The 144,179-nt window shown below is 41.1% G+C and overlaps 1 protein-coding gene across 3 annotated transcripts; it reads right to left on the bottom strand.

Moving 5' to 3' along the window:
• Positions 1-39,834: 39,834 nt before the first annotated feature.
• On the bottom strand, positions 39,835-140,761 carry PTN (pleiotrophin). 3 transcript variants are annotated; one of them, XM_072762959.1, is made up of 5 exons: positions 140,257-140,761; positions 63,542-63,657; positions 62,519-62,692; positions 60,064-60,225; positions 39,835-40,574 (listed from the first exon to the last, which is right to left on the bottom strand). In XM_072762959.1, exons 2-5 carry the CDS (start codon positions 63,654-63,656, stop codon positions 40,519-40,521), a joined length of 507 nt encoding a protein of 168 aa, XP_072619060.1. In that variant the 5' UTR covers position 63,657; positions 140,257-140,761; the 3' UTR covers positions 39,835-40,518. The 3 variants fall into 3 exon arrangements, with proteins under 3 accessions (XP_072619060.1, XP_072619062.1, XP_072619061.1); XM_072762961.1 differs by having other exon boundaries at positions 39,835-40,571; XM_072762960.1 differs by lacking the exon at positions 140,257-140,761 and adding an exon at positions 84,102-84,154.
• Positions 140,762-144,179: the final 3,418 nt, after the last annotated feature.

Genomic DNA, 144,179 nt, shown 5'->3' with positions numbered 1-144,179 from the left:
CTATTCTGAAACTCTCTTATTATATTACATAATATCATAATATTATGTACAATGTGACCGTGTTTTGAAACCAGAAGACAGGCTGTGTATTGACTCATCTTAGAAACTGGGTAATATTGCCAAAGCGATTTACCATTTGGAAGACATGTTGTCACTTCAAATCTTCTGATGACTGATTATACCGGCTTGAATATTCTTCAGAAAGAAAAACTCATCATCTCCTCGCACTTACTGCAATCAAAAATCTATATGTCCAGGATCCCTGGGGGGCTCAGCAGTTTAGCGCCTGCCTTCGGCCTAGGGCGTGATCCTGGAGACCCGGGATGGAATCCCACGTCGGGTTTCTGGTGCATGGAGCCTGCTTCTCCCTCTGCCTGTGTCTTTTAAGAACAAAACCTTAAAAAACAAAAACAAAAAAAATCTACATGTCCTCTTACAGTAAAGACCTCCGAAAAGTTTCCTGGCCAAAAGTTTGGATTTTATACAAAATTTTACTTTACCATGTGAACCTTAGTTGCAGTATTCCCAGATCTGTATAAGCCCGCATTTTATCTTTTATGATTTCATTGATTTGGATCACATATTTTCTAGTTATTTTGATCTTTGTTTTACTTCCCATGAAATAGAAATTGGTCTTCTCTAAAGCCTCCCTGGATCCTCTCGAGGTTGATTACACATTTCTTAGGTGTGCTGAGCAGGGATTCTTGAAGTTTTTGCCCAGTGGGGATGCACTGATGACTTGGTCATTTGGGTCTCCCCGCCCCCCCACCCCCTGCAGTGGGGACAGAAATCTCACTGCAGTTCCATCAGTTTCCACATGATGGTGGCCTTGTCTCCGCAAACCGGACTTGAAGTCCCTCTGTGTGCTGGAAGTGTATTGGCCTCAATTTCCAGCTCCTGTAATAAAGCAGCTGTCAGCTTGCCAGAGCCCCTGTCAAGGGGCTGAGGTTTTCACCTTGGGTGCCACAAGCTGTGGCTGAGACACTGGGCGGGGGGGTTGGGGGCGTGGGGGTGGGGGTGGTGGGGGTTGTATGATGCATTACAGGAGAGCCCTGGAAATACCGGCACACTTTCCAGTGCTGCTTCTTTACACAACTATATTTTGGATTTGATTTTGATTTTTCTGTAGAATGTTTTTCTACCTTAATTCAAATTTTGAGGTTGGAGAATGAAAACGCAGAGTGAAAACAAATAATGCTGCAGTCTAAATTAGACATGAAATACAAGCGTGAAATACAAGATTTCAAAGATGTAATATGAAAAAAAAAGGTAAAAGTATTTATACTCATTTAATATGAAAATCATCATAATTTGGCTTACATCGGGTTAAATAAGGCATATTACTAGAAACTCACCAGTTGTGGCTCTTTAAAACATGGTTACTGGAACATACTAAGAGCTAATAATAATAACTAGGCTAACTAACACTTTTTAAGCACCTAGTAGATGTCACAAATGGTGCTATCTCTCATAGATAATTTCCCAGGAACTCTTTGAGAGATAATATTATTGTCACTGTTTTGCTTATAGGGAAACAGATTTGTCGAGGTTAAGTTCAAAGTCACAGAAGAATTGATTAAAGAAGCTGTGATATTCATCCAAGTTGTCTAGTGGCACTAGTCTCCAGTCCACTGAGGACAGTACAAAGAAAATTAACTTTTACTTTTTATAAAAAGTGAAACATCTTAATCATCCAAAATGAAGCCTCACCAAGGCTCAGAACAAATGCCTCCTTACTTTATGAAATAATTGAGTTGACCTCACACAAAAAATGAAAAAGAGGACTCATTATCATTGTTGGCATATATTTGTCAGGAACAAGTTACTGCCAAAGCACATGAGTCCCGGGAACAAATACCACTTGACTCTATATATGTATGAACCTTGTAACTTTAATCAAAAGATGAAGGTGTTGTATCAACAAAATTTCCCCATTTGTTCACCTTTTCCTTTTTGTGCTTCTGTTTATTAATTTTCTGCTTCAAGTAGGGGAAGTGACACGGCACGTGCTTGTCCAGGAACCCTGGCGAGAAGAGTAAACACATTTAGCTCTGGATCCCTGTAGGTGACCGCCAGATAAGAGTGGAACACTTTTCAAAAGACTGGGATAGAAACAATACAAAGATTGAAATCCCTGAGCAAAAATGCCTCTCTCAGATTTGAGGCTTACGTGGGCACATCAGCGAAAGGGCACTGGGCATTCCAGGGACAAGCCATTATATCCCGCCTACTCACCTAATCCTGACTTGTGAACTGGGACAAGACAAAGCAAATGCACGGGAGGCAAACATTCCCTGAGAAAATGATACTTGTTGTTCTGAACATTCAGCAGATGTGAACAGAGTGAGGTTCTGTGACTATCATGTTGGGTACTAGTTATGTGTTTTCACAGTGCTCTGTCTACATCCATGAATAGTACAAAATCCCACTTATCCTAAATTAATGGTTTTCAAGGAATAAAATTACATTTATGACTACTAATTCCTGGTTCCACACCATCCTATTCTGATTCAATTGTTCTGAGATAGGTCCTGATATTACTATTTTTGTATGACTATTGGCTTGCTTTTGCTTTCTAGGTAATCACAATGTGCAGCTAGGCCTAAAGACCACAGGTTAAGAAAAAAAAATATGCTTACTAAGATTCCAAATAATTCTTTAGGTGAAGACTAATTTTCTATTACTCAGAGACTTCTAGTTTATATGGCAAACCAAGCATCTATATAGCGATCCTCATTATTCATGAATTCTGTATTTGGGAATTTGCCTTCATGCTAAAATTTAGCTATAATCTCCAAGTAAACAATTAAACAATTGTAGCACTTTTGTGGTCAATCACAGCCATGCGTGTGCTCAGCATGGTGAAAAACTTTGCCCAACAAGCATATTCCCAGCTGAGGGTGAATGACTTTGCACTTTGCGTCGTTTTAGTTCTCATAACGTAAACAACTCTCAAACCTTTAATAGTCTACCTAGTGACATGTTTTTCACTTTGTGTATTTTAAAAGTTTTTACTCATTTTTTTAAGATTTTAATTCCACTTAGTTAACATACAGTGTTATATTAGTTTCAGGTGTGCAGTAGTGATTTAGTATTTCCATACATGGCCTTGTGCTCACCACAGGTGCCCTTCTTAATCCCCCTCACCTGTTTCACCCATCCACCCAGTCTCCTCCCCTCTGTAATCACCAGTTCTCTATAATTAAGAGTCTGTTTCTGCGTTTCTCTCATTTTTTTCTTGTTTTGTTTCTTAAGTTCCACATATGAACATATGAATGAAATCATATTTGCCTTTTTCTGATGGAGTTATTTCACTCATCATTATACCCTCCAGATCCATCCATGCTGTAGGAAAGGGCAAGATTTCATTCTTTTTTTTATGCCAAATAATATTCCATTATATGTGTGTATACCACTTCTTCTTTATCCACCCATCAATTGATGGGCACGGGTTGCTTCTATATCATGGCTATGGTAAACAGTGGCGCTATAAATATAGAGGTGCATGTATCCCTTTGAATTAGTGTCTTTGTATTTTTTTGGGTAAATACCCAGTAGTGCGATTACTGGATCATAGAGTAGTTGTATTTTTAACTTCTTGAGGAAGCTTCATACTGTTTTTCATAGTGGCTGCACCAGTTTGCATTCCCACCAACAGTGCATAAGGGTTCCTTTTTCTCCACATTCTCACCAACACCTGTTCCTTGTGTTGTTGATTTTAACCATTCTGAGTGGTGTGAGGTGATAGCTCCTTGCAGCATTGCTTTGCATTTCCCTGACGTTGAATGATGAGCATCTTTTCGTGCATCTGTTAGCCATCGGGATGTCTTCTTTGGAGAACTGTTTGTTTATGTCTTCTGCTCATTTTTTAATCGGCTCATTTGGTTTGGGAATGTTGAGTTGTAGAAGTTCTTCATTTTCGATACTAACCCTTTATCAGCTATGTCAATTGTTAAATATCTTCTCCCATTCATAGGTTGCCTTTTAGTTGTATCGATTGTTACCTTTTCTGTGCAAAAGCTTTCTTATTTTAATGTAGTCTCTATAGCTTATTTCTGCTTTTATTTCCTTTGCTTCAGGAGATGTGTCTAGAAATATGTTGCTAAAGCCAATGTCAAAGGAATAACTGCCTGTGCTCTGTTCCAGATTTTTATGGTTTCAGGTCTCACATTTAGGTCTTTAATCCATTTTGAGTTTACTTTTGTGTATGGTGTAAGAAAGTGGTCCAATATTATTATTTTGCATGTAGCTGTCCACTTTTCCTAGAATCATTTGTTGAAAAGATTAACTTTTTCCCATTGTATTTTCTTGCCTCCTTTGTCAAAGATTAATTGGACATATAATCATGTATTTATTTCTGGCTCTCTATTCTGTTCCATTGATCCATGTGCCATATATATAAATATGGAAACTTCCAAAGATATTCTATGAGGCCAGAATTATCCAGATACAAAGACCAGATAAAGAAACAACAACAACAACAAAAAAGAGACACAGAAAGAGAATATAGGCCAATATCTTGAATGAACACAGACACAAAAATCCTCAACAAAATATTAGCAAACTATTGACTCCATAGCAAATGGAACAGTACATTAAAAAAATAATTCACCATGATCAAGTGGGATTTGTCCTGGGATGCAAGTGTGACTCGATATGTTCAAATCAATCAATGTGATACACTGCATCAACAAAAGGAAGAATAACAAGCATATGGTAATTTCAATAGATTTGACAAAGTACAACATCCATGCATGATAAAAACCCTCAACAAAGTAGGGTTACAGGGAACCTACCTCAACATAATAAAATCATATATGAAAGCCAGAATATCCTACTCAATGGTGAAAAACTGAGAGCTTTTCTCCTAAGGTCAGGAGCAAAACAAGGATGTCCACTCTCACCATTTTCATTCAACATAGTACTGAAAATCCTAACCACTGCAATTAGACAACAAAAAGAAACAAAAGGCATCCAAATGGGTAAGAAGTAAAACTTTCACTATTTGCAGATGATATGATACTATATATAGAAAACCCAAAAGACACGACCAAAACAGTGATAAATGACCAAAACTGATCAATGAATTCAGGAAAGTCACAGGATACAATATCAATATACAGAAGTCCATCGCATTTCTATACACTAATAATGAAGCAGAAAGAAAAGGAATTAATAATCCCATTTACAATTACACCAAAAAATAATGTGCCTATGAATAATCTTAGCCAAGAAAGTGAGAGACCTGTGCTCTGAAAACTACATTCATTGATGAAAAACTGACTAAAAAAATGAAGATGTGTATTCTGCTATTTTAGGATGGAATGTTCTGAATATCTGTTAAATCCATCTGGTCCAATGCGTCATTCAATGTCATTTTTTTTCCTTGTTGATTTTGCTTGATGATCTAACCATTGTGAGTGGGGTGTTAATGAACCCTATTATTATTGTATTACGATTGATTAGCTCCTCCATGTTTATTATTAGCTTCTTTATATATTTGGGTGCTCCCACGTGGTTGCCCATACATTTACAGTTGTTATATCTTCTAGCTGGATTGTTTCCTTTATGATTATGTAGTGTCTTTCTTCGCGTCTTGCTACAGTCTTCATTTTAAAGTCTATTTTTCCAATATAAGTATTAGTATATTGGCTTTTTATTTTTTTGGCTTCTATTTGCATGATAGATGCTTTTACATTTCCTTACTTTCAATCTACATGTGTCTTTAGATCTCAAATGAGTCTTATAGGCAGCATAAAGATGGATCTTGCTTTTTTAATCCACTCTGTCACCTTATTGTCTTTTGATTGGGACACTTAGTCCATTTACATTCAAAGTGATTATTGACAGGTCTTTACTAAATGCCATCTTGTTGTTTTATGGTGGTTTTTGTAGTTCTTCTCAGTTCTTTCTTGTTCTCTCATGATTTGATGGCCTCCTTTAGTGATAAACTTGAATTTCTTTCTCTTTTATTGCATATCTATTACTGGTTTTTGATTTGTGATTACCATTTGGTTTATATATAGCATCTTGTGAATATAGCAGTCTATAGTAATTTGATGGTTGCTTAAATTTGAACCCATTCTAAAAGCAATTAATTTTTATTCTTCTCCTCTGACATTTTAGGTATATGCTGCCAGCATTTATGTTCTTTTATTTTGTGAATCCCTTGCCTGTTATAAATATACTTAATTTTACTGCTTTTTGCTGCCTACTTTCTTACTCATGCTATGGTTTCTTTTCCAGTTAAGGAGTCCCCTTTAACGTTTCTTGTAAGGGTAGTTTAGTGGTGATGAATTGGTCTAACTTTTATTTGTTTGGGAAACTCTATCTCTCCTATTCTGAATGATAGCCTTGCTGGAGAGGGAATTTTTGGCTGTAGCACTTTGACGATACCGTGCCACTTTCTTTTGGCCTACAAAGTTTCTGCTGAAAAATCAGCTGATAGCCTTATGAGGTTTCCCTTTATGTAACTGTTGTCTTTTCTCTTGCTGTTTTAAAAATCCTCTCTTTAAAGAGCACCTGAGTGTCTCAGTTGATTAAGTGTCCAACTCTTGATTTGAGGTCAGGTCATGACCTCAGGTCATGAGATCAAACCCCACCTTGGGCTCCTACTAGCAGAGAGTCTGCTCGAGATTCTTTTCTTCCTTTCCCTCTGCTCCTGCCCTTGCTCATGCTCTCTCTCTCTCTCTAAAATAAATAAATAAATATTTTTAAAAATTCTTTCTCACTACTTTTAGTAAGCTTAATTACTATATGTCTTGGTATGGACCTCCTTGGGTTGAACTTGTTAGGATCTGTCTGTGCCTTTTGGATCTGGATATCTGTTTCCTTCCCCAGATTTGGGAAGCTTTCAGTTGCTATTTCTTTAAATAAATTTTCTCTTCCCTTTTTCCTTCTGAGATCCCTATAATGCAAATGTTATTACATTTGATGATGTCACTGAGTTCCCTCAATCTATTTTCATTTTTTCCTATTCTTTTTTTCTCTCTTGTGTTCAGCTTGATTACTTTGCATTAGTCTGTCCCCCAGGTCGCTGATCCATCCTTTTGCTTCCTCTAGTCTGCTATATATTCCCTCCAGTGTATTTTTAATTTCAGTTATTGAGTTCTTCATCTCTGATACTTTTTCATGTTTCTATCTCCTTGTTGAAGGTCTCACTGAGGTCCTCCACTCTTTTCCCACGTCCAGTATCTTTATGATCATTACTTTAAATTCTCTATCAGGCATATTACTTATCTCCATTTCCTTAGGTGTCTTGCTGTAATTTTTGTCCTGTTATTTCCTTTGGGACATAGTCTTCTGTCTCCTCATATCATCTAACTCTCTTGGTCTGTTTCTATATGTTTGGAACATCATCTTTGTCTTCTTCTCTTAAAAGTAATGGCTTTGTGAAGAAGAGGTCCTGTAGTGCCCTCCAGAGCAATGTCCATTGTTCACCAGAATCTGGCACTTCAGGGGTGTCCCCAGTGTGTGTTGCATGTACCCTACTATTGTGGCTAAGCTCCTTTTGCTTTTAGTCCAGTCATCTTCTATAGCTCTCTTTGTCTGTCATGGGCAGGGTTTCGTCCCTGTGTTGTTAGTGGGCCAGTCTGAGGCTGCCTTGGATTGACTAGGTGTCAGTTCAGGCATTTTCCAGGACTATAGTACTACCAAATTGTGGGGTACTCTTCTTATGTTGTCCCCAGGAGGCTTTTGTTGGTGGGTAGTGCTTACATTCAGAGGACATGTCTGCCCCCAACCCACTGTTGGGGCCACATTGGACTGGTGTGTATGGTTATTTTCCCCTATCCCTTGAGCAGGAATCACCTTGGATTGGTGCTGGCTTCTGCTGAGGTTGCTTGCACACTGTCATGCTTGTGGAACTGCTTTAGATGGACTACTGACAAGGCTGCGTTGGAGGGGGCAGGTCCACAGAATAGCACAGGGGCAGGGCATGTGGTATTAGCAGTGCTTTAGTTGGTCTGCTGTGGGGGAGATCATGGTCCAAGGCCTAGTGGAGGGAGTGGAAGTGAGGAAGTGAGTGTGGCAGGCATGTTGTTAGCATGCTAGGTGGAGAGTGTTGGTGTTGTGCTGGTTCCCACAGGTGTCCGTGTATCTAGGCTGAGTGATGGGACATGGTAATGACACTTAACAGCTCTTTTGTTCTTGGAGAAGTCTCCCAATTATCCCTGCCCTTCCAGAACATGCTCTGAGAGTATTTAACAAATCTCCTTATTGTATACCCTAGGTGGCTTTCAAACTACTTTTATTCTGTACCTCAGTGGGGTTGTTTGTTATGCTGCTTCTTTAAGGACAGGGATTCAGTTTCCTCTTGCCCTCCATCTCTCCCAGAATTGAACCCACCAAGTTTAAAGTTCCAGATGTTAAGCCCTGCTGATTGTGAGAACTTGCAAAGTTAAACTTCTTTGGTTTTCAGCTAAATGTTATGGGCATTTGTTTTTCAAGTATTACTGGGTTCCCTGTGCCTGGAATATCTGGTATGAGGTCAGCTCCTCACCCCCCACCACCACCACTCTCCATGCCCAAGGCATGCCTCACTCCTGCAGACAGTCCTGTGGGTCAATGTGGCTCCCAACTTCATCTCTTCCAGATTGTATTTGGCCTCAAGAGAAATGGATGCAAGATTTAGAAGGAGGAAATGAAGCAGCCATTTTTATGCTCAGATGGTAAGTGAGGAACATAGGGTAATGTGGCACACATGTGCAGTCCCTCATCTGCTCATTCATCTGTTGGTATGGGCAGCATCTATCCTAGCTCTTCCAGCTCCCATCAGATCTTCTGGTTTGGTTGCTCAAATCCTGGTGAAGATGCATGTGCAGCTTAATCTTCAATGGTACTATCCTTTTCTCCAGGTCTCCAGCATCACTGAGGTAGGTCAGAGACAGACTCTGGTTCCAGTTTGTCTTTATTGAATTCTGATACATTTCCACAAGTTGCAGATTTCTCTGCTCTCCCTGTTGCATAAAGATTTCAAGCCTAGCCCAGCCTCAGAGATAACAGTTTGCATAGATTTGTCCACAGATCCCACAATTGGGCATGGTCTATTACTTATAATGAATCTTGTCCTAGACCACTCATAAGGATAACTTTTCTGATAAAACACTGATTTCAAAAATTCGTACTGGAAGTAATTCCAGAGGAATAAGAATTTTGTTTTTTGTTTTGTTTTGTTTTGATTGAAGTTCTATTTGCTAACATATAGTATAACACCCAGTGATCATCCCATCAAGTGCCCCCCTCAGAGCCCATCACCCAGTCACCCCATTCCCCCACCCACCTCCCCTTCTACTACCCCTTGTTCATTTCCCAGGGTTAGGTGTCTCTCATGTTTTGTCACCCTCTCTAATTTTTCCCACTCATTTTCCCTCCTTTCCCTATAACCTCTTTCACTATTTCTTATATTCCCTATATGAGTGAAACCATATAATGTTTGTCCTTCTCTGACTGACTTACTTCACTCAGCATAATACCCTCCAGTTCCATCCACGTCGAAGCAAATAGTGGGTATTCGTTGTTTCTAATGGCTGAGTAATATTCCATTGTATACATAGACCACAGCTTCTTTATCTATTCATCTGTCGATGGACACCGGGGCTCCTTCCACAGTTTGGCTATTGTGGACATTGCTGCTAGAAACATTGGGGTGCAGATGTCTCAGTCTTTCACTGCATCTGTATTTGGGGGGTAAATACCCAGTAGTGCAATTGCTGGGTCATAGGGCAGATCTATTTTTAACTCTTTGAGGAACCTCCACACAGTTTTCCAGAGTGGCTGCACCAGTTCACATTCCCACCAACAGTGCAAGAGGGTTCCCTTTTCTCCGCATCCTCTCCAACATTTGTTGTTTCCAGTCTTGTTAATGTTCACCATTCTCACTGGTGTGAGGTGATATCTCATTGTGGTTTTGATCTGTATTTCCCTGATGGCAAGTGATGCGGAGCATTGTCTCATGTGCATGTTCGCCATGTCTATGTCTTCCTCTGTGAAATTTCTGTTCATGGGGATCCCTGGGTGGCGCAGCGGTTTGGCGCCTGCCTTTGGCCCAGGGCGCGATCCTGGAGACCCCGGATCGAATCCCACATCGGGCTCCCGGTGCATGGAGCCTGCTTCTTCCTCCGCCTGTGTCTCTGCCTCTCTCTCTCTCTCTCTCTGTGACTATCATAAAAAAAAAAAAAATTCTGTTCATGTCTTTTGCCCATTTCATGATTGGATTGTTTGTTTCTTTGCTGTTGAGTTGAATGAGTTCTTTATAGATCTTCGATACTAGTCCTTTATCTGATACGTCATTTGCAAATATTTTTTCCCATTCTGTAGGTTGGCTTTTAGTTTTGTTGAGTGTTTCTTTTGCTGTGCAGAAGCTTCTCATCTTGATGAAGTCCCAGTAATTCATTTTTGCTTTTGTTTCTCTGGCCTTCATGCATATATCTTGCAAGAAGTTGCTGTGGCCACATTCAAAAACGTGTTGCCTATGCTATCCTCTAGGATTTTGATGGATTCTAGTCTCACATTTAGATCTGTCATCCATTTTGAGTTTATCTTTGTGTATGGTGTGAGAGAATGGTCCAGTTTCATTCTTCTGCATGTGGCTGTCCAATTTTCCCAGCACCATTTATTGCAGACACTGTCCTTTTCCCAGTGGATAGTCTTTCCTGCCTTGTCAAATGTTACTTGACCATAGAGTTGAGGGCCCATTACTGGGTTCTCTGTTCTGTTCCATTGATCTATGTGTCTGTTTGTGTGCCAGTACCACACTGTCTTGATGATCACAGCTTTGTAGTACAATTTGAAGTCCAGCATTGTGATGCCCCCAGCTTTGGTTTTCTTTTTCAATATTCCCCTGGCTATTCGGGGTCTTTTCTGATTCCACACAAATCTTATGATGATTCGTTCCAACTCTGTGAAGAAAATCCATGGTATTTTGATAGGGATTGCATTGAGTGTGTAAATTGCCCTGGGTAGCATAGACATTTTCACAATATTAATTCTTCCAATCCATGAGCATGGAATATTTTTCTGTCTCTTGTGTCTTCCTCAATTTCTTTCAGAAGTGTTCTGTAGTTTTTAGGGTATAGATCCTTTACCTCTTTGGTTAGGTTTATTCCTAGGTATCTCATGGTTTGGGGGACAATTGTAAATGGGATCGACTCCTTAATTTCTCTTTCTTCAGTATCATTACCACTGATTTCTGGGCACTGATTTTGTATCCTGCCACACTGCCACATTACTGTATGAGTTCTAGCAATCTTGGGGTGGAGTCTTTTGGGTTTTCTATGTACAGTATCATGTCATCTGCGAAGAGGAAGAGTGTGACTTCTTCTTTGCCAATTTGAATACCTTTTATTTCTATTTGTTGCCTGATTGCTGAAGCTACGATTTCTAGGACTATGTTGAATAGCAGTGGTGAGAGTGGACATCCCTGTCGTGTTCCTGATCTTCGGGGAAAGGCTCTCAATGTTTCCCCATTGAAAATGATATTTGCGGGGATCCCTGGGTGGCGCAGTGGTTTGGCGCCTGCCTTTGGCCCAGGGCGCGATCCTGGAGACCCGGGATCAAATCCCACGTCGGGCTCCCAGTGCATGGAGCCTGCTTCTCCCTCTGCCTATGTCTCTGCCTCTCTCTCTCTCTCTGTGACTATCATAAATAAATAAAAATTAAAAAAAAAAGAAAATGATATTTGCTGTGGGCTTTTCATAGATGGCTTTTAAGATACTGAGGAATGTTCCCTCTATCCCTACACTCTGAAGAGTTTTGATCAGGAATGGATGCTGTATTTTGTCAAATGCTTTCTCTGCATCTATTGAGAGGATCATATTGTTCTTGTTTCTTCTATTGTTGATGTGATCTATCACATTGATTGTTTTATGGGTGTTGAACCAGCCTTGCATCCTGGGGATAAATCCCACTTGGTCATGATGAATAATCTTCTTAATGTACTATTGGATCCTATTGGCTAGTGTCTTGTTGAAAATGTTTGCATCCGTGTTCATTGGGGATATCAGTCTATAATTCTCCTTTCTGGTGGGGTCTTCGTCTGGTTTTGGAATCAAGGTGATACTGGCCTCATAAAACGAGTTTGGAAGTATTTCATCCCTTTCTATCCTTCGGAACAGCTTTAGTAGAATAGGTATTATTTCTTCTTTAAACATTCGATAGGATTCCCCTGAGAAGCCATCTGGCCCTGGACTGTTGTGTCGAGAGGTTTTTGATGACTGCTTCAATCTCCTCTCTGGTTATTGGCCTGTTCAGGTTTTCTATTTCTTCCTGTTCTGTTTTGGTAATTTGTGGTTTTCCAGAAATGCATCCATTTCTTCTAGATTGCCTAATTTGTTGGTATATAGCTGCTCATAATACGATTTTAAAATCATTTGTATTTCCTTGGTATTGGTTGTGATCTCTCCTCTTTCATTCATGATTATATTAGTGAGTTTAATGAGTCTTTTATCTTTTCTTTTTAATAAAGCTGGCTAATGGTTTCTTTAAATAATTCTTTCAAAGAACCAACTCCTGTTTTTGTTTTTAAAGATTTTATTTATTCATGAGAAACACAGACAGAGAGGCAGAGACATAGGCAGAGGGAGAAGCAGGCTCCCTGTGGGGAGGCGGGGAGCCTGATGTGGGACTTGATCCCAGGACCGGGAGATCACTACCTGAGCCAAAGGCAGATGCTCAACCACAGAGCCACCCAGGTGTCCCCCAAATTCTGGTTTTGTTGGTCTGTTCTGTAGTTCTTCTGGTCTCTATTTCATTGAATTCCATTCTGATCTTTATTATCTCTCTTCTTCTGCTTGGTGTAGGCTTTATATGATATTCTTTCTTCAGTACCTTTAGGTGCGAGATTAGCTTGTGCATTTGAGTTTTTACCAAATTTTTGAGGAAGGCTTGTATTGTGATATATTTCCCTCTTAGTACCGCTTTTGCTGTATCCCAAAGATTTTGAATGGTTGTATCTTCATTTTCATTAGTTTCCATGAATCTTTTTAATTCCTCTCTAATTTCCTGGTTGGCCCATTCATCTTTTAGGAGGATGCTCTTTAACTTTTATGTGTTTGAGTTTCTTCCAAATTTCTTCTTGCAATTGAGTTCTAGTTCAAAGCATTGTGGTCTGAAAATATGCAGGGAACAATCCTAATCTTTTGGCATCGGTTAAGACCTGATTTGTGACCCAGTATGTGGCCTATTCTGGAGTTCAATTTGCACTTGAGAAGAATGTGTATTCAGTTGCATTTGGATGGAAAGATATATATATAATCTGTGAAATCCATCTGATCCAGTGTATCATTTAAGGCCCTTGTTTCTTTGGTGATGTTGTGCTTAGAAGATCTGTCATTTGCCGTGTTGAAGTCCTCTACTATTAGTGTATTATTATCTAAGTATCTCTTTACTTTGTTTATTAATGGGTTGATATATTTGGCAGCACCCACATTAGGAGCATAAGTATTAATGATTGTTAGGTCTTCTTGTTGGATAGACCCTTTAAGTATGATATAGTGTCCCTCTTCATCTCTTACTACAGTCTTTGGGATACATATTAATTTATCTGATATGAGGATGGCTACCCCTACTTTCTTTTGAGGACCATTTGAATGGTAAATTGTTCTCCAACCTTTCATTTTCAGCCTGGAGGTGTCCTTAGTTCTAAAATGAGTCTCTTGTAGACAGCAAATAGATGGGTCTTGCCTTTTTATCCAGTCTGAAACCCTGCATCTTTTGATGGGATCATTTAGCCCATTCACATTCAGAGTTACTATTGAAAGATATGAATTTAGTGTCATCATAATACCTATTCAGTCCCTGTTTTTGTGGATTGATTCTTTGGGTTCCCTCTTTCTTTTACAGGGTCCCCCTTAATATTTTTTGAGAGCTGGTTTTGTAGTCACATATTCTTTCATTTTCTGCCTATCTTGGAAGCTCTTTATCTCTCCTTCTATTCTGAATGAGAGCCTTGCTGCATAAAGTATTCTTGGCTGCAGGTTCTTCTCATTTAGGACCCTGAATATATCCTGCCAGCCTTTTCTGGCTTGGCAGGTCTCTGTGGAGAGGTCTGCTGTTAACTAATCTTCTCCCCATAAAGGTTAGGGATCTCTTGTCTCTCTCGCTTTAAGGATTTTCTCTTTATCTTTGGAATTTGCAAGTTTCACTATTAAATGCTGAGGTGTTGAATGGTTTTTATTGATTTTAGGGAGGATCTCTCTATCTCCTGGATCTGAATGCCTATTTCCCTCCCCAAATTAGGGAAATTCTCAGCTATGATTTGTTCAAATATACTTTCTGGTCCTGTGTCTCTCTCTCTCTCTGCCTCTTCTGGAACCCCAGTTATAGGTAGGTTCTTCCTTCTCTGGCTACAATTTATTTCTCTTAGCCTTTCCTCATGGTCTAATTGTTTTTCTCTTTTTTCCTCAGCTTCCTTCCTTGCCATCAACTTGTTTTCTATGTCACTCACTCTTTCTTCTACCTCATTAACCCTCATCATTAGGACCTCCACTTTGGATTTCATCTCATTTAATTGATTTTTAATTTCAACCTGATTAGATCTAAATTCTGCAGTAATGGTCTCTAGAGTTCTTTATGCTTTTTTTCAGAGCCACCAGTAGCTTTATAATTGTGCTTCTGAATTGGCTTTGACATCAAATTGTAATCCAAATTCTGTAACTCTGTGGGAGAGACTACTGTTTCTGATTCTTTCATGGTGAGTCCTTCCTTCTAGTCATTTTGCTCAGTGCAGAGTGGCTGTATGAGTGGACTGAGTCAAGAATATCAACCACGACCTAAGCAAATTTCACTCTAGATGATTCTGATGAGGTCAGAGACCAGAAAATGAAAACGAAGATCAGAACAAAATAAAACAAAAGGACCACTAAAGTGAAAAACAAATTTTAAAACAAAGTAGTAAAAAAATAAAAGGCCAAAAATCCCAAAAAAGAAGAAATAAAACAAAAGTAAAGAAGAAAAAGAAAAAAGGGGGGACTGGGAGATTGCAGTGGTGAGGAATTTGTAGTGGAAGGAGAATGAAGTCTACCTGAGGGTGATCCTCTTGGTATGTTAGAAGATGCTCAATCCAAAATTTATATAAACCAGCAATACTTGTAGAAAGCCATTGACCACCAAAACATAAACAATATAAAAGAGGAGGGCAGAATGGGAATGAAGAGAGAATATAATTTCACAGAATGAACGAGCATGGTATATCACTTGGTTCTGGGTACATGCTGGTCATGTTTTAGAAGGTATTAATTTCTGCCATTCTAGAACAAAATGAGGCAGAGAAAGCGAAAAACACAAAACAAAAATCCATATCTCCCCAAATTAAATTGAGTATGTTGAAGGGAATCCAGAAGTGGAAAATATATGTAAGACCTGTAATTGTAGAAATATGAATGTCAAAAAGGAAGAAACTTAAAGATGAAGAGGTGGTAAAATATTGTAGTTAAGGTGGGAAAAGAGAAAAAAATATGGGAAATTTTTAGTCTGATATAAAAATGAGTTGTACTGGAAAAAGAAAAAACAAATTTAAAAAAGGGGGGGGGCGCCTCTACTTCTGTATACTATATTCCCTGTATTTTCCCTTGGTCCTGGAGCTTTCCAGTGCTGCTCGGTCAAGAACTTGCTCTTCTCCTGTCCTTTCAGCTGGTCTTCTCAGAGAGGGGCTGCTGTGCTGACTCTCAGGTGTGTGCACCTGGGGGAGCTGCCCTGCCACGTGCTGGGTGCCAGGCTCTGTGGGAGCTGTTCACCCCATGAGGCCCCTGTTCCTGGGGGCCCTGCCTCTCCCAGGCACATGGTGACACCAGGAGGAACAACTACACTGGCGGCAGCCAGGTCTTCAGCCCTGGAGTCAGCTCCCGCAGTAACCACCTGCACTCTCTCAGTCCACACTGTCCTGGATGCTCCCAGGGTGAGGGGCGCTGATCGGCACAGCTGGGGGCACCTGGCAGGAGTGTCCTCACTGTCCTGTGCCCCCTCCACCTCCGCCTCTCCCGGGGTGAGCGCAGGATCCTGGGTTGTGTCCCCCGCTACCCTGGGCTGCTGGAATCCTGCTCCAGGACCTGGGCTCCTAAAGGCAGCAGGGCACAGCCCCCTCCACCCGGAGCCCCCGCCTGACCCCCCCCAGCTTCTTCCCGAGGCACCACCTGGTGTGCTCCAGCCCTTTACCAGGATCGGCCCACAGTGTGCGGTGCGCTCTCCCCTGGGGGCCCCTCCTCTAACAGTGACCCTGGGAGACTGGAGGCTCCACTGCCCCCCCCCACCCCGCCATCCTGCCCAAGTTCCCTGCTGAGCACCTTTCCCTCCAGGAAGAATCCAGTGCGGATTTTTTAAAGTCCCTGCATCTCCGAGGCTGGGCTTTCCTGTCCTGGAGGCTCCCGCCTTGGCCTTAGCCCACCTCCTGGGGCGGGGGGCGGGGGGGCTGGGGGGTTGGCTCCCCTACTTGATTCTTTTTTATTTTATTTTTTCCTCCTTCCTACCTTGTTAGAAGCAAAACCTTTCTCTCTGTAGTGTCCAGCTGTACTCTCTTTAAATCTCAGGTCAGATTTGCAGGTGTTCAGGAGGTTTGGAAGTTATCTGGGTAAGTTGGTGGGGCCGGATGAGGTGAGGCCCCTACTCCTCTGCCCTGGCCCGCCAAGAGGAATAAGAACTTTGAAGAGGGGTTCTTTGAATTCATTCTGTTATGTGTATGTTTGTTAAATTGCTGCTCTTGAGGTTCTGATCCAGTTAAAAACCATTAGTGACCCTCTTTCCAGTGGTAAAGGAAACATTCAGGTTCAGGATATACATCAGCAAAATATCTACTGATTCCCTATAGACATCTGTACTGATATGCCTGTAGAAGAAGCACAGCTTTGGTAGTTCAAGCAGCTGCTTCCATAGAGTATGTTAGAGAAAATAAGCATAATAAGGACAGTTGGTTGGTCATTTCCATTATTAGTTGAATAACATGAGGAATGAAAATCCATAGTCTCAGGTTCTAGTTAGGGGCCAGAATGATTTTATTGCTTAGCTAACAAAAATCCCTTACTTTCTGAAGCTTTAAGGTGTCGAATTCTGAAAGCCAAACTTGATGTTTAATCCTAAAAGTAATTGTAACCCAAACCGAATTCCCAATATCCTCTGGATTCCTATGTTAAAGTTAGGCTATTATATGGGAAGGAGGGTTCTCCTACAGGTAGATTCTGATAAAGCTGGGAGTCTCTCCCTGTGTTTTGCCAAGTATCCTTTACTCATTAAAGCAGCCACTCATGTCCAGTCAAGGGAGCTGGTCTCATTCCTGAAGAAACTGCAATGACCTACTTTGATGTAATCAGAAGAATTTCATAATTTCACAAGTTCAGGGACTTACGACCCTCCTTAGGAACTGCCCCGACCATGTCTCATTGTTTCTAGTCCTTTAAATGGACTCAAATAGTGGCCAGAGTATAAAGTACAAAGTGTAACCTTTAAGAAGGTCTAATACAACAAAAAAAATCATAGATATTTTCAATTAGGATTTTACTGTTGGATTGAGTCTAATATATTGCTTTCGGTGAATTAAGACACAATTTTTTATTTAAAACATTGGCATGGGTGATTGGAAGGTGTCCTAATAGTTTGCTTGCTTTGTTGACTAAAATCTGGACCCAAGGGGTGCCTGGGCAACTCAGTTGGTTAATTAAGCCTTCGGCTCAGGTCATAATCCCAGAGTCCCAGGATTGAGCCCCATGTCAGGCTCCCAGCTGAGCAAGGAGTCTGCTTCTCCGTCTCTCTGTCCCTTTCCCTGCTCTTTCACTCTCTCTTAAATAAATAAAATCTTAAAAACAAAAAAAAAAAAAAACCCTGGATCCAAAATAATGAAGATGAAATGCCAGACTGCTTGGTAGGCTGTTAAAAAAATGAGGGGATGTGGTTTTCAAAGGTTTAGGAAGATGAGAGTGCTACTATAAAGTAAGGCTTGCCCATCTACTCCCTAAGTGTATCCTCCAAGAGGGTTCAGAGGACACTCCCCTCACTGGAGGTAACATCTCATGGTGGCTCTTCTCTAGAGGCCAGCAGTAGTGAAAATTACTGCTGTCAACTGGCCTGTCTGATTTCAGTGATGACGATGATAGGATTCCATGGTGGCACTACTCACCAAAGGTAAGAAATGTATGAATACTGAAATGAGAGGCAGGGCCAAAATCAGTACTGGGAATGGTCTCACTGGCAGAAGTCTTTGGTATTATCTAATAGATCCTGCTATTTCTAGAACTGAATTTGTGTAGGTAGAAAGCTCTCGGATTGGTGAACAGAGGACTGGATAAAATCATGGCAGTTACCAAATGGAACAGAAACTGTAACAGAACCAAGACTGTAAAGGTACCATTCCCAGCTACCGCAGGTTAGGAAGGACCTCTCCTAGTAGTGATATTCTGGGGACCCAAACAACGTGTAATTGAAATTAAAAAGCAGTTGCAGAAGGGAGATATTAGTGATAAAGCAAAACCCCATATTGGTGGAAGAGCAATTTGTCCTCTCTGGAGGACAAATCGTATCTCAAGGTTATGATTTGGGGCTGCAAATATTACTTATCATGCTAAGCCTGTGAGATCAGGAATTTTCCTGAGCATTGAGCACATGTTGGAGGTCCCGCTGATGAGATTATGGACAATGCAAACAGAATATTGAGTAAACTAGAGGATATTAGGAATGGTGGAAGAGAAAGAACATATCTAACTTTACAAACATTGTGGAGCACTAGACTCTGAGAGCAGCTGATTTTGAGGTTTTCAAAACTTCCAGTAAATAAACATTTTCCAGTTGTAATCTTGGTGAGAACTAGCTCTAATGAGATTTTCCTAAATCCTGATAAACCTTGGGTTTTTTCATGTCTAATAAATCTTCTATAACTCCTTTAATATAACTAGATGAGTAGTGATTTAAAATTCATCAGAGAGGCCTTTAGGATTTTTCAGTATTGAGTATGTATTAAGATCTGATTTCCATTCACAATTATGGGATACTTTGATATAGCACAAAATGTATCAAGTGTGTAGTTATTTTTTTCAAGTGTGTAGTTATTATGCAGAAATTAATCTCGTGTAGCTGTTATGGACTGTGTGCTTGTACCCCCCACTCCTGAAATGCATATGTTGAAACCCTGATCTCCAGTGGAATGGCATTAAGAGGTGAGGCCTTTGGGAGATAGTTAGGTTCCAATGAGCTCATAGGGTGGATGGAATTAGTAGCCCCCTAGAACTAGAAGAGAAGGAGAGTCCTGCCCCCCCACCACACACACACACTCTCTCTCATGTGAGGAGCAAAAACATAACTGACTGAAATCTAGGAAGAGGACTCTCACCAGGCACTAAATTCACCAGCACCTTGAACTTAGACTTCTCAGGCTACAGTACTGTACAAAATAAGTGTTTGTTGTTTAAGCCACTTAGTCAGTGGTAATTTGTAGTAATTTGTCATAGCTGCCGCTGCTGACTAAGACACCAGCATAGGTCTTTATTCTGTTCAAATATTTATTTTTAAAAATAATAACTTAAATGAAAAATGGAAGATAGGATAGTTCAATTTGAGTTCCCGGATAGGAAAAACATGTGAGGGATTTTGCTGGAAAACTCAGAGAGCCAATTCACATTGTTGTGGACTCTCTCCAGTTAATCAAGACACTGATAGAAAGACCACATCTCTTACATATTTTCTACATTGCCAAGATATTTTATTCATTACCAATACCTACCATGCTTAGTGTATATTGGAATATCACTAAAAATGAGCCCCTTATGCAACAAGATGACAGAAAGGAAATAAATATCTCTCTGTTGCATGTTATCCATCTCTCCCTACTAAAGTTTCTTTCTCAAATTGACATTTTAGGTAGCCAGAACATGGTCAGACACTTTGATAATGACACAGTCTGTACCCACTTTTTCTATGAGCCTTTATGCAGCTCATATAAATACTCTAAGACGTGTCATTCCAGTCTCAAAGATTTTTCTTGATATATAAGAACTCTCCCTACTTGTCATCTTGAAGTCTCTCTTTTCTCCACTCTCATAAAATGTGAGGAGAGGCTTCTTCCCGAAGGTTATTAAAGTTTATTTTGCAGTCCACTGGTTGGGAATGAGATTTCCTGGTGATTTAATTTTGATGTGTTTCCTAACTTGGGTTTAATTCTTTTCATCCCAATAGATGTCAAAGTAAAGAGGTATATGCTAACTATGAATATGTGTTACACCACTATGAAGTTGATGATATTTTAAGTAATTTAATACGGGCATTTTCTACTCTCGTAATTTTAATGACCCATATCAACCACAGAAATTTCAAAACAGTTGTCTGAAACAGAACTATCACTTGGAAAAGGCAAGCTGTGCACCAGAAATAATCCCATGGGGCAGCATCACAGTGACTACTATTTCATGGTTCAAGGGCTGACCCCAACTGACTCAGAGATTGAGTTATTAGCATACTAATAACGGATACATATGGCAGGCTGAACTCAAATTAACCATGTTATAGAGCTGAAATATAAAATCTTGACCTCCATCACTAATTATAGTGATAAAAATAACTATATCTCAGGCTGCAATACTCACATTGACATGGCATTGGTTTTCTTCCTATATGTAGACCTACACTGGGTATGGATATTTTCTCAGTGAGATCAGTCCTGTCCAGTCAGTGGGGTTGGATGTGGTTGGTAGGTGTTTTTGCTTAATGTTTCTCCCTTCCCTGCGCATGCTCATACTGCAGTGTGGCTACTACAACTCTCCAGATCATCTTCTCTCACCTCCCCCACTACCCCAGACTCCTCCTTCTGATCAGCGTACCCTGGTGGGTGACATCAGTCTCATACCCCTCAATTCCTTGAACTTGTAGCCAGTCTTTTTAAACTGCCTTTGTGTGCGACCAATTAAAATGCTAACTTTGTAGCTTCACTTGCAGATGGTGAGCCATTTTTTTTAAAAATACATTCTGAAATTCTCGGAGACTGCCTCTCTGTAGGCTCCAAATGCTAATGATAGGTAAAAATAATTTTACATAATTGATTAGAAATTGAAATATGGTAACTTAAAGTCTGAAAAGATAAACTTAATTAGGAATTATGAAGCAAAGTTCATGAAAATTAGCCATTAAGGAAGCTAAGTTCAAGGTAGCTGTCAGAAAAAAAAAAATCTCCATGATTCTTGGGGAAAATGTGGCTTCTTTTTAGGAACCACACATTTAGTAGCAAAACTAGACAAAAGATAGTAGAGTATAAAACATGAGAAACCCATATTAAAGCAACTTTCCCACCCTAGTCTAAATTTCTAATGAGAAAAATAATGGCATCTCAAGCCAGAGTAATCAGTTTGGCATGGAATTAATTTTTCTCTAGAGATTAATATCTATTTCTTCAGACTAAACTAACTTTATCCATCACATAGACAGTAGCTGTGGGCTCCTTAAAGTCTGATGGATTATGGACCAGCAGAGCCCAGGGGATGGTCCAGAATCCTATTTCAGAGAAGAAATATTCCTGCTAAGTGCAAGAATCCTAGCCTGGAAAGTGGACATTAAAAAAAGCAAAAGTAGGCATTGGTAGGAAGAGCAAAGAATATGACCATTCACATATTCCATTTAATGTTTAATGGAATTCTCATTTTTTTCTCAGATGCTCTAATGTCCTCTAGACTTACATACCAACATAGCCAAGTACAGTAGCATGGGGTAAGTAATCTTCAACAGTCCTGAAATTCACACTATCTAGATTTTTACTTATTTGTTTACTTTTTAATTGCTTAGTTAGATACCTTTCTCTTCATTTCTTTTTTTCCCAATTTTACCACCGGAAGGCCTAATCTCAAGAGTTGGAATACTATCACGTATCTTGAGAAATCTGAGAGAGAAGTACTCAAGAGTATAAAAGAACCAAAAAATTATAAGGTATCAGTTGGTGTAAAGGTTATGAAAACTTCTGAATCTTCTTTCCCTCCATGTTATAATGATTAACTGTCTTTGATTTTTAAAAATTATTGTTTTGAGTCAAAGGAACTTTAGATCTCAGATAGTTTGTCTCTCTTAGGCAACTGCCATCTACAACAGATAAAGATGCATGGAAGATAAGTTTATTTTCTATTTTTTCCATATGTATAGTATGAAATAGTCTAAAATAGACAAAATAATCAAGTCTAAGAATAATCAAGTTTGTATTAATTTCTTAAGAAAGTTCAGAAGTTTGACAACACCAAGCATTGACAAAAACAAAGAGTAATGGAAACTTGATACTCTACCAGTGCGGATGTAAATTTTGGAAAACGAATCTGCAAGAATTTAGTTGCTTCAACATCCCAAGGGCCTGCCTTGTAATTCTTCCCCTGGGGTTTGCAAGAGCAGCCCACTGTGTTGTGTTTTTTCTCACTGCTGACATACATATGCAGTGCCATAGTTGCTGCTAGATCTTAATGCTTAAGCTTCAGGGCTGCTTGCACCACAGCCTGGACCTGTTGCTAAGGCCTTTTCTAAATAAGGTCCTACTCAATGTTGACAATTCTGTGTCACCTGGTAGATGAGCCAGAGCCATGACCCTAAGAGGCCTACCAGGCCGTGTGCTTTCTTTGTTGTAGTAGATGGAAACTAGAGCAATTTAAGTCTCTTACTTTAGAGTGGTACATACCCCAGAAGTCCCTCTCCCCAGTGGACCCCTAAAAGCTTCAAAGTGTCAGGTCCCTGAATTTTCATAGGACTTCTCTTTTCACTCTTTGGAGCACAAGAGCCTTACCAAGGTCTCCCACGTATGAGCCACCTCTTGTTCATCCTGCCTAATTTGCATGGTATCATTAACATAATAGATTGCTATGATTTTTGTGGGTTATCCAGGTGGCCCTGATCAGACTACATCATGACAAAGAATGGGAATGTTAATACAGTCCTAGAGCAAAATTATGACTGAATAGTGGCTAAACCACAAACACGAACTATTTCTCTTTTCTAATTGGAATCAAAAAGAACACATTTGCGAAAGCAGTGGTGGCCTACGATGTGCCAGAGGCATCATTCATCTGCTCTGGCAGGGATACTAGGCCTGGCACAGCAGCTTCAGCTGGGACTTCTCCTTGGTTAAGCTCTCAGGAGCCTGCAGTGACTTTTCAGGAACGATTATGTCAAGGTAAAGAAAGACTGGCTAAGAACCACTACCCACTGTATACTTTAGGTTTTTAATGGTGGCACTTATCTCCACTGTCCACCCCAAGGATGCAATACTGTTTTTGACTAACTAAATTGGTTGCAGGAGGACAGGGTCAGAGGTTTCTTGGTCAGAGGTTTCTTGTGAGACCTTTTATTGGAGGTCAGTGACCCAATGAGGGGGTTACTGCCATTGCTAAGTATGTCCGTTCCAATCACTCATTCTGGAATTGGAAAAATGACCAGTGGATGAGTCTTGAGATGGAATGGGCCCACTGTGATATGATTTTATCCAGGGGACTATGTTTTACTTGCTCCCTTAAGCCAGGGTAGAGGGCTCGATGATGATGATTTGGATCTCTAGGTATGAATATCAAGTCACATACTTTTGTCAGTATTTCTCAGAATGTCTTGGTATTCTCTTGTCTTCAGGGTAAAGTCAACCTTTTAAGTGTCCTTAGATCCATTTGAGGATTCTAAAGGAATCATTATCGTATTTTCTAGGCATGAAGTTGCATAGTCTTTCCATCTAGGACCTGGATCTGTCCAGTCTTTGGGTTCTGAATATTAAAATGAGCTCAGATTTAATAACTGAACAAGGAATCATAAGTCTTTTGAGGGCAAACACCCCCAGCCTCCTGCTTTTCTCTTCTTACCTTTTCCTGGTTGTAGATGTTTAGCATCAGCCTTCTTGACTTCCTTGTCTTACCACTTAGTCTCTAGGAACAGCAGATTCCATTATTATCTTTCAGACTCCCTAAAGGTAAAGTCCAGTTGGCTGTCCCTCCAGCCTTGCTGGTCATTAAGGTAATTGCAGCCTTGGGTTACTGGCTTTAAGCATTGATGTCTGGCCTCCATTACTTGGAGGCTTCCCCATCTTCTTGATATTAACCAAACCAGTCTGCGACCACTGCGAAACCTGGTACCTTATACATCACAGAATTCATTGCAAAATTCCACAGGCATTGTCCCTAAGCTTGCATATTAACTAAGATTTTAAAAAGTCATTCCAAGTTCTATGGGCCAGTGTATTCTGGTATTCTGTGGTGACTCACCTATTGCAATGCCTTTTTTTTTTTCTGTAGAATGGGCCTTTGTATGAGGCAATATTCTGAGGGTTGTGGTAATTCTGGCACTCTGTGAGGCCTTGCATAATTAGGGTGGCTGAGAGGTGAACTCCTATCTAAAATGTGAATCCTGGGGATCCCTGGGTGGCTCAGCAGTTTAGCGCCTGCCTTCGGCCCAGGGGGTGATCCTGGAGTCCTGGAATCGAGTCCCACACTGGGCTCCCTGCATGGAGCCTGCTTCTCCCTCTGCCTGTGTCTCTGCCTCTCTCTCTCTCTTTCTCTCTCTTTCTCTCTGTCTCTCATGAATAAATAAAATCTTAAAAAAAATGTGAATCCGTCCCAATAAAAAAATGACTTGGTTATATCCTCTAGAATGCACCATTCCAATTTTATCTGCCTACTTCAGAGCTGCTGCATGTATATGTACACAGAGAATATTTTGGAAGAATACATATAAAAATGTTAACACTGATTATGGCAATAAAATATTGGAAGGTTATTAATTTTTCCCTAATATATTTCATTTTGTTCTATTTATGTTAAAAAATGAGAACTCCTACAAAGAATCTAGCAAACGTTTATAATATGTTTATATGTTTTGAGGTAGGTTTATCTTATTTCCCTAGTCTACAATTCCTGAATTAAGCTGATAAAACAATCACTGCTCTTATTTTAATAAGAATTTCAGGATTTTGTCTAACCATTGGAGGGAAGACGATTCCTTTATATTTAGAAAAAGAGAACAAAATTTTGATAACAAAGTACAAACTCTTAACACAGTGAGAGAAAATACAATAGGAAATACCACCTGCCAAAACTTAGAGCTGTGTGAAAATGTGTAAGTTACTCCTCAGGTACAGTTGAATGCTAATATTTGTGCATTTCACTTATAGGAGGGTATTGGGGGATTCATCTTCTTACCTTGTGTTTTATGGCTGTTACTCAATAACTTCTAGAAGTAATTTATGTACAAATGGCAGAATGGATTTCAGTGGCCCTTATTTAAATATGGCTAAATATTATAATATATATATATATATTATAACTTTGAGCATATATAATTTTCATTTCATATAATGGGTAAAGAGTGGCTAAAATGTAAGTATTGATACAATGCCTTTGCTCTTTCATACTGTCACTGGACAAATGATTAGCCCATTTGAATCTTCGTTTGACTATGAAATGAAGGTATTAATAGCCTTTCTCTCTCAGAATCATTATGATAATTAAAGATAATCCACAGGAAGCACTTATAACAGTGTTTTGCATGTTGTGGACACTCAGTAAATCAAAGTTATTAATATTGCTTTCGGAGAATTCTACATTTTCAAATCCATTATAGGATTTGCTCTATAGAAAAGGAAAATTATTACTAATAATATCCACCCAGCAGAGACTGCCATATCTGCAAATGTGCATAATATATAACTGTAACTAGTAACTTTCTGCCTCTTAAAAAAATTGTCATCAGAAGTGAGTATTAAGCAAAGAGATGGTAAAGTACAAGAGTCTTAGGTGGGAATAGATTTTGAATCCAATCTGGACAGAGATATAACATGCCTTTTTTGTACACTTAAAACTTGGTTGAATTAATGAACAGATCGATGTATGAGTGAGAGAATAACAGCTAAGGAATTGGGAGAGAAGACCATAGTTCTACCGTTGCAAGGAGGTCTAACCTCACATTACAGAGGAAGCAGCAGGGACCCGGGCACCAGGGAGAGGATCCAGTGGAGTGTTCTAGTCTTGATAGGAAGGGAAGTCTAGTATTTGAGAAGGCAGGCAGATCCTAGTGTGATAAAAGAGTAAAAGAGCCCCCTTGGGAAAGAATTGACAACAGATCCCTAGCAACACTCTGGGCTTGCCCAGGATTGTGACTTCCATTGGAATAGGGTCTTAACTAATGGGTACCTGAAATAAATTTGGGGACTATGACATAACAGGAAAAAAAACATATTTATTTTCACACATCTCTGGATAGAAATTTGACATTTTCTTCCATGGCAAATATGGGCAATAAACCACAACAGTATTAACAATATTTGTGACTTCGCCATGAACAGAAAGCACAGAGAATCTCATTTTTCGAGCTTTGTAGATATCTACAAACATCCTTTATATCTATCACTTTAGTGATTAGACTGAGCCCTAGACCCATTATTTAATGGGTAAATTTATTTTTTTATCTTATTTTTTTATAAATCTGTTCATTATGATTTTTATTTTTTTATTTTTAAAATTTTTTTTATTGGAGTTCAATTTGCCAACATTTAGCATAACACCCAGTGCTCATCCTGCCAAGTGCCCCCCTCAGCACCCATCACCCAGTCACCCCAACCCCTGCCCACTTCCCCTTCCACTACCCCTTGTTCATTTCCCAGAGTTAGGTGTCTCTCATGTTTTGTCAACCTCACTGATATTTTCACTCTTTTTCTCTCCTTTCCATTTATTCCCTTTCACTAATTTTTATATTCCCCAAATGAATGAGACCATATAATGTTTGTCCTTTTCCATTAATGGGTAAATTTAATGGGTAAATAGTGAAGCAAAATATTCTTCTATCAAACTTTTTTTAGTATATTTACACCGAATTACAATATAATTGGAATCATTTATAATTCACTGTTACTTTGTTTTAAGCATAAAAACACTGTTCCGTGAAGGCATCCACAGGCTGTCCAGCCTGCCAAAGGAGTTCACGGATCAAAAAAATGTTAAGAGCCCTACCTGAGAATGAGCATCTTGCGTTTAGCATTCCCCACTGCTCTATCACATGAGTTCTCCACCAATCTCCAGGTAAAGGGAGCTCTATCTATCTATCTCTGAGCTCTCTCTAGGATTCTCAGGTGATTGATAGCACAGTACCTGTTGTTGCCTGTGTAGATAAGATAAGGTGTTACATCACCTTTTCTATTGTTTTCTGTACTCTCCCCTGTGCCCATTCTCTTCCATTTAAATGACTTCCCCTATCTCAGCACACATCCGGAGATGAAGCGGATAGCTTCAGGCAGGTAGGACTGATTCAGAAGGGCTTAGATCTGGAAGCAGAGAGCTTCACATATGGATGGGAGCTGCTGAAAGGAAGGGAAGGAAACGAAGGTGATGGGAGAGAAGATGGTAGGAGAGAGAGTCCGTCTAGCAGAGAGAACCCAGCACTCAGGGGCAAGAAGGTATAGGTGTCGGCCACAGGTTGGTCAGAGTCTAGCATCAGGAAGGTCTAGGGGGAAAAAAACCTGAAAATGTTTGCTGAAACAAAGAGAACATGGTAGCAAGTACTCTAATACCAGACAAAATGCAGACTCATTCCCTGACTCACATCAGACAAGTCTCTCCAGATGTGATAAGAGGTTCAGAGCAGGACTATATCTGAATGGAGACTGCATGGTTGGGGAGGGGAGGATAGAGTTAGAAAAACAGAGTCTAGTCTTATAAAGGCCAGAATACTGGGCTGACTTAAAGGAAGTTAAGGGCATGGTGGAAGGGGGTAACAGAGGCTTTATCTCAGGTGTAAAACATGATTCTGTGTCTTACACATGGGATGCAACCTGAGGGCAAGAAAGCAACAGTGGCTTGCTGGTGAATATCTTACTGGTGAATCAGAGGACAGTTCACAAGACTCTTTATTGGGACTAAGTCTGCTGATCAAGGTGACCTCATTCATGCTAATAGGAACAAGGGGTTCTGAAGTCAGAGAATCAGGAAGTTTGGGACAACTGGTCAGCTCTCTAAATCTGTCTTATTTAGTAAGGAAGAGCTATGTGACATTAGGCTCCCAAAGCATGAAGCAAAATGTGTTATTAAATCAGATCTCCTTGGATCACAAAGAAAATAACAAGGCAACAGTGATAGAAGAGGGAAAAAAAAATAATCAGGAGAAAATGACTTGGTGGCCAGAGGCAAAATGTATGACAGATCCAAATGACCTTCATTATTTCTCTGTCAGAAAATTCCAATAACTTCCTAAATTGTCTCTACATCTTAAGTGCTTTGCTACTTAAATTTATCTTATAAGCCAGGCGACAGACTAAAATCCTTCAAGTATAAGCACTGTTACTCATGCCAGTCTCCCATTAAAAATACTGGGAACTCTTCATTGTCTAACAGGCTCCTTTCTTTGCTTTCAAATTTCTGTACAAAATGGGTCCAGCCCATGTCAGTGTTTATTTCCTAGCACTCCTTATTTTTAATAGTTTAGTATTAAATATAATGAAAATAATTAATTAAAACAATTATTTTAATGCTTCATTTTTAGTATTTCCTTTTTCTTTTTTGGCATATATGCGCATCCTGGAAGAATGGGCTCTACTTCATTTTTGTGGGATTCCAGTAGGCTGCCAACCTCAGAATCATGGACTTCTGAGAATGGGAGTTCCATGTGGCCCAGGTTAGGCCAATCAGAGGCCTTTCCCAGGAGGAATGTCCCATGAATGCAAGAACATAGAGAGACCAAAAATGATTGGAACTGAGTCATGTGAGGAACTCTTGGGTTGCTCAGATGCTCAGAATACTTGTGTCTTTTGTATATTTTAACATTCCTCTGATCCTCTACCCTCCCTAGCCCTTTCTACTCCATTCTTTGAGCCACTGAATGTCCTTTCAAAATTTCCTTGCACACACACTACATTCAGTTAGGAATAGCAGTTCCAATTGCTTGCAACCTAAGAATGCAGAATGATGCAGATATCAGGAACAAGAGACTGTTAGGTACAGCATAGGGCACAGACCCTCAGAGATGATGGAAGTGTGTAGAATTAATTATCAAGCTGAAATGTCAAAAAAAGCAATGGGATTGACATTAACATTCTAAGCTGAGAAATGAAGGGTCCATGATATAGAGTGAAGAGCTCATAAATGAACTTATTGGTGGGGCACTGGGGCACTGGGGCTGACACTTTTAGGAATAGGTGGCTTTTTAGTAGACCCATCTAAACTAAGCCAAGGAAATGATGAGCTCAAATGTTAACATTTTCATTTTGAAGCATGGAATAAAATCCAGAGTCTTCCTGGCACCAGGCATCTCTTTTTACTAGTTGTCATGGGGTTGGGATTGAAGAAAACTAAACTGAGACATGGATCATTCAGCTCATTAAATTAGATCAGGTCAAGGAGAACTTTGCCACATACCTTATGGGAACCTTGAGGTGAGTTGCTCAGCAGGTATATTAGTAGGGAATTGAGGAATCTGAAGAAACCCCAACCTCCAAAGCTCCTGCCAGCCTTCCTACTTTGTCTTCTTGGTTGAGGAAGCTGTGACTCTCACAGGAGAAATAAAACAATTCCTCTGGTTCCCATACCTCACTGGTGCTGCCCTCTTTCCTGTTACTCTGGTGAACTCTTCCTCCTTTTCCCTTGGCTTCCTGTGTCCACAGGCTCCCTGCTGTTCATGAAATGTGTTGGAAACTTCCATCTGGAAGCTTTGCACTCACTGCCTTTACAGAGCTCTTTCTGCCTGGAATGCTCTCCCTGTGGGTAATCTACTCCCTCACCTGCTTCAGGGTTTTGCTGGCTTGAATGTCCCCTCCTCTGATCACTGTATTTCAAATGGCAGTGCTTCCCCGACACTATGTATTGCCCTTCATGGTTTCATTTTCCTCCATGGTGCTTAACACGATCTAATGTGTGTCTTACTTTTTTGTGTATTTTGTGCCCAATAAGGCCCCCAGGGAATTGTGTTTTCCTGGGATTCACCCCTGTGTAGACCACACCTCTAGAATCTGAACTGGCCCTGATGCATTTTCACCATTAGAATGTGGCAGACATGATCCTGGGCCAGGTCCAGGCCTAAGCCTTAACAAGTCTTGGTAGTTTCCAGCTTTGTGCTTTGAAGAACTCTGTGCTGCCAGGTGCAAAGGCTGGTTGCTCTGCTGGGTAAACCCCATAGAGACAGACAGCACCATGTAGATAGAGTGAGGTCTTGAGACTACATAGACAAAAGGAGAGGTCTACCAATCCAGTGTCCGAGTTGAATCCAATTTGTCATTTCCACTAAGAAGCCAGACCTGACGTTGAGCCATGTTGGACATCCAATCCCTCAACCTAACATCATGTGGAGCAAAAGAACCACACAGATGTATCCAGTCAGCCTACTGGAAGGGTCATGAGATGATAAAATAATTGTTTCTTTAAGCCACAAGGTGATTTGTTAGGCAGCAATATATAACAAAAACATTATTCATTGTATTCATGATCAGAGTCCTCAGCAGGAGTGTAAATTTCATGAAAATAGTGGTGGGGGGGGGGGCGTTTTGTTCTTGGCTACGTCTCTATCACCAGTAACAGCTGAGCACTTAATAAGTATGTTTAATGAAGGAATGCATGAGTTAATGAATTTAAACTAGTCATAGCCTATGAGGTAAAATGTATACTTAGAATTTGGAAGGGGGAAATATACCCAAAGAGGTTTTCAGGAATTAATCTACAGTAATCTATATAAATAACATTGAAAAGTATTTGTTCAAATGGATTTTAGAGATGGACTTAGTAGGAGAATGAGATCTTATTTTGGTTATGGTTAAGTTGTCTTGATAAGGATGCATTCGCCAGAAAGTCTGAATTCAATTTTCCCAGCACTGGTTACACGTCCTAGTTTAATGAATACACACCTAAACAAAATGCTCCCCAAAGAATATTACCTTTGACACCCAGGTATTCTTTAGCTTAATACAGAGGTAAGGAATTCAGAGGTGTCAGAAATGCTTGATTAGAGCAATTACACACCTCTTGCCCACTCTCCTCTGGACTACTTCCCAGAACAGGCCCCTCCTATCTCTCTCTTCATCCTTGGTATCAGACAGTAATTTGGCAAATCTCTAAATAAATTGCTAAGCATTTTGATTATTAGCTGTGACTACCTTAAAAGCATACAACCTTTGAATTTAGAAGCCTAAAATGCCTAACACTTATTGCAGGCATCTCAACTTGTTGGTCATTTATAATAACTATAGTAACATTTGTGTGATTCTCAAAGAATCTCATGAACTAAGACGCTTGAAGATGACTTTGTCCTGTGTTTGATGGATCTGACAATCAAAAGACGGAAAAAAACAATTCTCATGATTATTATTTTATGTAACCCTTGTATCTTCTCTAAGGGAAAGTCAAGTATATGGATACAGTCACTATACCTGCATGGTCTCTAAGGCGATCCCTCCATTCGCAGGAGTTTAGGGATATGATGGCAGGACCATCCATTTTCATTCTTTAATGTAAAATGTATGGCTTCTATGCCGTTTTCAAAAAAACAAAAGAAAATATGTGGTGATAAACTAGATGTGTAATCTCCTTCACCGACCTCACAGATAACTTAATACAGCAGTTATAATGGTTACGTATGTAGGAAGTACATTGAACAGTCTACAACTGTTAAGCCTGTTAAGGTTAACAGTTGTACAACTTAACAGCCTGTTAAGGTTTTGTGTCCTAAAAAAAAAAAAAAAAAAAAATCACTTTACAGAAATCAGATATTGAGAGCTAATTGAATTTTATGTTTCTTTTCAAATGAACAAGCACATGTAGGTCTGTAATTGCTTGTGTCAAAACATCCTTGAATTACATGATTTTACTTGTGACCCCACCAGGATTGTACAGTTTACCTTATTTTTGGTGCTTTGCTTAAAGACTGAACAGTTGAGAAGAACAGAAACAGGGAAGCAGGGGGTGGACTTGTAAGATCGTGATATATTTTTCTCTGAATAAGATGTTCCACATCTTTTATTTCTGGGGGAATTAGAGTCTCTGTAAGCTGGAGGTAGGCATTAATTGCTGGATGCTTAGAATAATACTGTGCCCTTTTGATGTAAACGTGTGCCAAGACTCTATATCTTCTTTGAAAAGTAGATTGAAAATGCACTTATTTGATAGACTGGGAGCAGTTACTGTCTGTTGCTAATGTTTCCAAATGTAGGGAAAGAAGTGTCCTCTTGCATTCTACTGCCTCATTGTGGCAGCCAAGACTTAATGGGGGAACACGGGAGAAAAACATAATGTAGAGAAAGACATGGAGGGAATTTTCCACCTCCAAACATATTGACTTGCTTTTTTTTTTTTTTTTTTTGAAGATTAATGGGGAGAAAGCCCTTTGCTTTACTCCCTTAGAAAATCTCATGCCTAGGGTGCCTGAGTGACTCAGTTGGTGAAGTGTCTACCTTCGGTTCAGGTCATGATTCCAGGGTCCTGGGACCGAGCCCCACATCAGGCTCCCTGCTCAGTTCAGCAGGGAGTCTGCTTCTCCCTCTGCCCCTCCATGCTGCTTATGATCTTTATTTCTTGTGTTTTCTCTCTTGTGCCAATAAATAAATAAAATCTCTTTTAAAAAAAGAAAGAAAAAACATCTCATGACTGAAGGTTAACAAAGTTCTAACTTTTATGTTTGGGAACTATTTTTGAATAATTCATAGTATTTTCTATTGCCGCATTCAATGCTTCCTAAAGCGTATTCACCTCTGGTTTTCATGGAAAGAAGTTATAAAACAATTGATTTAAGACTTTAAGTAATATGGAGACAAAGTGCACATTATGAAAAAAGTATGTGGGTCTCATTCCTCAAGAAATCTCTGTCTTCTTGATGACAGTGTAGCCTTTCTTTCCTCAAATAAGAAAACACAAATGCAATTAATTCTTTTATACCCACATATCCCCACCAATACAACTTAGTAGAACCTAACAGCTATTTCGAACATTAGATTGTATTTGGAGTTCCACTCTTGCACAGTTAACAGGAAGTTAGAACGTCATTCCAGGAATATATGAAATCGAAATGTCGCTATCCCAGATCCTCTTTGTCTATATGCAATGAATGTGACAGCATTCAGGTATTCAGGATAAATTAGAAAGTCTATCAGAACACAAGTACAGAGGATGCAATCACTGAGTTGAACGAGGACATTTTCTGGTCGCTGAAGACATATTTTTGCTAGGGTTTGGATAGGCTGCTTTGTGCCCTCCTAATCACTAGCCAGAAAGCTTGTCTTCACTCTAAGGCCATGTAAGGAATCACAGCTGTTTTCTTTTTTGTTTGTTTTTAATTTCATCTTATTTTAATTCTAATATAGTTAAAATACAGGGTTATCTTAGTTTCACGTGTACAGCGTAGTGATGCAGCACTTCCATACATCACCCTGTGCTCATCATACCAAGTACCCTCCTTCATCCCCATCGCCCCCCCCAACACCCCCCAACACTCCCCCAACCTCCCTCCCCTCTGGTAATCAGCAGTTTCTTTATAGTTTCTTGGTTTGTCTCATTTTTCCCCCTTTGTTCATTTGTCTTGTTTCTTAAATTCCACATAAGAGTGAAATCATATGGTATTTGACTGATGTTAGGGACATTACTGGCTGTGTTCTCTTCTAGGATTTTTATGGTTTCAGGTCTCAGATTTAGGTCTTTAATCCATTTTGAGTTTCTTTTTATGCATAGTGTAAGAAAGTGGTTCAGGTTCCTCCTTTTGCATATAGATGACCAGTTTTCTCAACACCATTTGTTGGATACTTTCCTTTTTCCATTGGATATTCTTTCCTGCTTTGTCAAAGATTAGTTGACCATATAATTGTGGGTTTATTTTTTGTGTTTTCTATTCTGTTCCATTGATCTATGTGACTGCTTTTGTGCCAGTCCAATACTGTTTTGATTACTACAGCTTTGTAATATAACTTGAAGTCTGGAATTGCAATACTAACAACTTTGCTTTTCTTTTTTCAGGATTGCATTGGTTACTCAGAGTCTTTTGTTGTTCTATACAAATTACAAAGTTGTTTTTGTTTTGTTTTGTTTTGTTTAGCTCTAGTTCCATAAAAATTTTTTACTTGTCCTTTGATAGGAATTGCATTGAATGTGTAGATTGCTTTGATTAGTATAGACATTTCAACAATATTTGTTCTTCCACTTCATGAGCATGGGATGTCTTTCCATTTCTTTGTGTGGCCTTCAATTGCTTTCATCAGTTTTTTATAGTTTCCAGAGTACAGGTCTTTCACCCCTTTCGTTAGGTTTATTCTTAGGTATAATATTATGGATGTTGTAATATTATGAATGTTGTACATACATACATATGGATGTATGGATGTATGGATGTTGTGCTTTCTCTGCATCCATTGAAATGGTCATATGGTTCTTATCCTTTCTCTTGTTGATGTGATATATCAGTTAATAGATTTGCAAATAGTGACCCACCTTGCATCCTGGGAATAAATCTCACTTGATCATGGCAAATAATTTTTTTAATGTAATTTTGGATTTGGTTTGCTAGTATTTGGGGTTTTTTTGTTAAGGATTTTTGCATTTGTGTTCATCAGAGATATGGCCCAGTAATTTTCTTTTTTTCTGGTGTCTTTATCTCATTTTGTATTAGGGTGATATCTCATAGAATGAATTTGGAAGTTTTCCTTCTTTTCTTGTTTGGAATAGTTTGAATAGAATAGGCATTATCTCTTCTTTAAATTTTAGGCAGAATTTGTGTATGAAGCTATCAGGTCCTGGAGTTTTGTTTTTTGGGAATTTTTTGATTACTGATTCAATCACTGCTAGTAATCAGTCTGTTTAAATTTTCTATTACTCCCTGATTTGATTTTGGTAGGCTATAAGTTTCTAGGAATGTATTTATTTTTTTAGGTTGTCTACTTTGTGGGCATACAATTTTTCATGATATTCTCCTACAATTGTTTGCATTTCTGTGGTGTTGGTTGTTATTCCTCCTCTTTTATTTGTGACTTTGAGTCATTTCTCCCCCCTGCCTCCCTTCCTTTTTGATGAATCTGTCTAGAGGCTTATCAATTTTTTTTGTTGATCATTTCAGAAAACACCTCCTGGTTTCATTGATCTGTACTGTTGCTTTTTTAGTTTCTATATTACTTATTTCTGCTCTAATATTGTTTCCTTTCTTCTGCTGGCTTTAGGCTTCATTTATTGTTCTTTTTCTAGCTCACTTAGGTGTAAGGTTAGATTGAGAAATTTTCTTGGTGCTTGAGGTAGACCTGTATTGCTATAAACTTCTCCTTAGAACCACTTTTGCTGCATCCCAAAGGTTTTGGGTCATTGTGTTTTCATTTTTGCTTGCTTCCATGTACTTTTTGATTTCTTCTTTAATTTTCCGGGTGACCCAGTCATTATTTAGTAGCAAGTTGTTTAACCTCCGTGTATCTGTACTCTTTCCAGATGTTTTTCTTATGGTTGACTTGTCGTTTCATAGTGTTGTGGTCAGAAAAGATGCATAGTATGACTTCAGTCTTTTAAAATTTATTGAGACTTGTTGTGGCCTAATATGTGATCCATTCTGAAGAATGTTCCATGTACACTTCTATGTTTTCTGCTGTTTTAGGGTGAAATGTTCTGAATATATTTGTTTGTTTTTTAATTGAATATATTTGTTAAATCTATCTGGTCCAGTGTGCCACTGTCTCCTTGTTGAAGTTCGTTTGGATGGTATTATATAGTGTCCTTCTTCGTCTCTTTTTACAAATTTTGTTTGAAAGTTTATTTTGTCTGATACAAGTATTGCTACTCTGGCTTTTGACATCCATTTGCATAATAAATGTTTCTCCATCCCCTTTCAATCTGCAAATGTTTTTAGCTCTGAAACAAGTCTCTTATAGGCAGCATATAGAGGAGTCTGGCTTTTCTATATTCTGTCACCCTACATCTTCTGATTGGAGCATTTAGTTAATTTACATTTAAAATAATTATTGATAGATAAGTATTTATTGCCATTTTGTTACTTGTTTTTATAGTTTTTCTCTGATCCTTTCTTTTCTTTCTGTCTTTCATGATTTGCTGGTTTTGTTGAAATACTTGGATTCCTTATTTATTTTTTGCATATCATTGTTTTTTTGATTTGTGATTACCATTTGCTTTATACATCATATCTTCTGCATGTAGCAGTCCATATTAAGCTCTATTAAGCAGTCTATATTAAGCAGTCACCTAATTTTGAACTCCTTTATTCCTCTCCCCTCCACACTTCAGATATTTGGTTTCATATTTTATATCCTTTTAATTTGTGCTTCTCTTGACTGATTTTTACAGATACTTTTTTTTTTCTTTGCTTTTGTGCTTCCTATTTTTCTTACTCTCATTTATGGATTTTGTTTTCTAGACTCCCTCTTAACATTGCTTGTATGGCTGGATTAATGGTCATGAATTCTTTTGGCTTTTCTTTGCCTGCAAACTCTCTCTCTCCTTCTATTCTGAATGACAGCCTTGCTGGATAAAGTATTCTTGGCTGCAGATCTTTCCCTTTCAGCACTGAATACATCATGCCACTTTCTTCTGGCCTGCAAAGTTTCTGCTGAAAAATCAACCAATAGCCTTATGGGACTTCCTTTATAATTGCCCTCTTCTCTCTTGGAACCTTTAAAATTCATTGGTCATTACTATTTTTTGGCATTGTAATTACTATGTGTCTAGGTGTGGACTGCCTTCAATTGAATATGTTGGGGGAATCTCTGTTTCCATCTTCGATTTGGGAAGTTTTCAGCTATTTTTTCTCCAAATACATTTTCTGTCCCCCTTTCTTTCTCTTCTTCTGGCATCCCTATAGTGTGAATGTTATCATATTGAGTTCTCAAAGTCTATTCTCATTATGCAGTACTTGTTTGTCACCTGTTTAGCTTGATTGCTTTCCATTAGTCTATCCTTCAGGTGACTGATACATTCCTTTGCTTCCTATAGTCTACTACTTATTCCATCTATTGTATTTTTAATTTCATGTATTAAGTCCTTCATCTCTGATATGTTATTTTTTATCTCTCTGTCAGGGGTCTCATTGATGTCCTCCACCCTTTTCTAAGTCCAGTGAGTATCCTTATAATCATTTCAGATTCTGTATCAGGCATATAACTTATCTTTTACTTAGGTCCACTGCTGTGATTTTGTCATGTTTTTTTCATTTGGGACATACTTCTCTGTCTCTTAATTTTGTCTACCTCTCTGTGTCTGCTTTTTCTCTGTTAGGAAAGCCAGCTATGTCTTCTGTTATTGCAAGTGGTGGCTTTATGAAGAAGAGGTCCTGTAGTGCCATGCAGTGCACTGTCTGCTGTTCACCAGAACCTGGCACTTGAGAGAAGTTTCCTATGTGTGTTGCTTGTGTCCTGTTACAAGTCTGAGTCCCTTTTCCTTTATGCCCAGTTGTTTGCATGGACTCTCTGCCTATTGTAGCCTGTACTTGCTCTCTGTGATGTTGGTGAAAGCCAAGCATGCAGGGTCTGAGGAGGCGTGATCACAGAAGGACTCAGGGACAGGGCAGCAGTATTAGGAAAATTTGCACTGAGCTGCTAATCCTAGGCCATATCCCCTGTAACCTGGTGGCTGCTGGGAGCATGGTGCATGGCCATGGTGTTGGTGGCCAGGGGCATGCAGTGTCTGTGTGCATAGCAGTTGGGTGGGGCCTGCACAGCATTAACACAATTTGCACTGAGCCCAGGGCTCAGGCCAGCTGGTCTGGAGTGGGCGAGGCCTCAGGAGAACTCATGGGCAGAGCACACCGCTAGCAAGTAAGGTAGCAAGTGTCTGTGCAGTGCCATCTCCCTCAGGTGGCTCTGTTTATGCTGGGGGTCAGAGGACGAAAATGGTGCCTGCCAGCTTCTTTGCTCCCAGAGAAGTATCCCCATCACTCTCCAAAATTACTATAAATAGATCTCTGTCCTGTTGTGCAAACTGTGGCCTCTATGTTGAGTCTCCTTGGGCTGTTGTCTCTAGGGGCAGGAACCTGGCTATCACTCGCTATCTTGGCTTGCTCAGTGCTAAGTCAGCTTTTACTTTGATTGATTGATTGATTTTGAAAGCTCCAGGCTCCAGTTGCACTGGTTATACTCACAGAATTCAGCCCCTCTGGTTTTCAAAGCCAGATGTTATGGGGATTCATTTTCCCTATGTGGGCTACCCTGTGTTTTCCCGTGTCCACAGCTCCCTTCCACCTTCGGTCAGCTACTAACCACCACTCCTGCCCTTCCTCACCTCTCCAACTCCTAACCTCTCCGATGCAGCTTCTTCTCTACACTTAGTTGCAGAGTTTGTTCTGCCAGTGTTTGGATTGCTCTCTGGTTTATTTTCTTGGCTATGAGTGGTATCTAGTTGTAAACGTGGGATGAAGTGAACTTTGTGTCCTCCTACTCTGCTGTCTTCCCAAGCCACTTTTTCTATCACAGCTGATTCTTTTATATCTCCCTTTCCTACCTCAAGGCTAAATAAACTTCAAGGCAAAGTCTGTAAGCCTCAGAACATTTGGGAAGGAAGAATTTGCTGGAGCACTCTCGGAAATGACTGATGATGGTCTGTTTTCTCCTCTTTGTTGGAATCAGTGATTTTTGGAGCTTGTCCTTTTGCATTTATGTTTTAAGTAGTTCGGGGAGGCTTTTTATGCTGGGGTAGAATAATTCTCAAGACTTAGAGGAAGTTTCATTTCCTTGCCTATGCAACAGCAATTAGCATTCCTTGCTGAGACAGAGACTCAGAGGTTTATTTTAGGGTTTGTTAGGAATCATCCTCCATGCCCCGTGAGTGAAGGGGACGCCACAATCGTTTACAGGGCTGCTTTCCCTTGGGGAGATTTTGTTCTAGTTTACCTTAGCTCATTACTGATTCATGAACTGCTAGCTTGGCTAAAGGATGATGGAGGAACAATAGTAGGTGAGAAGCTAACAAAACTTGCTACAGACTCTTCCACCATCTCTATCCTTATGAGACTTTCTATAAAAAACCTACTCAAAACAATGTCTTTCTTCTCCTCCATCTCCATCTTCTCCTCCACAAGTGCTTTTTCCCTATTAAGGCCCCCTTGTAAAAAGACCACATCCACTGTTCACAGTTTCTGTCGTCTGCTTTTTACAAGGTACTCTGCTTTTATTAAGCACCAGTCCATAAAATGTTTGAGCTTTGTCTACTCCCCCTGGCAGTTGGTTTTGACTTAGTGGGGAGAGACAAACCCCCTGAACATTTCTAGCTCAAGTGGAGTCCTTGACTAGACAGCAGAACAGCTTAGTTTTGTAGGCTCTGGCTGCATCATTAGACCAGTTATGTAATTATTTTTATGGCTAGCCCAAGGTGTGTTGAAACCATGATTTCTGAAAGTGGACTTGGAGTTATCTTGGTAGGTAGGTGTGTGTTTATCGAGTCTTACACTTGAAAATTAGAGCTGGATTTTTCAAGAGGAATACTAGCTAATCCCAGCTGATTCCTGAGGTGTTATTTCTCTAATAGAAGCAGGGACTTGTTTATTTAAAGACTGTACTTGGAATCCAGCAGATAAGGGAGCTGTACAGATAACCCTTGGTAGTTATCTTGGTACACATGGTAGATAATAGAGTAGAAATCTTGACTTGTAGAAACCAAGTACAAAGTACTATTTTGCATGTTACCCTGTTCCTGATTTGGATTGTGCAAGCCCAAATATATTCAAAATAAGTAGAGTGTTTTTCTGTTCCATAAAACTCTAGGTTACTTTGGGACTTTTGTTCAATTCCATAGCACTAAATGCTGATAGTTAAAAATACATAGATCTACATCTACATCTATATTACATAAGCCCTCTATAACATTTGTGCCCATGAGTAATTTAATTTGTATGATAAATTCTCACTGCTAACAGGTTGACTAGGGGAGTGTAGGGGACAAAGGAGGAGGGTTACAGTATCAAATCACTGCACACAAAAGCACCTTTTTCAGCATCACCTTGATTTATTTTCCTAGTCTTTTTTTTCCTCATAAGGAAAAATAATTTCATCAAGAAAACAAATGTCCCTGCCAAAATGAAAGAACTTCTTTTAATGCTTTTCCTTTTTTTAAAAAAAAAAATTCAACATTGAATTAGGGCATGCTCCACCCCTCCCCCATTTTGCTGACCAAAGGTTTTTTTTTTTTTTTAAATCCATTGGCAGAAAAAAAAGATATTTCCTCAGATAGGGTGATTATATTTTATTGCTGCTTTGTTTAGTATATATTTTTCTCAATGGGGAAAAAAGTCTAGGTGAAAAAATTATCTAACAAGAATAGTAGTTTACATAACACGTAAATTGCTGCCAAAAGAAAAACATGTAAAAAAACGATTTTTAATGTAAAATATCACATAACTTCAAAAAACTTACCTCAATGTTCTAGCATGTACTATAAGTCAACTTTCTAAATAGGATTACAGTCCTTTATTATAAGTCCCTAGTGGTCCTATGGTATACATTAAAAAAAAATGCTACTACAAAATTTTTCTGTTCTTTTTGTTTCTGCCTATTGTGTACTTAAGCTATAGATAATTTTTGAATAAAAAGCCTACATAGGTATAAATGCAATAGTTAACTGATCCTGCTTGCTGATGTCCTTCTCACATTCCATCAGAAGGTGGTGTCTATTAGTCCAGCATCTTCTCTTGTTTCTTGCCTTCCTTTTTCTTCTTCTTGGATTCTGCTGTGATTAAAAATACAGACAGAAGAAAATCATCACGTTAGTAAACAAAGGGGGCGATTTTCTTATACAGTTGCCCCCTGACCAATGCTCGAGTTAGGGGTGCCAACCCCCCATGCAGTCAAAAATCTGCATGCTTTGTAATCCCCCCAAACTTAACTATTAATAGCGGTTCCAACCCTCATTTTTCATGGGCCAACTGTAATTGTCCAGGAGTGAAATGATTACATGGATAGACAAGGTGTGTGGTGTGTACACCTGCTTTTGCCAGGATAGTGCCTAGGAGAATAGGCAGGAGTCATACAGCCTTCCTTCATGTGAACACCTATAAATGCCTGCCATCTTATTGGCTGTCCCCATTTGATAAACAAAATACTACCTGAGGATCCTACTTAGAAAAGAGAAACACAGCAGACCTCCCTGAGAGAATATTCCAAGACACTGATCCATGGAGAGCTATAAAAGCTCTGCTTAGCAACTCATGCCCTATATGCCCTTTCCATGGGGCTATTGATAAGCATTTTCCTGATGCTTTCGAAGTGCTTCCTCTCTTGATTCGCCCTTTGCTTATATATTTGCCAGCTATTCATGTTTGAAGGACCAGCTATGAACCATGTGGAGCTTTGACTCTATAGAGCCTCCTAGTCTTGGATAAAGCAAGTAGAACATACCAACCTGGCCTGAACCAGGTAAGTAAAACCATGAGAACGTGAATGAAAACATCCCATCCTTTTCCATTCAATCCTCTTGCTCTCTCCCTTTTTCTAGGCAGAGGAGAATGCCATGTAGAATAGGACATGTCAACTTTGGCTCCAGAGATGAGAATGGTCAGAATCACTAGCAATTGAGAGGATATTGCTAAATGTTTTTATGATCCTTCCCTTTTATAAGATCCTTCTACCACAGTAGTGGTAGAAACATAGGGGTTCAGTATAGGCTCTGGAGTTAGACTGCTAGAGTGTTAGTCCTAGCTCCATCATCAAGTTACTTTGAGACTTCCTGAAAGCCAGTTCATGTATCTGTGTGTCTCAGATTCCTCACTTGTGAATGGGCATATGAATCATACCACTTTGTAGGGCCAATATCCACATTAAATAAGTTGTATAAAATTCACTGAGAACAGAACATGGCATAATCGCCTATGCTCAATAAAGGTTAGTCTTTCATCACACTGATGAAAACTGCTAAGAACAAGAGGTCATTTCTCCACATAATTAATATTCTTCATTATCCCTCAGATACATTGACTGAGCAGGTCCCTGAAGAGGCGGAAAGACAGAGGAATCATGAGATAACAATGATGGCCATCAGGGATTGTCCACTGGATCACAGGGCCTGTGTCCAAGAGGGGCTTAGAATGAGAGGGGACATAATGCTAATTGTGTATGTTGTAAAAATCCAAACTTATACTTAGGTAGAGCTTGAACCTTTTTTTTTTCCCTTATCCTTGTCCCTTCTTCTAAGTTCTAAAGTCCACTATATACTAGGTGAAATAATATTTATGCACCAAGTAATTGTCCTGAGCTCCCTTTGTTCAAGCTCCAAAAGTGTGCTAATCACAATTATTATGTCAGGAGTTGCTAACATCCTGCTAACTTGCTGTTCACAAGTCTTCACTCTGTTCATGCCTATCCTCACTTTCCACCTAAACCGAAGAGATTTAACCTTTCACTCTGTTTTTGTCATTATAAATGTTTCCTCCTTTTGATACACAAAAGATGAGATGACTAGAACTTTCAAGTTCAAAGATACCTATAAAGTCAAAGAACGTTTCTGTTTAATTTCTGAATAATAATTGTCTTAACATTTAATAATTCCTCAGTCTTTGGTGGAAATTTTAAACAACAGCTGTTTATTAGAAAGATATCCTCAGAGAAGAATCTAGGGTGTCAGCTGGGATATAAACCTAGTCTCTCTTGTCTCAATTTCTCCAAATTCTGTACTCGAGAATGCCCATATTTTATATTCATAATCAACAAGAAACCAAACAATTGCCAGTTTAATCTGCACAATGCCAATCAAACTTTTTTTTTTTTTTACACTACTGAGAAGTCATCAGGGCATTCCTTTGACACAATGCAGACCTTGAGTCCAGTCTGGGTTCAAATCTAAGTAGAAAAATGAGGAGACTGCAATAGTGGTGGAAAGAAGGATACATTTCTATTTGCATAAGGTCAACTTGGTTTGTCACATAAAAAATTATTCAAGTTTTTGAGAATAAGGATGAAACTTGTGTTGGTAATATTGGTGCCAAACAAAAGCAGGTTTTTTTGATGACTTATGTACATGTTACTGACAGATTAAATGAATGTTGTCACTCCTCATCTCTCTGGCCTCAAAAACTTAGAAACAGCCTCTTGGGCTTTACCCATTCTACATGAGGGTTTTTAAATAGTATCACGGAATCTATAAGCTGGAAAGAACTTAGTTGAACTGCCCTGTGTAGTTGATGAAGAAACTGAGTGCAAAAGAATGTCTATCGTTCCTCAAGGTCCTCAGTGATCCAGCTATAGAATCAGATGAGAGGCCATTCTCTGACCTCCTCACACAACACAGCACTGCCTCCATTGATCATAGCCTCTCTAGTAAATGCACTTGTTCAAATCACCTCTCTTGGCTTGAGTCTCTATGCTTAGGCCTATTTCAGTTCCAGGAGCACATCATTCTTTTTCTCCCCTACTCTTTGGCCTTCAAATTCACTTTTTATTCCATCAGCTCTGTGCTTCCCCTACTACCTCCATCTTCTTAATGCCTCTCATCCTTCAGGTACCAGTGTTGACACAACTTCTAGCTTGTTGATTGCTTGGTCTGAGTTAAAAGCCTCTTCTCTCTCTTCTCTCAGAGCACTGACTGTTAGTATTATAATCGTCCCTAAGCATAAGCTGTGAGGGGCATAATCCCAACTCACTGTCACTTCCCTTGCCCCTAGAGCAGTGCCTAGAGCATTGCAGCTGATGCACAACCCTTCAATAAGATACATAAATCTCTAGCATGGAAAGAACCCCTGCCTCACTGGCTCACCATGCCCTTCTCTTCCTAATGGTGGTTCTTTGAGGTTTCCTTGTTTAGTTTCATGTCAGCCTTTGTACAACACTGTGTTCTCTCCTCACCTTTTTCCTCCTACCACCTCAACTTTGCCTAGCCAAAATCTGTTCATCTTTGACACCTTTGTTTCAACTTCATTTCCTCAAGGAAGCCTTCCCAGAACTCCTACACTAAGCAGGTTGCACCTGAAGTTAGATACCTCCATGTGCCTCTCACATCTGCCTTTCATCACTCTTATGAAATCAGAGTTGATTTTATATCTAATTATTTAATATGCATTTCTCCCTCCCTCTGAGGGTGGAGACTGTATCTGTCTTTTATATCTGTGTCTTTAGTGCCTGGCACATAAGTGCTCATGAAATACTTGTTGAATAAAAGTCAAGAAATGAACACTTGGATGGGAAACAGAGTCAATTCATTAGTATACAGAATAGTAGTATTTCTCAAGGAAAGGAGTGTAGATTCAGTCAAAGTCTGGCAGTATTTCCGTACTTCTTTAAAGATATTTTATGAAGAAAAAAATTACAAACGTATATACATGAAAGTTATCCAAATTTCTTAGCCATTTGTCTCTGTTTTTAATATAGAAGACTGAAATAACTCTGTGAATAAAGTCATGTCCCATCTTAGTAGCCTATCAAGGTTACAATTGAGAAATCTGCTATGGGCACAAGGGTCATGAATTGACTTGGAGCGTGGGTATACCAGTGTAAAGCAAGTGCTTTGTAATACAGTCACATAGTGGCTACTCTCAAAGGTTTGAAGAGCCATTGTGATCAGTATCCTGATATCAAACAGTAGGGCACCTGAGTTCACAGTGAAAAGAGCCAAGTCCAGAGAAAGAAGTACACACATGCCACACATCAAAGAACACCTTAGGCTACATGTCACTCTTCCCCACAGGGACTGAGGCTGTGAAGCCCAAATGGATGCAAACGGGAAATGAGCCATCGTTGGTATGTGAGCACAAAGGCCACCAGCCTGAAAAGTGACTTGTTTTTTCCCTTGGATGATGATCCCTACCAGGACATCACCATACTGAAAACTCACAGTGGTGCCTTTGCTGTGTTTTAACTTCCTGTGTTTATAAACTTTCATTCTTTCTTTGGCCAGTGTTCAAGGTGAGGGAGGAGAGTATTCATTGTTCTCTGCTGGTATGTGTGTACTTTGTATTATTTGAAAAGAAATATTTGAAAGTGTTCAGAAAGTCCCAAGACTTTCTTAAGAAGAAAAACTCTAGAAAGAATTCAGGATCCTCACATTGCTATGAATCACCTGGAGTGCCATCTTTACTGTCTTCTATCTAGAAAGCTCAAAATGGAGCCAAGAAAATTCTTGCCATTCACAGCAAGTACTGATATGGGAGAAAAGAGGCAGTAAGAAAGCATAGGAATTAATATGAGTCATGCTACAATAATTTTTGAATCTATACATTTTAAAAACTTTGATTAGAAAACAAAATTCTAAAAAAAAAAGAAAAAGAAAAAGAAAACAAGATTCTCAAGTAGTAAGTAGCATCATGGCATCATTTGTTAGTAGGGCAATGAGGAAACCATGACGTTCCATTAGAATCAGTCTAAGAACAAAGAATCGATTCTAATCCATATCTTCCATTTACCAGCTCTGTGATATCAGGCAAAGTGTCCATTTTGCATCTGTTTTCTATAAACTGGGGATAATAACACTGAGTGTATCCTCCTCGGAGGGCCATCATGAGTATTATGCGAGGTTATAACCTCTAATATCCTATTTGGCCAAATAGGAATATTCAAAAAACATTCATCTATTCATTTAGCAAATAATACACCCTACATCCACTATATTCCTGGCACTGTTCTAGATGCTGGGATATAATGGCAAACAAGACAAAATTCTACTTTCATTGAGTTTACAAGATTTCAAGATTGCTTTATGTGAGTCTCAAAATTGTAAAATACTCTTAAAGTATATATTTTTAATTGAGTCATGGGTATGTGGCAGCTATTTTTATTATCTCAATGCCTATTTCTCTTCCTCCTAGTTTCTTCTGGCATCGTAGATGCATACAATGTAAAAGATAGAGTATCCACAGGGAGAATTAATTACTAGGGTGAAAAAGAATGTCTATAAAAGATTTAGCCTGAAGGTAAGAGACAGTTTCTCCTCTCTCTGTTACTTCATTCTTCTTAAAAATATTACTTTTCTGGTTTTAAAAGTAATACAAGTTTATACAGAAAGTAAAGAAACATAGATATATGTTAACAGAAATTACCCATATTTTCACAATACAGAGAGAACACTTTCCACAGTGGGTACTATTTATGTTTTCTTTCAATGAATATATGTAACATATATTTAAGTAGGAACGTATTGACAGTTGATAAGGTATCAAAACTTGTTCTGTCCCATATGTTTTGTAACCTTTCCTCTTTTATTGGTTAGCGTGGTCTCACTTTTCATTACCATAACTAATGGTACGATGCATGCTTTGTAGATAAATCATTACATTGTAAAGTGTTGGCTTAGGATAGATTACTAGAAGAGAATCTACTGGACCAAAGGGCAGGGCATTTGTAAAGCTCTAGATATGTACTGACAAATTTCTTTCTAGAAAGGCAGTACTCATTTACATTCTATCACATCCCATCACAGCAAATTTGTTCTCAAAAGACAAATAATCAAACAGCATGCATCATCTCTTTTCCCTCGATCACGGGCCCTTTTAGGAACAGGGTTGCCATGCAGTTGGTACAAATAAGCACCCACTCCCATTTTCAGTATTTGGGAAATCTGAGAGAAATAATTGGGGAGTGAATCTTGGAAGAAAGATATCAATGTAAAAGTTTTCAGAGAACTTCAGGAAGGTGTTATTTTTAAGGAGTAGAAGAGTTGAGAATTCTGGAATAAGGTTATCTCATTTTTTTAATCAACATGTCTTGGTTTGATTCCCTTTTTTTTTTTTTCCAGATGGCCTGCTTGTGCCTCCAGAAAACATAAAAAGGAATTGAGAGATGAAATGGTCGACTGGAGCCTGGATTTTAACTAAAGTGAGTTCAACTGTTTGCTACTGACTTCAGTGAAGTAGCTTCACGTCATTAAACCAATCAGGAAGTACTGATTTGAATAGAAAAAAAGAGATTTGCACCTTCTCACAGGTAAAATTCACATGGGAGGCAGCTATGGGCAGTCAGAAATGGACACTGCAGATTTGGAGGGCAGGAGGGCAGCCCAGCTGGAGCCATGCCAGAGAGACCTTGGAAGCTAGCGTGTGGAGACTCCTTCAATCAATCATAAGAACTGAGTGAGGGAAAAGGATCATATCACTGTCCAACAGTACAATCACAATATGAATATGTCCAAAAGCACTGCTTCATGAACCTATTTAAAGGAACTTGCCTGTGCTTAAGAATGAGCTGCCCACTCACCTGAGAATATCTAATCCCTCGCATCAGCTAGCTGTTCCTCAGAACTGGTAGTAAGGCCTGTTGAATCCTGATTATGCAACTCAGTGATCCATCTAGAATCCAGGTACTAGTTGGCTCAGCCTCCTTCATTAAATCTCCCAACATTGCAGTTTAAAGTAGGGTAGCATATATTAAATTGCACAATATAGGTAGAACTTTCTATTTAAAAATCAAAAGTAAAATCTTAAAAATTTTTTCTTCTTAAATCATTCTCAGGTCTGTTTGGTCCAAAGTCTGTGCAATAGTTGTTATTTCTTCTTCGATTTCTTATTTTGTAATACCACTGCTTTGTTTCCCCTTATCGACTCCATGCATTTCCCTCTAGGATTATGAATGGAACACACACATACAAACAACTGCTCCTTGACACTGCCCACACGTTAGTACCTGTTCTTTCCCTCACTGTCCACCTTCCTTTTCACTCAACAATTGTGTTGCACAACAGTACCTACCTCTCCCTCTCAACCATCAGTCCTCCTACACATGTGCTTTCTGCTATCAAATAGATGTGATAGATAAAAGATAGTATGCATCTGTCTAGGCACAAGCTAAACATGTCTGGACCATACAAGGAACCTCTGTCCTGCTCCCTTTTACTCTGAGAGGTGGTAAAACAGAAAGTTCAACTATGAAAACGCTGGTGAATAATATAGATTTAACTGAATGTGGAGTCGAAGAGATGAGGGAATTTATTTCATCAACCTCACGGAGGAAGCTTAATAAAGGTCACTAAAAATGTCAAGTTACTTCCCAAAGCAACCTACCCAGTAGTGGTAGAGTTGCTTTGGAAAAAACCAAAAACCCCTCTCCCTTCATCCAAGAATGACTCTCTATAGCCTTTTCAGCCTCTTTTCCCTCCCATCTCTCCATTCCCCTTCCTTTAAAGGAAGCAACTGAGCTACCTAGTGGCTTCCCCAGCCCATGGCAGAAGTATCACAGGCCCTGTATATTGTCACACCTGCTGGTAGTGGTGGCCCTAATTTCATTCTTAGATCTTCCAAAGTTATTCTGAAGAACTCTATGGAGTTAGGTAGAATGATACACATGCAGGTATGCATACTTGCGCGCGCACACACACACACACACACACACACAACCATGGAGGGGAGATTAATGTTTGGTTTCCCATGTTCAGCAAAAGCATCTGCCCCTTCCTCAATCTGAACCACCACTCTGAGGACCTTACACTTCTTCACAGTGACCTTCCCAACACAAATCCACTGACTTCTTCCACCCCAAAACAGGAAAGGTGTGATGTCTCTGCAAGAATGAGGGCCCATGTAGAAAACCTTATTATCAAATCTTATTGGTAGCCTAAGCCAGAAATGAAGTATGTTATTATAATCAATAATAAATAGCTCCCACTTAGCACATCATTATTTTCTCTTATCATACCTGATGTTTAACATAATATGACTGGTGCTACTGGAAAATCAAATTTTGATTTATGTCAAAGGGGAAAAAATGTGAAGTCCAGGATATTTAAAATTTCAGTAGGTACAGCTCCATACATCATGTCTTATTTGCTTCCCCAATGGATTTTTTTTTGTTCCAAGTGATGGTAGCATTTGTTATGAATCAGTTGTTATGGGCTGAATTATGTTCCCCTCAAAAATTCATATTGAATTCCTGACCCTCACATCTCAGAATGTGAACATACTTGGAGAGGGTCTTCATAGAAGTCATTAAGTTAAAATCAGGATGCGCCCCTAATCCAATACGACTAGTGTCCACAGAAGATGGAATTTGAGCACAGAAAGGCACGGAGGGAAGACTATGTGAAGACACAGGGACGAGACAGCCATCTATCAGCCAAAAAGGGAGGTCAAAACAGATCCTTCTCTCAAGACCTTCGGAAGGAATCAACCCTACAGCAATCTTGATCTCAAACTTCTAGTCTGCAGAACTGTGAGAAGACAGATTTCTGTTGTTGAAGCTACACGAGCTTAGGTTCTTTGTTACCTAAGGGTGCAAGCAAACCCATACATCAGGGAATTAGATTTCACACTTTCATTTTTGCATAGCTTTCAGAGCACCCTCATTAATAAGTGCAAAATACATGTGAGTTCATGGTGTCTTAAATGTGTCCTCCAGAATTTTAAATACACACCATGTAAGCCTGTGACTTTGGTAGTATGCAGTATAGGATTTAATGTCCCTCACTAGTTTCACAAGCTGCTCCCTGCAGTCGGCAGTTCACCCATCTGCATGCATGTCTTCCAGATTTCCCCTCCACCCACCTCCTCTCACCCCCACTCACTCCACCCTCTCTCTACAGCAGCAGCATCAAAGGTTAGACTTGAAGAGGTGCCTCCAGACTTCTCTCTCTTTAGAGAGAAGCCTTCACAGCAGCTTAATTTATTGCTTTTCCTGTGTCTGGGTGAAGATTTGAAAATACACTTTTCTATTAATGAAAATAATATCTGAAAGACTTACAAGGGCAAATGAATATGTGAACCCATAGTCAACAGCTCCAGGTCTTGTCCCCTATGTGCCCAGGCAGTAGGACACCAGGAAAATTTTTACCTGCTTTCTGTTCTTTGCATTTCTGATGAGTTCTTCTATAAATATTGTTTACCCCTCTAGAAAAAGCCTCCCCCCACCCTTTTCCCTGCCTCTGTGCTGAGCAACAACCAGCCTGCTTTGATTTCCCTGCGGGTTCCCAGAGGCTTTGCATCAGTGCAAAGCTGGCTGGAGTCACTGAGAGTGTGCGAAGTGTCTCCACTGGTTACCAGGACAGCGGAGCCTCAGATCCTTGCGAAGCACCAGAGTGGCTATGACTCTCACAGCAGCAAGGCAGCAGTCCTGGATCCAGCTCAGGGTCTGGCCTGGCAGGCCACAGGTTAACAGGCTATGATGCACTGCTTTGTCTTACTCTGCAGGATCCCAGCTTGAGAAATGCAGCCCTAAAAGTTATTATTTGCTTCAGTGAGCTTATTACGCAAAGAGGGCTTGAGCCAAAAATTATCTGACACGTCTCAATCATCAATGACCTTCAAACGTGCTTATAGTAATGTTTTAGGATTACAGTAGAAACACAATCCAGGGCACCTGGGTGGCTGCCTTTGGCTCAGGTCATTATCCCAGGGTCCTGGGATCGAGTCCAGCATCAGGTTCCCTGTGGGGGAGCCTGCTTCTCCCTCTGCCTATGTCTCTGCCTCTCTCTCTGTCTCTCATGAATGAATAAATAAAATCTTTAAAAAAAATGAGATACAACTAGAATTCTTAATTTCTTTCAGAATATCCAGAGAGATGCCATAGGTAACACTCAGTTTGGGAAGCGTTGGGATATTAGAAAGAACTCTGGAAAAGGACTGTCCTGCGCTCAAGTTCAAACCTGACCCCTCTCTGGCTGAGTGATGTTCTGCAAACTGTAACCTTAGTGACTTGTTTGTTAAATGGGAACAACTCCTTGGAGCTCCTTGAGGACTGAATGAGACCATGCACATGAACAACCTAGTGTGATGCCAGTCACATCACAAATACTACTTTTATGTTGCTCAAAAATGCTGATGACAAGAGCTACAACTTAAAACACAAAGCAGAAATTCTCCATCCAGAAGTCAGAAGGGAGAAATGCAAAAGCTGCAGGAGGGAAAGAAAGAAGATCCCTCGACTCGTAACTGATTTGGGTGAACACTGTTCTATTATGCAGCCTTCCTTCATACTAATTATTACATAGCTGTTTCATGTGTGCACAGCTAATGAGCCCCTGAGCTTGGAATTTACCAAGGGAGATGAAGCTAGACACACAGTGTGAGGTAAACCCTACAAATATTTATAGTTCCTAGTTCTCACATCTGTCCCCACAATGAGGACTAAAGATCCTTTTAATAAGGATGGGAGTGAAACACCCAGATGACTCTTCTTCCCAGCAAACTGTGCCTCAACGGTGATTTCTCTGTACATTTGCAGCCACTGAATGAATGATGTGGCCTTGTGAGCCAGACCAGGACATCCGGTTGGATGCTTCATTGACTCATTGATTGAGTGATTGACTCATTCATTCAAATCAGTACTATTCATTGAATTCCTCTCATGAACTAGGGACTAGGAGATGTAGTCACTGGCAGTGGTGAATGAGATGTGGCTCCTGCCCTCAAGCAGGTCAGGGTTGAGAGGCAAAGATGCACTCACAACAGCAGAATGAATGAATGTCTTATCAGAAGAGCCCGTCCTGCAGAAAGGCAGCAACCTAACGCTTGGGAAGGGAAATCTTGCAAGTTCCAGCACTGATCTCTTTGCTAGTCTTTGAACAAAACCATCTCATTTTGGCCTCAGGGACTTTGAGCTTGTCCTTATGTCATTTAGAAACTAGTATGGCTAGCTCCTGTGCTCTGTATTCAAGACCAAGTTCAGAACTTCCTCTCCAAGAAGCTTTCCCTGGTTTCTCTATCTAACTTAACTGCCCTCCCCTCCCCAACCCCGCCAGTCTAACACTTGGCTCTTTAGTTTTTAAAACCACTTACTCCAATACATAGTTATTCTTTTAGTTTTTGTTTTTGTCCCATTATCTACCCACTACCCTCACTAGAACATAACAGTAAGAGGGAGGAAACTTGCTCAGCATCACTAGCACCTGACATATTGCTTGCTCCACTGCAGGCTCTTCATAGATTTTATAAATAAATGAATAAATTGGAAACAGTACCAGAGGACCATATGCTTCTCTCTTTCATAGCATCTGTCACTCTCTGCAGTACATTGGGATTTATCCTTCTGCTTTCCTACTGCATTATGGGTCCATATAGATCAGTAGTTTAATCCCACTTAATAACTATTTGCCAAATGAACAAACTAGATTTTACGGAATGAGATATATGATATATAGAAAAAAAAACAGATTCCCTGTTTCTAGAACCACAGGGTGCAGAGAAGTGGATGTATAAGAACTCATGGCCCATTTAGCCATCCAGTTTGGGGGCGTGGGATGGCTGGAGCAGAGCACATGGGCAAGGGTCAGCCAAGAAGATGATGCCTGAGCAAGATGTCCTGTGAAGGAGCAAGGATCTGATTCTGTTGCTGATGGAAAGCCATGATAAAAGTGGGATTTTAGGACTGGGTCTGAAATTCATCCTTTCTTAGATAAGAAACTGAGATGCCTGTATTAGCTATACAACTTTCTCTGACTCCATGTCCCCATCTGTAAAATGAGGAATGATGATAGTAACTATTTCACAGAGTTTCTGTGATTATTCAGTGATGCAGTGTATACTCAATATACTAAAATACACTCAAAACATACAAGTCTCTCAGGAAATATTAATTATAATTACTACTGTTATAATCACCATGGTTCTTTTGCCTAAAAAGGTAGCATGATTTCTACTAAACTTAAATACATGATATATTTTTTTTTATAAATACATGATATTTTAAACAAATTTTTATAGTAAATGACAAAAACCTAAACAGGGAAACACCCACCTCAAGCTTTTCATTTGGAAGGAAGGAAATAGTTTGTAAATACTGCACAATTTTCAAGCATTTTTACATATTCACTTCATCTTTGCAATAATGAGGTATTCACTGTAGACTTCATAGAAGAAAAAAAAGGTAATTCTAATAAGAAAGGGGCAGAACTAGATCTTCTCATTTCAACTACAGTATCATGAATGGGAAATAAAATATAAATGTTCAAAGGCATGTCCACAGCAGAATAAAAAAGAAATCAAACCTCAAGACCAAACTGAATGAGAATGTTTTTCTCTGATCAAGAAGAAAAAAATTCCCGCAGGGTTCCCCAGGCTTCTCTTTCCGGTCAGACGCAAGGGCAGCAACCACCAACCCTGCTGGGCCTTCAGGGAGAAGTGAGCCCATCCCAAGCTCCCCTCCACCTCTCTTGACACAGTCGAGTCTCTCAGCCTAGGAAAACTCATCTGCATAATGGCACCATGCTCATTGCTAAGGTGTATCAGAGCCCAGACTCCAGAAAGAAATGTCGGGAACTTCTTTTATCTTTAAAAGAAGTGACAACAACAAAAAAATCTATTGAGCAGGAGAGACCTTAGAATGCTGGGAATATCACTTTACTGACCCCCTTTCTCATTTATAACCAGCTGCCAAGTGCTGTGTCCAGCACACACAGCTGAGTCTTGCACTGAAACAGTTGCCATTCTTTTGATCTTTAAAGATGAATTGTCAAACCTAAGAGAGGGCTAGGCAACTGTCCAGAAAAAAGAACAGCAAGATGGCAAAACTTTTAGAAATAGCTGGGAAGAAATAAAAGGAATTGGGGTCCTCCTGAGCGAGGGAAGCATAGCAAGGATCTGGCGAGTGCAGAGCATGAACTGGTGGACAGGGCAGCAGGAGGGATTCACATTGTTCCCTGGCCCACCTGTAGCACAGACATGCATTCATGTGCTCCCGCCTCCTCCTGCCCTAGAATACCCTTCCACAGGCAAATGTGGAAACTGTCACAAATGCTCGCCTGTCAGTACAAGAAAAGCTCCACAATACCCCCTTATTTATGTATCTTGTTTAAATAGTAACAACTAAAAATTTCCATTTCAACAATAACTTAAGATTCTAGAATGTTCTAAGACAATCACTCAGGCCACATCTCCTGTGGTCCCTAGGAAAATCTCAGCTCGTACGAAGGCCTCCTGCATAAGCCCTGACTCAGCCTCCACTTAGATGCTTCCCTCCAGTGATAACTGGAAAGAAGAAAGAAGCCTGCTCCCTCGCACTGCACCTGCTTGCACAGATGGGACTGCCAGTAGGGCCACGGCTCTCCCACAGGTGGGCCATCTTCTAATTCCACAGTGAGCCCATCCTCCAAGGGGACCCCTGGGAGACACTGTGGCTTAGACGCCACTTCTTTGCCCTCTGGAATAACTGTGCTCTGATGGCTTAGGCAGTGCTATCAGCGCAGACTGAACTTGGTTCCCACTTTCTTCATTGGTCCACAGCTCAATTATCCCCATGTTTTTGGTTTTTTTCAAGCTGAAAAGATCGTTAATGACTTGACAGAAAAACTACTGGCAGTTCCAAAAAGGAGAGCCCTAACTCACTCTACGCTGGAGTAACTGTCCCTATCTGAGATTTCTCTCAGCAGCTTCCTCTCCAAGAAATGTCATCTATGCCTCATCTACACAAAAGGAGTAAGCGTTAGGTCCGGTGAGATACTTCAATACATTCCACCCTTCCTGCCCACTCCCTGGCCAATTGCTCACTAAATACCAATTCAAGCACCTTTCAGCTGTTCTTCTCCTATTCAGAGGGAGAGTTTTGAAGGTTAAAGACACATGCCTCAGAGTCCCTTGCAGCAAGATTTTACATGTGATCTCGTTTCCATCAAGCAAGCACACTTTGAGTCTTAGAGGCAGAAGTCAGCAACCAGAAAAAAGGGGGGGGGGCAAATTTGGGGAAATTGGGTATTTTGGCAAGAAAGGAGGCCAACGAATCTGGTTTTGAGGGGACAGGTATAGCAGAATCTCCAGTGTTCAATTCTTAGCATATGTGCTGAACTGTGGGTAATTTTAGCAGGAGGCTTTCTGCTCCATCAGTCATGTTTGGCATGATTAGACATTTCTCTTGGATCTGTTGCCTTCTGCTGCAATACTGCTGGATCCAATCCTCTGGCCTTTCTGGAGATTCTGTGAGCTATATAATACCCTCAAATAACCCCCTTTTTGCTTAACTAGCTAGAGTAGACCTTGCTGCAACTAGAAACCCTGACAGGTACAGGATTTTCTTAATTAGTGATTGTAATTAATACTCTCAGTCTCTTTTCCTAAGAAAGTAAAATCTCCAGTGTCCAACACAATTGCTCGCCAGTTGATCCCTGGTAGATTCTGGCTGCAATTAAGCAAATTCTGGTTACAATCTTTGAATCAATGACCTCCCCAGAGCAATCCTGTCCCCATTCCCAGGAAAGCTATATTCTGGTTACCCACCTTTCAATTCTTATGTCTACATAAGACTATCAATATTCGCTCTTCCTCTGGGTATATAATAGAGAAGATGACTAAAGCCTCTTCTTGGATTAAGTGGGGTTTCAACACAGGAGAATCTCTAGATAAGAGTTTCCAATTTGATATCTAGTATCACTGAAATTGTACCAAGGCTAGAGTGTGGCATTTGTACAATATTGACATAGCAACAGGAAGAACCACTTCTATTCAATAGACAGGAGTGTGGTGAATTTTAAGGCTATTTTTAACTAAACCAAGTGGGATTGTTAGCAATTTCCCAGAGTTCAGGTGCCAACTCCGGATATTAAGTGCCCTCTCTTCCCCCAAGCAAGTCTTTTAAACTTGTGGCCTTATTGGGAATCATATCACAATGATATTCTCCAGTCTCTTCTCAATTTAATTGCTGAGTAGGCTCAGCCTTACTGATGTCTTTATGTTCCATTCCAAAATTTAAAGACCGTGTTTCCCACACTGCAGGTCATGCAGTTTGCATATTAAGCCACTATTTTTTTCCAAAACAAAAGAGGACAGAAATCAAACCAAAAAGTTTTAGAAAAAAAAAAAGACCCCAAAAAGGCAGACAAAAGAACAGGACCTGGTGATGTGTTTGATGAGAAGGATAATGATGAGGGGAGGAAGGATACTTTCTGGCCATGAGCTCAGAGACTCCATTAAAAAGCCAGAAAATGGTGCTAAAAGAGAAGAAAACCTGAAACTGATTCTGCTCCTACACAACAGGATGGATTTAGAAGATTCACTGATGTTCTCGTCCTCATCTGTTCCATCAGGGATACCTCAGATGAAGGTCTCCAGGAGCTCTATTTAATGATGCTAGACATCAAGATTTATCTAACATGGCCAAAGTGTCATGAGCTTATAATGCCCAGAGGCAGCTTGGTGCAACTGAAAAGGCAGTGGTGTCAACCTGACTTTGAATTTGAATCACCCCTTACAAGCTGTGAAGTGTTAGGCAAGTTGCCTACCCTCTCTGGGCCCGTGCTTTGTCAAATATAAAGTAAGATAAATACAATGTAGTGCACAGAGTTGATTTGAAACTGAAGTGAGGAGTGCCTATCACAGTGCCTGATTCAAAATAGTCAGTTCCTTACCCCCTTCTTTCCTCAGTTAAAATAGCAGGAAGCCCTGTTGAGTTGTTCTTTTCAAAAAGGAAAAAATAATATATAATTTTATTGCTTTATAAAAATATTATTTAAATGACTTTTTTTACTGCAGCTTCCACCAGTCTTTGGTAAATGTAATGTGTGGAACTTTTCTTTGAGCATTTACCTTTTATACACATATTTATTCAGCACCTGCAATGTGCTATGCCTTATTCTAAGCAAAAGTGACACAGTAGAGAACAGAACAGGTCAGGTCCCCGCCCTCCTGAAACTTATACTCTGATAGATGTCTTCCAGAACAGTTTTAGAAATAATGTTTGAGAGAGCACAGGCAGTAATTTCTCTGACATCAGTCTTAGCAACATTTTTCTAGATAGGTCTCCTGAGGAAAGGGAAACAAAGCAAAAATAAACCATTGGGACTCCATCAAGATTAAAAGCTTTTGCACAGCAAGGTAATCAATGAAACTAAAACAACTTGCTGAATGGCAGAAGATATCTGCAAATGACATATCCAATAAAGAGTTAGAATCCAAAATCTATAAATAACTTAAGCAACACAACACCAAAGAAACAAATAATCCATTAAAAAATGGGCAGAAGACATAAGCAGACACTTCTCCAAAGAAGACATCCAGATGGCCAACGGGTACATGAAAAGATGAGCAATGTCACTCAACATCAAGAAATGCAAATAAAAACCACAATGAGATATCAACTCAGATACAACACATCAGAAAGGCTAAAATAGAAAATGCAAGGAACAAGTGTTGGTGAGGATGTGGAGAAAAGGGAACCCTCACGCACTGTTGGTAGGAAGGCAAACTGGTGCAGCCACTGTGGCAAGCAGTATGGACGTTTCTCAAAAAGTTAAAAATGCAACTATCCTAAAACCCAGTAATGGCGCTACTGGGTATTCCCCAAAGAATACAAAAACACTAATTAAAAAGGATATACATGCCCCTATGCTTACTGCAGCCTCCTTTACAATAGCCAAATTACGGAAGCAGCCCAAGTGTCCTTTGACTGATGGATGGATGGAGATGTGGTATATATACACAATGGAATACCATTCAGCCATAAAAAGGAATGAACTCTTGCCATTTGCAATGATGTGCATGGAGCTAGAGAGTACAATGCTAAGCAAGATAAGTCAGAGAAAGACAAATACCATCTGATTTCATTCAAGTTTGGAATTTAAGAAACAAAACAAAGAAAAAAAGGAGGCGGGGATCCCTGGGTGGTGCAGCGGTTTGGCGCCTGCCTTTGGCTCAGGGCGCAATCCTGGAGACCCGGGATCGAATCCCACGTCGGGCTCCTGGTGCATGGAGCCTGCTTCTCCCTCTGCCTGTGTCTCTGCCTCTCTCTCTCTCTCTCTCCCCCTCTCTGTGACTATCGTAAATAAATAATAAAAAAAAAAAAGAAAGAAAAAAAGGAGGTGAACCAAGAAACAGACTCTTGACTAAAGAAAACAAACATGTTTACCAGAGGAGAGATGAGGGAGGATGGGGGGAAATAGATGATGGGGATTAAGAGTACACTTGTCATGACGGGCACTAAGGAGTGTACGGAATTGCTAAATCACTATACTGTACTCCTGAAACTAATACAAGACTGAATGTTGACTACACTTGAATTAAAACTTACAAAAATAATAAGAAACCATGCTCCAGAAAGTGTCTTCTTCCATTTAGGAGTCCTCTTTGCACATCAGTGTTAGGCTTTACCTAGTGCTGTGAAATATAGAACTCGCTCAGGCTAATCCCATTTTCAATTAATTGTATATACCTTAATTTTTGATATTTGAAATTACAGACTGTTTACCCACTTAAAATATTTTACCCCCCATTTTTCAAGGTGAAAGCATGAGCCAGACTTATAACCTTCATTATATATTACCAAATGAGAAAATGGAAAACTATCTGCCAGTCCAGTTCAAAAGAAATCCTCACATACTGTCTTTGCCAAATAACCCGAAGGGTCTTCCTGAATCATGTCCCCACACTGTCCTATCTATTCCAGACTTTTCAACATTTTCCATATCCACCCAGTCCTACCACCACCCACCACCTAATCCTTCTCTCATTTTTCCCTACTCATCCATTAGACTGCAGTCTCTCTCCCCCACAGGAAGGAACAGAGTAGATTGTGTACACGTGTGTGCACACATGCATGGGCATGCATGCGTATACGCACATGTGAGTGTGTGTGATCTCTATGAGTTTCAAACTCAGTAATTCTTGTTTCTGGCTGATACTGAAATCTTTCATGGGACTTCTTAATTCTCAAGGCTACTGAGGCTGAGATAGCTGGTCTGGGTTACGCCTGGACAACTGGCAGTTTTAGGTAGGAAATTCTAATGTGCAGGCCAGGGTGAGAACCACTATGGTAGAACATGGAGACTTCTTTAATCCCTTTTCTTTCCCATGCTCTATTTATGCTGAACATTTTGGTTCTCTGGCTGGCTACAAAGTAATTTGGACACTGTATATCTCTGAGAAGAATTATATCTCCTCCAGTTTTGGAGAAGTCTCATTGGATAGATACGGCCACTAATTTTAATTAGATCCGTGTAGTTGTCTCCAGGGCAAGTAATACTCGTAAAGCTGGTGCACACACACTCATGTACTGACCCCAGCCTCACATCATGCCTTCCAAATACACACTGCAACCAGCAGATTTCCATGATCTGCAAAGGGCAGCTTGAATCCTAGATGTGCCATCTGCAACTCTAGCCTGCATCTGGCCACCAGGCAGTTGAAGGTAACCATATCCATGGACAACTCTATCAGAGGCTAAAGAGCTAGGTCTGTGAAATGAGTCCTTTCTGACTATCAGCAGCAGGCCAGCCAATCCTCCTGATTTTTGGAGGTATTTTATCCCCATTTTCATTTATTATGGACTTCATGTTCATTTTTCTGAGTTTCCCCTTATATTTAATCTGGCCAGTAAGAATTTTCGGGTCCATTTTCAAGCTCAAATATGAGCAAAAAACAGGGAGGTATCTTAGAGTTCCCAGAGACCCACTGTATTCATTTGCATGGGTGGCTTCAACAATAGAAATTCTTCTCAGAGTTCCAGAGGTGAGAAGTCTAAGATCAACAGTCAGCAGGGTTGCTTTATTCTGAGGTGTGTCTGCTTGGCTTGTAGATGGCCATCTTCTTGCTGTGTCTTCATACAATCTTCCTCTGCATGTGTCTGTGTCCTAATCTTTCTTTATATGCCAGACAGATTGGACAGGGACCCACTCATATGACTCATTTCACTTTAAGCTGGTGCAGGGTGGGGGGACACCATTCAGCCCCTGACACCCATGAAACAAGACTGCAATCCCCCCTTGTCTGCCCTCAGCTGAGATTCTGTTTCTGTGAGACCATAGCCATGATATTTGTTTTGGTTCCCCTTCTCTGGCATGAGAGCAGAGTGTAACTTTCTGGGAATGACTAGAAAGACAGCCCTACATAATTTTAAAATTCTATGATAAAGGGACTTGGTAAAACTGAAAGAATTGTAAGAAATACAGGAGAAATGTAAAATCATGTGGCTGACTTCATGCAAACTATATATGCTGGATAATCTAGAAGAGACCTGATTTTAGATTTTCTGCCTCATGATCTTCATAAATGTGTTCATCATACTTGTCAGGATGCAGTCTCGATTTAGGACTTGGAATATACAGTCACCATTCAACAACTGGCGTGTTCTGCTAAGTTGTTTATTTGTGCGAGGAGATTATTCCAATCCCCACCCCCACTCCCCATCTGTGCAGAGGATTCTAATTTGAACTCATCAATTGCCTGCTGAAAAGCACTGGTGTGATGCTCAACATACGGGGCTTTTTCAATCCCTTTCTTGAGGTAATTCACCTAAGATTTCCCTCTAGAATATTTGAGTCTCCACATCTGAAGATCCAGCATGACCCATTAACATATGCATAAAGAAAGCATGCTACGATGACAGGAACCTACCTTGAGGTTTGGGCTTAGTCAGTTTGCCACAAGGCTTGGAGATGGTGACTGTCTTCTGGCAGTCGGCATTGTGGAGGGCTCGCTTCAGACTTCCGGTTCTGGTCTTCAAGGCCGTATTCAGGTCACATTCTCCCCAGGCCTGGAACTGGTATTTGCACTCCGCTAAAGACAAGGTAGGATGAAAGAGAAATCTTTGAGTTCCTCTAGATAGACACTTTTTAACTTTTTGCAGTGGGATCATTGTAGAGTCACATGTAGTTGAAAGAAATAATATGGAGAGATCCCTATATCCTTCACCCTATTTCCTCCCCAGTTGTGATTATCTTGCATAACCAGAGTCCATGGACACAACCCGGAAATGCAGAGGGACACATTCCTCAGGGGTTATTCATGTTCTGCCAATTTCACAGACACTCAGTTGTGTGTACCCATGAATGTGTGTGTTTAGTTCTGTGTGAGGTGTCACTTCTATAGATACGAGCAAACACCAATACCATTAAAGTGCAAAAGAGCTCCAACATGAGAGTCCTCTGGGTTATTCCTGTCACAGGCTTAGCTTTGGCACCTTTCTCCCTTTCCATCTCAAGTCCTGGCAATCACTCATCTCCTCTCCATCTCCATAATTTTTGTCATTTTAAGAATGTTATATAAATGGAATCATACAGTATGTAACCTTTTGAGATCAGCATTTTTTCACTCAGCAGTGAAACATTTACTGGAGGTCCATCCAGCTTTTGTGTTTCAACAATCAGTTCCTCTTTTTTTACTGAGTAGTATACATAGTAGGCATATAGCACGGGTTGCTTAACCATTCACCAGGTGAACGATAGCTGGGTTGTTTCCAGCTCTTGGCTGTTACAAGTAAAGCTGCTATCCGCGATTTGTGTGCAGATTTTTAGAGGAATGTTAAGTTTTCATTTCTCTAGGATAAATGGCCAAGAGTGAAACCACTGTGTTGTATGGTAAACAGATGTTTATTCTTACATAAAAAAAAAACCTGTCATATCCCTTTTTATTTTTCTTTGTATTTTTATTTTTTGTCATATCCCTTTTTAATGTGACTGTACCATTTTACATTTCCATCAAAAAGGTATGAGTGCTCTAGTTTCTTTATCTCCTGTCTAGCATTTAGTGTTATTTGTAACTTGAGTCCTTTTGATAGGAATGTGGTATATAGTGACATCTCACTGGTTTTCATTTCCATTTCCCTAATGAGGAAAAGATATTCAACATCTTTTCAGGCATTTATTTGCCACCTATATTTCATCTATGGTAAAATAGATATGTCTTTTACCCACTTTCTAATTGTATTCTTAGTTTTGAGAGTTCCTTACATATTCTAGGTATACATTCTCTAAGACACACTTCTAAAAAGTGTGGATCTGTAGGTGGATCTGTAGGGGATCTATAGGTGGATCTGTAGGGGAACCCATATATAATTTAAGACTATTGTGTCTGAATTTCACCATGCCCTTATAAAACTTATCACCATTCATAAAAAGTACCTTAAAGATTATAGAGGATGAAAAAGATAGATACAGCATGTATATTCATTGTTTTTCTTTACTGGATTATAGGTCAGAATACATTTCTGCAGAGAATAAGAATATTTGGGGCAATGTGGACCACCATGGCCAAGAAAGACAAGGTCTGGAATGTGGAATAAAGAAGTAATCTGAGTGTTCAATAGTGGGTTTAAAAGTTGGAAGTGTTGAAAAGGATTCCTTCCCAAATAGGCAGATGAGGCCTGCAGAGGAATGACAATAGTCAGGGAGAGAAGAGTCTATGGGAAGTGACGATAAGCAGGCCTGCTGGATTTGATATGTAACTCTATTAACCAGTGTGGATGGTGCAGAAAGATCGAAAGAGAGAGGGGGCCTGAAAGTCACAGAAAGAGGACTGGAGAAGAAGAATAAGAGAGGGGGCAAGGAAGGAAAAAGGAATGAGAACTAGAGGGAGAGAGAGGAGAGAAAATAGATCAATGCACACTTAGGAGGGATCAAGGGTATATTTCAAAAAAAAAAAAAAATAGGGGTATATTTCATGTCCTGATTGGTACAAGAGTGGTTCTCAATCTGGGACTGTTTTGACCTCAGCGGTCATCTGGCAATATCTGGAGACATTTTTAGCAGTCACAGTTGGTGGAAGTGAGGAGTGCTATAGGAAACTAGTGAATTAGAAGCCAGAGATGCTGGTAAATATCCTACAATGCACAGAATAATATCCTACAATGCCCTCTACAACAACAACAAAAAAATACACAGCCCAAAAGGATGGTAGCACCAAAGTGGAGAAACCCTGGGGTAAGGCAAGATATCTGGCTATTTGCAACCTGATAAAATCAACTTACTTAAAATAAGTGGTAGTCAATTTGAAAAAGATAATTGGTGGAAAAATGCAAACATTAGCTCAGAGTGGAAGATTAAATCAATAGGATAATAGGGGTGGGGCTTACCTCCAAATTGCTTTTTCCAGTTGCAGGGGATCTTACATCTCTGGGTCTTCATGGTTTGCTTACACTCAGCTCCAGTCCGGGTGCCCTCCCGAGTGCCCAGGCCACAATCCCCACTGGTGGGCACACACACACTCCACTGCCATTCTCCACAGTCAGACTTCTTCACTTTTTTTTCTGGAAAGAAGAACGGAAAAACAGTCAACCTCTGGAAAACTCTCATTCCTATAACAAAGTTCATTCCAGGGCACCTTAACTGAGGAGTCTGTGCTTTTTGCCTGCATCTTCCCTGTCCAGTCAACAGGAGCACTTTGATGAGTGTTAACCAAATGACGAATCAAGAGAAGGGAGAAGGAAAGCTGAAGGAGATAGAACCAATACTAATGTAACTCTAGGTGCGAGGGGCTGTACCAGGGATTTAATGACATCTCCTTTTAGGAGCACACGCCTCTGTAGAAGATGTTCAAAAACAGTGAAACATGAAAAATAAGGAAACAGTCTATTGGAAGTCACGGTTGTCAGATTAGCATCTCATTGCAAGTCAATGTTCTTTTCTCTGTCTTGGAAATGGAATCGCATAAGCTAAATGTGGTGGATCACAGACATACACAGACTCCCAGCTCCACAGCCTACTATTTATGACACTGGGAGTGACACAGGAAAGATGCTGTATTGCTCTGAGCTTCAGTTTCCTCCTTTGTTAATGTAAGATAAAACAAAAATTCCTTGCAGGACTCTTTCTGAGGAAGAGAGGCAACCTAAAGTAAGACACCTGACGGCCCGTCAGTGTTTTGTACGTGGTAGCTACTGATATGATCATTATGTTAATTGTCATCATATCTTAGGGCTTATGATGGATGGTGGGGGGGTGTCAGGGGTGTCACTTAGCTTCCTCTAAATACATGGAAAGAAGGAAGAAAGGATGGGAGGAAGGAGGGAGGGAGGGAGGGAAGACAAAAATCAGGTAGTTGGATCAGATAGACATTAATCCATGAGCAGTCTTGCCTTCATAACCCTACAGCTTACCTGGCTTCTCTTTCTTTCCCGCTTCAGCAGTGTCCACAGCTGCCAAGATGAAAATGAATGCCAGGAAGGCAGCTGCAAATTTTCGACGCTGCTGCACGTACTGTTGGGACTGCATTCTAGGAAAAAACAGAGCAACAGAAGAAGGTGGTGTCATCCTAAGTCAGAGAGGTAGGCTGGTGGAACTCCTTAACGGAGGGCACCATTTTCCATTTCTGGAATAGATTTTTGGAAGATTTCTATCAGTGCTCTCAGGCTGAATCTATCTTTTCTCAACAACAGCCACTGAAGTAAGTGCATCTGCAATTAGTCAGATATTCACCGACAAAAATACAACGGTTCTCCATATAAGAACTTCACACACAATCATTTGCTTTGCTGAGTATGACTCAGGAATTAAGGAAGCAAAAGAATTTTCATGGCATGTTTTTGAATGGACTCCTGCAGTTAATGTTGCTGACGGTGACACATGGTACTGTGTCGAGAACTACGGTCATCTTTGTAACTCCTAACAATTCCTAGAAACAACCTTGGTGTTGTAGTCCACATGGATAATTCGAATGACACAGCTAATGGATTATCTGGGCCAGTATATTATTTGCCTTTATCTTTAGATGTGTCATAATGACCAACATCTCTGACTTTTTTAAACGTTTCCTACAATCATGATTATTTTATCATCACTGTTCCATTAGTCATTGGTCCACCAAAGAGTGAAGCAGAAGACAGAAGTACAGCTAACACACTGATTTATTTCAAACACGTGTGTAGCTCACATACAGTCCCGAAATCTTCTAAATTCTAGGATAAAGAGATTACACTCCCTCATAATTTGAAATTCTCCCCATTTTATATGAATCAAAAATCCCAGATTACATTAGAAAGACTGTCCTAGTACTTGAAGTCACTCATGACAACTAATTGTCAACATGCTCACCCATGGTCATTAGCTCTGAGGATTTGTCTTTCCAGAAGAGTGATTTTATATTTCCTTGAGTGTGCACAACAAAACCTCACACACACACACACACACACACACACACACACAAACACACAGGACTGAGATCATCCTGTTCTACAGTTTCTATAATTCAAAATCATCTATGAAATGATATCCTTGTCTGCAAATTTGTCTCCCTCTCTGTGTCATGGGAATACTATCCCTTATTAGTGTTTTTTTTTTTTTTTTTGATGACTGTGGATTCCATCGTATGAATGAAGCATATTTCATTTACTAATTAAAATGAGTATTTTGGTCATTTGGTCCTTTTGCTGACTCATAAGTCCTAATTAGCTATTCACCATCTCCATCACTCTCTAAACTCTAATACTGGATGCTCTGTTCATCCTCCTAATGCTGAATTTTTATAACTATACTTCACTAATGCTCACACAGAAATGTTCCTATTGATTCTGAGACTTTTCCCGTGCCTTTCATTGGGCATGAATGACATGTAAAGCCAGTCTAGACTTCCTGGCTGGCAAGACTTCTTAGAGTTGACTACCCTGGTGCATCTATACTGATATATATTACCATATATTTGAATATCATGTAAAATTATTAGGTGTAAAGTGAATCAAAGTGAAGTTCTCCTGTTGTTTTCTCCAAAGGCTGGCCGAGAACCTACTCTCAGTGACTACTTTAGAGGCAGTTTTTTTTTCTTTTTTAAATATTTATTTATTTGAGAGTGAGAGAGGGAGACTGTACACAAGTGTGTGAGTACAGGGAGAGGCAGAGAGATAGAATTTTCGAGCAAACTCCCCGCTGAGCGCAGAGTTCAGTGCAGGGCTCAACCTCGGGATCCATGAGATCATAACCTGAGCCAAAACTAAGAGTTGGACGCTTAACCAGCTGAGCCACCCAGGAACCCTCATTTGAGTTTTCTCAAAGGGTAAATTAACTTTTCCATTCAGAACTATAAATGTATTTCTTTCCGAGTTAGAATTTGCTTTTACTTTTAACAATTACCTAGGAATACCTGAAGCATTTAGATTCTGGATTAGAGTCCTTTGAGAATTCACAAGTTCCCACTGAGAGAGCACAGCTCATGAGCAAACTTTCTGACCACACAATGGGCTGATCCTTGTAGGTTTTTGTAATACTTGCAGCAAGAGGAGAGGGCAGGAGCCCTTGGAGCCCCCCAGAAAACCACAGCCACACCGGCAGACACAGTTCTTAACAGAAAGGTGCTCTCACTGGCTCATTTTAACCTGGGCGTTTCTAGTTTTACATTACTAAGTTCTTTTACATTTATTTTCAAAAAGCTTTCTCTCAAGTCAAATTCACTTCATTTCAGAGGAAAAAAACCCATCCAGACCAGAATTTCCTAAGGATAAACTTGTTTTAAGTCATGAAGTTAGTACCTTACTCATCGACTAAGCTGACAGGAAGGAAGCAGAGAGAGGAATTGGATGAAAGTGGGGAGAGTTAGAATGGAAATGCAGCCATTCTGTTTCTGATATTAATTCAGAACAATTCAGAACCTTAAGAAGTGGGTGAATGGGGAATTTCAGTTTTAGATGCACTGAGGAAAAATGCACACAAGTCCATGTGTACAGGAAGTCTATCTAAAATATGCGATCGGCCATGGGGTGAGTTGGAGAATATCTTTCTTCTCATTTCTTTCGCCCCTACCTCCTATTCTGCTTGATAGCTTAGATTCTTCTGGCTGGAGAAAATGAATAAAGATTATTTAATAGAGTAAGGGGTTTCAGAAAAGGGAGGATTGAAATTATCCCCAAATTCAAGTGTTCCCAAACAATGTCCAATTAGCACGCTGATGCCTGCTGCTGTAAATACTTGAGTCTTCAGTACATGTGTAGCTGACAGTTCCCTGCTTGTGGCATTTGCATAGCTGATTGTTTATTTGTCCTTAGCATCAAGTAAAGGCAAAAGTTCTCTCCATATATAGTTTAACCCTGTCCACTCTCCAGCAGGGTGCGAGATGAACAGAGAGACATTGATCACAGCTAAGTTTTTGCACTGAGGGAAATCAAACAGTGGAAAAGGATGACTTGCCGAACCAGCTGTTCTTTCGAACCATTTCCTTATATTCACCTCCTCTAATTTCCATCTTTCGTTGTACTTGCCCTGATAGATTTAATTTCATAGGGTTTAATAGTCAAATAGAAGACTGCCATAGATGGATGGTGGTTTCTGGAAATTACTGTTGAGTTAATCTCCATCACTCCTAAGTGTAAAGCTCAGAGATGAAAGGAAATTAAAGTGAAAGAAACCAACTCAAAGGAAAAGTGTTAGTTTATTAAATCCTCATCCCTTCCCTAGAGAAAAAGCTGACGAGAAGGGGGAAAAAAAAGAGAGTTCCATTTCCTTTAGCATTTTAATAGGATCTGGAATTTTAAAAGGTGTTCAACCTCTGGTATAAACACAAGACAAGGATGCTAGAATCGAATTGGCCCCTTAGTGATCTGTTTGGAAGGACAAACATGGGAACTGGAGGCAGAAGCTTTGGCTGAGGCTCCAGCTCCACCACCTAATTTTGGGAATGTCCTCAGGCAAAAACCAATCATTGGAACTTCTGTTTTGACACCTGCAAAGTGGGAGTGATTATAACTACTTGAGAGGCTTACTGTGAAAATGCAGATGTAGACAGAGAGCCAACCCAGAATATTACGAAATGTATGATTAGTTGCTGAATAAAGTTAATTCACCCCTACACTCTTCTTACCACAAAGAAATATTCTCTTTAACTTTTTAAATTAAGATATATCAACATACAGCATTATATTAGTGTCAGGTGTACAACATAATGACTCAATATTTGTATTGCAAAACGATAATACTTCTTAATGAGAAATAACAGGCATCACACCTTGAACTATCTAGCATCATTCAAAAGCAAAAGACAAAAAAATGAAACTGAAAAGGAGACAGAGAGAGATATGATTTGACTGTCAACTGAAGATTTGTTCAGCGTGATCAGGGCACAAATTCATTCTGCCTTTTGACTTCTTAGGTTAAAATAAATCTGAGGACCTTTATCCTCAGTATTTTCTTTGAAGTTCATGGAAGTCAAGAGGTTCCATGTTGAGAATCAGGGATCATATCAAGGCAATTTAACTTGTATGAAATGTGGGGAAAAAAAAAAATCTCACTTTGCAACTGTACTTTACGCCCTCGGGGTGCAGAAACCATTCCAATCCCCTTTTTCTGTTTTAAATACCTGGGCCAGGGCCCCAGTCCATAGCAGCTGCTTGGTAAACTTTCTGCTAGTGAAAAGTATCACTAAAACATGGCATCAGAGGAATTAATTTGCCAGCTCAACTGATTTTTCAGTCCTTTGTCTAAGCCAAGAGGATATGAAATTTACTGAGGAAGTTAGGCTGCAGACAACAGCCAGAATCTAAAGCAGTCATCCATAATCAGTGCAGAAGTGTGTGTGTATACACACACACATAACCAGGGTCATCAGTGAATGATGTGGAATGCTTCTGCATCATGTATTACACATCACTAGACCTTTCTAGACTTTGTCATCTATTTGTCCAAACTCCTATGAAATCGTTTTTTTTTTTTACTTTTTAGTGTAAAATCAAAAACACGAGGTACAGAAAACCACAGAAAGCAAATACGTAACTTCGTAAATTATAAATTTTCCACTCCTATCCAAAGCCTTTAACATGCTCCCCATCCCCATCAGAGCCCTGTACCCCCAACACTAATATGCAGTAATTGCCTCTGCACTTCTTGAGGGTTTTACTCAAGTGAGCTTCCTTTGACACGTCTCATCTTAAAAACTGATGTCTTTTGAATTGCTCTTTATTACACAGGCTTATCCTCTAGCTCCTTTTTCCTTTTCTGGCTTTTCATTTTTTACAAGAACCAGGCCATTTAATCAGCAGTAGCCCACATTCTGGATTTCGATGATTGCAAATTCATGATGAATTTCAACATTCCTTTGTTCAGCTACAAATAGGCAGCTGGATGCAGAGGCTTAATCAGACTCAGGTGTGATCCCTTTGGCAGGACTGTAAGTGGCACTGTGCTGTTTCACCAGGAGCTGCACGTTTGTGTTTGGCCCTTCTGTCATGCTAACAGCAATGGGCACTACTCCATGATTATCGGTAGGATATTATGGACTGAATATTCATATCCCCCCAAAACCTGTATATTGAAACCCTACCCTTCGTCATGCAGATGATACTAGGAGGCAATTAAGATCCAAGAAGTCATGAGGATGAGTTCTCATGAATGGGATCTGTGCCCTTATAAGAGTCACCGGGGAGTTCCCTTTCTGTCCAGTTTTCCTCTGGCATGTGAGGATACAATGAAAAGCTGGCAGTCTGTTACCCAGAACCCCAGATCCTGGCACTCTGATCCTAGACTTCCAGCCTCCAGAGCTGTGAGAAATAATAATAAAAATCTGTCCTGAGTTTTGCTTTAAACCTTGTCCCTGGGTTTTAGTTTTGTTATCTACCAAGCTGCACCATCTATATTTATGGGAGGATTCGGGAAGATTCCAAAAATATCCTGATACCTCCTTCCTCCTGACATTAGCAAATAATTTCATTAAACATTTTGGGGACACCTGCCTTATGCCAGCCATTGGGCTATAGTCTCAGGATACATCAATGACAAGGGGTAAGTTTTATGCTTGTTCTCATGAAACTTGCACTCCAATAAAGTTTACACTGTCAAATAGCCAATTGTGGTCACTATGTTCTGATAACAACTACAAAATGTCATGAAGTGTGAGGGAAGGACAACAATTTTGCATTTCTCTTTCTTGAGGGTAAACTAAAGACAGGGATTCAGTTAAGGCCAAAGATTTAATTTCCTTTAAGTTCCATATGAAGCAAACAAAACCACTAATGGTCGGATATTCTGTTATGGAGCATTAACTATTAATCACATTCCAATTATTGCAGTCTTAAATTAAATGTCTCTGTTCTCTTATCAGAACTGACCTCAGCTTGAGGGAGATTGTTCAGCTCGTTTTAGAAAGATATTCATTGAGTTAAACATTTATTATACTATATGCAAGGACCTATTTTAAGTACTCTATAAATATTGACTTAGTTAATATTAACCAATACCTGGAATATCACAAATATTGGTTAATATTAACGAATACCTGTATCCATTTACTCAATTGTTCAAAAAGTCTGTGTATGAAAGAGTTGCATCCTTTGTAGCATAAGCTAGTCTAGGCAGTGGTGGCAAGGAATTGAATTATATGGACCAGAGTACTGACCCTGTGGTGCTTACACTTTGGGGGTAAAGTCAGAAGATAACATGTAAACAAAAAGGCAAGTAAATAAGTTCATAAATAAGACCATTTCTGACTGTGGTAAATTTTATGAACAAAGTAAAAAGGTGAGGTGAGTTTGAAGAGGACTAGTTCGGTAGGTGGGTTATGGATGGCTTCTTCCATACGACTGAGAAAGAGCCAGAAAAATAAAGTATCTCTTACTGATATTTTGCAGCAAGGCCCCTAATTATCACTTTCACTACTCATCATTATCTTCTGAGATGGAACAGTCTTATGTTAGCCTCTAAGCTTTTCTAATTCTTCTAGAATTCAATAATCAGCCATCCAGTCCTCCTGACTGATCTTGTTCTCTCTACTCTGCTAAAATCAATGGGTCCACTGAAGGTTTGACCAACAACCAACAATTTCTAACTCCTATTGACTTACTAGTAAGCAGCTTAGTCAAACCTGAGATCTTACCAGTGTATAATCTATATGAATATCTAATCCCATATTTCAAAAAGTAAACCAACCAAATCATCGTGTTAGGAAATGTTTACCTTCCCCAAGAAAAATAATGACCAGCATTTATTTCATTTAAAACATGATATCTCCTGTTTTCTGACGTGGCAATATAGTAGGAAACCCATTTTTACTAAAACCATGTAGCCTTCTCACCTCTGACCCCTATTAATCTTTACATGGATGTGTAGGTTTCTTGAAAATGGCTTTCTACTTCAAATTCAACTCTAAATACATAAAAACATTCAGGGATGAAAAAGAGGGAAAAATCAATCAACAGAAGCAAGCATTCAAAGGAAATCGATTTGGTTACCTTCCATAATATGACAGTGAAGTTATGTTTATTCAACTATTTTTTGGAGTCACGTGAGTTCAAAAAGGACTTGGGTTAGTTGTAGTATTCCTTTACTGTTTTCATTTGTCATAATCAAAAGTAAGTGGAAATCGACTTTTAGAATGTTCTAGTTTCCTCTTAATCCCTTTCGTATCCATCTGCTACAGCTTGATACAGAGGACTAAGCAAGGGCTTTATAGTAGGTCAGCCTTGAGTTAAGATCTCAGCTCTGGCTAGGTGATGAAGCACTACATTTAATTTCTCTGGAGCTTACTTTTTTTAGCTGTAGACATGGCTCTAAAGTCTGTCTCACCGCGTTTTGAGACGAGAGAGTATGCATGAAAAGTTAGCATCGCAGTACCTGGCACATGGCAGCCCCACAGTGCCTTCTGTCAGTAGGCTTTCTTAACTTCTGTTGCAGCCCCCTTTTTCCTTTATCCTTAACTGTACTAAGACAACAAATTGGCATTTGGGGTGGGATGTTCCTAGAATAAAATGGAAAACACTCAATTTTCACTGGGCACAAATGGCAGTCCAGTTCTCCTCACAGATGACTGTACTATCTTGTGATTTCTCTTGCAGCATGAAGTGGCCTTTCTTGCTTCCTTCTGATCTATATCCTACAAAGCCAAGGTGTAAACAGAATATCTAGAGCATCCCCAAATCTTTCTTTCTCACAGGAGTTCCTTTCCACCTGTGCTCACCCTCCTACACTCAACCCATGGGTCTCTTATTCTCTAAACTCAAAAATATTGTTTCAGTCAATTGATCTTTTGCTCCTGCTATCTCATGCAACCAGTTCTTTCCCACATCTCTCTACCTAGCAAACTCTTATCTCATCCTGAAGTTTCGCATATGGGATTTTCACCTTCAGAGAAGCCTTTGTCAAGGCAACATTGTCCTCTTTTCTTTGGAGCTCACTGTGCCATGTCCATCTCACAAACTCTGCTCATTCACAAACCCTGAAAGCTCAAGGGGCATATTACTGACTCTATGAACGGAAGCACAGAAAACTGAAAAACATCATGAGCCCACGACACCATTATATTTAATAACCATCACTTTGTAAGGCCCCTTTAACTTCTCTCTCTTTTTTTTTTTTACCATTACTAGCAAACGACTCTAACAGTCATTCCTTTCTTTAAAAAAAATAATAAAATAAAAAATAAATAAAACCAAAACAAAACGAAAACATACAATTACAGAATCGTAAAGCACAAAGCAAGTGGAGAATAAAAATCTGTAGTCACTGAGCAGTTACTGGAGCTCAGGCTCCTCACTAGCTAGTTGACTCACTCCCACACACCAGCCAGGAAGTAAATGCTCATCTCTGAAAAACTGCCAACAATACAAGCCATGAACCTTTTGAGGTCCTCTTAGAATGACTAACATTTAGAATACCCTCTACTGCTGAATTCTTTCAAAAGCCTTAACATCAGGGATGCCTGGGTGGCTTGGTCAGTTAAGTGCCCAACTCTTGATCTCAGCTCAGGTCTTGATCTCAGGGTCATGAGTTCAAGCCCAGTGTTAGGCTCCACGCTGGGCATGGAGCCATGGAGCCTACTGGGGGAAAAAAAAAAAAAAAACCTTAACATCATAGCATAACTTTCAGTGTGTGCATGTGCATTTGTGTATATAACTGTGTGTACACAAACTGTATACATTTTCCTTCAGTAATCCATAAACCTTTTAAGGGAAAAGACACTAACTTTTTGTTACATTCATTTATAAAGTTTAGAACAGTGTTTGACACACAGATGTCAGTGACATATTTTTTAACTGAATAGAATAACATAAATTAGAGAAAAATAAGAGAAAAAATAGCCCAGTGTCAAATATGATAACCCATTCCACTATCTAAAATTGCACTAATCTCACACATGTATGTTCCCTCACCTGGCTTTACGTTTTCCTTGGCACAAATTATTGTTGGACGTATTATATCTTTATTTTTGCTTGCCCATTATCCTCTCTCCCAAGACAGCAGACCTCTGGAGAACGGAATTAGGTGCTGGCCGCTGAGGTCATATTGGGGTGGGGAAAGCACACAGAAATGTAAAGACATCCCAGGCAGTGTTATCTAGTTGCAATAGTAACTAAAATACATGTTAATTCACGTGTTTCTTAAATAGCTCAGGACCTTTCATTTTGGAGTGGTTTATTATTTTTTTTTTTATTTAAGTCAGCTTTCTCCATCTTGCTTGTGAAATGCAAAGTATTCATAGAGGTAGTTTACTTCTAAGGGTACAAAGACAAAAGGTTAAACAAAAACACCACTGTAATCTTACCTTTCCACATTATACCTTTACTAAATAATGGTGATTTCTTCTGTCTCCTACATTTTTTTTTTTTGTCTCCTACATTTGAGAGAGATTTGTTTCTACGGAGAATTTAGTGGGTTTTTTAAAAAAGATTTTATTTATTCATTTGAAAGAGAGAAGGAGAGAACATGAGCAGGAAAGAGAGGCAGAAGTACATTGAAGAAGACTCCCCCCTGAGCAGGGAGCCTGATGTAAGGCTCGATTCCAGGACCCTGGGATCATGACCTGAGCCAGAGGCAGATGCTTACCCTGCCTGAGCGGTGCCCTGGGAATTTAGTGTTTTAATTTTCCTTACTTACAGGTTCCCTTTATTTTCAATAACTCTTCTTCAAGTCTAAAATCATCATGTTGATTTATTCTCGAATGGTTTGATCATTGCTTCAGATTCCTAAAGTCTCACATAAATAAGCATTATGTTTATAATGAAGTCTGTTACTAAACAGCCCTTCATTTTGGCCTTGTTAAGCTGTCTTATTTAAATACTAAGCCTTCAAAAGAATACGTCCTAAGCGCATGCATGCATAACCTCAGGTGTACTCTGCTCACAGCACAGAAGTAAATTCAACAGCGTTCCACCTTTGATTTTAACTAAGTGCATATCAATTAGATTGATAAAGTAGGGCATTCATTTAATTTTGCATAACTCAGTGTCTCAAATGCAGAGAACTTTCAGGTCAAAATATACTTTATGGCATGGTGGCACCTGCTGGAGAAGTGTGATATTTAGGACATTTTTGTTATACGTCTATTTGCCAATTTTGAAAGCACCTGCAAAAGGCTGAGTCTATGCTGAGCATGGGAATATGAATATGAATATGATACAGCCCTTCCCCAAAAGAGTTCTAAAGGGGAGAAAAGGGAGACAAATGAGTATGATGATTCACGGTGGCAAATATTAGGAAAAATTATACGCACGGTGTTATCTGAGTGTATAGGCCCAAGTACTAATTTTGCTTAGCAAGTCTGAATGAGGTAGAAGGTTGGAGCATTTTTTGAAAAACAAAACAAAAACAGTTGAAGTCTTCTAAGAAAGTAAGGAAAGAAGGGAACTTCAGGCAGAAGAAACCATGTAAGCAAATGGGTGAAGATGTTTGTAATAATATTCAGGGGAAAAATGTGATTAGAATGTAGAGTACAGGGCAGCACGTAGCAATGGATGGATCTCCAAAGGAGAAGCGGAAGTGAGTACATCCTAGGAGCTGTGAGAGAGGAAGATAGAGATAGAGAAGCAAGGGAAGATCCTGGAGAGAAGGAAAGGCTGCTTGTTATACAAACATGGCTAAAACTATAGTTACCACAGAGAGGAGAGCCACCAATCAACAATCCATCCAGATACTCTACGTGATGGCTCTTTGGGTTGGGTTTTGTTGTTGCTACTTGTCAATTTATGAAGGTTTCAGAGATTTCATTTTGTGGGATTTTTTACAAAGGTATTATCACTGAGAGTCAAGAACAAGATCCAAGACTCAAAAACCTCACACACAGATGCACACAGACGCACACACACACACACACACACATCCTTCTGATTTTCATTAGAAAAACAAAGTTGGGCTGAAGCAGTGATTTTTAGATCACTGGTGTTTCCACAGAGAGACAGTGAAGGCTGGTGCAAGGCATTAAGGGCATCCTGAGCAGGTTTATTGAAAGCCTCCCATGTCCCTCACCTTTATCTCCCCTCTGGCTAGAGCAGTCCTTCTTTCACTACTTTCCTCATTGGTTTCCTTGTAACTTTCACTAGTCAAAAATGAAAAATCAATTTAATAGTCACTGGCCTAGCCAATCTCAAGTCTATGCCGGGGAGGGTACAATAACGCAAAACTTTTTGTTCAAAAAGCAGAACTGAACAGATGTCCCACGTATGGTGATGTAAATATGAAATATATTTTGAGTATTCAAATACCTTGCTTGTGGTATTAACAGGAATTTACATAATTTACAAATAGGAAGTTTACAAGTGTCTATTTCAACAGTTTCATACTTCACAAGAATTTGGTGTGATTTTATCCTTTTATCAAAGATCAAATGCATAGTCTAACAAGTATGATCGTTAAGTATGAGGATAGTATAAAAGAAAGTCATATGGCAATAAAAATTGTTTTAATACTGTGGAAAGAGAAGAGGCTTTGGAGTCAGCAAGATTTTCTCCACAATGACTCCAAAAATATTCCATCAGTGATCTGAACAAAGTAGTCAATCTCTTACTCAGTATCCTCCTTTATGGAAACTTATTATGTAGGCTTACAATCTGTTTGAAGATTAAAATGAGGTAACAGATATAATATGACTGGCATCTCATGTGCTCCATCAATGGTAGCTCCTGTGGTTCTTATCTTCTGATTTTTAGACAGAAGTTTATTTATTTTTAGATAGATTTTTAGATGGAAGATAGTTGGGATGGAAGACAGCATATCTTTATGAAAGTTAACCAGGAACAGCTTAATAAACATAATGGCAATATGATCTTTTAAGATGGTTTGGAATCTGATAAGTAAATCTGGAATACGAAGCATTCCAATGGGAGAAACAGAACTGGCTAAAGCTCTACGTGAGAAATCAAGAAACCAATTTAAAGTAAACAGTTCAATGTAGAAGCTATAGTTTACTATATTTTGGTAGTAAAAAGAAGAAAGTACAGCGTAGATAAGCTGGAGTCATAGCAGGCAAAACTTTGAAATCCTAATTATTATCAATAAATATTTAGTGACCACCTACTAAATGCAATTATAGGCTATGTTATAATAATTATATAATATATAATATATATTATATACTAATGTATATTATAGGCTATGTTATAAGAGAGACACAGATGTGAGTTATATCTGATTTCAAAAAAACCTACTAGATTACTAACTTATTATGGAGACCAGGGCAATGAAAGTATATACCATATTTTGTGTGAGATATAAAAATGCTGTAACTGAAAGCAAATGTGTTTATGATAAAAGAAGTGTCTAATGTTCTTTCCAAAATCTCTTCTGAAAAAAAAAATCTCTTCTGAATAGTTAAAAAACACTTCTTAATTTGGGGCAGTAAAAATCCAAACAAAGTCATCTGTATTGACAAACTGAACTAATTTCTCAGTAGTACTAACACATCATAAATAAATGCCCCGTGTTGACTGGAAACAAAAATGTATACTCACTCAGGCTCACTCAGCAAGCAACCACATGTTCTCTACCTTGATCTCAGCAGTGTTTTCATGGGCACACACATCTTGCAGAGATTTATTGCAACTTTCATGTTACTTTACCCCCCCCCCCAAAAAAAAGGAATATAAAGTCTGTTTAGGTTAAATAAAAAAGCAATATCCACAAAGCAATCAAAGACCAGTTCATTCCAACCTTACACAATTCTCCCAGAGAATAAGAAAAATAAAGAATATTGATTAACTTATATTATGTGGCAGTATAACCTGCAGGTCAAGACCAGACCAGGAAAATGAGGCAGTAAAAAGAGCAGGACTTTCTTATGAACAGAAATGAAAAATTCCTCAACAAAATGCTACCAAAATCAATCAGGAATTACCAGTTTAGGTTTGTTCCCCAGAAACCAAGGTGGATTTAACAGTCAAAAATCAAGCATCAGGCATACAATAAATTAAGAAGGAAAAAAAAAGTATAAATCTCAGCTTCAATTTAATTTTAAAAAATTAAATCCATCAAGATCACTACCACATTTTCATGCTCTTCTAAACAGGTCAGTACAGCTTTTTTTAACTACTGAGTTCAGGTGGGATCTTTAATAGCTGGTGGCTTTATTTGTTCAAATGAAGTGACTCAATTAAAAACATAACCAACAAAACAGCATGCAGATTTTCATGTTCACTAATATACCATTAAGCAAATGAAAATTATCTGACAATATCATATTGGATAGGTAAAGAATAAATATCCTATGGCTGTGTGAGGCAGAGAATTCTCAGGGCAGCAGTTAGCACCAACCCCAAGAAGCAGCTCTTCTACATTTGCCAAAGGGTCAAACACATAATGAAAGTGAGACCTTGAAGAAGGACCTAAATTTGTGGATCAGCCTGTCACAGACCATAAATCTACACTGGAAATGCAACTTTTACTTTTGATTGCAAAGAAATTACAGAAAATCATAACCCAATAAACCTTAATTGTATATCAAAGGCTGCACCAGGTTTCTCAACTCAAGAACATAGAATTATCAAAGAGCCTGGAAGGAGCAAGATTCTACTCACAGATCAATGGAATTACCCCCAAAAGCTACCAGGAAGAATAAATGAGTTCAGTAATGCTGCAGAATACCAGATCAACATACAAATATCAATTATATGACTATATATTTGCAAGATATGTATCTATCAAAGGGTTTCAATCTAGAATATATAAAGAACATTTACAACTCAATAACAATAAGAAAATCCAATAAAAACGTGGGCAAAAGAATTGAACATTTTTAAAAGAAGATATACAAATGGCAAATAAGCACATGAAAGATGTTCGATGTTAATGGGAAAACCTCAGTGTGATACCCTATATACCCACTCACATGACTTAAAGGCTGACCCCAGCAAGTGTTAGAAAATGTTGAGTAAGTTTACCTCTCATAATCTTCTGATTGCAACTACTTTGGAAATCATTTTGGCAGTTTCTTAAGAATTCAAACATATACCTATCATACAAATTGACTACTCTACTATTAGGCATTTTCCCCAAACACTTGAAAACTTGGGGCTACACAGAGACTTATATACAAATATTCATAGAGGCTTACTTTATTTATAACAGCCAAACTTGGGGGATCCCTGGGTGGCTCAGCAGTTTGGTGCCTGCCTTCGGCCCAGGGTATGATCCTGGAGTCCCGGGATCGAATCCCATGTCAGACTCCCTGCATGGAGCCTGCTTCTCCCTCTGCCTGTGTCTCTGCCTCCCCCCGCCCCCCCGCCCCGTGTCTCTCATGAATATATAAAATCATAAATAGATAGATAGATAAATAAATAAATAACAGCCAAACTTGGAAACAACTCCAATGTCCATCAACAAGTAAACTGGTAAATAAATTGTGGCTTACTTGTATTATCTGACTAAGCATAAATAAAAGATAACTGATACATGCAACATGTATGAATTTAAAAATTATTGTGCTTAGATGTTATACAAAAAATAATATGTACTGTACAATTGTACTTTCATAAGATTCTAGAAAATGCAAACTCATAAAGTGACAAAAAGATTATTACTTAAATATAGAATTTGGGAGCATTTGGAGGATGATGAGAGAAAGATTACAAAGAGGCATCAGGAAATTTTTGCAAGTGATAGATGCATTAATCATCTTAATTGTGATAATTTTGCAAGTTTCGATTTACATACATAAAAGTCAAAATGAATAGATTAAATTTGTGAAGTTTGGGGTATATCAGTTAAATTCAATAAAGCTTTAAAACTGTTCATTCCAAAGAACTGTGAAGCAGGGCATAATCAAGATAGTCAACAGAAACAGATTCCAAGGAGTGCTTGGGTGGCTCAGTTGCTTAAGCACCTGACTCTTGATTTTGGCTCAAGTCATGATCTCAGGGTGGTGTGATAGAGCACCCTGCTAGGCTCTGTGCTCAGCAGGGAGTCAGCGTGGGATTCCTTCCCTCTCCCTCTCTTCTGCCCCTTCCCCTGCTCTCTCTCTCAAATAAATAAATCTTAAAAAGAAAACAGATTCCAAGATGAAATAAATGTTGGCATTCACTGAGAATACTGTAGATAGGATAAATATTGTCAATGATTCCAAGAAAAAATGGAAATACCACAATAATAAATGAGGAATCTTGGCAGAAAAAAATGAGAACTGTAAAAAAGGATCAAATGGACATTACAGAACTGAAAACTACATATGTAATGTTTGCTGGATAGGTTAATAAAATATTAGATACAGCAGAAGAGAGATTTACTGAACTTGAAAATAGAGCACTAGAAATTATCTGAACTAAGACACTGAGGTATAAATTAAAAAAAAAAAAAAAAAGAGGATGCCTGGGTGACTCACACAATTAAGTGTCTGTCTTCAGCTCATGTGACGATCTCAGTGTCCTAGGATAGAGCCCAGCATCAGGCTCTCTCCTCACCAAGGAGTCTGCTTCTCCCTTTGCCCTCCTCCCCTGCTCATGTTCTCTCTCTCTTGCTCTCAAATAAATAAAATCTTTAAAAAAAAAATAGTGCTTCAGTGTACTGTGAACCAGTATTAAATAATCTATCGTACTCCAGTGAGAGAAACCCAGAAGTAGAGAAGAGAAAGAATGCAGCACCACAAGTATTTGAAGAAATAAGAATTGAAAACTTCTATAGTCTGATTAAACATCAGCCCACAGAAGAAGCTCAGCACACCCCAGGCATGAAGAAAATAAAATATGCCTCGCATAGGCCCTTCATATTTAAACTGTTGAAAACAAAATTTAAAGGAACAAAACAAAAAGCCTTCCAAGCAACTGTGGAGGGAGGTATGTCATGTAAGCTAGAACAACAAGGATGACCTTTTCTTATTTAAACAAAGGAAGCAAAAGACCATGGGACAACAAAAAATCACAAACTGTAATTGATATATTTTAAAGCTAAAGGCAAATAAATATATTCTCAGGAAAAAAGCTGAAAGAATTAGGTGCTGGCAAATTTTCTTTATAATGAATTCTAAATGATGTTGCTCAAATTGAAGGGAATATTGTGTGGCTGTGTATGTATTATAGATGTTAAAATATATGTAATATGTAATTAGACCCCATATATATTTTATATACACACAATGTATTATAAATATCATATATTGTAAATAAATTGTTGTAGGATTTACAGCATATGTAGAAGTAAAACAATTAATAAAAATGAAGGAAATGCAATTATACTGTTTTAAGAACTTTTGCATTTTACAAACGTGATATAACATTCATTTTAAATAGAAAGTGATATGTCAAAGATACATATTTTGATTAATCCAAAATAGGAAAGGAGAAACAAAGGAACGAAGAACAGATGGTATAAAAAGAAATAACAAGATAGTATGTTTAAAACCACACAAATAATTGGATTAAGTACAAATACACTAGATATATTAAGCAAAACCCAGATTGTCAAACTACATAAACAAGCAATACTAAACTGTATGCTATCTACAAGAGACACATTTTATATATATTAAAAAGGTTGAAAGTGAAAAGACATAGTAATCATAAAAAGGCTGGTGCCTATAGTCCTATTAGTCAATATAGACTTGAAGACAGGGAAAATTAACAAGATAAGAGGGACATTTTATAATCTGAATAGATCTATTAATCTATAAGACATAATACCAGATGGGTTGTACCTAACAAAATTTTCAAGAACATGAATTATTCACTGACAGAACTGAAGAAGGAAATAGAACAATCCAGAATTATAATCTGAGGTTTTAAAAATCTCTCTGGTTAATTGAAATAAATAGGAAAAAAAATAAATGAATTTTTCTTTTTTTTTTAATTTTTTAAATGAATTTTAAAATTCATTGATTGATACCAAAACCTGACAAAGACATTGAAGAAATTGTAGACTAATATTCCTAGTGAACATAAAAACATGAAAATATTTTTTAGATACTAGTAAATCAAGTCCATCCATCAAATATTTAAAAAGCTAACAAATCATCACCCACGGTATTTATTCCACACCGCAAGGTTGTTTCAACACCTGAACAGTCATGTATTTCACCACATTAACATCATACCAGAATAATGGAGAAAAATCATAGGATCATTTCAACAGATGCCAAAAGAAAACTGAATCAAATCCAACACTATTTTCTATGTGTAAAATTATGAAGCACTAAAGTTTAAAAACTGCTACAATCATTTTTATGCGCATAAAACAGTTACCTAAGTATGTTCAGAGATTTTAAGAAAAGTTTCCAGAGGAGACAAATTTTGAGTTTAGTCCCAAATAACAGATGAGGAGAGGGAAGAAAGAACACTGAGGCACAGGCCTGCAGACTTGAGCATATGTGATATATTCCAGGAGTCAGCAAGGAGTTAAAGACTGCTCAAGCATCAGAGAGAAAAGTGTGGAAATTGAAAAGGAACAGAGAGAAGCCACCTTTCTTGGTGTTTCCTTCTTGTGTGTAAGGCTCCCATGAGATGGGCAGTGATGCTTTACCTCAGGACACCCAGAGCTCTGAGGAACCCGGAGTGCAGCGGGGACCACAATCAGCTGAGAGGACCCCTGCCAACAGTCAGCAGAGTGAACGGAGGACACAGGACTAGGGGCAGGGAGGCTGAGAGGGGACCATCTGACATATTCCAGGTGAGGCATTACAAAGACTTAAAACTGTGACATTAGAAAATGAATGAAGGGAAAAAAGAAAAGGTACTTAAGAGTTAAAATTGATTGGCTTTATCAAATAAACTGAATCTACTGTGGATGGAGAAATCTCGGGTATCCCCTCAATTCTGACCTCCAATCCAGAGACAGGTGTCAACACAGAGAACAGGGGAAGGAAGACATACTGTGATCTGTTTGAAGGACAGTAGTCTAAGCCTCGGGCACGTATTAAATGTGATTTAATTCTCAGCAAATATGATTATTTAGTTTCTTTTATTATCTTTAATTTTCAGATGGATCACAAAGGCTTAACGATGTTATGGGACTGAAGTTAGGAAGATGTGATAAAGATCTTCATGGACATGTTGAGTTTCAAGTGCCAGTAGGACACCTGAACCGAAATCGATAGGATGTTATAGATCTGGAAAAGGGCTCCGGTATGGTGCTCGGAATGAACATGGAGTCAACGGAGGCTCTTTGAATGAATGGAAAACCTTGGGGCTGCCCAAAGAGACCAGAAAGTAAGAAGACCCAGCAAGAATTGGAGAGGCACGCAAAAGGTGAAAACAATTGTAGTTTTTACGTAAGTGAATTATGGGTAGCAGCAAAGGGGTAAAAGCAACAAGTGTAAGCAAAGGGAGTTGAATCCTGCAAACCAAGCAAAGAGGAAGTTTCAAGAAGTAAAAAAATGATGAGCAAAGTCAAATTCTACCCAAATCCTGCGGGTAGGTGCCCACAGGAATTAGCAATAAGAAGTCACTAGCAATCTCAGAGATACGTTTCAGTATTATTGTGAAGTTAAAAAAGCAAACAGCTATCTCAGAAACAATCATTAAGATAACATTAGAGACTGTTTCTTGGCCAGTGAACATCCTGTGTGACTTTGCCCAGATATTATATAAGAAGAGCCTAATAAATATTCAATGTGACATAATGAAAGGCTTTGAGAACTGATACAGTATAATGGAAAAGACTGTCCAAGAGTCAAGGACCAAATACCTGTTCAAGGAGCTGGGGTGACTCAAAAGGACGGCAAAGACAATGACTCCTGTTAGAAATTGAATCCCATGAGACCCTTTCAGGTAAATTTGATTTGCACGATTTGACTCATAATAAGAGAAATAAGAGACCCTCTCACTGCTTTTGGTTGTGATTCGGGGAGTCCCAGCGCTAGATACTTTGTTTCTATAAAGCTCTAGAGATGACATCCCTATCTCTCTTCTGAAACCCTTACTGCACAAAGGGCTACTGGAGAGCCAGGCACCATCCACCTCACCTGGGAGCACATAAGAAATGCTGCTTCTCGAGCCCCCACCCCAGACACTTCCGAAGTATAACTGACATTTTAACAAGGACAAGATCCCCAGGTGAACTCCTACATAGAAGTTTAATAGATGCTTCTTCGAAACCATTGTTTCTTTAGAAATAAGAAGTTGAATATTGGGGTGGCTGAGTGGCTCAGATGGTTAACTGTCCACCTTTGGCTCAGGTCATGACCCTGGGGTCCTGGGATCGAGCCCCATGTCTGGCTCTCTACTCAGTGGGGAGCCTGCTTCTCCCTCTCCTCCCCACTTGTGCTCACTCTCGCTACCTCTGTCTCTCTCTCAAATAAAAGCTTTTTAAAAATTGAATATTTGCTATTGATTGATTGATTGTCCAGCTTCTTCCAGTAAGCTTAAGGTAGGTTTTAAAAATGTATACGTTCTAGAAAGGTTAAAAAATAAAAATAAGGAAAAAGGCAGAGGGACAATAAACGTAGGGAAAGATAATAGTCACTGTGGACTAAAGGCTTTGCCTGTGCTAAGAGCTTTATCTGATTTTTATCCTCACTTTAGAAGGCAGTCAATACTATTCCAATTATACAGGTGAGAAAAAAACATACGTGAGAAAGTTGAGATAACTTGCCCTAGATCACAAAGTCTGAGAAATGGGGTTGGAACCTAGATCAGTTAAAACCAAATTAGAGGGATCCCTGGGTGGCGCAGCGGTTTGGCGCCTGCCTTTGGCCCAGGGCGCGATCCTGGAGACCCGGATCGAATCCCACATCAGGCTCCCGGTGCATGGAGCCTGCTTCTCCCTCCGCCTGTGTCTCTGCCTCTCTCTCTCTCTCTCTGTGTGACTATCATAAATAAATTTAAAAAAAATTAAAAAAAAAAAAACAAATTAGACATGTGCTCTAATTGAATAGTGAAGTTAAAATAAAAGATGCCTGTTAAGCACTCTACGTACAAGCTAATGATTTACGCTGCATTTGGCTCCACATTTTCTAGAAGCTGATATGAAGACAGCATGTAAGAAGAGCATGCACAGAGCCTTTTTATTTTTATTTTTATTTTTTTTAATTTTTATTTATTTATGATAGTCACACAGAGAGAGAAAGAGAGGCAGAGACACAGGCAGAGGGAGAAGCAGGCTCCATGCACCGGGAGCCCGACGTGGGATTCGATCCCGGGTCTCCAGGATCGCGCCCTGGGCCAAAGGCAGGCGCTAAACCGCTGCGCCACCCAGGGATCCCACACAGAGCCTTTTTAAATTATCAGGATGTAATTTGTGTAGAAAAAGAGCTATCATGTTTTTCAGAGGAGCTATACGTCTTTGTAAAAGTGTGAATTATGTAAAACCTCAACAAATTGAAAGGCATACTGATTCAAGGTCCTGTTTCTTAGCTAAAGTGTATCCAGAAAAATTTTTAGATTCTAGGAAAATCATGTACAAACTTTAAATGGATGACTGATAATTTATTATTCTGAATTTGAAAATGAGGCAGGAGGCAAGTAGTAGAACAGAATAAGTACAATAGAGGGTCAGGACGGAATTCCTGTCATTCACGGCCATTTATCCACCTGTCCCTATATTCAGAGAGTCTGGTACCTTAGGCTTTTTGGAGGTCTGCAAAAATGTTTGAGATTTGGGGGGAAAACAGGTTTCTCTAAAACAAGAAAACAGCAAAAACTGAAATTAGTATTTAATAATGGCTACAAAATAAAGCATATGTCAACTTCATATGATCTAATATTTAGCAATAAAAAAAATTCACTCTACTTGAAAACCATCTTTAGATTAGGTTTTCTCACTTTGCGGGAATTCTTGGATACACTTAGACTAGAAAGGAATCATTGACAGGTAAATAATTTTCTAAAGCAAAATTAAAAATAATCTTGCTTCCCTCCCCAAAATGTGTGTGGAAACAGGTCTATATCTCCATCTGTGGGCTACTCCTCTCTCTCCCCAACCCCATAGGTCAAGTAAAATCCCTTCCTACAGAGTTCCCACACTACTAGGAAGTGTCCGAATGGGTACTAAGACACTGCAAGGTAAAGATGTGATGTGTATTTTCTTGGGTTAGCATGCAAAAGCTGGATTATTAATGTCTGGTTCTATACCAGGAACAAAGCCCTAGGATAATGGAACAATTGCCCAGGAAGCCATTTGGATTGAAGTTAGCCTCTCCTTCAAGAACGGAAGAGCCAACACTTGCCAGCTTTGATTTGCACGCTTTTCAGCTACTAGTTCCAGCCAATTCAGTTCATACAACTCCAGCTTTCATTTGGGGCTGAGTTCATTGACTAAAAAAATAAAGAAGAACGGAAAAAAAAAAATCCACAAGAAAAGAAATCAAGGAAAGGCTTAATTGTTTATGCAGAGTGTTGCTTTGGGAAAGGGGAAAATCTTGTTAGAAGGCTGGCAAATTCACTTCATTAGGGACCTAGTGACATCTTCTAAAACCAGAACATTACATCAGGTTAGTTTGAAACATCAAATGACCTTGTAGTTCGGTAGGGATACCCCATCTCCATTCAATCTGTCTGGTTCATTCTTTGCATTGTTCACCATGCCCTTGTCAAGGATGAAAAGGTTGCTTACCAAATAAGCTGAAAGAAATGTGACTTATCAGAAATTAGAAACACAAAAATCAGGGATTGTGATTCTGCTCACTCACTTTGTCCTCGTCTAAAAACCCACTTTTCTTTTTTCAACTTCATGATCATTTAACCTCCTTTCCACCATCCTTCTCTCTCCTACAGTCCCACTCATTCTCCTCGCACCTGATGATTCTCTGTACACAATGTTGAAATGAATGCAGCCATGACCATCAGATCTCATATTGGTGTGTGAGAATCCCTTGCTTCCTACCCCTTCAGAGATCCCCCGAAGTATGCCTTCATGGTTTCCACACCAAAAAAAAAAAAAAGGTTATTTAGTTTTGTCCTTCCTTTCATTGGGAGAATCAAATGCCCAACTCATTGAAATCTCCCTACTTCCTAGAAATAACTAGCCTAAAGAATAAAATTACCGTTGTAACTTATAAAAGAGGAATTAAGAGATCAAAATGGTTCAGTCGTACCAAATGAATCTTATTCAGTTATGTGACAAATAATGATCTCGTGGCCATAGAGTACCTTGATTTCAGGCAACATTTGACACATATTCTGAAAACACACCTATGAGTCAGACAATGAAGTTTGAGTTAGACAGTAACATTATAAGGTGGATACACTCTGGAAAAGTCAACTGGAGAGGTACCTACAAGAAATTCACAGAAGATTCTCTCTTTAACGGTGTTCCACAAAACATCGTGTGAATAAGCGAAAAAAAAAAAAAAACACCAAAAGGATAGTTAAATGTGCAGGCTACCTCAAATCTGAGCAAATATGAAATTATTTTAATGACAAAAATCAAGACTAATTACATCCTCAATAAACTACAGTATCAACTTAAAATAAATTAATTAAAATAGAACAGTGAAGACTATGAGGTCCTGCATTTGAATGTTCTTAAATCAATAGCTTAAGCAACAGAAGATAACTTACTTCACAGTGGTTCACAGGATACCAGGAATGTTTTACTGGATGGCCAAATTAATATATGCAAACGGTAAATACGGATGGAAAAATGAAGCTAATGAGCAAATCTGCACATTCCGTTTTTGAGGGACTCCAATTGTTAAAAAGCTCTTTCTTATATGGAGCTGGAATATATTCACTGTCATTTCATTTAATTTTTCTTAGAGAGGAATGAGGTTGAGTTCCTGATAACTCAGACAGAGACAATAGGATATAAAATTAACTCTGATTATGTCTATATGTGACTATGACAGCAGGGACTAACACCCAAATGGATTAGAGATTATTACCTTGTAAATTGTAACTAGATTTTGAGTAGTGGCTAACCTAGATCATATTTGTTTCCTTAAAAACCATATTTCTTAAAAAAAAAACATAATTCTTATTTTATTGGCATATAAATCCAGCAACTTCCTGTTTCTAAAACACTGTGTTCTGTATGTCTTTCTACCCACATGCTTACTAAAGTACCTAAGTCCTTGGCAAATATTTACAGAATGAATGGAAAAAAATTTAAAAGGCTGACCAGTCAAACCTAATGAAACAATATAATGTGGTGGATTCTCTTAGGATATTCATCACTACCTTTTGAATTTTACATGTAATTCTGCAAGCTTGGCTAATTGGTTTTTCAGGCCTATAATTAATTAGAAGGAAGAGGGCAGCCCGGGTGGCTCAGTGGTTTAGCGCTGCCTTCAGGGTGTGATCCTGGAGACCCAGGATCTAGTCCCACATCAGGCTCCCTGCGTGGAGCCTGCTTCTCCCTCTGTCTGTCTCTTTGCCTCTTTCTCTCTCTGTGTGTGTCTCTAGTGAATAAATAAATAAAATCTTTAAAAAAAATTAGAAGGAAGAAAACTAAAGGCCATCACCAACTATACTGGTATCAGCATAAAAATAAAGGAAAATATGGAAATGTTTAAAAATTCATATGCATGTATGGATCATTGAATAGAGTCAAATAACCCCCAACAACTCAGTTTGCCCCGATTAAAGCACCCACCAATGTCACAGTACTAATATCTGTAAGACACTGAGATCATCAGTGTACATATTATGGGTATCATTATGTGATCAACGATATAGGAAAGTATGCACAAAGGAGCCTTACAAGACTATACCTACAAAGTTAATTTGTTGAGAAAATAGCACTCAAAGGCATAAACCCTCCGCTCTCTACAAACACTCCACTGTCCACTATTTGTGATTACTTGCTTCGGCCGAGATCCTGAGAGTTTCAGTTTCATTAACACTTCCGAAAACCTCCTTAGCGACTTCCCTTCTTATATTCCAGCAATTCCTATTTTTACCTCAATTATCCTAACAGCTCAGAGTAGCAGAATGAGGACATTATATCCGTTTTATGGATATGCAAGCCAAATTAACACAAAAGAAAGCAAATCAGATGGAGGTGAGGCTGGTCCACTCCTCAAAGGTCAAGATTTTGTTTTTCACTCAATCATTAATGTAGACTGAATACATTTATGATGTGGATGTGTACTGAATTCCAGGCACCAGGCTGGGTGACGCACATGTAGAGCTAAAGCAACTCTGCTGGGAAAACAAATAATTGGAGGAATAGTTCAGAATGCGTTAAAAAATCAGGACAGATAGGTTTAAAATACCATATACAGTACTAAATGTCTGTCTGTAAAGCACTTTTCCTTTTAAAGCCCTAATTAGACTAAATAACCATTAACTACTTTTCAACTCCAAAATGATGTGATTCTACTTTGTTCAATTTCACAAAATCACTGTGAAATAAACAATGTCAGGCATTGTTAATCTGCAGTTAATAGACTATGAAATTGAAGATTTTTATAGATTGTGTAACTTACCCCAAACCACACAGCTAGTTAACAGTGAAGCCAGATTAGAAGTTAACTTGATTTGAATCCTAATTAATTATTCTATTATGTAATAAGCGTCATTCATGTTTTATGATGGGAAATCATTAGCTGTCTCATTTCATAGATTGAAATCTCACTCTGGTATATGTTTACGATAAAGTTCATCCAATAAATGAGGCTTGTTCCCCAAGGGGTGGATTGTTTGCTGTTTTGCTAGTGAAGTTTTTCTTTCTCCTCTCTTGGCATTCCACATGCACAATTTGTGAACAAATCCACTGTTATCTTTGCTTATACTGCTTCTTTTAAATAACTACTGCTTCCAGACCCTTCCAGAGTGCTTGTAAAAAGTAGCTTATGAATTGCCAAGCCTCATTACTATGTGTATGTAAAGCTTGTCAGCTATTTTGGGGATGACATGGAGTTCTTTTCTACTTAGGGTCCTTCAGGATGTGATCTAAGTACAAATAAAATGTGCATTTTTTTCCCCAGAGAGTTTCAGAAAGAGGAACGACCTTAAATTGATCCTTCAGCTACTCACCCATCAATGAGAATTTGTTTAGTGCTGATATATACAAGACTCTGTGGACATAAAAATAAATAAGTGACCCTTGTCCTTAAAGAACTTAAACCAAAGCTTGAAAGTTTTCATGAAAATTTAAGTGTAACTCCTTCGTTCAATAAGACAAGAATGAAAGAAATTCCCACATAATTAAAAGTTTATACTACACGTGCTTCTCGTGCTTCTCAAAGTGTTTACAGCCCAGTCCCCTGGAAAGCCTTCCTCACATCTCATCTTACACGTAAAATACAATTTGTGATTACTGTTTACACTTCAAAGGACATTCAGTCACATTCTAGGGGCCTCTGATGAAAATAGCACATGCATTTATTATCAAATATATTTAATGTTACCAAAAATCACATTTTCAGTTTTTAACTTAGTGTCGTGTATATAATCATATGCACAGAGGTGGAAAGAAACATGTATTTGCGGAAAAACAAACTCTTCATTTGGAGTTTGCACAGTTTGGGCTTACTGTTCTTCAAGAAGGCTAAAGTTATAAATAATACATTTATTAAAAGTGGTATTATTATGGGATATCACTTCCAGTAAAAGCACTAAAAAGGCAGAATCAGCCCTTCTGCTGGATTGTGGATTTAATTTAAAAAGTCCAAGAGAAGAAAATAACCTAAATTTGCATTTTCTTTGTTTTCTTCCCCACTGAAGCAACATTGAGATCATTATTCATCTTGCACTTAAATGCAGGTGCTGTACTAAAGCTTTTTACATGCACATTCTTACTTCACAGTCAGAATGCCCTTGCGAAACAGGTAGCATTCAGTTTCACAGGTGGAAAAACAACAGAATCCAATAGGTTACACATGTTGCCAAACTCATACAGGTCTTAGTAGAAAGACAATTTGAATTTTGTAGATCTGATTTTCTTTTTTTTTTTTTTTTTTTTTTAAGAGAAGAGGAAAGGTAGGGGGAGGGGACGAGAGAGAGAATCTCAAGCAGGCTCCAACAACCCAGCACAGAGCCCGATGTGGGGCTCCATCTCATGACCCTGAGAACGTGACCTGGGCCAAGTCAACAGTCGGACACTTGACCGACTGAGCCACTCAGGAGCCCCTGTTGATCTGATCTCTAAGCCTGTTCTCTTGGGCCTGCAAAGAGGAGGTTAGGGTGACTGTCGTCATGAGTTAGAACCTCAGGAGTGAAATGTCATCTCCAAGCTCTCTAGAACTCAGACTTACTTATGACTCTTGCACTGGGAGTTCTCTTTATTCAGAGAACAAGTATAGTCCTTTGAATCACTGGAAGAGAAGAATCTTGGATTTTGGGGGTATAGAGACAGAACACTAAAATGTTGCCCAGATTTTCCGCCTCTGGGTGCACATACCTTCTCCTCGTTATTCAAGTAAACACTGAGTGTTGCTGTGACAGGACCTCAGAAATGCAATCAGGTCCCAAATCAATTGACCCTAATACAGGGAGATTATCTGGGTGGGTCTAATCTAATCAAATGAGGCCACTAAATTAGGGCCATGACGTCAGAGACAAGGAAAGTGTGAGAGGTATTTGGACAAGGAACATTCTCCCACTGGCTCTGAGGGTCATGTGGCCAGAAAGTAGAAAGCTTCTAGGAACTGACAGTGGCTCCTTGCTGAAAACCTCCAAGGAAAAGGGGACCTGAGTCCTACAACCACAAGGAACTGAAGACGGCTAACAATCTGAATGAGTTTGGAAGCAGATTCTTTCCCAAAATGTCCCGAAATAAACAGAGCCCTACCAATACCTTGATCAGAGCCTTAAGGCCCTGATGGGAGACCCAACCACATCATGCCCAAGACAACCCGCCGAACTATGAGCTCATCAATGGGTGTTGTTTTAAACCACAAAGTTTATAGTGATTTGTCCCAGGGCAATAGAAAACAAAAACAAAGGGCTAAACACTTTTAGAAAGTGAGAGAGCTAACGTGATTAGAACATTAATGAGTACCTCCGGTTGCTTTGAAAACGAGCTTGCCTTATCTGAAAGTAGTGTAATCAATCTCCTACACACACAGTTTCAGGAAAACATCACTGGTGTATAAATTAATTGCAGATCCATCAAATTCCTCTGGCCATCTAACCATGGACCTATAAATAATCATAACAGCAATAATAATAATATGGAAATAATGCTTTGGAGTGTTCCATCGACTTCCACATTCATTGTATCATTTGAGCTTACTATAACTCAGTGGAACAGACAAATAATTACTATTCCTCCTTATTGTACACGAACTGAGTATGTAGAAAAGGAGATAACTAACTCAAGATCAACCACAGGAATTTGGGAGTGCACTGTGGTAGCCCAGTAGGTGACAATCAAGGTCTTCTGATTTCCCTCAAAATCACATTTTATTCTCAGGGCCGAATAAAATATTTTGGCCAAACAAATTTTATTTAATTTTCTATTTTAAGAAACAGAAGAATAACTAGATAATTTTATATTTGGAATAATTGCTTTTCTTCCCACCCACATTAACTTCCCTACCCTTCACATAAGGCTATTAAAAAACAATTTTTAAATGTTCTTTTTTATGTTGAAAACATCTTTGTTTAAAATTATTTTTTACTATTTTAAAAGAAACTGATTTTGTAAAAGTTTGAACTAAGCTTCAAAATGACTAAAGCTGAAAAAAAAAGACTAAAGCTGTATGATAAAAACTTTCTAAGAGCCAGCATGAGATTCATTAAATGTGTCTATGAAATGAAGTTTTATGTTCCCATTAAAATGAGATCTGTAGTTATCCACAAGAAAAATATTAATTCTCACAAGAAGTTGTCGATTCCCTTTGTACCCTACAATCCTATTCTGTAAAGAAAAGAGAATAGACATAGGCACCCACACACTGATATATACAGATACTAAATTCTTGACAGAGGTCATCTGTGGAATGGGGGCATTTTAATGCTTTTCTAATTTTCTGCATTTCTTGTAAGTATTGCATCTTATAGTGTATTTTTTTATCCAAGGAAACCTGCCCTGGAGTCATTTTCATTTGACAAAATAATTTGCTTGAAACTCTCCATCTAGTTGTATCAAAGCAACAAGGCTATCAGAAAATAGCCAGGAATCTATATGAAGGCCAAGAATTTCCACCCTGTCCCCATTACCATAGCTGGGTGCGCCCCCAGCTGCTGAGCATGTGTGACCACCAGTGGTGGCTGGGTGGTGAGTGCCAATAAGCACGGCCAGGAGCCCACAGCAGCAAAGTGAGCCTGAGGGAGCTTCTAGTCCTCCCTGACTCCACTTCTTCAAGGCTTCAACTGAAGTAAGTGGAAGAGAATTTCCTTCGTGGTCTATGAAGCATCAGACTCTCTACATGGGGCTTCCAGTCAGGGTCGCTGAGACCTATCAATCTATCGCCAAGGGCAGTAGGATAAACATGATTCCAAGTTCTTTTGACTCATTCAGAAAAGTTGGTGTGACTGGGCTGGGGTTGCCCACTCGCACTGGGACCGTGTCCTGTGGCAACCTCCCTTAAGGACCTAACCTCACTCACCCACCCCATGCTCCTTGGTGTCTGAGGAACAAAGCTCCCATCCCTAAGGAAGAGTGGAGACTCGGTGTCTTTGGCCTGCTCTGAACCAATAAAAATGTACATGGATTTAATGGTTTTCCAGCCACTAGAAAAATATTCCAGCTAAAATCAAGGGGGTGAATTTCAGCCTCTCAGGAGGGTCATCTTCAAAAGAGGGAAAAGAAATCCTCAGAGTGTGGAATAAAGTAGTTTTTTTTTAATGTGACAAAGAATGAGATCTGATTCCTTTATCCTAACCCTCTACCCAAATGCTTTTAAAGCTTCATCAGCTTTCATAGCTTACTCACCTCCGTATTTACTTGCCATCTTAGGATACTCACAATTTTCCATGGTTTGTCTCAAAATTGAACAAGCTGTAAGAATCTCTCCATGCTTTTTATTATTTTTTTAAGTCTTCATTTATTTATTCATGAAAGACACAAAGAGAGGGAGGCAGAGACACAGGCAGAAGGAGAAGCAGGCTTTTTTTTTTTTTTTCATGCCCACTGCCAACCAATGACTGTGGCAGGGATGGGACTATGGCTGCTTTTTTTAGGTTGGAATTATGCTAATTTGCTTATATTGGAACCATATGCTCCATCATGCAGCCAGGGCAGGGATGTGATGGCTAAAAACAAGGGGGAGGGGGTTGTTAACCTAGATAAGGGAGAGTGAGCAATGGAGAAGCTACCACAAGGTCCAAGGTGTGCCCACTGACAACCATGGAAACCCCCAGCCCCAAGCAAGAGTGGCCTTCTCCCTCTGGACAGCTTGGGTTGCAATAAAGCACAATTGCAAATTTGCAGCTGAATCTACCTCCTTGTGTGTGCCAAGTCTGGGCTTCCCTGACTCCTTCTGGCCATGTTGTTGCCCTCAAGGTGTTGGCTGCTTCCTTCAATTTGTTACATTGCACGTGTCTTGCATGGAGCCCGACCTGGGACCCAATCCTGGGACCCAGGGCCATGCCCTGGGTGGAAGGCAGATGCTCCCCCACTGAAGAGGCCCCCAGGAGTCCCCTCTGCAGCTTCTAGCTGGTAGGTCAACCTGTCTTTGCACTAGGCTGCAGAAGTCCTCCCAAGTCAACGGGGCCGCGGCTGCAGGCGCCAACCGGGTCCCCCCCCTTGTCACCCGGGGCGAAGATTCCTGCGTGGACACGGGACCGGACGCGCAGCCCCCAGCCCTGCTGTACAGCCCCAGCCTCGTTCCTGCCTGGGCAGTGCTGCAGGACCCCGAGGGGACCCCCATGTGCCGAGCAGCCTGCAGAGTCCGGGGCCAGCGCCAAACCACAAGCCAGTAATGCGCCGGGTCCCACCCCTTGCCACCGGGCCTGCTCCCCACGGCCTGTGACAGCAAAGGGCCAGGCCCCGAAGCGCATCCACGAGCCCCGCGTCACGCGATCGGTGAAGCTCCTCGGCTAGCACACTGAAGTGCTAGTGACTGCTAGTGACGAAGGGCACAATCCACTGCGCAGGTGCCAAGGGAAGAGAGCAATCTTTTGGGGATCCCCAGGTGGCTCAGCAGTTGGGCGCCTGCCTTCCGCCCAGGGCATGATCCTGGGGACCCGGGATCGAGTCCCACGTGGGGCTCCCTGCATGGAGCCTGCTTCTCCCTCTGCCTGTGTCTCTGCCTGTGTGTGTGTGTGTGTGTGTGTGTGTCTCATGAATAAATAAATAAAATCTTTAAAAAAAAAAGAAATCTTTTTTCCGGGAAGTGATGCTCTGGATGATTCTACTACATGTAGCACTCTGAGGATGGCAAGCTGAGGTCCTGACCTTAATTCTTTTTTTTCGGGGAGGGGATGTTATTTTTTATTTCTTTGGCAAGTCTTTTTTTTTTTAATTCTTTTTTTTTTAATTGAAGTTCAATTTGCCAACATGCAGTCTAACATCCAGTGCTCATCCCTTTTTAAAGTGAACAATTTGGGGGATCCCTGGGTGGTATAGCGGTTTAGCGCCTGCCTTTGGCCCAGGGCGCGATCCTGGAGACCCGGGATCGAGTCCCACGTCGGGCTCCCGGTGCATGGAGCCTGCTTCTCCCTCTCCCTGTGTCTCTGCTTCTCTGTGTCTCTCATTAATAAATAAAATCTTCAAAAAAATTATTTAAAGTGAACGATATGTTATGGAAATAGAAAGGGTGGAACAAAGAGTCTTAAGTGTTCTTTTTTTATGAGGTGTGATGATGGTATCATGGTTATGATTTCTAAAAAGCTTTTTATCTTGGCAGTTTCAGATGAAAGAATAACATGTCCAGGATTTGCTTTAAAAGTACTCAGGGAAAAGGAGGGCCTAGGTACACCATCCAAGCAAAAATGTTGCCAGAGCATTACACGTATATCTCACATCTGTTCTCTATTCACATACTTACAGAACTTTGTTGTGTTCCTTTTGTTTCCTTTTACTTCCTAGAAAGAAATAATATTCACTCATATTTAGACCAATATAAGGTATATGAGGGCTTCCGTATTTTAGCATTTAGCTACAGAATGTTGTTACATTACCACTGTTGTTTTTTGTTTTTGTTTTGTTTTTTTGTTTGTTTGTTTGTCTGTTTTACAGCTTCAGCAGAAGGGAACTCTTCCTTCTGGCATAGCTTGAGTGTCAAATGTGCCTACCTAGGTCCTAGAGGTGGCCGCCGATGGTCCATGAGGCATCCTTGGACAAAACTTAATAACGTACCACTCCCTCCAGGTGATCACAAGCCCCCGGGAGGGAACACGGGATACGCACTGGGCACCCTTGTGCAGAACACGATTTTGCATCATGTTGCTTGGTGCAGAAGAGTCCTGGTCCTGAACGCTTAGTGGGGTTTTTGTGTTGTTGTTTTTTGTTTTGCTTTGTTTTGTTTAGTCTCTGGCTGCTTTGCTTGGCAGTCAAGTATCTAGTCAGAAGCCAAATTAGGATCACTTGCTCCCCACCAGGACATCTCAGGCCCCACCAAGTGAGGTTGGCCTGTTAGCAAGTTTCTCTGCCATCCACCCCAGCCACCAGAAAACAGGCCAAGTTGTAGTTACTGAAAAGCCTATTATCTATTGTGTCTTAAAGTTCCTCTCAGCGCTTCTAGTCATGTGCCCTGCTGGTATTGCACATACAGACATTTTGGAGAAGGTGAGGCAGGCAAATGAAAATCTATGCCATTTTCATTAGCCACATTATTTGGATTGTGAATGAAGGTAATAGTAGTTGCTTTGGCTAAGTAAGTGCGGCAGTACGGTATCTCTGCTGTTTCCTCTTTTATAAGGGGACTCAGAGTCTTAAGTTGGAAGTCAGGCGTCCAGAGAGCTGGCAAAGAAAGAAAAGAATTCACCTCAGGTCACAATATCTGGTGACTTACGTTGGTTGACAGGGTCAGCCTTAAATCCCAACAACCTACACCTACCCTGTCTCACCCAAGAACCACTAGCCACACGTGGCTGCTGAGCACACAGGATGTGGGCAGAGTCTGCACTGAGATTCTGTGCGGGAAGTGTGAAATGCACACCAGGATTTGAAGACCTAGTATGAAGGGAAAAAAATGTCAAAATATCTCAGATAGGGTGATATAATTCATTTCATCAATAGTTCTTTCATTCATTCAAGAGTCAGGCACTGTACCAGTCATGAAAAATAGAGCAAGATATAAGACAAGCTTAGTCCTGGCCCTCATGACACTTCAAGTCTAGGAGAGGACATTGAAAATCTCCTTCCTTTACTGATTGGTCATCCTCCTGAATACTATGATGACACTTCTGATAGCCTCAAAGCAAACACCACTGTAGCCCTGTGATGTCGAAAAAAACGAATGTGTGCTAGGAGCACGTACCACTTGCCAACCAGGAAAGGTGCCATTTCTCACTGCTCAATAAAACAGCCACTCATCCCAGGTGAACACCTGAAATGCAACCAGTCTGAATTCTGATGTGCTGTCAGTGTAAAATACGCAGTGGATTTCAGACAGTCTGAAAAAGAAGTATGAAGTTATTTCCTTCCTATTTCGTGTTGACTACGTGATGAAATATTTTGTACATATTCAATCAAATGGATTATGAAAATTAATCTTATCTGTTTTTTTTTACTTTCTTAAAGGTGGTTACAAGAAAAATGAAGACGACATATGTGGCTCATGTAGCATTTGTATTGGCAAACACTTCTCTATACTGATTTTTTTCCACTCCACCAGCACAAATAACTACCCCGGCTGGAGCTTCACCCTCAGAAAGCTGTGGAACCACTGACGGAGGAATTGATCTGACTAGGATGCTATAAGCAGCCTCGGTGTTCCCTTCTTCTATTTTCTGTAGGAGGACACTTGTACCTTGAGTGATTAATTAATATAGTGCGAGGCAAGGGAGAGGCACTGGTTCTCAATCAGAAAACTGACTCCTTGGACACCTGGGTGGCTCAGTGGTTGAGTGTCTGCCTTTGGCTTAGGTCCTGATCCTGGGATCCTGGGATCCTGGGATCCTGGGATCAAGTCCCACATCGGGCTCCCGGCAGGGAGCCTGCTTCTCCCTCTGCCCGTGTCTCTGCCTCTCTCTCTCTCTCTCTGTGTCTCTCTCTGTCTCTCTCTGTCTCTAGTGAATAAATAAATGAAATTTTTTAAAAAGAAATCTGACTCCTTTGGTCTCTGAGTTCTTACTGAAAAATCAAGAGCAAATCACGAGATCTTACAGAATTTCCATGTCTTTAGGTAAAAACATATATATTACAAAATCTGTCCTATTTCAGACAGAAGTATTCAGTGAGATAAATGTATGTGAACCCACCTGATAAACATAAACCATGATGCCATTATCATCATTTATAATACTTCTTTAAATAAGAAAATGTTTGAGCTATAGAAGATTAAAATACCTCCATCCTGCAAAAATTCCAATGCAACAAAATGTCAAATACGATTATTAAAATATGAACGTTTCGGTAGCAAGGTTAATGAGAAAAGAGGGGAGTCAAAGAGGTGGGGACCTCGAGTGGAAGCATGTCAAAGAGTTGGGGACAATTTGGTTTCGGAGCTCACATCTGTATCAACTGCTCACGACTCCAAGAGATCACTTTGATATTACTCATCTTTGGAATGAAAATTCTCTTATATATGCTGATTAAAGAAATAACCAACCAACCAAACTCACCCAACTTATACTCTGATCAACCGAGTATTTCTGTAGTAACAAAGGTGGGAGCTCAGCCTCTGGTTTCACACTGTGTAAGCTGAAGCTTGTTGAAACAGAGGCCACTTTGTATGACGTCTGGCTTAGCGATGCCAGGCACCACACCACTTAGCCCGTAACCGCACACGAGTGAAACAGAGACGTGATTATTTTTCCCAGTGTCTGAGCTAGTCCCAACATTCCTGGTTTCCATCAAACCCTAAAAATCGAGGCGGATCCAATAGCTTCAGAAATCCTACTTTCGTTGTGCTCGCTGCAGGCTGGGAAGCTTAAAGAAACTGAGTTGTTTTATGCCTGACTATACAAGAGATTCAACAAGTTTTCCAAATCGGAGCTAATTTAAACCAGTAAATACATTTTCCAGTGCATAGGACAAAGAGGTCGGTATCATGGGGAAATGTGTGGAAGTGAAAGAAACTGACTTTTCCTAAAGAAGCTTCCAAAAGACATGACCAGATAATGTTGAATAATGTATTTTTTTAATATGCCATGTTATAATAAATAAATACATGGCACAGGATCATTTTTTCCAAAGAATCTGGACTATTGCTTTCCTACAGAATGGCCAGCTCGGGGAAGGGGGAGGGGATTGGCATGGTTAAACTCGGGTCTGGTGTGGTTTTGTGGCATGAGAAGGCATGAGCCACCACACATGTGGAAGTGGGAAAGCCACAGAGAGAATGTTTGAGGCACGGTGACAAACCAGTCTGAAGGAATGGAGGTTTCACGTCACCGCACAGAGAAGAGAGTATCAGCAGGACGCAGATGGCATTGCTCAAGTGTATTCTTTGAGGACAGTTTAACGAATTCATTATTTAAAATGATGCAAGGAGAGCTAAACCAAACCAAAGGACATACTGAAACAGACTGGGGTGAGCCACAACAGAAAAGGTTTACCACTGTGAAGTCTAGATGGAAAGTAGAAGGGATAATTGTCAGAGCCTCAAAATGGCTAGAGCTCCAGGAGAGGACGGGCCACAGCCCATCAGCCTCAGGAAACTCACAAGTGAGCAGGAAAGGAGGGACAGAAATTAACAGCCTGGACTACTTCTTTCCCCCTTTTTATGAGCTCTTGACAGCGCCTCTGTGGGCCAAAGCCAACCAAAAGCCAGATGGCAAAGGAATCTGGTTTTCCATGAAGGTCAACCTCCTGGTGTTTAGAGCAGACTTGAGAAGACTAGAGAGGGGGCCTGGAGGGGCAAATGGAACATATCCCAGAGAGCTGATGAGTTAGATCAAGAGGATATCATGGGGCCAGAAGCTTCCCTATGGTGGGCAGGGTGGGCATGGTGGAAATGTGTGTTTCCTGTCTACCCACTCCTGTCACAAGCTTGCCCTGATTGATTCTACGTGACACAGGTAGCTCATGCTGCAGGCAGCAAAAAACTGGTACGAGCAGCTCATCCATGGGCGTTTAAAATGAAATATCTCCATTGAGGATTAAGGTGCAAGACAGAACAAAAAAGAAGTCCACGCGCAACTTTAGGAATACGGATTCTTAGATATAAAAACATGATTGCTTCTAATCTTGAGGCTTCTACAGTCCTGAGATTTGTGTTAATCCAAATTTTGATTAAATTTTGATTGAACTAATCCTAAACTCTGTATTCATTAGCTGAGCAAATATGCTTTGGATTTCCTTTTTCCTGACTTGGCCAGATATTGATCTGAACTGTCTAAAAGCTCACCAAGTCACTGAGTGGATATTAGGCAGAGAAAAGTATCCTAGTCATTTAATATAGCAGATTCTTTAATGAGATTTTTTTTTCAGACTTTCTGATCCTCCCACAGGTTTTAACATAGAAATGTTGGTAATTAAAGAGTTCTAAACCTCTTAGTATAATTCATGCTAATAAATACATGGCACCGGGTGGCTGGTCAGTGAGACACGTTGAGACCCTGTGAAAAGTCTGTACATACTCTTGGTGGCTCGGCATACCGTTATTAAGAACAGATTGTTTTAATAGAAGCCTTGCTTTATTCCCAACCTCGCTGCCCATAATTATTGTAAAGCAGGACTATTTCCTGCCTTCCTGCCCAAAATAGCAGGAAGCAACCAACTCTTTCAACCCACTTTGCTCATGGCACCACCTCTCTGCAGGGGTTAGGGTTCACTGCCAAGAATTTCAAAAAAGCTAACTCTGTTTTGGTTTCTTATCCAGAAAATAGAGCTTGTGAGCAAAGAAATGAGGCAAGATCTGTAATATACCCAGGGGTTTAGAGAAATGACATGGCTCCAGGCCTGGTTAATCACAACTTGAGTGGGTGCCAAGACGGCAGCCTTGCTTTTTTTTTTTCCAGATCCACTGTGGGAATCAGTTCCAGGTGACACTTGGTAAGTCTCTGGCCAATCAGAAACAATTGGGGAACTCCGGAGAGTTCTTAGTAAGTACTAAGAGACCATTCACTGCCCGTTTGGGATTTAATAAAAAGTTACACTGAGCCTTCCTACATGCCTCCTCTCTGGGCCCATGCTACTTGCCCATGGGCATTCACAACTGGTATCCTACTCACTTCTTCTCTTTACTGTGTCCAGCCCTACGTCCCACCATTGGTAGCATCTGGGGTCATGTTCTTCAGGCATCCTGGTGCTTGGACAGAGCGACTTCTAAATAACCTTTAACTGTTACCTGTTGTGGATTCTTTTTTTCTTTTTGGTTCTGGGCACCATATGAAATGCTTTGCATGTTCTGATCCCGTTAATCCTTATTACAGTCTCATTAGTCATCACTGTTGACCCCATTGTTGAAATGGGAAAGCCAAGTTTAGAAAGATCAAGTCATTTGGCAAGCTTCTCAAGAAACAGAGAGCTAGGGTCCAAACTAGGAAGTGCTGTACCAGCCAGTGCAAAGTCCACTGTGCGTGCACCTCTGAGAGGCCCCAGAGGGACATGTAATAGCAGCAGGTGGCACAATAAAAAGCAGCGTTCCCGAGGAGACCACCAAATGCGGTGGGCAGTCATCTCCAAAGAGGAGACATAAATTATTAATATGACTAAAAATCATGCTCTGGTATGAAAGGCACGCTCCCATCATATCACTTTTGACCTCAGATGCTCTGCCCTCACTCCTCATCTCTGTTTCCACCCTTCTGAAAGGGCCAGATGGCAAGGAACGTTAATTACCCTTCTATTTTAAATTTCTCTGCCTAAGAATCAGCCCTAAAGAACTTGTCTTCTGACTCTTTCGCCAGAGACCCTGTCCTGGCCCTAGAATCAGAGTAGCCTTCAAGTAAAAGGTACTCATTTTTTGAAAGACCAGGGTAGCCCCCAATTCTACCAAAACCCTCAAAGTCTCCTCCATTAGATCTGAGCCAAAAATCCTATGGCGAAGAGATCAGGCCCTTCTACCCTAAGTCTTATGGTGGAGGCAGTGTAGGGACCCGAGGGTCTCAGGCAAGGTGACTTTCCCCCTCCAGAGAAGCAGTGTCTCTTCTTCTCTAACCCTGTATCTTCTTTCTTTCTAGATGGATGGATGGGTGGGTGGGTAGATAGAACAAATGAACACTGATACTCCATAAAAATTCACTGTTCAAATACTTTTGTGTCCTGTACCCCATTGGGCTCAGAGTTCTGTAATCATCAAAATGACCTTAGGGCCTAAGATGCAGGCCCTAAGTATCATGGGAGTATCGTCATCTGAGAAGCATAAAAATGCATCAGCTATTCCAAGTGACCTTAACAATTTGTCCCTTATTTCTTCATGCATTCATTCATCACCAAGTGCCTCTGAGACGTCAGCCACTGTGCTGGAGAGCAGAGGCACAGAGCAAAACCCAGCTCAGTACGTGCCCTCATGCTGATGATACCTGATGGAGGAAACTGACAAGTAAGCCAAGAAAAAGAGGCTATCGGGGCAGTACGGCAACAGAGAAGAGCAAGGACCTAAGAGCACCTCTTCCTTAGGAGTCAGGGGTGAGTTAGGGCAGGTGTTTCAGAGATGGTCAAACCTGGTGGGCCCTGGAAGGGATAAGTGGACATTAGCATGAACCGATCTCATGACAGAGACAAAGAGGTTGGGGAGGTCTACTCAGTGCTATGGCTGCCCTGACTAACAAGGATGGACTCGGGGGGTTGGGAGAAGAGTGTTGCAGGAAGAGCCTGAAAGCAGACATTCTCTATCTCAGGTGATCATCCCAGAGCTTGGATTTTTCCCGGAATTCATCCCACTTCAACCCCAGGAGATAACTAAATTGCCGAGCACTACCTGGCCCAGCAGAAGGTTTCATTTTCAAAATCCTTGTCTGAATACAAAGTACAAAGTCTCTGAAGCCTATTCCTTTCATGCTATTATGGATGAGCCCTTCTACCAATAACTTAATCTTTCCACCTGCATGTTAAATTGACTTGTGACCGGTTCCCCACTTTTACTGTTGTGCTAACTAGCTCTTTGAGCCGGAGTTGGATCATTATCAAGCAGTCAGGCCCTGTTTCTGGAGAGAAAAAGTATGAAGGGTAATAGCACCATATTTGCCAGAAATGTGGCTCCTGCAATCTTTTTTTTTTTTTTTAAGATTTCATTTATTCATGAGAGACAGAAAGACAGAGAGAGAGGCAGAGACACAGGCAGAGGGAGAAGCAGGCTCCATGCAGGGAGCCTGATGTGGGACTCGATCCCGCGTCTCCAGGATCATGCCCTGGGCCAAAGGCAGGTGCTAAACGGCTAAGCCACCCAGATGTCTCTGCAATTAACATCCTTACACACTCAGGTCTCCTCAACAATACCCTGAAGATGTGTAAAATGTGCCTGAGAGAGAAACGAACCAAGACAATCCAGGGAGTAGAGCAGACATGTGAAGCTGAAGCACACCTGTCACTGAAGCCTGCCAGGGGAAAGAGAGCAGGAAGGGGAGAGCCCTTGGCTAGGGTGAGGGACCCCGGAGAGGAAGAGGGGTTCCCAAAGAGACTGAAGACAGGGGAAGGGGAAGGCTGCCCACTGGACCCACACTCTGAATGCCTGCAGATCCACCTGGAGAGACAGCAGGGAGTTGTCATAGTGCTGGAGGTGAACCAGCTTGTGGAAAAGCTGGACTGGATATTTAAAACGAGAGAGGCGTATTGAGTATATTGATGAGATAAGTAATAAATAGAAGGATCCAGAGTTCCTCTGTAGGATGCCAAGAGCGACTGCGAATTACATACACAGAGTCAATAGAATTGTACAGCAAGCAGAGGGCCCTGTGCCACAGAAGTTTAGGTTTTGAGTTCTCAAGGAAAAGTACCCATGAGCTCCCTGACAGGTCAGAATAAGCAAAACTCTCGGAACTCAAGTTAAAAGAAACAAATAAATACGCAAACCATTTTGTTGTTGTTATTCTTTGAAGTCAATAAGAAGTATGTTTGTCCTGTTTTGTTTTTTAAATTAATGTCGTAATTGAAAACATTTATCTTGGCATTTGAAGATCAAGACCTGACAAAGCAGGGGCAGTTGAGCATCTACCTCTTGTTCTCAGCTCAGGTCATACTCTCAGGGTCATGAGTTTGAGCCCTACGCTGGGTCTACTTAAAGAAAAAATAAAAGACCTAGCAAAGTAGAGGTGACCCCCGAACCCCTTACCCTGGATTGTCAAAAATCCAGGTTAAGAATCACAACATGAAAACATACCCCTAAGAGTTCTCGTAATTTATTATTTTTGTTATCACCTGTTTTTTTAAATCGTCAATCCATGGTTTTTTAGTCAATTTTAGAAATACGTATTATAGAAAATTTTGGTCTGTGTAAAATAAAAATTATTCCAAGGTGTAAGAGAAGTCAATCTGATGCAGTAAGAAGGTAAAGCCTAATCACTCCCTACATTTACTTGGTAACTTAAGATTTACAAAGAAGGCCGTGCATATTTTCTCATTTGACCCCAGCCTTTTTGGGCAGCCAGCAGGGCGATGTATATTACTCCCATCTTCCACAGGTGAGACCTAATCCTCAAAGAAGCTAAATACCAGAAAGAGGTGGACACAGCTAGTCACAACAGCAGAGGCAACAAACCATGTCTGCTGGTTCTTCGCTCCCTAGGTCTGGAATGTTGTCCTTATTTTCACGCAGAATTTAACTACTTGTAAAAGGAAACATTTGGTTGCTTGGAAAATGAAAGCAAACAGTTCTGGCAATCAGGGGACATTCAGTGAAAAACTTCAGTAGATGGAACTAGATAAAGCAGAGAAAAGGAAAATCGGAAATGGATGCAAAGAAGTTGAACTGACCGCCAAGCAATGCCAGACCTCACCTGGGGTTCTGCGGGACCACAGCACCTGCTCCAAGCACTTCTGGGTTTGTTCTGCAGACTGACATTTTTTTTATAGAGGGCGCCCACATTGCTGTTACCCTTCCTTTCTGAAATGAAAGCTTGTTAAGAGGAACGCAATAGTGGACTTCAGCTTCCACTTACTGGATGCTTATAGTACTGTAAGGCGCTTCCATTTGAATGATCTCATTTTATGGTCTTGGTAGGCGGTTGGAATATACAGCATCAAAACGTCTCAAAATGTGCATCAGTTCAGCTCTCCGCTCCCTTCTGTCAATGTAAACTGTATACAATTTAGTTCCTTTGTGAAACAATAGCTATTACTTATATGGCCTCAAAGACCAAGCACCTGATGTTCATGTTTATTCATTGTATAGTATTTATTGTGATCATATCAATAAGGCACTGTTTCTATGGGCCAGCTGCATGAGACACGGAAATAGCTTTGTTTTATAACATTCTCTTTGTATTTGTGGTTGTTGTAATGGAATTTGTCATATATGGTTCTGACTGCCACTAAGGGTTGCAGACTTGGAGAGTTTATTGGCAAGGCTCTTTCGCTCTTTACTTGCCCTGGGCTGTGACAGTAGCTTATAAAACAAGTCACATCCTGGAATCACAAGTTACAGAGCCCGGGAAGAATTTTTACATTTTCCCCCCAAGTGATTCTGATGACTTGTCAGATTCTAAAAGGACTGTTCTATGGAATATTCTTTTATCCCGGTGTTGATTTGACTTGAATCACTATGTTCTGAGGAGTCCATCTATTTATTGTATTATTAGGATGAAAACTTCTCCCCAGACAAAACTAAAGCCTGATTGTATGAAAAGTTCCCTGAGGAGGACTCTTAACTTTGTAGTAGGACCATTTGCTATAGGCCAAGTAATATCTTAGCACATAAAAAGTGTTTATGATGTCCGGAAAATTCAAATCCTCCTTATCATTTCTTCTTTCCACACACAATTATTGAGCACAGCTGAGGTTTGTGCTATACGCATAAAGACGGAGAGGATGGAGACCAAGGCCTTAAAAAGTCAGTGGGGAAACTACAGTTTGATTTTGAGCCTACTCTATTGCTCACCAAAATTAAATCTGCCGGGTTAAGGAGCGCATATGAGTGGAAAACCAAGCAAATCCCACTCCCTGAACTACTTCTACAAGATTTCTTGTGGTTTAGCCTTGAAACAATCACTAACACACTAACATGGGTACACTTCAGTGCTCGTGTATGTGCAACAGGACACAAGTGGCCTCCTGAGTGCTGGCTTTGCAAAATCTTTAAGAAGTGACAATTTAAATGTAATTTGGAGCATAACCTCCCAGCTCCCACAAACACTTTCTTGCTGCACAATAGTTTGCTACCTAATTAAATAGTTCTGAATACGGTTGCCTGTAAGGTAGGAAGGCTGTAATCTTTGACGTCTGGACTGCAAGATATATTCCAGGTCCGACCCTTGAGAAGATATGCAGAGCGGGACAAAGCATAATGTCTCGCGTGCAGAGTCACCAAACTCTATCTCAAAAAGCACTGCAAATAATGTTAACTGACTCCAGGGTCTGCAATCCTCCCCTCCTCTCTGATCTTTCCCTCTTTTTCTCCTCCCTCCCTTTGCTTTGAGGCTTCTGACAGCCAATGACTTGCAGTTACTTTGGGTTACAATATGTTATCCCCAGTGGAAATCAGAAGCTTTAATTCAAAAGGTGACCACTCTTGACCTCTGACCCTAGTGCCTCCCACCCTGCTGCTCCCTTCCATTTTCTGTCTCCATGGAACTGAACAGCCAAGCGGAAAAATGGGAGCAGGCAAAGTCTATAGCTATTCACAGACCACCCCGCTTCCCCTCCCCCCCCCCAAAAAAGAGAGAGGGAAAGATGAATGAAACTCATTCATCAATAAGCAGGAGATGAAGAAGAAAGCCTTATTGGCTGAAAAGCAAGCTGAGAAATAGGCAGGGCAAAAAACAAGGAGTGCCAGGAAAGAAAGAGAAGAGTAAGGAACTACCGTGGACCTCGAGCTGTGAGCTCTCAAAAATAAAAACCCTGAAGACGAAAAGCAGCATCGCACGTTTCCCCAAATGGAGTTAATGTGCAAGGGGCCAACTGTTCCAAAATGCATGCCTGTCACTTGCATCACAACTTCTTACAACAAAAGCACCTGAAGGAGCACCAAAAGGAGAAGGCACGGAGTGTCTGAGATTATCCTTTCTTTTCTTTTTTTAAAAATTCTACTTATTTATTTGAGATAGAGAGAGAGTGAGCACAAGCGAGGGGGCAGAGGGAGAGGCAGGTTCCCCACTGAGCAGGGAGCCCGACTTGGGGCTCCATCCCACGACCCTGAGATCATGACCTGAGCCAAAGGCAGATGCTTAGCTGACTGAGCCACCCAGGCGCCCTGAGGGTTGTCCTTTCTTTAAGTATCGTGGCGGCATGGTGTGGGAACTGGGAGATGGGGAAAGAGAACACCTGCCCAGAGTGCTGGGACTCAAGACCCCCACCTCCCCAATCCCACACTCATTCAGAGGAAAAGTTTTTACGTGGCAGAAAGCAAGTTATGGCCATGCCAGCTGATGTATTCTTTGGATTACTCACACAATTTTTATTTCAACAGTCATGCTAGAGCATTTGGATGTGCCCAAGGCCAAACCACAACCTAAGAAAGTGACCCAAACCAGACTGGCTGATGGTCTCACCATCAACCAACCTGGAAACAGCAAAGAGGTTGGCAAACCCAAGATACTTTCCTTTCAACATAAGAATGTTAGATGTGGGGGGAAAATCAGTATTAAATTCAGGTCAATCTCAAGACAATGTCAAGGTAGAGTTTGATATTTCCACATCATTCACCATATTGATGTGCATCCTCTGCCCATGAGACGTAAACATTTCCTCATGTCTTAGTCATCTATCTGAAAAGTGGTTTTCTTTTTCCCACGTGGCGCTAGCTCTGGGATTAGCACCCCTAAAGGTCCTCACTGTCCATGCATCACATGCAACATTGGGGCAAGAAGACGTTACCATCACCCCTCGGCCCATTCTTCCTCCACCACAGGGACATTAGTCATCCCATTATAGCTCCAAGGGTAGGAAGCAGTCTTCCTCCTTCCTCACTGCCATACTCCAGTTACTTTCTAGTACAATTCCAAGGTGATGTTGCCAGAAAATCTGGCCTTGGTACTAGATAACTGTTTGCACACCCCCGCCACCTGCATTTTTTATCACTGGTGACACCTCCCTGACTACCCAGGTTTGCTGGCACAGATTTTGAATGCACATTCGTGCATGAAGGAGGTGCTACATGGTAATGGGGAAACAAGAAGGATGAGGCCAATGGGAAGTGTGGCAAATCTACATGAGCTCCAATCATCAGGTGGAAGCACAAGCACTCGCAGAACACCAGCTTGCCACTGTCAAGGGCAAGGACCCCGAGCATCGCCAGAAGCCACAAAATGGGACACAGACACAAGTGTGAGTGTGGAAGAAGCCCTCACTGAAGGAACAGCAGGAGGCTCTCTGCAACGTCACTGGCCCCAAGGACAGAAATGACCCCATGGTGGTGATTACTGTGGTAGTTACCCCTCCCCGGGCTGTTCCCTAACCTTCTCTGCTTCCAATTCTGCAGATTCTCATGAAAAGCACTGAAATGGGGACTAGAATGCAGAGGCAGAGTGGATTCAATTCCTTTTGGGCCCCTGCCAGATTCTCATTAGGTCCCGGACATGTGAGCCAATGCCGATTTCCATGATCTACCCTAAATCTGCCCTTCCTGAAACACTAGCCTTTGTCCTTCCAGTCGCCGTCTCTAAATGGGGATTTGGGTGAGAGCAATACCAAAGGGACCGTCATTATACACCCATTATCATGGAATTGATGGGCTCTAAGTCTTTCTGGCTGAAAGCTCGGGCAGGGTGAGATCACATCAGATTGCAGAAGCGTGGCTTTCCCTGGTAAATCGGGTTACAAATGAGAGCTAGAAGTGGGAGGGAGGGTAAGCAGGAGGATAAAGGAAGAGTGTTTTTCCTCAAACTCACCTCACTTCATGCTGGAGTGAGAGGCCATCCATACTCGCGAAGGGCTAATTATATAAATCAGATGCCCTGGCTGAGTTTCCAACCCCCTGGGGGCAGGGAGAGCTAGGGATAAATGAGGTCCTCTGCAAAATGAAAGAAACCCTTTGAAAAAATGCCAAAACCAATGGTTATACAGCTTCACTCACAATTTTTTTTAATAGGAAAAGGAAAATCTGGACCAAGGATAACAAAAATAGCTGAGTTTTCATCTTCCAGCGGGTTTGGAAATGTACTCTGCATTTATTTACCTCCTTGCTACTATTTACTAGTCTTTACTTTGGCATCACTAAACATGACCACTCCTGAGATGCTCAGACACCTAAATACATGCTCAAAATGAAACCTGACTTGTGTCTTAGGAAGCTCACATTTATGTTAGGATGTCATGATAATAAGTCATTGTTCAGGTAGGAGACTAACTGAGGTGGGGGGAAAAAATCACAGCACTAAGACTGAGGGATAGCAGGCTTTCAGTCTGCCTCTGCCACTACTCAGTAGCGCACCACCTCGGGCAGTCACTTCCCTTTCCAGGCCTCAGATTCCCCAGATGACAATAATGGGATTGCCGTTCATCAGCAACTAGCACCACTTGAGCTAGGATACTAAATTTCCACACAGGCCACAAGTGGTCCGCACTCAGATGAACAATTGAAATTGAATCCAGCCATCAATGGTATGCGTGCCACCTGATTTCAATATCCGATTTTAAATTGGGGCTTTGGTGTTGACATTTTACCTTCTCTATGGATTATCTCAGCCTCCATGAAAGTGCACTTCTATCGCGTCCCTGCTGCTTTCCAGGATCTGCAAGCTACTTAGTTCCTGACAATGTTAAGTTCCTTTTAGGACAGGACAGGACAGATGCCTGGATTCCCAAGCCTGGCACCTAGAAGTCACTCAATTACATAAGTTTACGAATGGAAAAGCCACTTAAGTGTTTTTCAGAATGCCTCTGATTGGATGGAGGGCTGGCTTATTCCTACTGGTTTTTCTTTCCATTTTTCCTAATCTTTATTTCTAACCAGATCAACTAATTAAAATCAATTGCCTGATTAAGAACACAGGCTAAACATATAAACATAAGTTATCAAAATCATAGTGATATAAGGAGATGAAACAGATTACGGACCATCTGGTGTACCCCATTTTTCAGAGATACAACACTGAGAGAGAGAGGAGATAAAGTTCTTATCGAAAATCATAGATATATACATGGCTTGTGGTGGGGCAGAAATCAAAACCCGTAGTTCAGGATACCTAAGCCAATTCTTTTTCTATCATACAATATCCTGATTTTATTTAAGTTTCTCTTACTTGAATATATATTCATATTTATATAATGTATATATAATCAATGTACACATGCGCAGCTTTAATATTTAAAATATATATTCAATGTGGGTCATCCAGTTTGGTGTTTTCTGCATGTAATATGCTTTATAATTCTGTGATTACCATTCACAGTGTGTTGTAACATGCACCATCCTACCTGATAATATCAGCAACACTGCCCAGTAGAAAGGGATGCTGGGAAACTGGCCAAAGTCACTAATAAAGGACAGAGCCAGGGCCAGAATGTATCTGTGACACCTCTCCTGCCCCTCCAAAATGCCCTGCACAGCCACTTCTACTCCTGCCCTTGTTCCATGCACAGTGTCAGAGGTTGGAATGAAAGGACACCGCAGGGTTTGCCGTGTTCTTTGGAAGGGAGAAACAGATTCATCTGTTCATGGAATCTGTCAACCATTTAGGATTGTATTTTCCACCCTCTTTTCCTCAAGTTACAAAATACCTACTGAGAGACACACCTATGTCTTAATAACCCTGGCCCTTCTGACTTGCTTTGCTTACAGCCTATAAAATCTTTATCTGGTCCAAGGGGAAGAAGATAGGTCTTTTTCATTGTTCAACTCATTGTTATTGTTGTAACTTCCATGCCCCAAGTCCCCCACGGCTTTGAAAAGCCCCCAAATTGATTGCTCCTCAAAAGGCAAAAATTTTGCTCTTCTTTTCTCACAATCTGCTATAGCCACTTTCTCTTGAGAGTTGTATTATGACTTTGTGTAGCTGCTCAAAGGAAGAAGGGGTAAAAGATAACTGGATTTACAAGTAGGAAAAAAAATCAGTACAGAACTAATTCTATTTTCCATCACTACTTACTAAAAATATATACATACTTCTGTAAACTCATATATCCTACCAGTAGTGATTAGATTCTCAAATCAGCTGACCAAAGCCTACTGAAACCTCTAGAGGGATTAGCCATCTGCCTTAGGTCCTTTTCATGGTAGGTTATGCCAGACTACTCACGAGTTCTCACGCTCAGGGCTTGGGAAGGCATTATTTGTGAAAGATACCACCATAAGGACTCGCCATTGGGGGGATCGGGTCACTACCAGAGTTTATATGCTAAGATAGGTGAAGATTAAAATCTTAGCAGCCGACAGAATGGCCAAGGAGAAGACACTCCCAACCCAAATTCCATCTCTCCATTTCTCTCCAGGACATTGGCTTTCTGTAAGTTCCCTGGAACTTAGACACTACTCTGGGAGTTATAAAGATTGGGGAAGAGCAGGAAGGTTTGAATCAATTGGCTACCCCTACATTTACTGAATTACGCTGAATTGTCTGAGATTGGTGTTTCGCCATTTAACGGGCTTGGCTGGAAATTCCCTCTCCACCTGAGAGGTTGATTTATTCTATTCATTTCAGATGGCCATGGGAAGCTAGGACTGAAAGGGAAAGCGAGATGATGGGACACAAAATAGACACTGAAATACATCCTAAAGCAAAGTGAAGAATGAGAGTGGGATACAATTTCTCGGGGAAATGGATGGTTGGGATGCCTAATTCTGGAGACTGGTTTGTATCATTGATTGGCCATGTCACACAAAAGTAGACGGACCTGGTTTTAAGAGGCAGGTAGCAATTCTGAAGCCCTAATAAATCTAAAACCTACCAGACAATGCCAACAGAGAAGAAGTGTGATGTCTTCCAATTCGAAGGACAGTTTATTAATTACTGTCTACTTTTGATGCCCATGGTTTTCAAAGCCAATTTTTAAGTTATACTGTCATAATCATTCTCCAGTGAAAATGAACATAAATGAGGGTGTACGGTAATGAGGCAGCCAAATGAATCCATCCCTTTCTCTTTGGGAGTCTCTATAGTCTACACTTCTTAGGAGTTTGACTTGAAGGCACTTTGCTTACTTTGCTACCAATGACAGAGAACAGGGTAAATGAGACAGAGAACTAGGCCATGAGATGCCTACTGAAATGTGAAGTGGAAGATGCTCGAAGACAAATGTCCCCTGGTTTGACAGTATGTTTGGTTTTTGCTGTGCAGTGGCTTCCTTTATTGCAGTTTACTTATTCTCTCTGCCCACTCTCTATCTCACCTGTCCAACTCAGTTTTCAATACCCACTTTCTGAAAGGTTGTGGCAGTTTAGTTTGCTTTTAAAAAAAAACCACTTTAACACCCCTCCCTTAGATTTAATGAAAAGTAGAAGCTATTAACATGAGAGATTTTCAACAACCAGTCCATGAGAGAGAGCAAAGGAAGTAGGGTTTAGAAAAGGGCTAGAAAATTCTATTAATTTTTGTATAAAAATTTTAAATACTGAGCTTTAAATAGACTCATACTCTAGTTTAAAATAACTTACTACAAAACAAATGCATAAAAGGCCTGAAACTATAAAATTCCCAGAAGACAGGCCATAAGCAATCTGACACTGGTCTTCGTGGTATTTTTTTTAGAATTGGCCTTTGCAGGCAAGGGCAAAAATAAGTTAAACAAATGGAATTACATCAAACTAAAAAACTTTTGCACAGTGAAGGAAACCATCAATAAAAACAAAAGGTGACCTACCGAAGATAGGAGAAGATATTTGCAAATGATATATCCGATAAGGGGTTAATATCCCCAAAATATAAAGGAAGTTACATAACTTAATATCAAAAAGCAAAAAAGCAAAAACAAAAACCCAACCTGATTAAAAATTGGGCAGAGGGCTTGAATAGACATTTTTCCAAAGAAGACATCCAGATGGCCAACAGGCACATGACAAGACACTCAACATCACTCGTGATCAGGGAAATGCAAATCAAAACCACAATAAGCTATCCCCTTACACCTGTCAGGATGGCTAAAATCAACATGAGAAACAACAGGTAGGGATCCCTGGGCGGCGCAGCGGTTTGGCACCTGCCTTTGGCCCAGGGCGCGATCCTGGAGACCCGGGATCAGGTCCCACATCGGGCTCCCGGTGCATGGAGCCTGCTTCTCCCTCTGCCTATATCTCTGCCTCTCTCTCTCTCTGTGTGTGTGTGTGTGTGTGTGTGTGTGTGTGTGTGACTATCATAAATAAATTAAAATTTTAAAAAAAAGAGAAACAACAGGTGTTGGCGAGGATGAGGAGAAATGAGAACCCTTGTGCCCTGTTGGTGGGAATGCAAATTAGTGCAGCCCCTCTGGAAGAGTATGGAGGTTCCTCAAGAAACGTACATGCTCTTGGAACGAACATTCCCACTCCTCAGCACTGGATGTTCATCATGCCCAGTCTGACTGGCCTGGGCTCCAGGCAGGTCTGCTACTCCATCTCTTTAATCAGCTGCTGGGTGATGAGCAGAGGTGGGACGTCACATTACGAAAGCAGAAAAATGTGTCTATTTTGGAGTCCTTGAAGGCTGTCTTTCAGCTGGACCACATAGCCAAAACTTTCAGAAGGCTACATAATGCCCTGAAACACAAGAATCCCAAGGCGTGCTCTTGAGAACAGTGTCTGTACTGAGTCCTCCACTAACTAAAGCAAGTTCAGTAGTATCATGGCCCGCTACTCTTCTCTACATTTCTTGATCTACTCTGTTCCGTGTCGCCATGGAGATACCCACTGTTAATGAAAGGCAGATATGTAGAAAGATATTTAGAGCACAATGCAAAGTTGGTATTTTAGAAGCAAAAAGCATTGTAAGAATATAGACTCTATCTCAGGAGATTTAATAGGCTCGGCAGTCTGGGGCAATTATATACACAAACGTATAATATATACTATGCCTATTTTTATCTCTTAGGTCCAAGTCCAACCTTATTTATGCTGCTATGTGATGCTCCAGGATTCTTCAGTGGTTCATTTTCAGTTTTCTGGTTACTAACTTTATACATGGTCAGCTAATATTTATACTCATTCTGTTAAAATAATTGGTGTGGTTTCTCTCCTGGCTGGTCCTAATTGATATAGAAATTGATAGCAGGCGTGCAATTGGGAATCAGACCCTCATAGATGGCATTTAGGATTGGTTTGGTTGCGTCCTTGGGATTGAACACAATTGATGGGCTCCCTGCCAATGAGAAATAGCATGCTAATAATTAGGCGATAGGACGGCATCACCGTCAATTGAATGAGCACCTGTGGGGGACTGTGATCAAGCACCTACTGAAGAAAGTGTCTGGAGAGCCCAGCCGGCTGCTGTCTGACCATTATGTCAGTGGTGGGGTATGAGCCCTGTGACGTGCGCTGGATTCTTCGGAGTTCTCTGGAGAGACTACAGAAAGCAGTGATAGATAAGCTCAAGTCTAAATTCTTAATGCGAATCACAGAAGAGAACCTATCTGGCAGTCCTAAAAGAAGCTCTTATCTCTTATAAACTCTGGGCTGAAAAACAAAAACAAAAACAAAAACAAAAACAAAACTCTGGGCTGATGTCCCTGAAAATCAAGCACCACATCTACGTGTGGGTGTTACAGAATTACAAACCACGTTCAAGTAACAACTTGACCAATTCTCTCATGTGCCCATTGGGACACCGTTTGGGAAGCAGATTTCCCAAAATGTGGAAAGGGGAGCTCCAACCTGGCCTCTGACAAAACCCAGGCTCTTGCACTTCAGAGTCACTTTGAGCTTCCCGCTCATCAACAGCTTCACGTGCAGCCAACTGGCAACCCAGCAATGTGGTCTGTGGTGTCCCAACCCCAGCATCCCAGGACGGGGCAGAGAAGGGTGGCTGTAGAGCTGGGAGATGAGAGCACCGCATCCAGAATGGACGTGCAGCTACACCACCTGCAGGTAGGCCCATCCCACAGTTCTGTGATCTCAGCCTCGGTGTCTGCATGTGCAGGCTGCAAAGAAAACACTGGACTAGAGGATAGGTTCAGTTTTGTTGCAAGTAGTAAAATCATATACCAAAGGCATAAAAGCAAGCTGCTCTGATCACATCTCCTACCGAGGCAGGGGACCCTCCCTTTGCTCCCGGCATCTGCCCCTCTTCAAGGCCCGACAGCTCTACTGCATGTAATCCGTTTCTGAGTAAAACCATCTCTTAACACCCTTCTTGCTCGTGGGTAACTGATGCACAAGTAACGTCTAACTAAAGCCCCTCTTCTCACAGTGAGGTCCCCAGACGGGCAGCAGCACACCCCAAGAGGCTTGGCAGACGGGAGCACTCTCAAGGCTCTGAGCGGCAAAGGCCTGGGCCCACTGCTCGCTCGCCTGTGCACACTTGGGGCGACATGCTTACCCTCTGCTTCCTGTGCCTGGAATTCCTATCTTGGGGGCCTGCTCCAGGGTGAGGGGAATGCAAATTTTGCAAATGGCAAAATAAAAATCCCTCGGGAGCCCAAACACGTAGTGCTTCTGAGAAACACCAAGCCAGGCCTTTTCCACGACTACATATGTCAAGTGACGCAATGGCAGTAGATGCTAGGAAGACAGGCGGGGGCCACCTCGCATTAGTAACAGGCTCTCAAACAGGTGGGGGGCTAATTTCACAACTGACCCAGGCAGATGCCAGAGGCCCCAAGAGGGCCCAAAGGAGCGTGGAAAGCACTTGCTTTGCTTTAGAAACTGGCAAGTTAATGCGAGAACAATAAGCAGGAGACGAAGCCCTCCTGGGGAGAGTTAGGGGTGCAGAGAGGGCTCCCAAGGCATCACCTTTCCTACACTTGAGCCAGCTGCCACATTTGGTGAACATCATAGATCTCCAAGGCCAGGGCTGCACTCAGGACGTGGCCCAGGTGTCTGACCATCCAGGACGCGGAACTATGTGCAGCCAGCGAGGCCTGTGCCAAACGGGTCACAGCTGCACCCCACCCCCCGGGCTGGGGTTTCCCAGGCCCCGAGTGGAACTGCTCACAATTCATGCTTTGTCTGTCACCAGGCCCGCCTCTCTGCTGCACTTGGGCTTCCTCTCAGTTTGGTGGTCTCTCTCCCTCTCCCCTTCCCTCCCCCTCTCTCTCTCCTTCTTGCTCTTTCTTGTTCCCCCACATGCCTAGCAACCTCAATCAGAAATCGCCCAGAGGCCCAATATGGCAACCTGTAGACCCCCAAACTGCTGGCCACACACACGCAGCAGTCCCAACTTTGGGAAATCCTGCAGACTCCAGAACCTGACGACTTCCCTTCCATCCGACCTAGAAGCTTCACAAAGTTCCAGTCCCACATCAACAACTGCAGGGATGGGGGATCCCTGGGTGGCTCAGCAGTTTAGTGCTTGCCTTTGGCCTAAGGTGTGATCCTGGAGTCCCGGGATCGAGTCCTGCATCGGGCTCCCTGCATGGGGCCTGCTTCTCCCTCTGCCTGTGTCTCTGCCTCTCTCTATGTCTATCATGAATAAATAAATAAATAAATCTTTTAAAAAAAAATGCAGGGATGGAGAACCATGTGTTTCCTTTCTTTCTGCCTCTGGATCTTACAGAGCCTTCCTTCACCTTAATACAGTGAAGTGACTACCTGTGGAGCACTCAGTAGGATATAGTGATGCCTTGTGGGGTATCGTGCTATCTGAACATTTTTAGAATAGACATAGGATTTACAGCCTTTGAATTAGTTTACTGTCTCTGCAGGAAGAAGAGGCATCAACTGAGAAGGTGAGTGACACAGCACGTGTGAGCAAGGGTCGACACGGGTAAGTACACCCTTGGAGCTCGAGGAATGGATGCTCAGGTTGGCTGGAGGGTTTATGGATGACATGGACTTGACCCTTTGTTCACAAGAAGTACCTTAGTAGCAGAGAGCCAATGCGCCAAGAATTTCAGCTCCTTGTCATTCCCAATTTCAGCAACTCCACACACCTCCTCCTCCAACAGGGAGGTCAGAATTCCACAGGTTCTTCTAGGTAGCATTTTATCCCATGTGACTCCACATTAAATATTCATTTTTATATACTGCAGCCCCATCATGTATATTTTTAAGACCACAAATGGTAGGCTCTATGCTTCATTTAACTTTGGATTCCTTTCCAGACACCCGACACACAGATGTGGGCACTCGGAATGAGTAAGTGAATGAACAAATGGCCACAGGCATTGCTGGATGGCACCCTTGCTGCTCCTCTTCCACCTTTCAGGGTACTCACTTTCAGTCGCCATGAGGCTGGAAGCGGAGGGTGGACTCTGGAGTCAGACAACCAGAGTTCAAAGAGAGCCTTCATCAAATACTGGCTGATGACTGAGAAACTGACCTGCCCTTCCTGAGACCTCATTTTCTGTATTGATGAAATGGGATAATAACACCTCGGGTGAATTAAGGTACGTGAAGGCAGAGGCATAGCATTCAATGCTTAGAACTAACTTGCCTCCACCAGCACCCATTTGTTTGTTATTTGGCACTTTCTTTTTTCTAAGATTTTTATGTATTTATTCATGAGGGACACAGAGAGAAAGAGAGGCAGAGACCCAGGCAGAGGGAGAAGCAGGCTCCCTGCAGGGAGTCCGATGTGGGACTTGATCCCGGGACCCTGGGATCACGACCTGACCCGAAGGCAGATGCTCAAGCACTGAGCCACCCGGGTGCCCCTGCTCTTGGGCACTTTCATGACTAGTGTCATTTGTATCTTTCTTTTTACATCACTAAAGGGAGATTTTTCTGCTCCATGTATCTATCAGCTCCCCCCACTATTATCTAAGCTACGTACGGTACAGGTACTGTAGGACTGCTGACAACCTGTGGTCCAGACCAATGCACACACTTGCCATCAAGCCTCACCTACTTACCCAAAGAGCACTTGACCGGCTCTCAGCCTTAATTTTCTCATCTGTAAAATGGGATGAACTGGTTCCCACCTTACAGAACTATCATGAGGATTCACTGAAGTCCTACACATAACAAAGGATTTATCTGCCTTCCTGGCTCAAAAAATGTTAGAAGATGTCATGAAGGTTAGCTTTTCCTCCCTTCCATTTCTTTGCAAGCTTCAACCTCTAAAGAGGGCCTCACTTGAATACCCATAACCTGAGAGCTCTTTTTTGAGCACCTTCTTTAAAAATTGACATTGAAGAAGGCACCCCAAGGGGCTGAAAGCAAATAGCTCTTCGTCATTTCACCAAGACAGCAGTGGCCCTCCTCAAACAGCTCACAGCTCTTTTTTGAGCTGTTCAGCTTCCTCTGTAGTCATTGAAATGGAAAACTCAGGACGCCTCCCCTGTAGAGTTTTTTGTTTTTTTTTGTCATTTTATCAGAATCTGAGATCTCAGACTGTCCTCTTGGCGTCCATAAAGGGTATTCAAACCTGCACAGTGGAGGAGGACACCAAGCCGTCAAGCCTGCAGGCCCCAGAGGCTGAGCACAGGGCCTGTGCTACACTGATGCAAGCAGTGAGGGCAGGTGGCCTGTTCTCCAGCCTCTCCAGGTTTCCCAGGACTCAGTGACATTGTATTTTTCTATACATAGGGTTAGGACTTCAGTGACATTGAAAGGTCAAAGACACTGTTAAAATGGTCTGGGCCGTTTTTCCAATCTGTACTCAATGCCCCTGGCTTCCTTGAAATGCCCCTTAAATACACGTTCCACCAACTAAAAAATCCACATGTCCATGTGCCCATGACACTCTAAGTGGCAGAAAACAAATCCCTCCCTCTCTTCAGCTCTGAAATGCCCTTGCACACTCTATGTATGCTCGATGTGTGCTTGCCTGCTTGGAAGACATAGACATATATATTCATATTTAAATGACAACTTTTGAGCATCCTCAATTTTATTCTTATCATTATTTCATGCCTTGGAGGAATAAAATAGTCCTATATTTTCTTTTTCTACTCATCATTCACTGCCATTCAACCACGCACCTCAACACCCTTCCTCGTGCTCACTCACTTGCCTGATAGAAAATGAAGAGCCACACCCTGGCACATAAAATCTTTCTTGAACATTTTAGTGTCAAGTCAAAAATGTGGACTGCATGTCCTAAATATCCTATCTGCTCTGCTCAATTATCAATGGGATCATTTCACACTTCTAGGAAATTTCACACTGTTTTTCTCTTAGAGTTTAATATCTGTCTCTGCATTAATAAATATGTATTTATTATAAAGATTATGAACATGCTCGCTCCTTCTCAGACTTAAAGCTGCAGTAGAGCAGGAAAGTGGGGGGGATTTCTCTAGAAGATGTTTAAAGAGGATAAAGAGCTCACACACCATTAAGGAGTCTTACAGAAAGAAATATAATGCTGGATACTGAATAGAGAAAAATTAGCAAACTTTTCGAATGTGGTGGGGTTTTTTTCAAGTTTGCGTTATACACTTTCTCTCACTTTCCCAACAGGAGCTTGTCAATCGAATTTTATTCCTAGCTGCAATATGCAAACCAGCACCCTGGCTTCTCTGGTCCTTCAGACCTATGGCCATCTTGCCCCACAGGAGGCCTTGTTAGTCCTCTTTGGAGGTCTTGATGTAGCTATTCATCCTACAGAGCAAGCTGAGATTGGGAGAACTCTCCGTGCCTGAACTTCTGGCTCCACCCCCCCCCCGCCCCGCCCCAGACTCAAAGTAAGTTTTGAGGTGAAGTGTATGTGCTGTGGCTCTGTAATGAGTATTCAGCAATGCACTTTGAGTCCACAGATGTTGAGAGCACCCAAGCTAATGGACAGTTAAGGAAACAATTCAACAGCTGGTAGGCCTCCCTTGCTCTTGCCAACCAAGTTTCCATGCTCTAGGTGATGCTGACTTATAGGGCATGTGCACAGCTCAGCAGCAGAAATGCTCCCCACTTACGCTCTCCCCTCACCCGAGTCCAGGGTTCATACGACTTATCCAACTGGCTTCAGGGCAGGCTTTATACCTGCTCACAGCTTGGCTAAAAATCAGAGACATGTTTGTTTCATCAAAAGAAAACCCTTTAATTCAAATATGGTTTGAATTTCGGTTTGGCTTCAAAAGAGTTTTTAACCAAATACTGTCCTATAGATTTTTTTATACAGATTTCTCTTTCTCTCTAGAATATGAAAAAAATATGTTTGTGTACATTATATACTTTCAATATAGTTTATCTCACTATATAGATTCTCTATAAACATACTTAGATGGCAATAGTCGCAAGATCTCGCTTATCAGCAATAATGTTTTATCACTGATGCCAAGTTCTTAGGTGACAGGTGATAAAAGATTAAATATGTGAATTTATAATCTATAACAATATTATCTTTCCTAGATATTGACTCGTACCAGCTTCAACTGAAGGTTTTTTTTTTTTTATGGACATCAGAATATGGTTTCCTCTTCTTGTCCAAACACTATTTAATATGTTTCTCAGTTGAAGTATAGATGCGGCCTTTGGAATTCAAACATAGTATCCCAAATTTAAATTTAGGTAACCAGCAAAATTAAAATATTGTTTAATGCTTAAACTGTGCAAGAAAAAATTTTCATAGTTTCCTAGTTTTAAGGTTTCCTAGTTCTAAGTTTCACATAGTTTCATATTTATAGATTTCTTATTCAGTTTGTTTTACTTAAAAGAGGCCATACATGACTAGGATAAGTAAAACAAAATATTTACTATTAATAACTTTGATTTTCATAAAGATACTATACTGCAGTTTACAGAATAAGAAGTTTGGATTTAGTCATTGAAAATGAGGGAGATAAAAAAAATAATAAAAAAAAAAAAAGAAAATGAGGGAGATAAAATATAACTGGTTTTATCCCCACCCAGGGACAGCATGTGGTGGAAACTAAATAGGCTTTTAAAAAATTATTTATTTATTTATGAGAGAGAGAGAGAGAGAGAGAGAGGCAGAGACACAGGCAGAGGGAGAAGCAGGCTCCATGCCAGGAGCCCAATGTGGGACTCAATCCTGGGACTCCAGAATCACACCCTAAGCTGAAGGCAGACGCTTAACTGCTGAGCCACCCAGGTGTCCCCTAAATAGGCTTTTCTTGACAACCATCCTTGCCTGGCACAGGCATCTTCATAATGCGTCTCATTCCCCTCTTTGATTTTCTTCCTAACTTCAACACGAACCAAAATTGCATCTGCTTATTTGGTTCATTTGTCCAGAATGAAAGCTTCCAGTAGAAGCAGGCATTCCATATCTTTTCACCCCTGGTTTCCAAGGCTTAGAAGAAGAGTATGTGAGCATCCTATAAATATTTGAGAAACAAATAAATGGATGGCTGTTTTCAGATGGTGACCTCTCTTCTATTTTACAAATATGAAATGCAAAACCTCATCGTTATTGTTTGGAAGTGATGCATCCACAGACATATGCAGATAGTCATGGCTTTGCCCAGTAGTGCTGACATAAAAATAGTCCTGCAGACTGAAACCATGGAAAGCAGGCTTGATAATCATTAGGAAAAAGTATGACTGTTCCTTAAACTTTGAAAATTTTCACCAAATCATTAAAAACCTATAGGGAAATAAAAATATGGCAAAGCTAACAGCATACTGTCATGTACAATGCTAGTAATACTGAGATTTTTTAAAAAGGAAATTTTTTGTGTGTGTCTCATCATTGTTTTTGTAAAATATTTATCCAGAATCCTCTGAAGAGCTTGCTTTCTTTCTCCCATTGTGTAAGTCACAATACTGAGCAAGCATCTTTTCTATGCCTTGGCAAATTTCTATGCCTTTCTAGGCTAAGATTATTTTACTCTTTCATTCTTCAAGTTTTCAAGTCTTAGCATACACTCAAGAATTCTATTCAAGTGAGGTTTTGGCCAGCGTCAATCACTTTGGCACATTTTCATCTCCTTTGTCTTATCTGTCTTCCTCGTTTATATCAAGTTGGTGTTCACCAAACGTCTGGCTGCATTCGTGCTGTCTCTCAAAGGGCAGTGTGTCCATGTTCCTGCCTCTCATTATTTCTTATGTCCATTTGGATGTCATTTCAATTTCACTCCCAGTAGTAAATCACTTCTCATTCCTTGCCCACATTTTCAACTTTGTTGGCCAATTTCCCTTTAGTTATCCATTTTTGAAAAACTGTCATGTGAGTTTATACTGGGAGACAAGGAGGTAAGAGGACTACCTTCTTTGCTGTCCTTGCATAACATGAATGATAGATGCAAGGTGATGGACAAATCTGGACCAATGACCAAAGAAGTGATGCGACTGGTCACCAATTGGAAAGCAAATCTGTTACTTACTAACTGGGGTGAAATCTGTACTGTGTATACTTACTTATGGTTAATATACTAAAATTTAAACCATGCTATTGGGGTAATAGGGTTAAGTAAACTGTAGAAACCAAAATTCATGCATATTGGAACCATGCAAGGTAAAAAAAAATTCCCATAATTGAAAATTTCATTCCTCTGCCAAGGTTTCCTATGACCTCTAAATACCTCTATGTATGGGAGAAACTACTTTAGAAACACAGGAAATTGGGTTTTTACCCTCAAAAGTCATGGATTATAAACAGATTATACTTTTTTAAATGTCTTTCCCTGAGAAACAGACAGCAGCATATAGTCACAGCCCAGCTCCAGGAAAACAAAATGTAATTATAGAGCAAGTGATTTGCATGTACTGGCCAGGATCAGAAATGCCTACACACATCATTCTTTAACTTGATCATGTATTATAATCACTGGAGGGTTTATTAAAACACAGCATGCTGACCTAGAGTTTCTGAGTCAGTAGGTTTGAGGTGGTACCTGAGAATGGGCCTTTTTAGCAAGTTCCCAAGTGAACCTGATGCTGCAGATGAGGAACGCCAATTTAAGAACCACAGACTTAAACATAGTCAGAAGGCTATTCCATGGGGAGAGAGGAAAGTCTTGCGAACCAAAGTTTGGTAAGAGCATAGATGCTGATTCCAACCACTTAAGGGTATCTTAGTGATCTTTTAGTTGAGGTCCCTTATTTTACAATTAAGGACATGAAAGCCTGCAAAATTCAAATGATTTAATTAAAATATGAAGTTAGCCAATTCTTAGAGTCTGGTCTAGAACCTAGAATCTATTTCCAATAATTTCTGGAAGACAGCCAGCATCATAATAGACCTTATTCTCAATAGACATATGGTGAAAATATCACACACACACACACACACACACACACACAATTTCTCAAATTTTACTGAGTATGAAATGGCCTGGCTAAAAATTGCTTTTCCTAAGCCCTCACCTAAAGTTTCTGACTTCACAGGTGAAGGATGAGGCGCTTTCAGATTACAACCCTGTGAGATTCAAATGCAGGTGAACCGTTCTTCAAGAAACATTGGGCAAGCCAATGTTGTAAGCCAAAGAATCTATACACAGGAAAGAACAGAATACCAGCTGTCTTTGAATTCTTTTTTTTTTTTTAACAAATACTTCCACAGATTATGAAAACTATCCCAATTCTGAGGGGGATGAGGGGGATGAGATAACTCCAATCTGCCTTTTTAGAGAAACTCTAGACAAGTCTTTCCCTTCCTAGACCCTCTTTTTCTTCATCTGTATAAGAGGTAAAAATATTTTTTAAGTATTTTGTTTATTTTGAAAGAGAGAGAGATCAAGTAGGAGTGAGGCCGACCGAGAAAGAGAACCTCAAGCAGATTCCACAATGAGCATGGAGCCCAACTCAGGGCTTGATCTCATGATCCTGAGATCATGACCTGAGCTGAAAGCATGAATTAGATGCTTATCCCACTGAGCCACCCTGGCATCCCAAGAAGTAAAAATATTAAATCTGACCTCATACAACTGTTCTGAGGACAAAAGGAGTTAGGAACTATGAAAGAAAATTGCAAAGGATAACATATTACCTATATATTTGTTGTTAGTTTCATTACAGAGAAGCTTCAATAGAGAAGAGAATTTTTTTAAATCGAGTGGGATTATCTGCAAATAAAAGATTCTGAATTGAATTATAATAGCTCATCCTGACAGAAGCTTACTGACTGGTCAAAGGAATCAAAGGAGGGAAAATCTCTGTGAAATCACATGATTTCACCCTCAGAAGCCCCAGATTACTTGGACCAGGATCTGCAGACTAACCTCTAATCTGGAAAAAAAAATTTTTTTTGAAGATTTTATCTATTCATGAGAGACACAGAGAGACAGAGACACAGGCTGAGGGAGAAGCAGGCTCCATGCAGGGAGCCCGACGTGGGACCTGATCCCAAGACCCCAGGATCACACCCTGAGCCAAAGGCAGATGCTCAACCACTGAGCCACCTGGGTGCCCCATAATCTGGAGTATTTTTAAGGATAATATATGCATGGCTAAATGGCTTTCTTAGAAAATATCTTGTCTAATCTCTATCGCCAGGACATTTCCTGACTCTTCAGACTCCAATTGGATTGGAAACCAGACAGTTGTGACTTCTTCCTGAGCTTTCCTGTCTTTTAGCAAAGCTGAAAAATAATTTTTAAAGCAGAAAAATGAAAAAATGATCCATTTACCTCCACTCTGCCCTCGGGTGCAAAGAAGACCCCTGGGGTTGGATAAAGAAATGCCAGAAAGGAGAGTGTTCATATCCCAGCAGGATACGTGGAGGAAGAGGTGCTGACTGTGGATAGCAAAGAAGCCATCATGGTACAAAATGTTCTCCCCAGACAGAAGCCCTTCCAACAAAGAACACGAGAAGCTTTCTGCCTTTGAGGGCCCAGCTCTAGTTTTTCTCCATGTATTTTCATCAAAGTTTGGTGAGCCATAACAGTCTGGCTTTCCCAGTTACTGTGGTGTTGCTCATCATGAATAACTACTTTCTTCCACTGGCTGCACAAGGGATGACCCTGCCCATGACTGGCACGAGATCATTCACTTGAGGGAAGGAAAATGAGCAGCTTCAGGGGAAGAGCGGGCACCTCGGTGTGAGTGATCGGTGCTCATCTCAAATGTGGTTCCTCAAATTACAGAAGGGTCTTGGCTAACAAATGATCTCTGGTAGAAGATGTGGCTTCAAGCCATTCCATATGAAATGCCTAGACCTGATTACAGAGCTTTTTCAAAGGCCGACACATCCAAGGGAAATTCAAAGCGAGGAGCAGAGTCATCAAAAATATTACTCAGAAAACAAAACTGTTAATGTGGTCTTACCTCATTGTAGCTATAGGATGTTGCAAGATCTGCTGGGGCAGAAGAAGGTACAGGAAGGAGCCTGGTTACCACTGACCCATGTGACATGCCTGGAGCTCACACTCATCATACGGCCTCTCCAGGCACTGAGGGTGCCCACAAAATTCAGAGAGATATGGGATGTGTGGGTCCTGCTTATGCTCAGGTCTGAGGGAATCTCATCTTGCCACAACTTCTTCAGACCCAGGACATCCACCTCTTCCCCCAAATCAGCTCTTTCTCCAGATGTCTTCTTTCTATCCACGGCACCAGAATTCTCCCAAACTGGGTCAGCTTCAACATCCCATTTTTCCAATCACCTTTTAAATATACTCACCCTACATCCTAACCTCTAGACTTCCGATGGCTTTTCTTTTCCTTCTTAGTATCTCCAGAAAGGATCCCTCTCAAGTACTTAGATACACCAAGGCATTAGAAATTCATTCATTCAGTTATGGTGCCCAAGTACCGGGGCAAAGGGCTCCACACATAAGGAATAGACAATCATTTCAAATCACTGTTCAAGACAAGAATAAAATCAGGATTTGCACTACTGTATCTACCTAGAATGCCTCCCTCCTTTCTCCCTGGTCTTCTTCAAGATTAAAACACAAGTCAGGAGACATGACTTCTTGGAAGCCTGCTTTGACTCCACCTCCAGCTGAATTAGGGGTCTCTCTTGTGGATTTTCAGAAATACCTATCTAGATCATTGCCTGGGCGTTACATTGATATATGGGTCTACCCCCAACCAGACTGTGGGATGTGAAGACAGAGATGGGGTCGTATTCATCTCTGCATTCCTAGCAGAGAGCTCAGCACACTGTGTGTTCACTCCATATTTTTGAATGAACGAATGAAAACTAGAAGAGAAATCATAGAAAATTGTGGAACAGGAAAAGGAGGATTCATTTCGACTGGAGGAATGAAGACCATTTTCACAGAGATGGTATTTAAGCCAAGCGCTGAAGTGTGAACAGGATTTCTAGAATGTGAAAAGATCAAAGGTTTGAGGAGGAAGGCCAGTACCCAGAGGATTACTTTTTAAAACCTGATTCTCTCCACCTATAATCTACCACTCTTCTAAAAATAATCTTTCTTCTTCTCTATCACTTTTTTCCCCCTTACTTACTTGTGGGGACCATCAGTGATTCCCCACTGTCTAACACAGTGGAATTCAAGCACGTTGGCTCGCCTTCAGGGGTCTTGCTCTTGTGGCCCTATGCTTTTTTCTGTTCCTCACTTTGGTTCTCCGGCCACCTACTGTGTGCACGAATCAGGCCCATCTGCAATTGGTCCCCCAAATCTCAATTTTGTCATCTCTTTGGCTGTCCGCTTCTTCACCCCTCACCTGGAATGCTTACTCCTTGCCCTTCTCCCACACATAGCAGCAATCCATCTTTGCAAACCCTACTTCCTCATGCAGCTCTGCCCGCCCTCCCCTTGGCTGCTCCAGACCAGAATGCCTTCTTCCTCTCGGTAACTTGATAGAACCATCCTTTTGCCAATTCACCATGCTCTAGACTGTATAGTTTTCTAACTACAAGTCTCCTTTGTCCCTCTCAGGGGGACCCAGGTAAGGTACCTACAGGCTAAGAGAATGAATGGTGTCCTTCTGTAACACGCACAATATCTCAGGCAAATATTCTACTGGCTAAAAATGCTCACCCAATTAAATACTCCTCTAAGGATTTACAGGGGGTCTGTAACTTGGGCTGATATCTTATTATTCAGCGACCAATGGATAGGGTGCTTACAACAGAAAACCTCATTTCATGAGAATAAAATTCTATTATGAGTTTGTCTGTTACAAAATCACTAACTCTGTCTCTATTATGGAATAAAACCTTCCCATTTCTATCATTGATAAAATTACAGTCACAGTTATTCTTACCTCGTCCACACAACCAAGGTAATGACTTTTATTTTTTGGTATAGTGTGACCAGCCCTTTAGGATGGGTCCATCCTTCCCATGTTTTTACCCCATCCCTTGTAATAGTGGGGCTCTTTCATGCCCTTCATCCTTCCAGGCTTTGCCTCCCGTCAAACCACATCAATACCAATCTCAGACCTTAAATCGTGAAAGACATCTAGACGCAGATGGCTCAACACTCCACGTAAAGGAGTGACTTCACCCCAAGCAGTGGGGTGGCAGAGCATGGAGAACCCATCGCCTAACCTTTCCCAGCCTCTGTCCATCTGGGCCCCACTGCTGGAGGTCCAAGCTTGACAGGGAATGCTTTCCAATGGGAAACTGTAGCAGGATTTTTTCCCCCATCCTTTGGTCCCTATTGTATGTTCAGCTGCACTGGAGCTAGCTGCTAATCAAAGCCAGAGCCTCTCATACACAAACATGGCATTGTGGCCTCCCCCGGGGCTGGAACACAGCAATCCAATAAACAATTTAGTCAGGTGATAGCAGGCCGCAGGCACGGACAAAGCATCTCCCGGACACTCTCCAGCCCATGTTCCCCTGTCCCCTCCCCTCAGCACGAGCGAGCCTGATGAACCACCAGGCCAAAGTGATGATTGAGGAGAACAATGGAAAATGAACCAATACACAATCAGATGCAGCCAAAGAGGCCGAGCCTAATGACAGTATTCTTTGTCCAAGGGAGGGTACTTTCTTGATCAGAGGGAGGTAGAAATAAATTACATGGTATGAGACCTTATTTCTGGGTCCTGGCTAGGGGAAAGAAGGGAATATTGAACCCGAGCCTCTTCAGATACTCATGGGATCCCTGTCATGGAGCAGGGGATGGAAGTGGGAGATCATGCCGATTAAGAGTTTGTGGTCAGAAGTATTTGGACCACGATCTTAATTCTCCCTCTCACTAGCTGGTGATCTGGGACAAGTTACCTAACCATTCTGAGCCTCCATTTCCTCATTTTGAAACTAAGAAGGAAAATAATCTCTCTCCCACATGGTTGTTAGGAGCATTTAATCTGGAACTGAACGTAAAGTTCTAGCACTGTACTCAACACATAGAAAGCATCCAATAAACATCAGATATTATTATTCAAGTTGGTGGATGGTGCTCAGAAAGGAAAAAAGGGGAGGAAATCACACAAGAAAGCCAGCTAGGTCTGCAGCTTCTAGAAGTTACTGATAAGGGACAAAGTCTGGCCCTAGAAGTTCCTAGAAACAGCACCTCTGCGGTGCTGGCAGGTCCTGAACTTGACTGATTGCCATGTGTCCCCACAGCACATCAAGGGAAGTGAGGGATGCCAATGGCCAGTGTGACGCTTGGATACAAGATGTCTTCATATAACAGCAGAAGGCAGGCCCCTGTGTGCCTGAACATCGATAGAAGAAATATCCGTGAGTATGAAGGATTGAGCAGAAAAGAAAAACTGGAGATGCCAAGAGAAACAATTTCTCAGGTCACAGTTCGTGCTACGGCAGCCAAGTAATATTAAATCTTGCCAGGGTTGGTGGAGACAGGGCAGTAGGGATGGAGGGGAAGAGAAGAAACTAGGTAAAATGTTACTCTAATTCTATGCAGCAACAAATGCTCTGTACCAGTTGCTTGATGGGCAGTGATAGACAGAAAGAACTAGAAAGGATTTACCCAGCAACAGAGTTTAGAACGATGAGATTCAGTGACAAGACACATGGCCACTGAAGCTCAGAATTAATACAATGATTTCCTTTAAACACAAAGGATCAAAAACACAAAATGATTTAACAATTGAAGCATCTTCAGGGTGTCTGGGTGGCTCAGTCGGTTAAGCGCCTGACTCTTGATTTCAGCTCAGGTCACGATCTCAGGGTCTTAAGATGAAGCTCCGCATCAGGGTCCATGCTCAGCAGGGAGTCTGCTTGGGATCTCTCTCTCCTTCTGTTCAGCGCCCCCGCCCCCCCCAAACTACGCATGCATGCTCTAATAAATAATAAATAAAAGGTTTAAAAAAATGGAAGCATCTTCACGCAGAGGTCTACAAATGGAAATAGTATTAGATGTTATCTTGAGGGATAGGTCATAAGATCCGCAGATATGCTTCAAGAAACACCGGTCAATATTTGCTATGTCTTATCCTTTCTAGTATGTTCCTCAAGTATCCCTCAATTGATACGGTGTTCCTCACTGGGTATTTATTCTTCCTTAATTCAGTCAAAGTCAAACTTACCTGATGAGCCACAGTCTCAGTCAGAGTTTCTCCATCTGTACCCTCTGGGAGAATGTTGTTACTTGCTCCTTAAGGCCTTACTAGTTGGTCTGCACTTCACTGCCATGTTCGTCGCCTCTTCCAATGCAGAGGTTCCTGGCCTCTCTGCAGGTCTAACGGGTTCCCTGATCTCACTGCAGCATTATGAGTCATAACAGATACAAATATTTAACACTTTCAAGGGACAGAGTGTGATTTTGCTTAAATTGCACCAAGAGTAGAGATAAGCCATCCCTTATCACACTGGCTAAGCAATGAAATCCATTCCCTTTTGAGAAAAACAGCCTCTAATACTTATGTTGAGCTTCTTCACCAAAGATACATTAAAATCGCAGTAAGAAGAGTAGTTACACCTTCCCCTTATTCTGTACTGGTTTTCAAACGTTGCTCAAGTTCTAATGGATGATAATAAACCTAGCCACACCTTGGCATGGACTTGGAAACCAGATAAGGAAGATGTCAGTCAGTTGGAGGTAGGGAGAAGACAAGGGGATAATAATTTGTTCAGGATAAAATTGGACTTTTTAATAGAAAGGACCAAGCCTAAACTTTTTCTGATTTAAACAACATTGCATGCTACAGCTGGTAAGTGGAAGGCAAGGGACAAAACTCACCAGGCGAAGCTCACTGGTATGTGTGCAGCTAAGCCCTGGGCCTGGAGGATCCTGTTGTGCTCCAGCGCAGGAAAGGGAGCCTCTCTGTCTCCTCCTTGAGCCCCTTTCATGACCCTCCCCCCCCATCAAGGGTGGAGAAGACAGTTGGTTAGAGGATGTGCACCTTTACGGAAGAGTTGGCTCCGGCCAACTAGACCAAATAGTCTCCCCTCATGGTCTTGCATCCAATATTGCTTAGGCCCTATTTAAGGCACTGGAAGAGCTGCTACTGTTCTGTCTTCAAAAGCTTCCTCTAAGAACAAGGAGGGGACAAGCTTGCTCCACGGAGCCAGACTGACTGCATGGTGTCATTATACCAAGAGGCATCTAAAGCTCAGGGAATTGAAAAGCAAACAAGACCAACCCAGCCCAGAGGAGTCTCCTAACAAATCCCACCAGAGCCAGTGGGTCCAGTGGTTCCTCTGCTGTGAAGGAAACCTCAGTTCCATCTAACAGAATTTTCTGGGAGGCCCCAAGTTCCTCTCCCCAAGTACAGGGCTTCCGACTCTCAGGTTTGCGGATGTTTTCTCTAAGGTCTCAGACCAAGTCCACTTGCATTTCTTTTGTCTGTTGGATCTGCTGCCTTTGAAGTTAACTGCCCTCATTTTAACATCTTGCAAGAGAACATCACTGGATGAGGCAGTAGAACCCCCGAGTTAGGCTGCTTTTTGGAACTGCAGATCAATTTTGAGAGAAACTGGTTAGAAATCCACCTCTACCCACTTACTCCTGCCACATTGCTTTTGATCTCTCTCTCCAAACCAAATTCATTTATGACAGCCTTGAAATACATCTTCAAATCCCCAGATATCACGTATCAGGGGGCAAACTCTGTGATCCCTGTCAGACTAAAACCGCTATTTGAAAAGGCTGAAAATCATTTCAGGCTCAAGTTGGTGGGAATCCCAATACTGGCATGGACAATCAAAGCGTTTAAGTACCGCATGTCCTCTCCAATCAGGAATGCGGGTTGTCAAACGCAAATTTGATCTGACTCACTTTCAACTACAGCCGATCTGTGCATTAGACCTTCCAAATAGCAACAGAGCAAATAAACAACTCTCCGTTGGGTGCCAACGCATCAAAGAGCCATGGACACATCAAAATGTTTGCTGCTGGGCAGGTTGACCACCTGCAGTGCTTTGGGCCCAGCCTCTGGGCCCCAGAACAGCCCAGAGGTCCCCTAGCCTCCTGGGAGCTGCTACAGGGGTTAGATGGGACCAAGGCAGGATCTGACAGCTGTAGCTCCCCTGGGGAAACCCTAACCCCCTCCCCTTATGTATCTGGAAAGGTCCTCAAGGGTAAGAATGGAAGATACTGTTTACTGAGCTTGACCTTTCATTGGCACACACTAAGTTCCATGGGATTACTTGTTCCTGGCTCAACAGTACATCCTTCGCTGAGACGAAGATTTTTTTGTTTGCTTTAAGGGATTATGCTTATTTGTTTTCATTTTCCTACTTCCAACTTTATTATGAGACTCTGTAATTGTAATTTACTAGGCTTTTTTTTTAATGATTCAAATTTCCCCATGTCAAGCTAAATAAATTGAATTTCCACCATAATTGGCCCATTTCGTAAAATCGAATGCACATTAATGTGTGTAAAGCTATTAAAAGTATAGCCTGCATTAATAATGTTGATTTTTTAAAGACCTACAACCATTCCTACAACTATTTTTTAAAGTTATATTGGTAAATCTGTAGATGTATATCACAGTGTTAATAGCAGTATCCATTTTGAGCAAGACTTAAAGTGAGTTTTTCTTCTTTATAGTTCTTAAAAATTTGAGCATCTTATACCAGGAACGTGTAGTTTTCTAAAGTGAGAGAAAAAAATAATGTTTCTTCAGGTATATATTTGCTTTTCTAATAACAAATGTAATAATGTAAAAACTCTTCATTATATTTCATATGATTAAAGCGAAGCAACCTTCTCACAAGTTTGACATGCATGGAGCTCTTTTTGAGATTCTGAATATCGCCAAAGACACTGAACTTAATAATTAAACGTATGCTATAAATAAGAAAAGAGGATAGGAAGAAAGGCTTCTGTTTCAAAATGTTAAGTGCCTAAACCTGTTAAAATAATCTAATAAACTACCTGCTTTCCTTCCCGGGGCAGTTCAGTCTCCCTCAATGACACCCCGTGGACCATACCTACAGAAACATACTGCACAGAGAAGGCAACATTTTTTTTCTGGAAACTACTTTTTGGACAACAAAATTGACCCTTGCATAAGTGTCTCCAAAGCTGCAGGGTATTTCTTTTAAGCCAAAGATCCCACTTCTGGCTTAACATAGACATGCCCCAGGGACAGCTGGCACACGCTCACTGGAATCCCTCCAGTGTTCTAGTGATCCGAAATGAAGACTGCTGTATGTCAAAACCTCAGGGATGATCCTCTGCTCTTGGGGGCAAGGACCCCAGGGCCAGGTTTCAAAAAGTCTGTATTATTAGCAAACAAGTATGAAAACACTGTTTCAAAATTTTGTGCGGTCTCCATTTGTTTTAGCTTGAGTGAAGACTTTCTGTTACCAAAGAATGTTACCGAGATATGTTCCTTATTGCTGAAACCTGGCTCTGAGGCAAAAATCTCTGGCTTCTTCTCCGGGCAGCCCCGAGTCTTCTCGGAAGTCACACAGATGGATGACACCTCCTCGACTTCCATTATGGTATGGATGGGATGATCAAAGAGAATGACATATACACAAAACCTAAAGAGGAGAATATTCTAGCACAAAGAAAACAAATTATATTTTATCCTTTTCATATTAAGAATGAAGTCTCAGTTGCTTTTAAGGCAAATTAAGAAGGCAGTGTTTGGATCCCTTCTCCCCTCTCAAGGGAAAGCACCGGGAAAGGAGACACTAGTACCCACAGGGCAGGGGGGCACTGACTCTGAGGGTTTTTAGCTGATGCAGAATTCAGAAGGCAACTGCAATTTTCTTGAATAAACAACCAAACACTGTAAATGTTTGGATGGCAAGTATGGGGATGAGCAGCTTTTGCATGCAGCAAAAAGGGTTACTGCCCATGACTCTCCATGTTTGTTGGAAGCTATGGATGTCACGCGTGGAGAGTTCTGATCCCTCTCCCATTCTCTCAGGTTTGTTCAACTCAACTCCGGTGGCTGGCTACTCAAAGTCAGGTCCCCAGGCCAGCAGCACTGCTATCGCTGGGGAGCTGGGGAGAAGTGGCCTGATGCCCACTAACTCAGGATCTGCATTAGCAAGATCCCCAGGGGACTGAAATACACAGGAAGGTGTGAGAAGCACCTGCTATAGTGTAAACACAGCGCTGCAAAGACCTAAATTGAGGGAGAATAAGAGATTGAAAAATTGGGTGTCTCCTTGACAACTCTTAGGAAGAACTGTAATATAATATTTAGTAAAAGAATGCAAAACCATTTTAGTTTAGCCTTTTTTTAGGATTGTCTTCTTGGGTTGTGCCCCCCCCCCCACTCTGACTCAGATTTTCGTTTCTTCACACCCTTCACACATCTCTCGTCCTACTCACCTCATCCAAACTTACCTTCCAGCAACTTAAGCAATCTCTAGGAGTCCTCAGAAAATGACAATGACATGCAGCAGAATTGGGAAAAGAGACAGACCTGGCTCCACTGATTTTATTACTAACGACTCACATTTAATGTAATAGTTTACAATTTATAAATGTTGGATTGTCACAGTTTACCTTTATCACCAAAGGCAAAGCAGGTAATACCATCACCATCCTCAGTGCCATCTGACAGCTAAAAAGAAACCCTGAGGCTGCGGGAGACTCAGTGACGTACGCACCATCCCATACCAAATAACAGGAAGAGCCACAAGGAAACAATGTGGGCTTCTACGCCTTAACCCTGACAACTCCTCTGAGCTGATGCCTCCTTGGTGGCAGGAGTCAGGGAGGGGAGAACAAGGTTGTGGGCCTCACCAGCGTCAGCCATAGGATGGCTTTCTTTGGGCCCGGGGGTGCCCTAAATGCACACTGCCCTGCTAGACCATACAAGAAAGGTCAAGGTCTCCAGCCTGATTTGGAGACCCCAGGCCTTAAGCATGACCACATGTTGCATGTTTCTTTTCAGAGGAAAGGCATTTGGGAGCTGCATTTACAGAGAATGATCTGAGAGTGTGGAGAGGAGAAGCATTTCAACAAGCAGAGGGGGCGTCACCCAAGTTTCTGTCTGCATGTTTGAGAACCCAACTGGGCATGAGAAATGAAAGCAGTGAGGGAGCACAGTGTTGTGGGGTGCTGCGTCACCATAATTAGCACCTTCATCATCCTTGTCAAACACGCCCCCACAGACTCTGGGTTCAGTCCGTCATGTTCATTTTCTAGATCAATACTCATGTCAATCCTACACAGTATTAGTGCTCTCATTAAAATGAGACAGAAGGCAATTGAAGAAAAAACATGATAACTGCTGATGGTCACACAGCTAGTAGCAAGTATAGCTGTGGTTTCTACCTTGAGTTCCTTGACCGTGGAGCTCAAATACTGGAGTGTTAGGGCTAATATTTTTAACATATCACCTGCATCCAAGTGGCCTGTCACACGTCCAGACTCCCTGATTCCACCTCTCAAGTCAGATTCTGTGGGGATGGGCCCCAGGCATCTGGAGGCTTAGACAGGGCTCTGGTTATTCTGATAAACATTGAAGACAAGGAACCAGTACCCTAGGTCATTTGGCCTCTTTCTCTCTCTCTCTCTCTCTCTCTCTCTAAATATATATATATATACACACACACACACACACACTGGAGTTTAGGTTTGCTATAAGAGGCAACTGGGACATAAAATTAATTAGCCAAAGGAAGAAATGGCATTACACTATAGAGGAGAAGAAAACACACAAACTGGGAATTTAAAACCTTTGTTTCAGTACTTGCATGGCACTTAACTCATCTTAACTCCTCGGAGCTTAACTGCATCAATTTTTTAAAAACCCTGCTCAGCCTAAGTATAAAATTTTATATAGAGAGATAGATGTAGAAAGTTCTGAAAAGCACATATTCTAGTGCCACGTTGGAGCTATGGTGAAAAAGAAGGCTTCAAGTGATCAGTCTTGTAGCTTTGACTTTTATGGTCTGTTAAAGAAGAGGTAAGTCAGATTTCTCTATTAAGGACGTAGCCATGAGTCGGAGACCATGCAACAGTTGGGCATAAAGTGGATGAGGGAGTCTATGATTAGAAGATATTCCAGAGCACTGGCAGGCTTAGGTGGCCTTAGGTGGAACGAGAGATGGAGAGGCTTCTTACAGAGGTTGGAAGCTACGAATGGGGGCGCTCAGATTTAAATAGGAAATTGGCACCAGGTGATGTTTAGAGGGATCATGTATAGAGGACAGACCATCAAGGTCTTTAGAGCATGAGAGGCAGAAAAAATGGTTTTCAAAGTCATTTCTCTTTTCACTTGCCAGACATTATTGGTCATTTTCAATGATCCAGTGCCAGATATTCTAGGGTCCTTGAGATGAAGGAGGGAGTCCCTACCTTTAAGGGTACATGGTGTGGGGGGGTTGAGCTCGTGACAATGGTGAGTAATTATGATTGGGAAAAGATGAGCTCTTCCAGGGTCAACCCTGCTGCAGAAAGCAAGAGTTAAAGGTCACTTGGAAGGGTTGATGTAAAGGCGGAGAAAAGAGCAGGGCAGAATGAGAGCTCCACCTAGAGGGCAGATTTGCCTGGGAAACCCTCCTTGGGTGCCTCCCACTCCCTTACAGTTTCCTACAAATTCCACAGAGGACATCGGAGGATTTGCTTTCTTCTCCTCCATGCATAGATTTCCCCTGAAGGGCAGTCATCTCACTCCCACTATAAATTTTCCTGAAGAGACATCTATGGTGATGTGTCAAATCTTTCAAATTATATTTACTCTACATAACTCCGAGTGAATTCTAAGATGTCACTTGGAGTCACTTCCTGCCTGCTGTATTGTATGGCTGATGTGAAATGAAGGCACGAAGGAATCAAGAGTTCAATTTCTCTTCCAGATAAATGGCACTAGAGTAACCAAAACACAGTGATAAGTTTGAAATACATATTATCACCTTCTCCATTTAGCCTTTTGAGTTAAACTCCTTTTCTCATAAATTTTTTAAAATCACTTTGTCACTTTGTATGTACTTTGTATGTACACATCTTACGCGTACAATCACTTTGTCTGTACACATCTTACTCTAACTTGTAGTAATTTTAATGGTATTCACACAAACACTGAGTAGCCCAAAAGCTATGTGAAGGCCTATTTTTGTAACCCCTATCACACTACCTGATATATAATGGGATAGTCAATATGTGCAGAAGTCTGTTAGGGTTAAGAACAAAGTAACAAAAAATCTTTTATTTCAATCTCCTTCTCCAACTAGGATTGTGCTCCCCTTAAGTATTCATTTAAAAAAAATTAAGAATGTGACACCAAAACTCAATAGAGAATGGAGACATTTGCAAGTTCTCTCATGAAAAGTGAAGTAGAAACTCAAAGCCAAGATTAATACTGAAGCATCTGGGGGGGGGGGGGGGGGTAGTGGAAAGGTAGGGAGTGAGACTTGAATATTTGGAAATAAATATCCACATTTGGAAGTTGAAGGGAAAAGATGCAAAAAAAAAAGTACTGAGAGGAGTGTCCAAGGAAGTTGGAAAAAAATTAATAGGTCAAGGAGGTTACAGTAAAATATAATCAGATAATCGTAAGAAGGCAGTGTTGGCAAGCAAGGCTGCTGCATGCTAAGGAAAAGGAAGCCGTTTGTTTGATGAAATGACCTGTGACTTAAAATGTGTTTTTTTCCAGAGATGGGAAGGGAGTATAAATGGATTTTCATTGACATCTCTTTTAAATGAATTTGTAATAAAGGATTTCACAAGTTAGCACCATTTCCATATACAAATGGAACTGTAAAACTGTAAGCCTTAGAGAAAAGAAACTATGTGTTGTATTTCTTGAGTATATTACATTAGGCATCTAGCATATATAATAAAAATTATTTATTATGGTTAAATTGACTTGCCAAAGGAGCAAGAAACATTTGCATTGTTAAAGCAGGACCTGGGAAGATGGAAGTGAGTAATCCAGGCTTCGCTAAGAAACAATGAAGCCAAGCCTCTCCTAGTGACAAAAGCATGAAATGATCCTAACTAGGGTCCTTCTTAGTCAAAAGGGAACTAACCCAGGGTAGTCGATAGAGTGCACATTGGCCTGAAAAACAGATTTGAGTGAACCGGATGAGAAATATGTGAAAATTTCAGCTACAAAGGCCCAGCCTTCCATGCATCCCACATATGGGCAATGCTTCCAGATATTCACCATCACAGATACGGCAAAGGAATTGGGCAAGACATCATGGGATTTGTTAAATGGGAAATGATGGCATTGGATGAATGGAAGGGAGCAATGAGAGCCAGAGGAAGGGGACAGGGAAGTGTTACAGTTGGAAGTGGAAACAAAGGGTTAAGAATACAGCAGGCCATTTTTAAGTGACATTTTGGGTTGTACTAAGCACAGTTCTTAGAATTAAGAGCACGGTGTCAGTTACTCTCACTCACCTCTTTCGAGATTCATATACAACAATTGACTTTTTTTTTTCCTAAGGATGATGTTTAGGACTCTAAGAATTCTGTTGTTAGGAAATACATGATGGTGATTTTTTTTTTAATGTCACTTTACCAAAAAAAAAAAAAAGAAGAAGAAGAAGAAGAAGAAGAAGAAGAAGAAGAAGAAGAAGAAGAAAGAAAAATAAATAAATGTCAGTTTACCTAAATCCACTGTGAAGAAATGGCTAAAAAACAAATCCCAGTAGAAGAAATTAAAATCTCTCAAACTACCTCAAGCATCAACTATTCACTGTCTTCTTTGCCTACCCTTAAGAAATAGGGATTTGCGGTGAATGTGATCTACATAATCAAATCCACAATGTTAACATAAATATAATGCCCTCTGAAAATGTTCCATTATAGCTACTCTTTTACACCGCAGACATTTTAACTTTTTTTTTTTTTAACCAAATACTAAACCAGGGCGGAACAAAAGCCCTGTTATATTTGACAACCTAAGAAAGATTGTATGACACTAAGAACCCTGTCACATACAAGACTGGCAAGAAGTGCATGGAAAAATGGCTCGATGGATGGAAAGTGGAATTGGCCTTAAACATCAGGAATGAAGAACAGCTTTCCAAAGGCAGGCTGCGGCCCAAATCCCACTCAGGCCAGTTGGCTCTGGATGGAAAAGAGCCGACCCAGCTCATAAAGAGAAGATCCATATCTGAATATTACTTTACCACAGAGCAATGGCATGGCATTGTGCCAAGAAGAGACAAAAGTTCTTCTGATTATTCATTAGAACGGCAGCCTTAACCTTTTGAAGAAGCCCCATTCAGCATCCAAGCAGTGAACAGCACAGTTGGAGAGCCCTGACTCCCCCGGGGCTCCTTACACTAGACTTCAGTGCACTCAGGTGTAGACCATGCTTGTGCTCTGGTCACCCTGGGCACTCTCAATGAGAACAGTACCTTCAGGAGAGAAGTAGGGACAACTCTCCATATCCCTATGCCACAATACTAAAAGCATGAATGGAGGGACACCTGGGTGGCTCTGCGATTGAGCATCTGCCTTTGGCTCAGGTCGTGATCTGGGGGGTTCTGGGATCCAGTCCCACGTGGGGCTCCCCGCAGGGAGCCTGCTTCTCCCTCTGCCTGCATCTCTGCATCTCTCCCTGTGTCTCTTATGAATAAAAAAAAAAAAAAATCTTAAAAAAAAAAAAAAAAGAAAAGCATGAGTGGAGAACTTTAAGGTGTATTCCGACTTCTGGGCCTACCTTAGCCATTAGGTAACCACATTTTGAGTAAGCCAACTAAACTCAGTCTCCTGAGAAAATTTTGAAGAGTGATTAAAAAAAAAAAAACCCACAGATCAGAAAATGGGATCAGAATCCATGGGGAGAGATCACTTAAATGAGAAAACAAGAGTATCTTCAAAGGGGGAAAAAAGCATTTGTAGCTAAAACAGTTCATTTCTAAGATTGATTTTATTGATAAAAGTGATTAAACTATTTGGGGACCTTATTTCTTTCAGGATATTTCCAATGATCAAGTTTCATGGATATTCAAACAAGGCCACTGATTTTACTACACTGATTTTTTTTACAAAGAAAAATGCCTAAAAAAAATGTGCATCCTGCTACATATTGCTATATGTAAAGACCAAATAAGGTGCATTGAAGCTCTCAATAAATTTGCAAATTTATTACAAAAAATATAGGAAACCACAGAACTATGTATTATTATATAATATGTACATATGTTACTCTATATACTATTACATTTTTCTCATCTCCTGTGATACCTCATTTAAACATCAGGTAATACAAGTTATCTACTAATGGGACATTAACTGGGCATTAGCACAGCTCTGGCTTCTGTAAATACAACGCAGGGCACCTGTGTGGCACCATTGGTTAAGCAACCCCACTTGGTTTCAGTTCGGGTCCTGATCTCAGGATCCTGGGAACAAGCCCTGCACAGGACTCCATGCTCAGCGCAGAATCTGCTTATGACTCTCTCTCTCCCTCCCTCTGACCCTTGCTCTAATAAATAAATCTTAAAAAAAAAAAAAAAAAAGAAAAAAATACAATGCAGTTGTATCCACAAGTGACCAGCTGAAATAGAGCACCCACTGTAAGCCTACTGTAAGGCTTCAGGTGGGCATCCCTCACTGGTTTCACTCATGGGAAGAAAACTGTCCTAAAGGAAGGGGGTCCTCCTCCCTCCCCTCTCCCCTCCCCTCCCCTCCTCCTCCCTGCCCCCTCACCACCTGGGTGAAGAAAAAATTCCCAGGGGGAGAAAAGATCACCTTCGGAAGATGTAAAGCACAATTGGAGAACTCACGCACCAAAGTTTCTTAAAGCACAGAATAATAGCCATAGGGTGTTTGGGTTTGGTTTTTTTTTTTTTTTTTGAATAAAATTTTAAAAAGTCTCATCCTCTGGTTTCAATGAGGAAGTATCACCGATCTATCTAACGTATCTCACCTCTCAAAAGGGGAAAGGAGCTAACACCCACTCTAATTTCCTCTGAATGTAACTGGACTTTGTAAGTAATGTGAAGTGATTTTTTTTAACGATTTGGTCCCTAAGGTGAGTAATTTACTTAAAAAGGCACCTAAGACGGAAAATCCATGCTTGGTCTTCTGGGCTGGGAGACACTTCTTTTGTTTCACTACCACTACCCAGGAGGATCTCCACGCATCCATCATCCCCAGTGACCCAGGGGGCCAAGTCGGCTTTCCTGTTTCACCAACTTGACGCTGGCCTGGGATCCTGAAATTGCTTCATGAGGGGTTTGGGGGCGGGGGATCCTAAAGCTCCTCTTGGCCGGCCCTCGGTCTCCTCCCAGGTCCGCCGCTCCAACACGCACACGCACACGCACACCACCTGCCTCAAGCTGCTCAAGCCACGAGCTATCTGTCCAGGTGGAAGGGGAAGGGGGGACGTCCCCGCCGCACCCACGGTCCGCTCCTCCTCTCCCCGGAGCCACCGCGGCCTCTAGTTTTCCAGGGAATCCCCACGCACTGGCGGCCGCGGTTAGCCTGGGCCGCGGGGGCTCACCGCGCAGAAGCCAGGTGTGGGGGTGTGGGGGTGTGGGGGTGTGGGGGTGTGGGGGTGTGCGCGCGTGTGTGTAGGGGCAGGATGTGCGTCCTCCAAGAGCAAGCGGTATATTTTGTCGGATAAGCAGGGAAGCAGTCGAATGCATTCCGCGCTTTTCCAAAAAAAACCCAAAAAACAAAACAAAACAAAAAAACCAAGAAAAAGAAAAAGAAAAAGAAAAAGAAAAAAGGTCAACCTATGAAAAACCTCAACTCCGACTGGGCATCCGGCAAGTTAGCGGTGAACATTCCACCCCCCACCTCCAGGCGTGCGAGCCCCGAAGTTCGAGCGCGGGCGGCCCCCGAAGTCGGCGTTCGCAGCGCGCACGGGCTTAAGTTGCGCCTTTTACGCTTCGGTCGCGGCCACCTGCCCGCAGAGCCGTTCCCGGGCCGGCCGGCAGCCGGGGAGGGCTTCTCGACGTCGACCCCTACATCCCCACAAGGGCCACCGCGGTGGGCGCAGCCCGCAAGCCCAGGAGAGAGGACGGGGGGCTGCCCCCGGGGCGCCCCCCACCGCGCGCAGCCCCAGACGCCCCTCCGCCCCGGGCAGCACAAGGTGCAGATGCTCGCAGGCCGGGACAAAAGCCGCCCCCACCCACCGCCCCCCGGCACCCTGACCCCCACCCCGGACCGCCACCCTGCACCCCACGCCCGGCTGATGCCTCCGCCGGCCCCGGGGCGCCCCCCACCCCGCGCAGCCCCAGACGCCCCTCCGCCCGGGGCAAGGCCAGGTGTGGATGCTCGCGGGCCAGGACAAAAGCCGCCCCCACCCACCGCCTCCGGGCACCCTGACCCCCACCCCGGACCGCCACCCTGCACCCCACGCCCGGCTGGTGCCTCCGCCGGCCCCGGGGCGCCCCCCACCCCGCGCAGACCCAGACGCCCCTCCGCCCCGGGCAGCACAAGGTGCAGATGCTCGCGGGTCGGGACAAAAGCCGCCCCCACCCACCGCCTCCGGGCACCCTGACCCCCCCGGACCGCCACCCTGCACCCCACGCCCGGCCGGTGCCTCCGCCGGCCCCGGGGCGCAGGGGCTTCGGAGGCGCCCCCGCCCCCGCCCCGGCCGCCCACCCCGCCGCCGGCCACTTACTCGGCGTCGCGCGCTCGGGCCGCCTGGTTGCGCGGGGCGAGGCCGGGCGCTCGGTGGGCTGCCGGGGGCCGCGCCCGCTCGGCCGCTGCTGCGCTCGGCGGCTCCCTGCGGGGCTGGGGGACGGCCAGGCGGGGACCCCGAGCCGCCTCGGCCTCCGCTGCGCGCCGCCGGGAGGGAGCGGAAGGCGACTGGGGAAGGGGAGGGGGCGCGGCGGGCAGGGCGCGGACGCGGAGGCCGAGGGAGGGAGCGCGCCCGGGGCTCGCGAGCTGATTGGGACGCTCGTTCCAGCCCGAGCCGCGGGGCCCGGACCAACCACCGCTCCGCGTGGGGCGGGGCGCACTCCGCGTTCCCTCTGCAAACTTTATGCCGAGCCGCGCTCTAGGTGCGCGCGCCCCGCGGCTTGAGAGGCAGGGGCGCCCAAAGGCACAGCTGACAGCAATTTAGGAGACACTTGGAGCCCCAGACTTTTTTTTTTTTTAGCCATATTTGAGATGAAAAAACCCCGTCTTCCAAGGCAGCCTCTCCTCCCCCCTCCCCACCCCGCGCGCGGGCACCCGCCCCTGCACCCTGCTCCACGTACAGCAGCTGTCAGCCGCGTCCCACCTGCGCCATCGCAAGTGTGCGAAGTCCTCCCTGGCGCTGGTCACCAAGAGTGACAGATGTCTGAAGGTTCCCAATTAAATGCCACTTTGCTTTAGGGAGCTCTTTCCTTTTTTTTTTTTTTTGGCTTCCTGGGGGCCTTTAGTGACCTATTTAGGGACATGCCTTCTTTGACACCCAAGAGTTGAGAGGCTTAATCAGTGTGACTCCAGCTCTGGTCCTTGGTACAACTCAGAGGCTGGGCGGCGAGGCGTTCGGGATTCCCATTACGTTTCATTGAGAACCGATGCTAAGGCAGTCAACACATCGAGGGGTGTTTGGAGGACATATGGATGGATATGATATCTATGACACCAAGGACATGGAAGTATTGCATAAAATAATAGTGACGTATAAGACGACTTTCCCCAAACATATCAAAAAGCACATTCTGAGATTTTTTTTTTTTTTTCTGCTCCTCATCAGAGTTCTTGCAGGCCTCGAGTCTGCCTCTTTTTACTTTTCAGTTTCTCATTCCATGGCATCCGCAAATGGTCGCAAAATATACTTCCATTTCCACTTGCTAAGGTTACGTTCCTTCTCTTCAGTTTGATAAATATCTATGATGTGCCTTATAGAACTCTTAAAATTTACATCTGCTTAGAACCCAACCCCAACCTCCAGCCGCCCCCCCCCCCCCCCCCCCCCACCAATTAGAAGCATTGTTTTGTGGCAGGTAGTTCTCAGAACTCTGGGCTTGTATATTGACTGCTACCTGGACAAATGTCCCATGAAAGTGCCAGCCAGGGACAAAGAGGTGTCTCTACAAGTAGACCTTTTAATCAATCAAGCAACCTTTTTTTTTTTTTTTTTCAAAAGAGGCGGCATCCAAACTCTTCATCCACCTGCCACATACCATCCTAAAGCAGAAATAAAGGAACAAGGAGCTGTCTCCCCTCCACACACAGACTTCATGTTGCCTCTTTCCCTCTTGTGATTCCATTTTCCCAGTGATGAAGCTATGTTTGCTTTAGTGTGATTTTACCCATTAAGCTGCAGAGGAAGGCACATTGTTCTTTATTATTTTTATTTTGCCAAGGCTCTTTCCTGAGACTTCTCAACAGTCACCGTTACTCCTGAAGCATAGTTGCTAGGCCTTTTAACAAGGAGTTATCCATTTTCTATTTCTTCCTAAATTTTATCTTAACATTTACAAGTGTCACATGTTGCTACCAGTTATTACGGTGCTTATCGACAGGGCTGATGACATAAGCATGAGATCCCCATGATTTCCACTCCACTGCATGTATCGTATCAAAAATATACTTTATCCAAGTAGGAATATGTGAGCATTATTTATATCAGTGGTCCTCAACCAGGAGCGTGTCACCCTCCAGGTGACATTCGACAGTGTCTAAGACATTTTTGGTTGTCACTGCTTCGGGAGGCGTTTGACACTGGCACCTGCTAAGTAGAGGCTGAAGATGCTGCTAATCATCCTATGATGCAGAGAACAGCCCCCACAACAAAAAAAATTATTTGTCCCAAAATGTTAATAGTGCTGCGATTAGGAAACCCTGACTAAATTATTAACTATCGTATTTTTTAAATATAATGGAAGGAGTGCCTGGGTGACTTAGTTGGTTAGGGATCTGCCTTAGGCTCAGGTCATGATCCCAGGGTCCTGGGATTGAGCCCCCCATCGGGCTCCCTGCTCAGCTGAGAGCCTGCTTCTCCCTCTTCTGTTGCTGCTCCCCCTGCTTGTGCTCTCTCTCTCTCTCTCTCTCTCTCTCTGTGTCTGTCAAATAAACAAAATCTTTAATATATATATATGAAAATTAAGGAGGTTTTCTTAAGGAATGGCAACCTCTGAGGTTGAGATTATTCATAATTTACTTCACCCCAGCATTTACACTAAAATTCAAGTAGAAGATATTTTGAACTGTACTCCAAAGTGTTCACCTCCAAATCCAACCTTCATCCTGCTGCCTCATCACAGGCATGCTGATTCAAGATTTCAATTCATTCTGTTCATTTAGCTGACATTCTTTGAAGACTCAAGTTTTTGAGTGAATAGAGCCATGAACAAAAACAGATGAAAACTCCTACTGTGCTACAGCTTAAATTTTTGATTACATAAATAAACTTAATTAACCAATTAATTAAATTTTAAAAAGATGTGAGGATTGCCATGGGTTAAAATAAATAAATAAAATAAAGACAATGAAGGAAGATAAAGTCACCAATTCAGGGGAGGAAAAATCTCCCTGGGTGAAATTTGAGTGAAAACATTGCAGAATTGAGGGAGTTGGCCAAGTAAATGTTTTGGAAGATACTCACCAAGCAAAGGAATCAGTCAGTGCAAAGGGCCTGAGGTCTGATCTTGCCCCAGGTGTTAGAGGACCGGAAGGAGGCCACTGTGGCAGGAACTCAGTGAGTGGAGATAGGCATCTAGGCTAGGCAAGTAATGGGCCAGATCATGCATGGCCTTTGTCTAAGGTAAGGAATTCTACTTTTGCTCTAAATGAGGTGGGAAGCCATTAAGAGGGACAAATTCTGACTGATTTACTATGGCCTCTCTGTGTTGAATAGACCACGGGTGGTCAAGGATGGAAGCAGAGGTCCCAGATAGGATGCTACTGTAGTAATCCACTATCCAAACTTCTTCACCCTGTTTCTTGGGAAAAATAACTAACTGCAAACACCCATTCACACTTTCTCTGCACCCAGACACACCCCCCACCCCACCCCACCCCCGTGTTTGCTCTGCCTTGCTGATGCTCACCTTCCCTGCTACTGGCCAGCCTCTGCATGAAAGCTACCAGGCTAAAATATAACCAATGTAAGACAATCTGAAACCATAGAAATTATAACATGTCCTAAGGGTGTTCTGAAAATGAGGCCACTGATTTTGCAGTGGCAAATACAAGAAGTGTGATCAGCATGGAGCAAAAAAATGTGAAGGAACTGGATGAAAAATTTGTCAGGTGTCTCTCGGATTACCTACTTGGCAAGGTGTTTAGGTTCTTGATTACCATTCCGAGTGCTGCAATCTCCCTAGAATGGAGAAAAAGAATGATCCATCAGGCTCATGCAGTTTGATGGGAGTCCCAGTAATATACTTCTCTTTCTCTCTCTGAAATATTCCAAAGATAATAAAACTTTATTTTTTGGTTAACTGTAATGAAATTACAAAACTTCTCTCTCGATATTTTTGATAATGCCCATGCTACTTCTTGATTAGAAAAAAAAAAACATACGCGGAAAACTCAACTAAAATGGCTTACATATTTTGGGACTTTAACTCAATAAGACTGGTTGTAAAGTCAGTGTTTTAAAGTCTT

This window comes from Vulpes vulpes, chromosome 7 (genome assembly GCF_048418805.1).
Source record: "Vulpes vulpes isolate BD-2025 chromosome 7, VulVul3, whole genome shotgun sequence".
Taxonomy (NCBI): Eukaryota; Metazoa; Chordata; class Mammalia; order Carnivora; family Canidae; genus Vulpes; species Vulpes vulpes.
The sequence above is the reverse complement of the archived record's forward strand: the minus strand, read 5'-3'. Positions and strand labels throughout refer to the sequence as shown.

What these genes read in the sequence shown, in the direction of transcription:
- PTN (XM_072762959.1), bottom strand. Translation starts at nt 63,656, where the DNA reads ATGCAGTCCCAACAGTACGTGCAGCAGCGTCGAAAATTTGCAGCTGCC. An exon ending in GGGAAAGAAAGAGAAGCCAG is followed by an intron (nt 62,693 to 63,541) that starts GTAAGCTGTAGG and finishes TCTTCTTTCCAG; the next exon opens with AAAAAAAAGTGAAGAAGTCT. An exon ending in GACTAAGCCCAAACCTCAAG is followed by an intron (nt 40,575 to 60,063) that starts GTAGGTTCCTGT and finishes TTTTAATCACAG; the next exon opens with CAGAATCCAAGAAGAAGAAA.